We start from the raw sequence: 126,855 nt of genomic DNA on the forward strand, positions 1-126,855 counted from the left end.
ACAGTGGGCCGTCTCTGTGTTTTGATCCCTTTTCATGAAAACCAGATGGGCTGTCCATCTAAACCAACAAAGAGTTGGTGGAAGAGATGGCAGGGGGGCTGCTCTGCGTCTTGTGACTCAGTGATTGTGGAGATTTGATACGGCGCGCACAAAATATGCAGACATAAACACACACCTATACACACACACACGCATACACACTCGGAGAGTAAACCAGACAGGGGAATGTACACACAGATAGCGAGCGAGACTTTCAGACGGAGAGCCGAGACCAGGAAGTTTGAAGAACACACCCAAGTGGGTTCATTAAGCAGCCGTCTAAACATGCTCTGCAGTTTCTTAAATAATGTCCCGACATAAACACGTACTGTACAGGCCCTCTGCAGCAGACCGGCCTCTATCCCGACGCCCCTCCCTTCTCCATCGCCATCCTAGTGGGGGCAAAATGGACCCCTTGGGTGATTTCCTTCAAACTGCCAGTGGAGCTCATAACCTCTGGTGTCTTTAAATCGTGAGTCACAGTCAATATCCACACTAATCTCATTATATGGAAGGATGTGTCTGCATGCGGCACACTACCTCCTGGACTTTGTTACATGTATGAGAAGTCATTAACACATGGGGTGGGGGTGGAGGAGGAGCTTTCTCATCAGTGACTAATGCCGCTTTTCTTTCTTTTGGAACATCTGAACAGCATTACTATAAAGTGTGCTGTCTCAGTTAAGATGGTATGTGTCAGGATGCCCAAAAGCCTTTTCAGAAAAGATCTACTGCTGCTGTGACATCATTTTCTGAGCGACCCGCTTTGTCCAGATCAGCCTGTGATCTGGATATTTGCTTTTGTAAACCACCTTAAGCAAACAGAGGCATCTATCTCCGCCACAGATGTTCCCTTACACTGACTCACTCTTTAAAGGAAGACTTGTTTTGAGCTGCATGTCACTCAAAATAAAAAAGGAGTGAGATCGGAGGGAAGAGCTATAAAGGACATTCCGACAGGGTTAGCGAGGTTGTGTGGTCCGAATTTATGGCACACACTTTTTTGGGGTCGCTTTTAATATTAGCTTTGTGTTTAGAGAAGTTGTCGCTATGGTAACAGCACATGAATGAGGTTATGTTAGAGTGTTGCGGTGCAGCTTGTAGCTGTGCGTATCTGTGATTGTGCTTTCCTCTTACTGTTTATTCCAGTTGCAATAAAATACGTGTGCCAAATATGAGTGATGCATCATAACTTTAAATGTTCCCAAATGTTCGACTTTCTTGGAAGTGTAAAACCCTTCCTTATTTTTTTTTTCATATCACACGTCACACAGTGAAAGTAAAACCTCCTACGCTTCATGTGAGGAGGCCTCACAACGGAAGACGAGTGTTCAAATGTTTATTTTTTTATGGGGGGGGGCAGCGGGCCTTATTTGGCAATAATAAAAATGATGCTACAGAATTGATACTGTGGTACTCAGTGAAGCAGCACAGTTATTATCTAGGTTATTCCCTTCTCATGTTATTATATCATAAAATCCTGTTTATCATAAATCCACCACACAATCTTCAATCCCTTTTTAGAGCACAATGCGCTTGTACTTTAAATCTCAGCCGGAAGCAATGTAGTCTATAAGCTCTCTGTTTTGGGTATTGTATGAATGTGAGAGCTTATCAGAATGGATGGAGAGAGAGAGAGAGAGAGAGAGAGAGAGAGAGAGAGAGAGAGAGAGAGAGAGAGAGAGAGAGAGAGAGAGAGAGAGAGAGAGAGAGAGAGAGAGAGAGAGAGAGAGAGAGAGAGAGAGAGAGAGAGAGAGAGAGAGAGAGAGAGAGAGAGCGAGCACAGTGCTGATACAATGACAACTTGCCAAAGTGGGAAGTTCTTGCAGTGGGAGAACTTTGTGTTCCATGTGGTTTAACAATTTCACATCAATCATCAGAAGAGCTGAAGACGACACAGCGCTCATCTGAGACGCAATTGTTCTTGCAGGGACGCATTTAGATACAAAACCTCTTTTTCATGTCTATGGAACAAGGCAAGGTTTAGGTTAAGACTTAATTGTGACCTCAATTACATTCAGATGTAAAACGGCTGCCTGGTTAACACATTGAACATTTCCACATGTTTTTGGTTAGTCCCCCTTTTGTCCTGATGTGTTTTCCTGAAATCCACAACACTAGGCCAACTAATATATGGAGCAGGTGTTCAAGTCGCTGCAGTTGACAAGACAGCCGAGTCACAACATTCGAACAAGGACAGCGAATGAGATAAGTTACCACACAACAGGGAAAGTTCAGTTAACATACCATCAAGAAAATGATCACAATAATTGTGGTGGTGGCTTGTGACAGTTGGTTGTTATAACTGGTGGTTTTTGTACTTTTTAAATGTTTTTAGGTTTGTTGTTTTGGTGGCAGTTTAGACAATAATGCTGGCGCAATAACAGAAAAACAAGTGTTGTTGTCATAATCTATGTTTTGTCAGTTTTCATTAGATTTTAATTTAGTCAAGTTTTTCTTGTGTCCAGTTTTTCCATGCCTGTTTCATGAGCTTTTTGTGTCCACCTGTTCTCAGCAGTCCAGCCCCTTATGTTTTCCAATTGGCTTCCACTTGTGTCTCGTCCTGGTGTTTCTCGTTGTCTCGTCAGTTTTTTTGGGTTCAGTTATCTGCTTAGGTTCACTGTTTTGTGTTGACTGTTTGAGTCCAGTTGAGTCTTGTCTTAACCCTAGTGATTTAGTTTGGGGAGGTACAATCGACCCTTGTTATTTTGGATTTTTGTTAATTTAGTGATTTTGATCATATGAGTTTTCTTGTTTTCTTGGTAAATTAATACAGTCTTGATTTTGAACACATCCTGACTTTTTGGCTTCCCTACACCTGGCTCCACAACTCTGCCTTAACTGTAAGTTGCTCTTCTTATTCCACTAAAATCCGCAAAACTGTTCATTGCAAGCTACAAAATGTTTGACCACTAGAGGTCGCGTTTTATCTACTTTCTGGTTTGTGGTACGCCTGATTTGAGAGACACTGACATCCTCGGTCATCATCTCTTCCCTTTGGGGTCTAATCTTATTCATATCTCCTTAAATGAACAAAAAGCAGACAAGGAGCATGTTATTTACACAGCAGGAAAAAGTGACTCCTCTTCAGCAGAGCTATTATGTTCATCCTATCTGCGTTCCAGTAAGCAATTATCACACAAACGTGGCATTTAAAAAGGTGTTGCTGATGATGCTGTTTCTCAAGCAATTTATCTAAACATGCTCTCTTCATTTTGCAAGAATGTGTGAAAGGATATGCTTCGATAGTTTTGTAAAGCTAAAACGTGTACACAGGCAAGAAAGAGAGAAGCCGTTAATGATTTCAAGGTGAATTATGACTTTGGGTATGATAGACTGTGTGAAAGAAACACTATCTGATCCAAACAGCTATTCAATCATGTTCCAGAAGATTAAAACATCCCCTCCAGATCATACTTTCTTATTATACTGGTTGTTTTTTTTAAATCATGTTGCACCGATTCATGGTTGTAACATGCATTTGTTGAGCTGACTAAGGCATTTAAAAAAAACAACAACAGTGCAGTTCCCCCGTGCCCCCCCCCTGGCTCCGCCCATGCTTGAGATTAAAAAAAAAAAAACATTTTGCAATGATTTTGTCAAGTTTGATGAAACATTTACTGACTAAAAACAACTTTGTTTTGATTTCAATACGTTGAGGTAGTGCACCAACGCTGGCATAACATTGTCTGGCTTACAGCACGAAGAAAAGGCACAGTGCACGTGCGGTGTATATAGATTCCACGTTTATCATGAACACAAGTAGACAGGCAGGAGGTGGTTGATGGTGAATGTGCATTCCGGCCTATGAGAGCCTGCAGGTCCATATGATGAACTGCACTATTTTAGTTGTGCGTGTGTGTGTGCGTGTGCCTGTCTGAACAGGGCATACGTCCAGGCCTATGGACACATACCAACAAGGTCATATTGCGTATGCATGTCACGGTGCTTAGAATATCACGCCTTACTAGAGCGAGTAACGCTCTGCACGTTTATTAACCATTTTACTACTATCTACAACAAAACAGTCACGTATTCAATTTGTCGTGCATTGACTTAATCACTTTCTTGATTGGTATAAACAAAAACAAAAAAACAGCCAGGCTTACTTAGCCAACATGCTAATCCTTCATTGCTACCTCTCTACTCCAAAGCTGCTTCTGCTCCCATTAGGCTGATTTCATTTATTTCCCCCCCGTCAAGTCTAAATGTCCATGCTAGCATTAAGCAACCATCTGTGGCTGGGTTACGATGGCCACTGGCTCAAGGCTGTGTTTTAAATAGACGCAATGGAAGGTTAATACTACATTTAAGTGTATTAAAGGAAGAAGGAATGGAAAACCTTCATTCGTCGAGCCTGAAAATGGTTTCTCATAGCACCAAGAGGACAATTCCTAATCTATTGTAATTATATTGTGTGTCATTTATCGCAAATCTGAATGTACAGTGCAGGTTTTTTGTCTGATTTAATGTTGTAATGAGGATCAACAAATAAGCCACCAGGTCCCGTTCCAAACGACAATGCGGTTTGATTCCAGTATTGTCGAAGACAGTAACCCCATCGCTACCGACGGCCTGTAAACTCCTTTGTGATCCCATCATCAGCTTCCACACGCATTTGCTCACATTGTCTCGAGGGAGCACAAAGAAATCCAGCAGAATCCAAATCAGCGCTGTGCAATCCAGACAGCAGCTCGGAACAGCACAGCCAAAATGGTTTATCGTTGTTCAAATATTGAAAACTGCTTCTGTTTGCAGTTCACATTGGCCTGCATCTGGTTGTGTGTATTTGAAGAGAGAATTTGGCATGATAGGTAAAATATCCATGCAAAGACAAAGTCATTTTCTACCATGTGAGAAGGTTTTGAAATGACGTCGCACTAAATTCACACTTGGCTTGAAACACACATATTGTATCGTGTGACTTTTACCTTGCACATGCCGCTGAGTGTTCATCATGTGCGCCAAGTGCTATTTTTTTTAATTACTTGGGATGATTTCAGACAGAAATACTGACAGAGTTGTTGGAGAAGCAATTATTGATTCACTCATGTTGAGGTCACGCTCCCTCTCTTGTACATCACAGCTCAGTCTCCCTAAAGCAAATCAAACATGCTTTCATTCCCTGAGCTGCAGTATGTCAATGTGAGCGTGTCCTGGGACACTACCAGAAAAGAACCACGTTTAAAATCCAATTACCCGTGAAGAAAACACTTTGCGAGCGGCACAGGCTGACAGGCTATACTCACGTAACGTTTAGCTGAGGACATCGGCGCCGTTGCTCTCGTAAATTGCCGGTGAACTCTTTCTGTTGACTTCTTTATTGAGTAAAGAGCATCAGAAAATATTAAGCTCATTCAGTTTTTGGATGTTTTTCACCTCACCTTTTAATGAAGTAGCTAATCCTTCATCATGGCCTTCTCTCACATAGCACAAATGCTGCCTAGGGAGAGCGGCAGAACGACACCAAATGAAGAATGAGCCTGGCAATATCTGCAGGGTTCACGTAACGGCAGACATGGTCGCAATATGAGGTGCTTCCAGGAAATTTCCATCAGGCCGACTCGCTTTAGTTCCTCATCTGGCCACATTTATCAAGATGGTCCGGACAGCATTCTAAGAAATGGGAAAGGCTTAGCTGTGTTAGCTGTTCTCACGGCTAAAGCTAGTTCCAACATGTTTATTTATTTGGGGTATGGCTCCAAATACACACCTCTCTGTGACTCTTCCAGTCACTATCTTTATTTGAATCTACTGATGGCACTTTGTGACTGTGACAGGATGTCATAATGTGAACGGCACAATAAAAAAAGATTTAAATACCGGTTCTGATTGAACCTGTTGTGGAAAAAGTACTGAAACCTTAAACGGCTGGAAATGACAATAGCACTCACTCTGAATAGTGTGTGCAGCATCAAAATGAATGGTGACCTTTGGAGAAATACATCACTTGTGTATTTTCACCCTGGGCCTCAGCTAGCAATCATGACAGGGCTCACAAAGGACAAAAACTGCCATTTGGCTGCAATCACGACAAAAACTTTTCTGGTGCTGCAGTGACTTTCATACACCTTTCTTTTTTTTTTTTCATTCAATAGATGCTTTATATGTTTTGTGCCTTCAAGGAGCCTAGTAAGTAACTTGTTTTTATCAGTCTGTCCCAAAATGAACTTAGATTGACTGGCATGATAAAAGGAAGATGGCAGTGGCTGGCTGCCCTTGATCGTCTGCAGAGAGAGCTGTCCACGGTGCTGGATACTGTTTCTGGGTGTTGTTGGCTTGTTTTGAACATTTGAAAGCAGAGTGACAGTCAGAACAATAAGTGCTCTTCTACCAGATGTCAGAATGCATAAATATGCATATTTACTTTTAAAATATTCTTTTGCAGTGGCTGTGAGACTTATTTATTTAAATATATCTTGGCTCAATCCAAATTAAACTCCACCATAGACTACTATACCTCCATGCTGCCTATATGTGTATTTTTTTTCTTCTTTTTTTATTTGTTTCTTTTTGAATCAGCATGAGTAAGGGTGTCCCAAGCCCCGGAAATAGTAGCACTCCGCGTTTGTTAAAGGTCTCTTGCTCTCTTTTTCTCTGTCTCCCCTCGGTTATTAGTCTGCAGCAGCAGCATCCTGCGTGACACACAGAGGCAGGCAGTCCTCCTCTCCTCTCCTCTCCTCTTCTCTCCATCTCCTCACCCTCTTCTTCATCCAAGCACGCATTTATCACTCATTCTCTCCGCCTCACTGCGCGGTCGCCAGTGGAGGAGTCGTTTGGCTGTGGAGCGGCTCTGTCGTCTTTTCCTCCCCAAAAAGGACAAATGCTGATTTTCGCCCTAAAGCGGCCGCCGTTCATTTTCGTGTCTTGGGAAGTTATTTGCGGTGCATGGATAGAAGCTGCTGATTGTGCTCGCCGTCGCTCAAGCGTAGCAGAGGAGAGCTCGGCTTCAAGGCAAGGTAAAAACTGTTGTTGCCGTCAACTCCAACACAAATAAATACTAAAGGAAATGTTGCGTTGAGATGCCTAACAAATGTGACTCATCAACGAAGTCAAATCTGGACTCAATGCCAACTGCGCTGTAGACCCCGATTTTCAAAATATGAGCGCTTTAAGGACAATTCTATTTGTGCCAAATGATGTACGGCTGTTTGTTTAATCAAACAATTGCTACTCACACAGACGCACATACAAGAGATGCTGATGTGTCAAAAATGATGGATTTGCTCAAATTGATGATTTAACCAAAGTACGCATTAGAAACCGGTTCCATTATGATGCAGTTCTATTGTGCGCCGCACGGAACGACAACCACTTATTAATTAAACATCGACTTTACTAAGAGAGTGCGCGATCCAAAAGTAAGCATTATTTTTACCAACTTTTTTTGTACAGCTCTTGTTTCATTATATTAAATTGTAAAAGTGTACCTAATATATGGCTGGTGTACGTTTAGCAGCAATGAAACAGACCTAATCTAATAATAATAATTCATATATTCTCTCAACTATCCTAGTTTTTGTAATTTATGAAACGTCATGGTACTTAATTCTTCGTTATGATTCTGACTTTTTTTTATTTAAAGGCTTGTACGTATATGTAAATAGCAGAAGGTCATATCAACTTCATCAGTGCAAACTAGCATGTATGTTTATATGCGACACAAACCACATCCGTGTCATAAAGGGTATTTTCATGTACTTGAGTTAAATATACTGCTATGAAGCTGCTCAAGTGAAACCAAAATGTAAAAGATTATTGGCTGTCTGGTTCTTGGCCACCAAGGAAAAGAATTGCTGTATTGATTGACACATCTCTAAATAGGCATGGGACCAGCAGGACCCATTCAACCAGATGGGCACAATAATAATGACAAAAACAACTCGCCATACTTCCTCAAATAGTGGCTGGGTGGGCATGTTTGAATTGAACTGTAGATGAGTGAGGGATTGTAAATCTAAAACGAAACAAAAATGATGGCGAATTGAAGGATGGAAATAAGGTCACAGTTTACTAGAAGGCCAATTGTCATTACACTGTACTTTGGTCCTGCTGTTTTGGTTTGCAACACAAAGCAAATGGGCTCAGCAGTTAAGTGAACAAATGACTTTTTTTCTCTTTGGGGTTGATGATGTACCCAAGATGCTAATTGAGGCGCTTTAACAAATAATAGAGGCAGCCGCTATTTGAAGAATTACGGTATCTAGCTCAAGACAACATTATAGCCACTGTAGTGTAGCTACAATAAACATTCTATATTTTAAATGAAAAATGGCTGCTACGAAGCAACTGGAGCATCCAAGGAGGATGTTTTAATTTCACAAACTGTCAAGGCAACACCTTTAGGCCCTTGTTATGAACTAAATCTGCTCTTTAGAATGAGTCCACATGTCTGAATAGATAACACAAAACACTTGTATGCACTACAAAAGCTGGATCCTTTCAAATCCAGCACCAACTTCCATGCCATCAAATTAACAATGGATTCAGGACTAGCTTGCATATTAGCACAGTTTTTGGAGTGACCTGAAAAGCAACCCCCCCACCCGGCCTCCCTCCCAAAACAGGAAGACAAGAACATTGTAGGTTATGCTTACTCAGAGATATTTAGGTCTATCTTGGCTCTCTTGTTCTCACTCACTCATCCATTTTTCTCTCTTTGTCTCTCTCTCTCTGCACTCACAAACTGTGTCTCATCACATCTCGTCACTCCAACCAGCACTCTGCCCTCCATTGCTCGTCTCCGTCGCACGCACACAAAGACGTACAAAGGCCTGCAGCCATGTCTAGCTTGAACCCTCCACACTGTATGCATGCATAGCTTTGGTCATGTAATATTCCCTTGTGTCCGATTTCTTGGTGTGTGCTACTGTCGGAGCATTCCGTGGTCCACAATAACCTTTTGGGCCTCAACATTGGATCACGTGTGAATATCACTGCATGAAATCTTCACTTTGTGATGATTTTGACTTTTGTGGCATCTTAAGGCAAAGAGGGAGGGAAGCGCTGCATCTGTATTTCCTATTGTCGGTTATGGAGATTTGCATTTCACCTCTTTCATATCACGTATTATGTAGACAGTAAGACAAATGGCTCATATTAAAACCGCGGGCGTGTAAGTGGGGATTCAAGGGCGGCATATTCCATTTTCTTTTTTTATTTGTGGCCTGACAAAGTTAAGACGGAAGCGACATATATATCCCACAGGGTCATTTAATAATGTATAGGGCCCCCCTATATTTAATATCTAAAGCGGTGGCATAGTGATGCTCGGTCACTCGGGGACGAGATTCCATCAGAGGGCCTCTGGTGACAGCATTGTGTGGAATTCTCACTGAATAATAGCCGTTCAATCACACAGCCTTTCTGTGGCTTTCTAAAGGATTTTTTTAAAATATAGTAAGTTATATACTAGCGTAATAAAGAAACACACTCTAGTCAGAAAAAAGTGACAAAAAAAAGGTAGCAGATGTCTATTTTTAAAGCGCCTTCCTGGAGAGCTACAGATGTTGCCCTCCCTTGGGTTGGAGCACTGTGTTTTTTGGAGAGACAAAATCTGCACCTTTTCTTTATTTTTTTGGAAGAACTTTTTATAGAACCAGACCACAGCATCTTTGTATTCGCTCGCAAGTGCGTTTGCAGTTTGATCACACTCGTCTTATTGGCTTTCCAAAGTAGCTGTGTTTAATCAGCAACACTGAAATTGGGAAAAATATGGAGAGAATATTTGTTCTGTTTACCAATTTGCGGTCATAAATAAGCATGTAGGGATCACAAATAGTCGACGAGATTATGCTCAGTGGAGAAGAAAATGGTCCATTTTGAGTAACACGGCCGTGATTGCCATTATAACAATTGGACTGACTGAAAACAATGACTTTTAAATGAGATGTCATAATTCATTTTGTAATTCTTGAAAATGATCTAGTTGTAGTCTGTGCTGCCTTTCTTTCTCATTAGCTCTTTGTATTACTTTTTATCATCGCCTGTTACTCTTCATTCCAGAATGCATCGAAGCAAAAACTGTCGTTATGAATAATAAGAAGCAAGAGTAAAAGAGGAATTAGAAGACACTAAGCTAACTGTGAGCCTATTTGATAACAAACTAGCAAACTCTTTTGCTTGTAAATTTTTATTGCCCCCCATCAAGGGACTTGTTATAAAAGTGTCGTTCAGAATTAAGAAAATCTGTCCTCTGTCTATTTCAGTGCACTCGGGATGTTTTTCGTGTCTTGTCGAGCTTTGCCCTCTCTATCCGTGGAGGCGCACATCACTTCAGCTGGCTTAGCCAACGCACCCTCACAGCAAGGCTGTTCCACACGGTGCCTCGCATTAAGATGCAGAACACTCTCGCCGACTTTTTCCTCATTGATCCTAATCCTTCGCCTCTCCACAACGACTGATCGCCAGCAGAGTGAGCAAACCTCTTGTCCCTGGCGCAGAGCACCTTTGCTTAACGTAATGATGAGAGCGCGGCTGGAATGAGAAGATGTCTCTCAATGAGGAGAGATCAAACTGTCAATTCACTCAATCAGCATGTTCCAGGCACAGGCCCATGGAGAGAAAGAGGCGAATGTCAGGAAGGTGCTAAGAATTCTGCAAAGCTGGAAGATAAAATTAATATTGATGAAATGTTGGGTGATTCACAAAAATAATGATTAGGTAGGTATGGCATTTATTATGAATCAACATCAATCGACTATATAATCGACGACGAAATGTCAGTCTGCTTTTATAGTTTGTTTTTAGACAGTTGCAGGCCATTCTCAAAGTTCACCTTAGAATACGTATCTCATTTGGATGATATTGCCAATGACATAGAATTTGACAATGTTCTAATCTAATATGCAGTAGTTCATCATCATAGGATTATCATTCATAATAAATTAAAAACACAGAAGTAGGCCTCCTAATGGCTCCACAAAGAAGGATTGCTACTGTGACTGTACCTTCAGAGGGACATGACTTGATGTCCTGCTCTTTTTGCTTTGGGGTCATTTTCATTACACCTACAAAATGGGACCGTTGAAATGGAATGATTGAAACACTCTCGATTTCAAAGTAACTATTTCAACTAATGGTACAACACATGAACACACACACACACTCTATACTGTAACCTGGATTTGCAGCGCTAATTCCTTCTTACCTTTCTTGCTCATTCTCACTGGGAGTCATGACTAACTTGATTGCACTTTGCACAAGCTTTGAAGAACGGCTTGCTCGCCTGAGTGAAAAAAAACAAGAGTGTTTAGATTGCATATGATTGTTCTGTTGCATAAATAGCACAGTGTGTACAGCATGGACACCTAATATAGTCTAAATGACCGTTTCCTCTGAATGAATATTTCCTCCTGTGACAAGTGTATGTTGCTTCTTTGTGGTCGAGTGAAACATCGGGGAGTTAATTACTCTGTGTGTGATTTTACGGTGAGCGTGCTCAAATTACAAAATGGCCCGTTTAACTGATTGCATTGTAGTTCTAGTGAAAATAATACATTTCAATTCTTGTGAAAATTATAAATTTCAACTCTTCTCCATACTGTTTTTCTTTTTAAACAGACATGCAATTCTCTGAGCTGTCATACTTTCCCCTGCTTATGAAATGACATATGACACTGAAATATTCCACCCCAGTAGCTTACACAGAAATCAGCTTTATTGATCATTTAGATGCAGAAACCCATTTGAATGGGATGATGAAAATAATATATATAATATCCATTACTATAATCTCGTGTCGGTCGTGTCCATATTCTTTGTTGCTGCATTATGCTGTGTAACGTTCATATTTAATGCCATTGACCTGATTTTCTTCTGCTCATCGTAGAGTATATGTTGGCTTACAGGCATATCAATGGCTTGTGTGTGGCCCACATGAGTTAATGCCATTAGCAGGAGGATCAAAATGAATTCATGAAAGTTCATATTTGTTTATGCATAAGAAAAATGGTTTCGAAGCAAAGTTGCCATTTCAATGAATGACTGTGCTCTACTCACCATTCCACTATAGTAATGTAAAATCTCAAAATAGTAAAAAGAAAAGTAACTGTGTCCTTTTGTCCTTGTTGTGAATAGTAGATGTCTCTTTCTGTCAAGCACCTCCCGAGTGTCACTTTGTCAAGGGGACAAAATGGACTGCTCTTTGTTGCCTGTGTGCATATTGTGAGCATATTTTTACCGTCAAGGACAGAAGGTTTCAGAAGATAGCCCAAATTTCAATGTACGACAATCCTAATTCACTCTTTGCGTATTTACAGTTAACAAGATTAACATTTCAAATCCCCTACTGGAATGCTGCATTTCCAAAAGCCACATTTCCACTGAATGTTTTATTTCGGTTTGCCACGGCACCGTTGGAATAAGTAATTCCGGCTGTAGCTGTAGAAGAATGTGCCTGCATCAGATGAAAGTATTAGGATGAAATCACAGCAGCAATACAACGAAAACACAGCAAGACAAGTCTCAAAAATGGAGTAAATTTCATCCTCGGTTCAATAACACGACACTATAAGAATAGTTAGAAAATATATTGTGATTTTTTTTTTTTTTGCGTTGTCTGGGTCTCACATTTCGGTTTGTGTACCTCACTTTATGTTAACATTTGTTGACAGGTTGTTTTTTGGGAACAAGGTCATAATCAGTACACGATGTGCACTTGTATTGTAAACACACTTCAATCTGTGGATTAGAGCCATCTGCACACCAAAAAATGCTGTTAAAATGTTTGACCTTGTTAGCACTTATTCCAGCTCGTTCATTGGTCACACAAGTTCATGCATATTTAATAGAAAAGCTCACTTGACCTTATAAAAGGAAAGGTACAACACAGCGCATGCTCTATGTAACTCCGCCCCTTTCAGCCAAGTACTTGATGTGCTTTCCTGCTTGATGCTTTTGGAAAGTCACCTATATGTGATTTAGGCCAGTCCTTGATGTTCTAAAATGACAGAGCAAATCTAGGTCCAGAGTTCCTCATGCTTTAATAAATAGGCCAAATGCCGACCTCGTTGCCTGAGCCGCTGTCAGAGCAAATGGGAGTGTTGAAGGATGAATGATAAAAGCAATGTTTCCTTTTTTTTTTTTTTAAAGACAGAGAACAATGTTGTTCATCTGTAGTTTTAAGATTGAAAGAGAAGTCGGTATAACAAGAATCTAAAAGGAAACTCGGAGAGTCGCAGTGACTCACAAGCTAATGAGAGCTGCGCTCTTGAAGCTTTTTGCCCCACTTTGACAGATAGGGCGCCTTTTAACGTGGATTACTTTTAGCTGAATGTTTTCACTCGCGAAAATCCATGCTCTGTCCTAAGTAAGCTATTGTCAAGGTGCTTTAAGGTCAGATTCTATTTTTATCTGGACATAATTCATTCTTTTTTTTGCCCCTCCCATGTCTTAACTGGTTTAGCATCCATCAAACTTTGCATTGGCTGTCGCATGCATATTTTGACAATTTGACTTGATAATGGGTACGTAAAGAAAGAGATTTAATGAGTTAATGCATTCCGATAACACTGTGGGTAGCTGCCAGTCAGACACTTTATTAAATCGACATCACTTTGATTAATTGAGAAGCATATGACTACAATTAAAGAGGAACCGAATTGAGGAAAGCAGATTCCATAACAAGAGAAAATGTTCTTAACTTCCCAGCGGGATGTCAGCAACAGGATTAGCAAATTGCTGTGACATTTGAACCCTAGGCTAGAGCTAGCTAGCGGAGTTAGGCCGCTGATAGTAGATTGTGATGAGGCCCTGACAGTGCCTGTTGGTATTATTATGAATGTTTGTGCTGCAACGACAGTATCCCTGCAAGAGCTTGTGTCACGGTTTTTATGAGGAGGGCAGATTTAAGAGGGATTGGCGCTTAATCCTTCTGGGGTTGCCCATGCTGTGCGATAACAGCGGACTTCGGTTAAAGCACTGATGGACTACACTTGTTGGAGAAGTCTCTGAATGCTGAAAAAGGCAACTTGGTCAAAACGGAGTCAATGGTAACATTTCTGAGTGACAGACTTATCAAAGTTTGAGTTTTTAAATTCAGTTCGTTTTAATTCATTCTTGGAGTAAGTTTGTTTGTTTTATTTTTTTTCAAAAATCACATAAGCACATAAAGATGTTAAGTGGTCGGCTGCCAGCCAAGACTTCATTTAAATCAAGTTGCATGTCTGACCTTGACCTTGAAGCGAAGCCGTGGCGAACTGATAATGCAAACTGTGACGGGAGAGGGGGCATTTGATTCTGAATGCAGCAGTCACAAACACTTAGGTCTTTGCATTTGCACGGCACAATACCAGCTCAGTTTTACTCGCTTCCGTTCAAGGCAGTCGGAAAGCAACAATGGGGAAGAATAACGGTTTCCCGTAATTATGTCAGAGCCTGGTAGGAAGATCAATTTTATTTAGACAGAGACTGAGAAAATAGTGTGCTGCAGCAAAGTGAGGAGAAGCATGTGTGGTCGGTTTTGGGTTTACAATGGTTTTGTTTCCACGACAATGAAATAAAACTTTGCGGTAGTAAAGGCTTATTTTCAAATGTTTTTCCCCGATCGACACCATTCCTACAAATGTTGCACACCAGCTGGATCCTTGTAGCCACAACAGAGAGATCACGGGGAGGTCATGCCAAGTCTTCATTACCGAACTTGTGTTGTAAGCCTGTGAGTCAACGTGATTCAGCTCATCAGGTACAGTCATGCGGTAGCGACATATCATGTTAGCGTCATATTGTCGCATGTGAGTGTACAGGACGAGATGATTGCCCATATTAATTAGTCAATGCTTGCAACTGAGTGATATAACGCAGGCGAGACACTCAGGCGGGATAAGCGAAGGTCATATCTCATTTCTGGCTCATTTTTATTAACTCCTTTACCGCCATTGACGGCTAAAGACGTCTAAATTCCGCTTTAACTGGACTAGCAGTGAATGCTTTGATCAAAACTGCCCTGAATTTACACTAAACCTGAACTGTGCTCATGTAACTAGTTGCTAATTTATGTAAAGCAGGAAATTATTTTTTGCTGAAGCACATATACAGCAGGAAAAAAAAAATCGGCAAGACGAAGCAAAATTTGCTACGCAAGGCCAGCTTTGTCTGTTTGTCGCATGCAGCTGTGTGCCAGCCGTGACATCTGAGGAGCTTCCTGCAGAGACAAAGCTACTTCGCATTTTCCTGCCTTTTACCCTCTTGAGAGCTTAACTATGTCAGCATAGCTATCAGTGTATCTGCAGCACAGGTGTCTAACTCAAGGCCCGGGGGCCAGATACGGCCTGCCACATCATTTTATGTGGCCCGCGAAGACAATTTGTGCATCAAATTCGTGTGTCATTACTAGAATTGCAAATTGTCTTCACTTTTAATATCTTTTTTTTTTTTTAATATTTGACCAGTTTTTACTCGTCTGATTTGAAAACGATTTATTTGTCAGTTTGTTTTGTAGCTTTTACTGTATATAATATGAGGTGCTCATACATTTCTTTGGGTTGACTGTCATAATGGCCCTCCGAAAGAAGCTATGACTACAATGCGGTCCGTGAAAAAAAATGAGTTTGACACCCCTGATCTACAGGATTGAGTTGGCTAAAAAAAAAAACATGGCAGTGTTAAGGTTACCAGAAATTACTGGTGCATAGTCAACCTATTATTATTGGGGGTTTTTTAAAAGAAAATATTTGTTTACTCGCATAACTTGTTTGCTAGTATTTAATGAGTGGAGCCTGGTTTTGGAACAGATGGAAAAGTTCCATACTTTTCCCTTTGATTTATTAACGTCAGATTTCATGTAAACACAAAAATGATGCTCGCTCTTTGGGTTTCCTGTCTGGTTCCAAAGAAGAAGTGCAGGCTAATTGAGTGTAAGTGATATAGCGAACTGCAGCAGTTGACAACCTGATGCACTTTCTCCCTCCATGGTGGCATTTACAGGACACGAGCTGAGAGGCTCACTAACAAAGATTCTCATTTAAGCCGAAATGTTACACATCTACATACATTTTGAATCAACGCCTGGAGAAAGTTGCATGGCCCTAATTTTGACAGGCAGCTGTGATTATCTCCGCCTACGGCTATGTGAGTGACGCATTGCAAGCCTGATTGCATTTTCCCTCCTCAACGGCTCAAAGCCACAAGCATTTGCTCGGGAAGAAACATTTCTTTGTTTGTGGATCTGAAAAGTTATCTCCATAGCACAATATTCTATTGTTTCATTGTGTATGCACGTCACCAACAATCATTTCTTGCTCTTTTGATTTGTCTGCATAACAAATATTACACGCGGTGAAACAATATGGTTTTGAATCAAGTTTATTCAGATCACATACACAGATAAAACAGAATAAGAAAACAAATCACAAGCTAGGCTATGCCTGGGGTGTGTTGCATCATGTAAAATGCCAAGAAATTTGCATTAGCGATGGCCTTTTTTTGAAGTTTCTGCCCTCAGGGTTTTGGAAGTCTAAATATAACGAGTGTTGTTATTTATGTGTACCATGAGGGGAAAATAAAAACAAAGGCAATAGCAGAGCCATGGGAGACCTGTCACTCAATCATTTGTGTTAAAAACGGCCATTTTCTTTATTAATGCGTCTATTCTACTTTATAAAAGGAAACATTTGATAATAATTTTAGGTTGAAGGTTGAATGACTAAATGACAAAAATTCTATTGTTTTTATGTCTCAGGTGTAATTAACCACAACTCTGACATTTGTTACCAGAGGCACGTCAATAGTTTTTTATGAACATGAAATACTTTGTTAGAAGCCACCGTGAGTGCCGCGGTTCACTCAAACGACTTCCATTGTGAGTTCAATCCCAGCTCACCGCATGAACACGAAAGAAATCTCGTCTGCCTCCATATGTACCCCGTAATTAAATAAAACTGATCCAAGTTGTAGTATTCTTATCAGCAAACGTCAGCTGGGATAGTCTTGAGCTCCTTCTGACCTTGAACGGGGATAAGCTGGATAGAAAATGGTGAGATGGGTTAGGTTGTGTTTTCAATGGGATGGCATTTTTAGTATTATACTGCACACCCATTTAATGCAAGTCAATGTTAAGACACAGAAGAAAGAAATGCAAATTTTTCTCGGCGATTGAAACCGGTGTGGTGAAATTCAAACTTTTACATGCAATTATTATGATTAAGGTTAGTTTTAATGAAGCAGTTTGCTGCAAGAGTAGCAATTACTATTACTTGAAGATGCTTTTAAAAGCATCTTGTTAATTTATTATTCCAACTGTGGATTATTTGCCAACACGGGTTGCTAGTGCGAGCTTTTACTTGAGTTATTGATTTGAGGACAGGACTTTCAACTGATGACTTAAATCTGAATGAGAATTCATTTCTACTTAATCAGTCAAAATGGAAGTGATTCTTTTTTCAAGCACGAAATGGCACGAAATAGGCATAAGTGGTTCATGAAGAAAATAGATCAAAATGAGCCAGTATTATAATCATTTCAACCAGAGTGCTCAGGAATCAGGAAGACGGACATTATATTTTGTGCGTGTAAACGTGTATGTGGGCCCTCCCCATATACGATCTTTTCATGAACATCTCAGAGCAAGATTGTCGTCTCCATGGCAATTCTTATCCTCTGCAAATTCACCTTCAAAAGAGAGCAAAAAAGTCAGCCAATACCAAAGAAATTCAATCAGGAAAATCACAAGTTAGCTGCACACTTTGGTAAAACTGTTACATTCCAAGAGAGAGAGTGGAGGTTGGGGGAAATGTTCAGATGCGAGGGAAAAAGAGATGAAAGAGGAGCGTCGAAAGCAGAAGAAGGGCACCGAAGCACAGGGGAGGGCTGTATAATAAACAGCGTTGGCTGCCGTTGGGATGAAGACAAACTCATGGCGCAGTACATGGGAAGCGTACACACTGCATCATTTCACTTCCGTCTGCCAAGCAAATGACATCCATCCTTCTCACTTAGCGCAAACTCCTCCTGGCAGCCGTCCCGGATGCCCCCCCCCCCCTTTAACCCCCTCGGAGTGTGCTGGCGGTCGCCTTCATCGGGCTTCAATCAATATTTTAGTGCTCTTGCTCCTGTGGGGTCTGCTCTGAGCCCAGGGGAGGTGTTGACGGAGAAGCCTGGTAGGCGGAGGAAGGAGAGTCGTGTTCCAATACTCACGAAAGAAGCAAAGGGGGACGTGGAAAGGGAGAAATAATCCAACAGAAAATGGCTAAGTGGAAAATTAGTTGATGGCAGGAGACAAATTTGCTGTTTTTGTATTTAGAGAATACATGTCACCATATTAGCTTTGCATTTGTGACAGAGACATTTTGTCCCTTTTGGTCCTCTCTCATCCCTTGTTGTCACAGGCTGTTGCTACGACGACGGCCGTTGACACAATTAGGGATTATTAGGGGTTGTCAGCCTGACAAGGAGGACAGATCGACGGAGAACGTAGAAGGCCTCCAATGATAATGTTGGGATTATACATGACTCCATAGATCAAGCAACCGGGTAAAATTTGCCGTGCCAAAATTTGTTCAGCTCTTTAAAAAATATATCAGTGTTAATCCGCCGTTTCTTTTGCCCTAACATTTAATTCAGGAGCAAGTATGTGTAACTGTGGTGCACTTTGAGAACGTTAAAGGAGTTTAGTGTGCCATAACTAAAACTTATAGGAGGCAAAAAGTGGAGCATGATGTTGAGCAACAGCCTCTTGCAGCCCACTTTTCTGTTCATCTTTATTTTTCCCTGTACATCTATTTATGTTAGTTTATGAAGCTGAAGTCCAACAGTTGATGGAATCTTAGCAGTGTTTGCTAGCAACAACGAAGAAAACTGAAAAAAGAATCTTATTTCGATTCCATTTGTTAACAGAGCAGCCACCTCCGCCCCGGGGTTGACATTCAAGCAGTCCCAAAGAGAATGTCAAGGGAATTTCACAACACATAAACATATGTGCCCTTTCAAGGATCAATATATTATTGACATTATTGAACCTCGGCTTTTACGCCACAAAGACAAGTTTGCCAGATGAACCGAAAGTGTTTTTATGCGTGTCGATTTTAAATCTTAAACTATCCGAGGGAGTCGTAGGGCGCACCAACCAATTCATTATTATTATAATAAAATTTATATGATAAAACTTTTGCCATGTAGCAGTTTTTACTACTCATCCTTTGGCTGTTACTCTTTCTTAATTGGAATCCGCTTGTGATAAATTCAGTTTAATAGACATGATTTATAAAGGCACACACATCAGACCATGAGAGAGAAAATTCTCTGTGGCCAACTTGAAATGACCTCACGCTCGTGAAAGATGAACCTCAGCGGCAAAATCCAAAATGTGGCCAGGATGACGAGAGCCGGCAAACCTCCAGTGAGGTCGGGTTCCTCTCATCAAGCGGAGGTCAGGTAACGGTCGGTTGTGATCAGCTCAGCTCAGTGGCACCCAATCTGGTATCATCAGGCGAGAACAAAAGTCCATTCTTGTGTTTGATTGCTGCTTCAATAAACCAAACAATTTAATCAGCGTTACTCAGGTCGGTTGCCCCAAGTGATTTTATTGATTGTCTCGAGGAACGCAGTTTCCTGGCAAAGAGCTTGTTGTCGTAAATTAATGCCTCTTGAGTTCTTGTCGTAATCTGGGACGTGTCAAGTTGGCATATTTCTACACATTGTTGGTTAATATAACGTCAGCTTCCTCGCTAAGAATAAACTGCCTTTATGTTATGTTCTACTACATATAACATGAGGTCATATATGTGGGGAAAAAATGATACCACTTACTTTCCGGTTTTTTTGCTGCTTCAGAAAAAAGCCTCGAATCTAATCAGTGTTGTGTAATTAAAATGTGTTATCGGCGCGTTAGTACAATTGGCCTATCTCGAGCCGGAAATTGATTTTAATGCATTTCATTTCAGATCCTGATTAAGATCACATCGTCAGACTTTTTCTGTCATTGTAGCGATAAAAATCCTCATTAAAATAAACAGAGTGATTATGTTTTGATAATTTTTCCAGATGGAAAAAATGTCTTTTTCTCTCATTGTGTTTGCTTTGCCGATTAAAACTGATTCTTTTGTGTTGCAGGATTTATTCCTCTCTGAATTGGCTCTTCTCTGACCTGGGCGGCAAAGTAATAAGGTAGAGTGTGTTGATGTTCTATCTACACTGTTATTGTTTTTTTTTTTTCTCTCTCTCTTGCTCCTGTGAACGGGACCATGCAAATGAGAGAGTGGGCAGCTCAGTGTTGGAGAATAGGATATGAGAATTGCCGAGGGGGATTAGCTCATTGGCCATGGGGACATGGTGCATCTTGACCTCGTCTTGTGTGGATTGAACTAGCGTGGATCCCGAAGGCTTTGGGACACTTCACCAGACAGAATATGCATACATACAAGCTATGGCTTGTCCTAATAAATCTCTCAGGACTTTTGTTTGCAAAGGCAAAACAAAAAAAATCTATCTGATGGTAAATATTTTGAATGCAAGATGAGGAGCACTTGGGGGAAAGGACACTTTTGGTTACGCAGCAATGTCGCCTGCAGAGGACATGGAACATGGTCGCAGTGCTCGGCGTCACCGGCGTCCTCTGTATTCTGTCCTGAGGAACATCACTGGTCATCATTTCACACCAGATTAATTTCACTGTAAGTGCAGCCTGCTCTCAACATGAGTGCAACTAATCATTTCCAATGTCATTCAATATGATTAATGATCGGACATTTTTGAGAACCAATAATGGCTCATTTTATTTTTGTTTTACTCGTTTTTGTTTGTGTGCAAAGACTTTTGTTAGTTTGTGTGCTTGTCTGTGTGTGGTGTCCACTCTGTGTTGGCATTGCATTAACATACTTTAATCCTTTGCATGGCTTATTGGACACAAATCCAACCCCAAGCCAAAAGCTTTTAAAGCGCCTGCTGTTTGGTTTGTGTCACTACATTTGCGTTCCAACTTAAAACAAATCTTCATCAAATGTAAACCCAAACATTTTTGTCAACTTTGCTGTAGTTACAAATCAGCTATTGTGTTTTGGTATTTGGCTCAACACTTGAGGTTCTATTTTTAGCGATGAGAATATTAAATCAAATATTAATAAATTAAATGAATGAAATCAATGAATTAAATCAATATTAAATCAGAATACAAATGGGTATATCATTGTCCTCATTCCAGTTGCCTGAAGCTAAGACATTCTGTAGAGCCTTCGAGGCAAATCCGTGTGAGATGTGTTGTCTCTTTGCAACAGTTTTGCACCAAGACCCTCTTCACACAAACTTCTTCGCCCACGGCTGAAAGCGATCTACAATGCACAATGTAATTGTTTGAACAGAGCAAGGAATTGTGTTGCTTCTCTTTGACAATATGAGCAAATCTAATTATGTTCTCCCCTACTCGGTTGTTGTCATTATTAGGAACGTCTGATTACATTGAATATATTTCCCGGGTAAAATGATGGTGAATGTGGCTTCAATTTTAATGAGTCCGCCATTGTTACTGCAGCTTTTTGCGAGCATATAATTGAGTCTCATTTATGTGATGGAGACAAAAGTAAAATTCCTATCGTGATCACAATCGAGCACTAATTGTTTACATGGAGATTGTTTGGATTTATGTTGCACACTACTGCCTTCATATTTTTGAGCAGCCGTCCACATTGGGCTGTAATTAAATCCAAACGACCAGAGCCAGAAATGTTCCTACCTGATTTTCTGTGCGAATCATTACAAAGATGAATGGCTTGTGTGGAGCTAATTTTTATACTTCAAATTATTAATTTATGAGCTCCCTCCCATTTTCTACCGTCCAAGACATTTATGGCTATTCCCACCATGTAACTACTTTTCTTGTTATTTTTAGCTCCGCCGAGCTTCCAGTCATGGAAGACAATTTGAATTTCACAGTGAGATTAAGCGACGACGTGGGCTCGACACCCAGCTGACAAGAACATTTGGTCCACCGTATCACTCTGATGCTTACTGTTGATGCTGTTTTTTTTTTTTCATTTAGGTCTCCATTTGTTGTTGCCATCACTTTGATAAGCCTAATACATAATTCATCTGTAATGACAGCAGGAAGTGCTAAGACATCGCATCTAAGAGTCGTATACGCATCTAAGAGCCGTTAGCTTTCATCACGTCTCGGTATGACATCTCACTCTCGCAAATGCTTCTCCCTCCCAATTCTGCACCTTTTCAATCGATGAATTGGCTCTCCTCTCTTTTCTTTAGTAGACAGGTCTGCACTATTGTTGCGCAACCTATAAAGCAGGAATGTCTTGGCCTCGTTTTGCCAACCGAGTCCATCCATCTATCCATTTTCTGTACCGCTTTGTCCACACGGGGGTCGCGGGCGTGCTGGAGCCTATCCCAGCTGTCATCGGGCACCCCGAACTGGTTGCCAGCCAATCGCAGGGCACACAGAGACAAACAACCATCCGCACTCACACCTAGGGACAATTTGGAGTGCTCAATTGGCCTACCAAGCATTGTTTTTTGGGATGTGGGAGGAAACCGGAGTGCCCAGAGAAAACCCACGCGGACACAGGGAGAACATGCAAACTCCACACATGGAGGGCCGGAGGTGGAATCGAACCCGCGCCCTCCGAACTGTGAGGCAGACGTGCTACCCAGTGCTCCACCAACCGAGTCTGATTCTTAAATTTTAAGGATCTGCACCTCTGCGTACAAATGGTCACAAATTATGATAGAAACGTACGTACAGGAATGTAAAGGTCGGTAGGATGGACACAATAATGGGTCGTTAATGATCACATTGGACTTTACCGTATTTGATCGCAGCATGATAGAACCACGCTGCCCTTTGCAAATTAACAGTGGGCACAAAGGTTGTTAACAAATAATTGTCGCTGCGATCTTAATTTTCTTTTATTGTTTCACCAGCTCTCTGGCTGGTCTCAATAATTTGGCCAACAGGGATCAGTTGTAATTAGGAACCTTAACTCTGTTTTGTAATCATGTAAAACAACACCATAAGAGAACTCAAAGAAACAATCTTCCGATTGAAATGTGCTAACATAAATTATTCAAATTTAGAAGAGGTCAAAATGACATAAATTTAACACGTTTTATTTATGCACGACTGATAATTAGGTTTTTTTTTCCCCCCAGTTAAGTAACCTTTCATTCCTTTTTTCTGTATGACCTTGATAAACACTGAAACAGAGTCGTCATTTCCATTTTAATATTGTAGAAAGAGGAAGGTTTGCTTCAATCAGACAACCGTGGAATCCAAGTAGGTGTGCACAAGGTCTTAACTGACTAACACGACAGCTGCTGTCGCACTTGAGCTGCCTTGTGACTTTAACAAAACTTCAAAACGTACAACGGTTACTTAGAACAGGGAGTACCAAAATATCATCGGCTAATGAGTCCCGTCTTGCTTCACCAAATCGAAAAGACGTTATGATCTCATCATGTGCATGTTCTGGAAAATGTCCATCCTATTCTCTGGAACGTGCCGTTAATTCATGTAACCCGAAAATTATTTTTATTATTATTAGGTTTGAAAAAGCACAAATAAAACGGTTGTTTTGGTTTTCTGTGTTTTACATGGAAAAATAGGGCAAAGATTTTGACTTTTAGGATAGTCCGGCACGCATCATTTGCTTTTACATTGATTCCTATGGGAAACGTTGCTTCTACTTACAAACGTTTCTACTTACAAACCCGACCACGGAACCAATTAACTTCATAAGTAGAGGTTCCACTCAACATTTATAAGGGTTCAAACTTCACAACCATAACGGCCTTGCTCAGGAAGCCATAGCAACAATGTGGACCACGACAAAAATAAGTTTGACACCCTTGACCTTATCGGACTGTCAGACATGAAATGGGTGAAAGTGTTTGAAATCGTTAACATAACACATGTTTGGCTCAGCCCGACATCCAGGTAGAGTAGGTTTTCCAATCTCACACGTTCACCTTCTCACCTCCATCTTGCATTCTGCTCTTCCAGAAAAGCAATTTATCGTATGTGCTAATTAACAAGGTCGGCCTCAATTATAGCAGTAATTGGACCGTGTGGAACACCCAAAATGAGACAAATCACAGCCACTTTGTCATCCTCAGATGAGGACCTATTACTAAAATAAGCCGGGCTGAGATGAACAGCCTACGGACTTGCTGCTGCCGTCTAACGTTTTGTTTGGAAATCAGATACGGAATTGAACAAAAATGAGAAAATTTGATGTGAAATTTAACAAACACGTGAATTTATATTCTTCAAGTCGTTAGAAGTAAAATGGATTATATTGTCGAATTCTGTATTTACATGTCTGAATTTTTGGGCGGTCTGATGGTTGCAACATAAAAGATAAATTGTAATCATAAAAATAAATAGAAGCTGAGTATTGTGCAATAGCCTGAGACAGCCTGCTAATTTCCACGTGCTGCTGTTGCATGTGCTTTACTGAATTTGAAATATTCTTCTAACAAAGGCATGAATATATTCTCTCACTTTACTGGAACCTCAGCATGCTTGTAACATTTTTAGAGATTTTCATTCAAAGTGCAGGAAGTGAGCTGGTATCACTTTCTATTCAACAGTTGGCCTTTACACATTTTTTTACTTGTCATCCTCTACTTTATTTCGTTTATGCGGAGTGGTGCATTCATCGCGGTTTTTATTACTGAATTCTCATATGCTCATTTTCGCAACTTTTGTACGTAATTCAGAGCTACTGTGGGATCGTTTTAATTAAATTTCCATATCTTTTGTTATCATGCCTGCATAGACAACAAATCCCGTGGAGTATATTAGTTTTCCATTATTCCATTCGGGATGAGGAAGAAGTTGTTCCTCTGAGATTAAGACTATCTATGCCAAGATACCTTTTCAAGCCTCTGTGCACCATTAATCCTCTTTAAGGCGTAAAGCATTTAGATAAAGTCCAAAGCCATGCTCGATAACGCTGAAATAATAAAATGGAGCAAACGAGACTTCTCTCCAATTCTACCCTAAATATTATTATCAAGTGTGCTGATTCCGATTCAAACACAAGAGTGAAGACTTCTCACATCCATGCACAAATAGCATGGTGGCTGCGATTTGCAAAAAGGGCTAACGTGTTTAAAATGGTAAATAAACCCTGGCGGGGCAGATTAAGGCCACGTCATCTGGCCACAAGTGGAGCTTTGGCATCATGAACACGTCAGCGCAGCGTGTGTGGAGCCATGTGCAAAGCTGTATCAAAGCGCTCTAATTTTGGCTATCCTTGCTTTTATGTCACAAAGTTACTCATCCATGTGCTGGCAAAGCATCCACACTAGCCCACCTAAGGTCATTGGGTCACATCCCACTTTCATCTCGATGCTCCTCTATCGCTTCCTGCTGTTGCTATCTCATCAAGCTGACCTTGTTCCACTTCCCCTCGGTCTCCTCTTGTTGCCCCAGCGTCTCGTCTCATCCATCTGTGATTGTCTTTTTTTTTTTCTCGCCTCATGTTTCATCGCTGCCGTAAAGCGCAATAACTACTGGTGCACTTTGCGCAAATGTAATGGGTGACCGTGTCTGGCTCAGGATTTTAAACCACCTGCCGTCTGCTCCATATCTGTGAGTTTAGTGGATAGAAATAGTGATGACGTCGTGAGCCAAGATGGGGTGGCAGCGTTTTGTGGCGTGTGCCCGTGATTGTGCCATTTTGTATGTGCAGACGTGTATTCCAGTGGCCTGTAGCGAGGGAACGGGGTTGCACATCTGCTTGTGTGTCTGCCTGCCGTGATTGTGTGTCAGTTGAGTATCCCATCTGGTCTTGCGAGTAATAAATAAAACATTTAATTAGCCAGAGCTGCGGGCACATTTCGGAAACCTGGATCTGTTTCTCGTCTACGTATTCACGAGAAAGTATAAAAAGATAAACGGAAAATATTTGATTCAATGAAAAGAAGACTTCCGAGCAATTTCTTCAAGCCGACATAAGAACATCAAACATGTGCATTATAATTTAGTCGCAAGCATTTGGCTGTATCAAAAATATGTTATATATAATATATAATAATATAGTTTATAATAATATACAAAAAATAATGAGTTAATAATTATTAAGTAGGATTATATTTGATCATACTGTACTATGGCAAAGCTCACAAAAAAAAAAAATCTGAAAAGCAAAACTCTACATGAACTTCTAGCTGAAGAACCTCAAGGTAGTATTTTTGGCAGCATTTTAAAAACCTGAGATTCCCTCGTGTTTTCTAAACCCATTTGGAGCTCCACTTACAAATAATACAAGCGCGTTAGTGTTTATGTAACTTTCTGTGCTTAGCAGGTAGTTTGTTTGTACTTGTGGGGGTGGAGGGTTGAAAAAACAGAAGGATGCAAGAAACTGTCTCATCCTGGCACCCACACGGACAAGGTACATCATTAATGGCTGCCATTGAACACAGCCCAAAGATTACAAGTAGATCAAAACATTCTCAATTATTGAATTGCTTTGTCAGCACATTGACATTGGAATTAAAGCATCTTGGAAAAAGTCATTATGTAGACTATGGGTGTCAAACTCTGGCCTGTGGGCCAAATCTGGCCTGCAGTGTAATTATATTTGGCCCGCTAAGACAAATTCCGCATCGGCTTTATGTCAATGCTAAAATTACAAATTGTCTTCACTAATAGAGATGTTGTTAGCAAGTTTTATTACCATTAATATTTAAAAAGAAAAATACTAGTCTCTGATTTCAAAATTAGTTATTGATTAGTTTGTTTTGTGGACTAATATTAGACGTTCATACATTTATTTGGGTTGACAGTGATGTAGACAATTGATACCCACAAAGCTCAAGTAAAACACAAGCTGGGGTGGAGCTTTGTTTCTTTTTGTCATTTTGTGAACACGTCCGATGAATAACAGAGAGCAGAAATAACCCAAAATGATCAGATTATTTCAGATCCCTCTTGAGCCTCATTTTTGGGTTTTCTTTCGGAAGGGATTAGATCCATCATTTTAAACCTCCGACGATGCGCTTCAATTGTTGTTTCCTCCATTTTGAAACACGTGTGTCATCATCATCAAAGGACGTGCGCATTTTTTTAAAGCTGTCCTTGCACACATTCATGCAAAATGCATTTTAATTTTGCCAATTATTTCAAGCAATAATTGTTCACAGCCTGCATGCCCGATTGAAGTTGGAGAAATGCGCAATGACGCTGAGTTTCAAAATGACTTGGTGAAACTCCTGCTGCATTAATTAGCACAAATAATGTAAAGCTCGTGAAAATTATTCATAAAGGTCTCCCACAGTACTTTAGGCAATCAAAATCTGACTTTGAGTAAGTCCTTGGCGCTATACTATGGTAGTTTGACGCATTAGCGAATAATCATCTGCTTCAAAAATGAAGGTCTTTGTTCACAAGTCAAAACAGTGCATGCACAGTCAGCAATTTACAAGGAGCTGCTAGGATACAATTCACAAGTCTTCTGCAAATTAAATGCTAAATGTTAATTGCGCACTGCATTGACTCCTAAAAACAGAGATTATCTGAAACAAACTGCATTTTAAATCACAGAATTACATAAGATTGCATGACTCAACCAAGTGATGTTTGGTCATGTCACTAGGCCAGGCGGGGACCTTCTCTCCTCTGAGCTAGCATGGTCAAGATGTAAGCCTCTCAATTGGCTTGGGATTGCTTTGAGTGAGACATGCTCGTGTAATAATGTTAAAGTGGTTAAGCCCTTGGGCATCTTTAAAGAGCTTTCTGCAGTCGCATAGGGTGAAAGCGAGGGGATGGAGAGGAGGCGGGGGTCAAAATAACAACGCAGAGAGCGGAGAAACTATTTTCCCCTTCCACCACCGACTTTGATGGCACAGCAATGCAAAGAGCAGAGGAGACGTCTCATTACGCTCACGACACCGACGAGAGAAAACACGAGTGGGTCGTTGATAGATGACGAGGCTTTTCTTCCACCGAGCCGGTCTCCAAAAGAACCACCTCTGTCATTCGCTTTGAAGAGGGCTAATAGTAGTTACGGGTTCTGCTTAGCAATTTCAATGTGATGTGTTAAGTCTCAGTGGGCGGTTAAAGAACACAATCCCGTCAAGCTCGAGGCTGACGTGCTGCCTGTTTGGCGGAGGAGTACGCATCTTGCCTGCGCAAAGTCTGCGACACGACGAGACAATCGTGAGTTGCAACTGAGCTCACTTTGGCTCAGGTGCATTTACAAATAGACTCGGTGATGAGGCGGATGGTCATAGCATGTTTCTCAACTGCATGTGATTCACCATCATCTGGTCACTAAAAGTGCTTATTGTTGCTCATTAATCAGCCGATGAGGTTAAAGGCTTTTTTTAAATTTTTATTTCCAATCAGGGAATTCATCCATTATGTCACACTTTCACTTATAGCTTTCCCCTCTGCAGGTCATGCTGGGTTTTGCTGCAACAGGCCGCCATGTCTTATTTTTTTTCGTCCCATTTGCTCAGGCTGACTCAGGATGTGAAGTGGAAAATTAAAGGAGAGCCCAGGGCAACAACAGTCCTATTTATTTAAATCACAGGAACAGGAATCCACTTTTTTTCTTCCCAGAGAGGAAAATATATGAATAAGAAAAATGGCTTAAGTTGTCTCAATTTTGAAAATACTAATTCATCATTTTAATCCTGCGCTTTTGCTCACATTAATTCAATTTAGTGCTCCTAAACCGTATTCGCTTTAACGATATTTTAGAAACTCGGATTCTCCGACCAGCAGCAACATCATGGCCACTTGCACAGCGTCTTACATTTTGGTGACACATGTTGATGAGGATTTAGTTCTCCACCATTTATGTGTGTCGCTTTTAACAAATTAAAAACAAATGGCGATTATGTAATTTCTCCAGCCAGAACTGAAATGTGTTTGTGTATTTTTGGAGAAACACTTTGCACAGTTGGACCGGCACAATGTTGTTGCCACTGTGCTGCAGCAGATGTTTGTGCCTGTGGTTGAAGACGCTCCAGATGTCTGTTTCATGCAGTCTTTTAAAGGCTGTGCTAACACTGCCAGCTAACCGCAGGGCAGGCGTGCAGAATTTATAGATTCACTCTGAGGGGAAAAAGCATAGTGAGCTCATTCTGTGCTTAGCCTAGAATACTATCCTTGCCCCTCAATCCCAATTTACTGAGTGTTTAGCTCACGCTGTGTATCATGTAGACATTATCTTAAAGAAAATGGGAAGTTCAGTATAATTGGATCGCTGTGTTTATTGAATTACTGTAGAACTCTAACACCGTGCTCCCATTTCTGGGTCAAGTGAGCATAAAAATGTACTTCTGACACCATTTGTCTCAGGGGTATTTGAGCTGTGATGACCTTGAAGCTATTATGCTAATTGCATGTCAGTGTGCAACGTGCCCGATTTGGTCGAAGGTGATAAATTTAGTGTGTAATTTTCAGCAGTGGCATTGTGAAAAAAAAAATGAAAAATTGTGTTTGTTGGTACAAAAGAAGTGATGGTGAATACCGACGATTCTCCAAGCTACTTCCGAGCAAGTTCGAGGTTAAGATGATCAAGACAATCCAATCTGAGCATAACGTGAAGCTAGCCGGATACACTTCCGACTAAATGCAGCAGCTGTCTCATCCGAGGGCATCCCATGAGCTTTTACAGTAGGCCGCCATGTTCTTGTTCCAATTTCCAACGTGTCTTTCTTTCTTGTCTGTTAAATGTGACAAGCTGGCCTTCTTTCCAAGTCGCTCTCTGACAGAACCACCACTTTGGGGACTCGGCCATCCGTCTTCTTTACTTTAATAAAAATCCAATTCCCTCATCTCATGCGAGCTTCTCCGCTAACATCCATCCATCTTTTGCCACCCGTGAGTTGGAGCCATCTGGCCAGGTGCTGCCAGCGCGCCATTTGTTCCAGTTAGTTTGATCTCCTCAGCTCGCTTTCCTTTTCCAAGCCGGCGTTGTGTTCAAGGCTAACACAATCACAGTGGCAGGGCAATGAATGAAGTTGGACTTTTTGCCGCCAGCGACTGATCAATTTTAATCAACACAATGTTAAATTGAGAATTACTGCCATAGGCAGGTTGTTGACAGTACCGTCGGCCATATTCCAGACGGCGGTAATTGCATCATTGTTAATGCCGTGACTCTCGGTGGGCCATTATTGAATGTGACTTGCTTAGATGTGTGCAAATAACTACTTCTCCCACTGGAAGCCTCCGAAAAAGTCTCCTGAGAGAGTCATCCTGCTAGCGTAATGGCTGCTATCACTTTGCATGAGTAGAAATGTTGCATATATTACTTCCTTTGATACAGCATTATGATTTAGAAAAAAAAGAAACACTTCACAGCAGGTTCACTATTGACACTTGGGACGGACGGACGGATGACACTTTGTGCTCAATTGAGCGCATTGCTGCTCCGCAACCTTGCGAAAGAGCCGATTGAGCAAATCATTCCGACACAAACGCATCTTGTTGGGCTCGGCTGGCAGCTGTAACCTGTTGTTGCTTAGCTCATCGCTGACAGCGTTACATAACAAGACAACGCTGGCCCAAAGCCACAAAGCATCCACGCCGACATGTGGGCAGCCAACCATTAACTCTACTTTGCATAGAAACAGAAACATTGTGAGAGCTGTATAGAAAGAGAATAAAACAACTGCATCATAAACCAAGAGTAAAATGGCCAGGTTTGAGAAGGAAAGGATCTGCTCATGAGCCTAAACACAGGCTCATCTGTGACGCTCAGTGGAGGTAATCATGGCTTGCCATCTTTAGAGACGGACTCATTAATCTTCACTGATGTAACACATGAAGGCAGCAGCAATTTACACAAATTACATAAGGGGGCAAATGAATTTGAATGCTCCTCCTGTGTGTGCTTTCGTTTCAGTGGAAGGAAATACTACGAGGTTCAGATCGATAGAAATGATAGTTAATGATTCAATCGAGTCCACCAAACTAGTCCCAAGTGATAAATAGCGAGTCCACCAAAACTTCACAAATTTCAAAGTCCCAAGTGATAAATAGCGGTTTCCATTTGCAAACATTGGCATGCAGTAGATTTATGTTACACTCCAACAAAATGGAGCTATAGGGGAGCTTTATATCATCATTATTTTCCATCTCCCAACCTTCAGCCTCACATAATCCCTTTTAGCATTTCATTCCCACAGGCACCACGCAGCAATTTGAGTAGCAGTCACATGGTAATTGAGTTTATCACTCCGTCCTCAGAGACCCCACATTATTGTTTTCCATTCGCCTGTAATATGCACGTGTAGCTTATTTTCATTTCATTTTTTCTGCCGAGAGCGACACCCGTGAGTGACAGGTGCTGTCTACCTGCTCCCCCTGTGAAGTGTGTCAATGAGCAAGCTTTATGGCTATGTGTCCATGCATAAACAGCATGCTCGATATAAGTGTGTGTCTGTTTGTGTGTTTATTTTGTCTCTCTGGAGCCAGGTCCTGCAGAGCAAGCATGCTGTGTTCACTGTCAGCCTGCATTCTAGCAGCAGTCTCTATTTACACCGTCTGCCACTTGACTGTCCACATCTGACAGATTCTCTTGAGTAGATGAAGGCAGCATGATGCATGTAAGCTGTATGAATATCTTGAATGTGTTGCATCCCCCCGTTAGGACACAAACGATCGATGAGAGCGTGAGCGCGTACGACATTAAAAAGCAGCTGACGTATTTATTGATTCGACTAAGTGCTGGAGACTCAAGTGGAGGTGACAAAGGACTGATATGGCTTGACTAATGTATCCTGATGATGTCTTGAATTGATTTCAATAATGAATAGACTGCGAGAAACAAACAACACAAATAAATCTCTTGCCATGACTTCTTTCCTCCAGAGGCACTAAACATAAAAGCAGCTTCATCGATTATCTCAATGAGGGGTAGACTCAAGGAAAACAAGGGAAAAATAATCGTTGGATGTTTTAGGTATTTTTTTCTGTCAAAGTGGGAGTTTGCCACTATGTGAACTTTGCCACACAAGACTACAAAATATGATGTTCAAAAGAAGCGTGGTGTTATTTTTGTTTGATATGTGTTCGCTAACAACCCTGGTGCTTCCTGATTCCCGAAGGATGGCAAACAGCGGCGTGATGACTCACGCTCGCTTCCAAATATTGCAGGTGAGGTGCAATTCATCCAGCTGCTTGAGTTGTCACCAAGCGACTGAGTCATGAGAGGTGATGTTGAGGGTTTTTTGAAACGAGCATGCGATGATTTCCCAAAATGTTGTCACGCTGCCTCAGCGGCTAGATTCGCACTTGAGTCGTCTCCCATCTGCTCGTTGAAGGCTACAAACTGCTCGAAAGGAAACATTATCATCTTCAGCTTTTTCCTTTTTGGTTTGCCAAAGCACCGAGGGAGCTTTTATGCAGTTTAAACATTATGACCTTAACATTGTGACCTGATCTTGGAGCAATTGAATTTCATCATTAAATACTGACTATGAGGGATTTGTTTATTTTATTTTTTCCATTTTGTTTTCAGCTGACAACCGGACTCCATTTTAAATGTTGTCTCCTTTTTGTGTGTGTTATGTAAGTCATTGAGAGGTTAATATTTTAGTTAGCAAATTCAAACCACATTTCAAAGGCTGAGAAGCTCTCCAGTAAACATCGAACAATACAACATTGATTCTGGTTTCTGGAAAGTTATCCAGAAGTTCTGCATCTGCTGATTGGATAGATGTTTGCAGTTGTAGTTCTGGGTTATTGAGTGTTCACTATTGGATGTTATGTGAGCTGCTCTGGAGGTCCCTAAAGGCACCATGGGGATGTCCAAATGAGAGAGCAGATGGTGATTGGTGGAGAAGGGAGTATATGTCAACCAAGTGGTGTGTTTCGATGATGTCAAACTTGCATGCAGCTTCAATGCAGCACTCATTAATTGCTTTGCGTATCCTAATTTTATTCCACATCATAGTTATGTCAAAATACATCAGAGTTTCACTTAATCAGGTCTAAGTTTCAGGTCAGATCCTGGTTGGCACTAATCAAGCTCTAATGGATCAAGTGCAAATGCGATATTGAATATCATTGGGACGGGTGTTGAAAAATAGACCTAGTATAGGATATCATTGACTTTCACTTCCCTGCAATGTGGTTTGGAAAAAAAAACCTCATTCCTCATCCTGGCCCGTGAAAGGAGCTTTTGGCCCAATCAGCAGATCCTTCCAGTCTGATGCCTCGATCTCATTTCTAATTCATCTCACTGTGGCTTAAGCAACCTGCAAAGTGCAGTTTGACATGAGTACTTCAAATCAGTTGTGTGCAATGAAGCAAGGGGGTTGCTGCTGCGAGACAAATCTACCTACAAATATATGTATAGTAAGTTTAGCAAATCCTTATTCTCAATTAACCTTTGACATGCACTCGTGCTACTAGAAATGTCTAAATGTCTGTTGGTGTTTTTTGTTTCTGTTGTAGTTGTATGTAGATCTTAAAGCTGTTTTGAGGATGACCTTTCCCGCCGTTAACACAGCTAAGAGGTGTAGATACTCCATGGCTTTGTTTCTTGACATTTTGTTTTTAAAGGTCATAGCACTCTGAAAAATCAAAGTGAAACACAACAAGGGGGAAAGATGTTCGCTCAATGTTTGCGATTGGCAGTGGTGTGGCCAAAAGAGGCGGAAAATAGAATCTTTAAAAATAACTCAGAGATGTCAGAGTAGAAGTTACTGTATATACAGTAGGAGCTCCCTTTCATGAGAAGCCGTCAAGAGGCAAGCAGCAGCATTTTGGACTTCGATGGAGGATTGACTGACTCCAAAATAAAGTGCGTTACTGTAATCCAGCTGAGATGTGACAAAGGTGTGAATTACTGCGTTGAGAAAGAAGAGGCTTTATTTAAGCCATCTGGAAAAAACTTGGATTTAACAACCGCAATAATTTGCTGCTCCAATTAGATCTTCAATAAAATAGAGAATAATAATAACAATAATAATAATAAATTATTATTATTATATAATTTATTATTATTATTATTATTATTATTAATAATAATAATTTGTCAGAGAGTCTTTGACACATGCCCTCTGCCTCAATTGTTAAAAGGAAGCCGCAGCAGTATTTGTGCATGTTTTAAATGTCCTGTCAAAGTGATGGATTATGGAAAACAAAAGTTTTCTGCTACATTTTGAAGGTCATTATGAAACGATGGGTATTTTCTACAGTCTGTCAAAAAAAAAATCTATAGCTGGGCTTTCAGTTTGGTTTTTGCTTGGGATGTAATGAACACACATAATACTGGAGGAAGAAAAAGATCAATACTCAAATGGATTTTTATGCGCATGAAGATGCAAAAGCACAATCTTGTGGCAGAGCGTTAACCCGTTTGTGGTGTTATCATACAGGACACGTGGTTGAGAGTGTTTGCCGAAGTGCTGGGGTGACCCAAGTCCGCATTCAACATTGTCAAAGCGTCTCAAACCCTGCAGGTGTTATAAAAGCCGGCGGAATATGGATGAGTGGGAGCATGCCGCCATTGAAATGCGCTATTGAGAGTAGAGGAGGAAAGTAGGTCAAAGAAAAGTCGACTTTTCCTTGCTTGAACTTGAACATGACTCGGCCTCAAGCGCTTTAGCCCGCCATCTGATTATTTGAACACGCTTGGTGATGTGTGTAAAGCGTGACAATGTGATCTAGGTTGATAATGTGGTGTTTTCTTTTTCAGGAACGTTGGGATCAGAACTTCACGGAAATGAGATGCCAATGTAAGTCTTTCCTTTTGACCTTAATCGTTTATGTTGTTGAAGGTCGAACATGAAGGAGCAGTGATGCTGGAGCATCTTCACCTTCGAACGCGTGTAACATTTCAGCAACCGATTGAAATTCCACTGCAAACACCCCGGCAGGACTTCAAAGAGTCCACGCTGGAGCAAGAGAAAGTGGAATTCCCATTTCAAATACAACCTTCCTTTCAGTTTCCTGTTTTAGAAATATTTCATCTCGAGCACAAGGAAGGCTAAAGGCGATATCAATGTCGATGAAGATGTAAGGCTTTCCAGTCACTTCTGCAGAAAATTTCCATTTTTGACTTTGATAGGATGACTGTAAACTTTGAAGTAGAGGCTGAAATGTATAAGGCATGACGAAATAGAAAACCAAAGACTGACATCACTGTTGGAAGACCATCTGCTGGGACCTCGGAAAAATATTTCTCCGATCTTTCTTGCAACTCCAGACTGAGGAAACTTGATGGTGATTTATGCACATGACAAGTGTTGATAATTACTTGGAATTCTGGTTGTGTTGCAGGGGATCAAATTACATTTATTCAACTCGATCAAAACCAAAACATTCTTCAGCTTGTACATTTTGTGTGATCTCGCGTCTCTCCTAAACAACCATACAAATTGGTGAATGCCAATCTCTTTGTAAGTAAGCAAATTTATGACTAATCATAGGATCGAATAATAATCGTGTAGTAACAATGCCACACTTATGTAAACCTGCAATTTTTCTGCAGTGTTTTTATATTGTCTCGTCTTTCCCTCCCTCTTATTTTTCTTGCCTTGAGCTGTCAGTGGCACCAGAATATTTAAATAAGTGAGAACAAGTTGCACAAACGCTGCCATAAATAAATGCAACTCTCTCGAGAAGTCTTCTCCACCATGTTGCTAGTCTTAAAAGCGAAATTAATGGCACACTTGGTTTGTACTTTAAGGATTATGCTTCGTAAAAAAATATCCACAATGTCGTTAAATAAATCCTTTAATGTCAAGCCACGGTCATTCATTCTTTCGTGCTCATCTTTTCCGAGCCACGCAGATTCTGTCCTTGTCGTCCTTGGAGGGGGGCGGTTGCATTAAAATACTCTTATTAACAGTCTGACACGTGTAAGACCCTCTCGTGCACATATAGATTTGCAGTTTCCTGTCGAAACGGCGATCCTGCTGGCAGTGTGGCTGTGTATAGGTGATAACAAAATGCTCCAATCACAGAGCTCCACGCATCCCTCCCGGGATAGTGGATGAGAGTGTGGAAGTGGAATCACACGCACAATAGGCCATGCTGGAGGTGTTAGAAATGAATCGAGAGGTTCTATTTGACACTGGCTTTTGCCTCCACGGCGATTAATCAGATGATCAATGAATCACAAGACGTTTACTCTGGAAAATGAAGACTTTACAGGTGTGACAGGCAACATGATCAGATCAGTTGTGCAGTAACTCTGATCAAAGTGGAAAGTCAAAAGCCAAGCAGCGCTTCGAAACTGTTAGATGCAGAGATTAGTATCCGCGACGTCTTTTTATTTTTCTCCACATGCAGAGATGACACATTTGTAGTATAAATGTACTTTTAATAAAGCTACAATACAAACTATCCCCAAAGAGTAAATTGCAAATGGATGTGCTGTGTTTTAAGCCTTCATATGACTTTGGGGGCTAAGCCATATGAGCTAAAGGTTTATAGAGCACATCACCTAAATGTCATATTAAATGTATCTGTGAGCCATCTTGGCTTGTCCTGCTGGCTTTATGGCTGTTGTCATGGCAACGGCTCCCACCCGGCGCTTCTGACAGACCGGCGGCTTGACAGACGGCCATTATTGGTATTATTGTGACGTCAGGTCATGCGGGGATTGAATGGCATGAATAGGGAATATGACCCACTTGGTGTCCTCCATTTCCTGGTCGTCCCTCATGCGACGGGAAATCTCTCTGCGTCACTGCTTCCTCTGTCAGGGTGAAGTCTATAAGATCGTTTGGACTCAACTGTGGCTTTGGCATATCATTCCAAGGACATTTGGAAGTGGATTAGATTTCATGATTATGCTGGTGGGCTGAGTGGGAATTCGCCTGCTCGTGATGGACCGTAGATGGTTGCTCGTGCAAAGCAAGACAAGTTGAGCGCTGGAAATCTTCAGGCGCTCTTGATAAAAACCAGACGTTGTTTGCTCTGAAGGTCAAAGGCCAAGAAACAAGAAGTTCCCTTTGAATGATTTTTGAAATTCTTTGCATATCACATGAAAGAGATTGGATGAAGGCAATGCTGCATTTTGAAAAATCAAGGTTGGTTAAGTACCCTCAGAACAATGGCTCTTTGAGATTTTTTACTTGTGTGCGGTTCGGTGTGAGTGTGCGAGAGAGAAGTCTAAGCGTCTTCAGTGGTGCATTCAAGCATTGTAATACACGAGCATTTCGAAAAATACGCTTGCGTGCATACTGATGATGGGACGTCTGTCTGATGTTTTGAATTTATTGAATTCATTCACGATTTGCACCGGATTAAGTGGAAAAAGATCGTATTGTTTCATCATTGACAAAAGAACCCAAGCGAGACTTTGAGTTATATTTTCACGAGTTCTGGCTCAACTATGTCGGCATACTAAGTTCCGAACGGCTATCAGTATTTCTGATCATGCGGTTGTTAAATCATGCTGAAAATTTTTTCACTCTATCTGACAGAAAACACTTTTGGTTGGCTCCCTCGCAAAGCGGAAGTGATTTTTGAGGGCATAGAAGCAGAGCTCAGCTGCCAGCGGAGGCAGTGACACTGTGCCACCAGTTTTTTCCTGCCTTCCTCTCCGCCTGGCGGTCTTGAGAGATGGACTAAAACGAGTGCGGGTTATCTCTCACAACAGAGGGGAGGGTGATAAATTTATAGCGATGAAAATAGGCCAGTGCACAGCACTGATGGAACACATAAGGTATAATTAGGACAAGGTTAGACTCCTTCACTCTCACATCATTTATTTAGTACGTGTCACATGACTTGAGGTCGGGCGTAGGTTTGTGCATTGACCTGACGGAGACCCATAAAATAACTGAGTTGCTTCCCTTCTTTTCCTTGGTGCCCAAAGTATTTTTCCAAATGAGTAAAAATAAATAGATAAATAAAAAAGTTCCATGTGCCCCCTTTGCAACCTTGAGCACAAGCACCCTCTTAAGAGATCTTCTCAGCTAAAACTCCTTTTGGTTTGACATGTTTCTAAAGATTTGAACTCTCCTGACAACTCATCTCTCATCTTCCTCCGCCGCTGCGCAAGCCGCCTCGTTCCCTCTGGATGGCTTTCATTTTCACTGCCGTCAACCTCGCGCCGAAACTTCACGCCCTCGCTTCCTCCTCAACAGCAAGTTTGAAACCCATAATTGAGAGCCCACTCACAGACGCGCTAGAGTTGCCCCATGTGTTCCGGGCCAGTACAGCAGATGGACTCGATTCTGACTGAGCTGTGCACCAATGCTCAGATGAGGGGATGTTATCTTTTGCACAGGCCCGCCCACTGACTTGCTGGTTTCGAAATGAAGTGTAAAAAAAACAACTCTGCATGACACATAAATATACCAAACATCACTGAAGATTGCTGCGGTAGACATATTAGGCAGAATTCCGCCATGTTGGCTCTTCTCTGTTTATGTCAATCCAAATTTAGAAATATCACCTTTGATCCAGCTCATCTTCAATCTCATCCGATTGTGTAAGCGGTATTAATAGCTCACAGGAGAGTTCAACGAGTTTTTATGCAACGGAAATGTTGACAAATTCAAATTAGCCTTGCACAACTCCAGCTTGAAAATGTGTATTTACATATTCATGATCCAGCTCCAGAGGTGATATTTCACTGGAGAAAAATAATCTGTGGCAACGTGTGTGATACTCCTCATCATTAGCATCCTTAATGCTGTCTGTCACTTAATGGACGAGAAACAAGCTCATCCTCATGACAAATATACACGGTGGCGTTTGATATTTTGCTTTGACACATGCCACAAAACATCAGCAAGATATCAAATGTGACTTTTTATTCTCCCTCTTCTTGCGAGTGGCGAGAACTGGCCCAGTGTGGCCGAGGTCATGAATTGGACACGCTGCCAAAATGCCCCTACCCCCCTTGAAGGAACAGATTGCAGCTTCCCAGTGCACGCGGCTGCCACCAGACGCTCCACGCAGAGTGTAATATTACACACACACCATGAACACTCACACTCGCATTGTTGCATGCGCTGAGCATGAAACATTTGTATGTACTCCCCAAGTACGGAGTGCAGACGCTTGACCTAGATGATTCCCTTTTCTCATGTGGGCATCGTTAATAATCTGGCTGTTTTAGATTTGAAGTTACGCTGGATATCATGAATATCAGCATGAATAGTAGCTGGTTGTGTTTTCATCTATTCAAGCACTTTATACAGATATGCCGCAGTGGACATTGGAGGTTAATTATGCACACGGTATCGTTTTAGAAGTTGTAAATGGTGAGTGGGGACTTTTATGTACAGTGGTGTTTTGTGATTAAGTTTTACAAATACAAGCCGTCGTTGAATTTATTTAATAATTGCTAGTGTAGACTTGCAATACGAGTGCTGTGTGATAACAGTTACACCTTGGGTTCAATTTTTGGGCCCAGTGCACAAAAAAACGGTGTTTTGCGCCGTTGTGGGTGTGAACACAACGGATTTTATGTGTTATGTTTAAAGCAATCACAGATGGGGGGCGGGGGCTGATTTTAAAAATTTAACAAAGATGATGATATAAATTATATGCTCAATGAATTGATTTTGACTGATTCAGAGTTTGTTTCACGCTGCCGTCATATTTCTGAACTGAAGTCCACCACACGCACCTCAATCAAATTGACCAAAATTATTTTACATACCAAAGATAGCATATAAGTTTCTCAAATTAAATGGCAGTGTCTACTTTTGATCCCTCCCTCCTTTCATGGTGCATCAATCACTGTCTTTGGGAGCCATACTGGATGACACATTGATGAGGGTGTGTTAAGCTTATCTGAATGGCGTGCCACTATGAGATCTGAGGCAGTTAGCTAATGTAGTGTAAAAGGATTTAAAGGATTTGACCCGATCAGCGGAGATGGCACCCAGAGAAGCTGTGTTTAATGACACTAAATGAGTCTGTGCTTGCAGCATGCTAATAATGGGGCCTTGTCACCCAGTCTTATCATTTACAGTTATTTTGGGGGTGGGGGGGTTAATAGCTATTTGATATTCACGTACAGAAGAAACATTGCACAATTTATTTAGGCAAGATGGAGGTTACACAATACCTGCTACATTTGACTTCACCTGAAGCTTCATTAGAAAATTAAATTACGTTACATCATGAATAAAGCATCAGCTCACAAATTAGCATTCTTTGGTCTAGCAGCTTGCAATTATGGGTTTTTTTTCCCCCTCCAGGTTTTGGCTTGGGTAAAGGTGAGCATGGCAATTAAAGTAAAATGAGCCGCTTTACCTTGTAAATTAAAATAGACTTTCCACGGGGTACAAAACATGTTTACTGCATGAGCTTGTTGTTTGCTAAGAATTCAGTCAGTCGGGCGTATAGGCTCCATTTCAGCATCACCTGATCCAATCTGCTTTAACAGGAAGAAGTGTCGAACAGAATCCATAATTGTAATTAGTTTCTGCTTTTTTTTTTTCCCATGAACTGAATCACAGGAAAACTATTGGGCCTCGTAAATAATATCTAAAAAAAACAGTACAAATACTGCCGATAGTACCGCTCGCCAAAATTCTCCTCACAGGCTTCACTATTGTGTCACCACTGTGACTAGTTCTCTTAACACCAAGACGCACACATTGAGAAACTGAAAGAAGAGATTATTATTCATATTATTCAGTCCAAATAGTTGTGGAGGTAGCTCTTGGATTTGTTCCCACGATGACCCACAAACTGAAGATTGTCATCGTTTGACATGTTGTCGTTCCATTCGTTTCTAGAACAGATGTTCATTGTTGAAGGCAACGGATTGTTGTCAATATTTGCCTCGTAGCGCTACACAAAGCTTGTTTGTGATTCGGTTTGCCTCGTGTAGGAGTGCATCTCTGGCAGAGCTGAATATACTACGTACGACTGCCTTTGTGTGTTTCATTCTGATTCTCTTTTTTTCCATCTATGGTCTAGGAGGCAACTTGTCGGTCTGGAGATCTACTAGAAGATTGGGCCTCCTTGCCATTATGAAAGGCCTGGGGACCAGTCATACCAGACACCTGTCTGACTCCTGTGACCCTTCCTCTGGCCACTTGGAGGCTCTCTACGCACAGAAGACCGGCACCATGCCTCGGAGTCCTTACCTGCTGAGCCCGACAATGGACCCATATGGCAATATGGACCCCCATCTTTACCCATCAGCCAACTCAGGCTCCCTGCCACCAGAATGCCTGCTGCCCCTCAACAACCAGCTGTCCAACAGCAGCACCTTCCCCAGGATTCACTACAACTCCTACGATCCGTCGGACTTCTCCGCGCCTGTGGAGGGCATTGGTGGAATGAGAACTGGGACATTGGGGGCGTCCATGTCTATGGGCATGGGATCGGGGATGGGCATGGCTGAGCTTAGTGGACGAACATCCATGATTACGAGCGGCTCGGCCACTATATCACATCACATGACCAAGAACCAAACACCACACAGTCTTCTGGAGTTTGAGAAGCAGCTACCCGGCGGTCGGGATGGCTTCAGCACCTTACAGTTCCATAGAACATCTGCGGCGGCCGCAGGCAAACAACGTACGGACAGTCCCGGTCGCATTCGTTACATGCTTCACTCGGTGCAGAAGCTCTTTGCAAAGTCCCAGTCGCTGGAAAGCCACCACATGAAAGGAAACATCAACGGACGCTCAACAAGTAGCGGCGGGGGTTCGTCGGGCACCGATGACGGAGGGAAGCATAACCGCAGAGCCAAAAGTAAAGATCGCGGGACGAAATCGGAAGCAACCGCCAAGCGACGACCGCGCTCCAACATGTCCGGTTACTGGAGCTCAGATGATTTGGACAGCAGTGACGTAAGCAGCTTCCACAACCCCATGGCCATGATGACTGTGGGACGCTCCAGTGGCCACGAGAGCCAAGCGGGCCAGAACCGATACATTCATAGCGGCTACAACACTATCAGTTCATCCAAAACCAGCAATGACATGAAGTATCAGACGCTTGCTGCGCCTACGAGCGGAGGAGGAAATGGACTTGGAGGAGCGCGGAACGTGCTGTTGAATGATAGCGACTACATGAAAGGAGGCTCCTGGTCCGCACTGACCATGGGCCAGCCAAGGCAAGTGATCCAGAAGGGCTCAGCCACTCTCGATAGGTCCTTGCTCAAGTCCAGGTCATGCCAACAAGAACTGACCTGCAACTACCTGCAGGTCGGCCGAAGGGTAAGTCTAACCACCGTTGGACATCAATTGGTTTAAACGGTACTCACCCGACTCTTTAGGACTGTCGTGAAACAAAAGTGATGTGATCGTGTGGTGTCAATTTTAAAACCCAATTTAGCCATTTATTGCTGCCTGCAGGGAGACTGGAGCAGCTCATTAGGCCGCAGCGGGGGCGCCAATGAAATTCCATGTCGGCGCATGCGCAGCGGAAGCTATGTGAAAGCCATGGCGGACATCGAGGACAGCGACGACTCGGAGGGGAGCCCCAAACCTTCGCCAAAGACTGCCGCTCGCCGCCAGAGCTACCTCAGGGCCACGCAGCATTCTCTGAGTGACCAGCTTCCCCCACGCAAGTAAGGCCACCACAGCAAGCAGACCTTATATAAATATATGTATTCTAATTCGTATACATGAATTAAAGTGGGAGTTACCATTTGATGAGTTTTTCTCTAAATCAAAAGTTACATTTGAAACCAACGAACATTCCATTTAATTCCGATCGGACAGTCAAACTGCCTGTTTGAGTCTCACACTGCATTTTAACAGCAAACGTCCAATTAATGCGCTCCTCGGAGCACACTGACAACAGGCAGAAACTCACTGGCACTTAAAAAACCATTTACATGTAGATAATAGTCTGGCTTGTTTAATTTATAATACAAGGTGCAGAGAATTAATAGGCATAACATCGTTACATCTGAAAGGGGCTAAACAAGCGTCCATTTTCTTCCCATAAATTATGTATTTGTGATTCACATTCTATAACAGTACTGTGAGAAATGAAAATATAGTGCAACTGAAGCACTCGCACTCAGAAACACAAAAGGCTCGGTAACAATGACAGTAATAATAATAATAATAATAATAATAATAATAATGTGTTCAATTGATGTCTACAATGATTCGCGCTGTTGTCCTATTTATGAATGAAATACGATGACATCCACTACACACTTCCACGAAGATCATGAGAGTGCTGTCCTGCCTTTGGATGTCTTGATAGAATTCTGATTTTAGTAATCCCATGTTGTGTAGTATTGTCAACACGCATGAATGACTAACCCACGGCTCTCTTGTGGCCTGCTGGCATGAGCAGCAGAACCTTGGATTATTCCTTTTTGCAAGGGGATCTGGATGCCCTGTGGTCACCCGTCCACAGTGTGTCCTCCCTCAACCAACTGAGCAGGTCAATGAGCAGGTCAGTCATAGGCCCAAATAAGAAACATGTCAGGGGTGTGCCGTTGCGTCGCTTTGCCGCATTCAGACGAGTCAGTATGAAATTCCTTTAGGTGGCAAAACCATGCCCTGCTACCAGTCACAGCTGCCCACCAGCTAGCTTGTCAATACCATCCGCTGAGCACTTTGAGGTGAAAACTACAATTCTGTAGTTTGGCTCTGGGGAAGCATAACCATCTTCTTTGGCTTGTTTGGCACCATGATGGCTCAATAAGCAGACCATGTGCCACCTGACATCACCAGCTTTGCATGCTCTGATGCTGCTAGGAGGGAAGCCAAGGGTACTTACTTGCATGTAAGTTTGTAAAATACTTTTGTAAGGGATGGATTGAAATTGAAAAATGGAGGCCACATAATGAGGAAATCATGGACTTGTCCTTTTCTTTATTTCAATTGCCACATTGCTGATCTTGGATTTCCTCTGCTGCTGCCTCCCCCTCATCATATATTGACATTGGTTGTTTACGCTTTCTTTGCCCAAGCATGTTCTTGTGATATCGCATTTTGATTTTTTTTTTTTTCTGCAGCTGTCTTCCAGCTCTCCGAGAGCTCGCCAATAACCGCAGCCTGGACAACCTTGACTGCATTGGGGGTACGGGCTCACCTGTGCCACACTGGGATGATGACGACTTCAGCCATGCCTGCAGCACATTGGGCAGACGAAGCCGGATGGGGCAGGTCAGTGCTTCCAAATTGTTGCATTTGATGTGATGTTAGTAAGCCAAGTGAGACAGTCCCAAAATTGCATTCCTGGGGCAATTTATTTTTCTCTGCTTTGCTTGGCAAATATTTTTTCCCACTTAATAAAAGTACAAGATGAATATTTCATGAAGATATCTCTGAATAGACTTTCCCACTCTAGATAAAGTGATCTCTAAGGATACACTAAGTTCCTACGGAAAAATGGATGGATGGATGGATGGATGGATGGATGGATGGATGGATGGATGGATGGATGGATGGATGGAGGGAGGGAGGGAGGGAGGGAGGGAGGGAGGGCGTATTGATTTCAAAATTTGACCATAAACTGAATGTGTGCAGCAATCTCTTCTGCTTCTTTCTGCTTCCGTGCAGCTGCGGGAGCTGGACATGAGTCATCATTATGAGGACCGTAGCTCTGACTCCACATTCCGAGATTCCCGTTCGCATTCCCAGGACATCCCAGAGCCTCCAGACCTGCCCATGCCCTCTTGCTTCCGCTCGCGCAGCCACAGCTACCTGAGAGCCATCCAGGCGGGTTGCTCTCAAGATGACGACGTGGCTTCCATCGACTCAGGCTCGCTTCCGCCAACTGACACCACTGTTCGTACCTACGGCACCAGCACTGGTGAGTCATGAACCAGTAGTACAAGTTTTCCAATCGGTTAACCCATCCAAAAAGGAAGGAAGAGGAGAGTAGCTTTATTTTAAGTGATGACATAGTTTGAGAAATTGAGTGAGTGGGACCAGTAAAATGCACACACGTACACACACACCCACCCACCCACACACACACACACCAGAGTTTTAGTTCAAATGTAGCCTCTTTTGCCCATACTAGACGGCCTTTCTACACAGTGGAAGACATGGAAAGAACAGTTTGGCTCTTACCTGATAGCCACTGGCTTGGACAAAGCTCCAAAGGAGAAACAACTTGCAATTTTTCTGCAGCGTTTGGGGGCAGACAGACCACGCATCATACCCACACACACAGGTAACAAAGTCCAGACAGTTCCTCTACCCATCCTCAACCCAGTTTGCATCTAATCTAAAGGCCCAATTGGTTGGTGATTTGCTGGTGTTCACATCACAAACTTTCTATGGTTCACAATCACATTATTGGTGACTTGTTGGGATTTTCACGCTCGTTTATTCATCTCTGTCGTTATGTGCGTCGAGGCAAGCACCATACGTTCAGAGGACAGCAGTTTAATAAACTCACACGAGGATCCAGAGAACAAAATCTATCACTTGGTTGCGTTACATCCGGGGAGCGATGAGGAGCTTTTCCGTCTAAGCTACGGTAGCCGTGCGGGACATTCTTTTAGCACAATACACAATCATGCAATTATCTACAATCTCCAAATAATATTGAATAGTCACCGTAAGATATTTGTAACTGGATCAGCTTCCTCTTAAAAAGAGATAAATAGGGAAACTTTTAAACAGCTTTCAGTGTAATTCATTGCTTTACACGACTGCAATCTGTAATACAATAACAAATGTGTGGATTTCCAATGCAAATATACGACTCTATTCGATTTATTGGATATGTTGAGCTTTAAATGCCGACGGATGTGGCTGCTATTTGGCTGGCAACCACTATTTGGCACAGTTTCACTTTATCGTGACTTCAGCGTTTGCTGACAGGATTATTAACATCCACATGACGGCGCTCTTCACCGCAAGTCACACTATGAAGTGTTGCTTTCACGTATTTCGGAAATTTTCATCCAATTGATTGTAAGCATTTTCGTTGATATTATCTTTCCATGCAATAGTGCCGGAATTTATTTTAATTATTATAGTATTTGTTTGCATATTCTGAATACACAAATATCTTAAAATAGTGACATCATTTAGAAGTAGTTTTCATGAGACCGAGGTAAACTTGAATACAACACTCCCAATGCTACCACGCCCACTCACAGACTTTCGGGTTTCAAACAAAAGGAAAACAAAACCAGACGTCTTTTGTCACTCGTCAAATTGTTCCTGAAGAATTGACAACTTCTTTAGACTGTCACGCTTTGCTTTTGCTTGTGCGTCTGAGTGAAAGGTAAGAAATAAAATATTTTATTAAATAGCGCATCATTAAATAGAATATTCTATTTAAATAGAATATTCTATTTACGGATGCGCTATTTAACGGGGATTGAGATTAAAAGCAATACACCTTTATGTTTACATGTTTGATTTGAGGAATATGGTATTTATATTTATTTTAGATCTCCTCTTAGCTATTAAAAATATTTCGTCATTTGGTATTTTGACGTTTTAATTACCCCAAAAAGTTTTTCAACATGATTTTCCTATGTCTTAAGTCACATTTAAAATAAAATCACTGTACGTGCTTGGTTGTTGACATGTGATTCAAGCAGAATATTGTGGATTATGCTATTATCTAATGGGGTGATCATTATGGTGACAATGAGGATAGATTGTCACGCTTTCTGGCAAAGTTACCATTGTTTTGTGGCTGTCATTAGATTAAACAATACAGAAGTGCAGACGACTTGGCAAGCAATGTTAAACCGTTAAATAGAGCAGCACAATCAAGCTTTTGTGTTTCATTGTTCTTGCATATTGTCTGAGACCAACTAACATAAGGGCAACACAATTGTTGCAAACTAGCACTGACATTATTTCATGTAAATGGACAAACCCCTTTTTTCCCCAAAAGCTTTCTTCAATGTGCTGTTATTGCCTTAAATAAAATGAATAGTCAATTAAGAGTAACATCATTAACAGTCATTTAAGGTTTTAAAAAAAGTTAATCTGATAACCTACATAAGATTTAATTAAAATTTAAATAAAGCAGAAGCTCAACCTGGGAGGTTTTGACTATCAATCATGTCATTCCTGCTGAACCAAACCAAAAATGATTCCCTACCCACAGTTGAGGAGTTGTTGGAAATGTTTTAGATGCTCAAGCTTCTTCCTGCTAATTGTTTTCCAGCGTTGAAAATCACATTTGGGGCAAAACAACAGCACCACTGTCTAGTCATCTTGACAGCACTACTCAGTGCTCTCTACAGATTCCACTCGGCACACTTTGGCACAAAGCACCTGTTTGTTTGGGTTGCCAGATTCCCTTCTCAGGAATTTCACTAATTTATCAAATTAGCCTTTAGTACGTATTTTCACTTTATCTTTTTTTGTGGTGTTAATATTCTGTCCAGCTTTGCCAGTTTTGTAAATAGTCATCACTGGAACAAACATTTTTGTTTTGACTCCACAGCTGTTGAGGTTGGAGTTGCTAAGAGATACAAGACAGTGTCTGAATCAAATCCAACATTTTCACTTTATTCATCCCTCTCCCCCTTTGTAAACGATTTGCAACGCCATGGAACTTCGCCTTGGCTCATTAGTTTCTTGGCTGATCTGTGGAGGAAAGAAACCCCAGTGGTAGCAGCATATTTTAACTGAGCTGTTTTATCATGTTGTGTTTGTGCCCAGGATAATGTGATTTTGAGAAGTTGGGTGGAGGGGGGGCAGTTTCTGCACATTTGTGTAGAATGAAGATGGCATCATATGGCACGTGTTACACCTCAGGGCAGCTATCTAGATTGACATCATGGCTCAGGCAGCATGATGGTCAGATGCTGGCAAGTCTCCTCCATGCAAGAGGCCAAGAGTACATTGCAGTACACCAATTTTGCTTCACTAGTTGGTGGCATGTACACATGGAGTCCATGTTGGGCAACTCTCATATTGTGTAACAACTCCAGGCATTGTTAATCTGCTCATTAGCATACTGGAATGGAAAGAGCATTCCAAAAGAGATTCTCATATGCGATATTTTTCTTTGACATTCAGTTCAATAATTTTCATCATTGAGTCTCCAAGGGTGGTGCAGTGTGTCACTTAATCCGAATCAGATAATCCCAGATACTCCAAACTGTGGTTGTCACATTTGTATTAGTCATTCGTTCTGGTTCGGTCAGACACGCATTGTGATGTTATGATGAAGCCATTGAGTGGATTAAAAGGCACAGCGAGTCTTTTGTTTGGGTATTTTCACAGCCGCTCACGTGTATTCTGAGACTTTTGAAAAGGTCAGGAGGTCTATGTGATACATGGAAGGTGACTTTGCCTGCATATATTGGCACACTTTGAAATCTGTGAAGCAGACATTCTGCTGATTTATCGGATTGACCTTTTGAAGGCGTTTCATTAAATCCGTTTTCATCATCAGGCATAAAACGGACAGTTAAAAGGAGATGTGATACCGTGGCGGTCGAGACAACATGAAAATGTGTCTTGTGATTCACTTTTTGTCTTTCTTTCTGCAGTCTCATGCATCACCACCTCTAGGAAGACCGCTCCGCCGCCCGTACCGCCCCGCACGACCTCCAAACCATTCATCTCCGTGACGGTACAGAGCAGCACCGAGTCGGCTCAAGACAATTACCTGGAGCAAAGGTCAGAGGTCAACAGCCAGTCCAGCCACGCGCACAGCAACTCGTCCGACAGCCTCGATAGCACTCGCGCCAACAGCCTGGCCCGGGGATTACCTCGCCCTCCGCACATCATCCCTACTCCCATCGCCATCCCCCGGGAGCCGCTCGTCCCGAGCACGGCCAACGCTTCCACGGAAACCAGCGACTCGAGTTTAATCCTGCATGAGTCCATGAGGTCGGGATTGAATAATTCTGCCGACGAGCCTCTTGTGGTCCCCGTGCCTAGACGGAAACTCTCTTCGATCGGCATCCAGGTAGATTACGTTTTGGACTGACGTCTCAGTATGCCAAGCTTCAACCCATATTGATATTTAAAGTACTTTGATATTTAGTGTACTTGAATGTCTCTGTGTGGCACAAATTGTTTTGGGTAACTATATCTTCTGCAATGCCAAAGGTTTAAAAATCAAATTATATTGATGTAGAGTAGACCATGGGTGTCAAATCCTGGCCCACGGGCCACATTTGTCCCACAGGGTAATTATATTTGGCCCCAAAGAAAAATTGCCCATCGACTTTATGTGTCAATACTAAGATTGCAAATTGTCTTCACTTTTAAAAAAATAGAGATGATGCTAGCAATTTTTATTACATTCATCTTTGTTTGAATTTGAACTGTTTTTACTAGTCTCCGATTTCAAAACTTGTTATTGGTCAGTTTGTTGTGTAGCCTATACTTTATATAATGTGAAAAGTTCATATATTTATTTGGGTTGATAGTTATAATCGCCCTCCAAAGGAAACTATGACCATGATGCAGAAGATACAAAAAGGAGTTTGACACCCCTGAATTGCGGACAACGAGGAAAATGTCCTCGCAGTTTTTGGTATTTATCGTAGGGCTGCACATAATATCCAACTGTGGCTTTTCCTGCTCTGTGCGTCCTTAAACAACACTCCCTTCCTCCATTTTCCAATGACTACGCAGTAACAACACAAAAGCGGAATAACAATGGAGCGTGACATTTTAAAAGTGAAGCAATCACAAACGGGTGCTTGAAATCACTTGATGCAAGTGTTTTCACTCCAGGCATCGTGAAATCCTTCATGAAATAATAATTTGGTGTCATTTTCTGTCCTGAGGTTGACTGTATACAAGAAGTTCCGCAAGAGGAGAGCCCACCCCCAGCCAAGTTTCAGTCCATCGGAGTACAGGTGGAGGACGGGTGGCAGTAAGTCCTCTTCCTGTCCTTGTAACAACGTGAGGAATTTATATTATAGCTGCACACACAAATCTGTCTGTTCATTAAAAGCACATTCTGGGCTGTTTATATTTGGGCTCAACAGTTAGGAATATCATTTTTTATTCTAGAATGAATCTCTCAAAACAAAGTCTCGACACTAGTATATGGGCAAAAGGATTGAGACGCTCATGCATTAAAAATACCTACAATGCTAGAATTGTCCAAAATGTATTTGTAAAACAACTCATCTATAGTTAGAAGGCACTAAGAGGTCTAATCGTTGATTATGTCATTGATATTGACTCGATACTTTTGTCCATACTATTGTGTGTTCAACAGACAGCATTTGCCCATCGAACTGGATTTGTCATATTTTCATGTTTGTATTTAAGATTTCTAACTCCCCATTTGTCATTATTTATTTTCCCCTTGCATATTTGTAGACTTTTGTTCTGTTGTTTGTCAGACTTTGTTGATCACTTTAAGCCCCAAGAATGACAATTTCTGATTAATTTGCCTGCTGATCTTTTTTGTTGTGTACTTGTTCTATAATGTCACCATGTTTGTTTCAGGCCTGGTCACCATTCCAGCATGGCCTCCAAACAGGACACAGACTCAGATAAACAGGACACCTCTGCTGTTCCCCACATTAGTCAGGCCACACCCACTGACAAGAAAGTCATGGTCAGTATGGCAGCCATCGTTGAGTTCCCCTCCTGAACAGGACTCCTTAGACAACGGCGACACCACGGGTGACGCTTCCTCCCCTCCGCCTCCCAGGCAGTTCCTCAACCGCTCCACCACACGAAGTAGCTCTTCCTCTTTCTCAGAAAGCCTCGACCCGGCCCTGGACCCCTCATCCTTACCTCCCCCAGATCCTTGGCTAGAGAGTGGGAATGGGAGTAGCAGCATTGCTCCCCAGAGTGTTAGTGGAGGGGGCACACTATGTCGGAGGGATGGCCACTGGTTCCTGAAGCTACTGCAGGCTGAAACGGGACGAATGGAAGGGTGGTGCCAGCAGATGGATCAGGAGACCAAAGACAACCAACTCTCAGATGAAGGTAAGGTCTCCTGCCTCCATTTGCATTGACTATTGACTATTCATCTGGAGACAACTTGGTCATGTGGGTCGCTGATCAGTTCTCAGGTTTTGCCTCAGAGCGCTCTGTCAGAGATCCACACATGGAGGAGGAATGGAGCTGTAATACCCGCAGCTACACACAAGCACGACTGTAATCCCCAGATTGCACAATCCAGATTAAATTAGCGCGTTATCCTGACAAAAACGAAAAGTGAGCAACCTGTAGAAAAATGTCAAGTTTTGTTATCGTAACTTTGTAATCCAGATCCAGTGATTACAATACAGCAGAACTGTTGGTTGTCCTACTTTTGACACAACAACCCACTTGGCCATGGCTTGACTATCTCCTGTATATAAGATTAAATGACTTCAAAGAGGATAAAGATTGTCCAAATACGATTAAATTCCTCCCACTCCGTCCACCAACATACTCACTTCAGCATCGCATTGCACATACACATCTCAGGATTTACAAGACAACTGTGATGACCATATTTTGTGGACACTAAGATGACCTGTCTTCTTTGTGTTGGGCTCTCAGTGTTGTTAAAGTCCGCAGTGCAGTGGGAAGCGCCCAACTTTTAATGTCCAGAAGTTCCAGCAGTTCCGGGGGCTGTGTGAACAAAACTTGGTAGGTTTTGCCTAGGCACTGATGCCCACATCAAACTGACACAAATACAGGCTCGCATTACAAACATTTTATTGGGTCCATCAAACAGCTCCTTAAATAGGAAAACATCAAAATGTTAGGGCAAAAGAAAAATATTATTGGACCCGAGTAAAAATTTAAACGGTGTGATGTTGATGCCCCCTATTAGACATTATGTTTCACTTTGTGGGGGGAGCTTATGGTGAACCACCAATCACTCAAATAAAAGGAGCTTATAATAAACCCTTAAGTCTTTTCGACTGACGTGTCGTGCGTTATGGAAAATGAAGCCAACTGCAACACGCGATACTTAAACCAAATAGCAGTTTAACTGTCTCATCACAACAAGAAGGTAAGCTCCTGCCTTGCAGTTTCCATTTTCTCCCAAATATGAAGTGTACTTAATGTGTAACTCAGCTTGCCAGATCAGCATGATTTGATGGACATCTTTACCATAATTACCTTGATTATTCATACAAATCCGTAATTTACCTCAAAAACACATGTTAAAAAAAAGAAAACAAGATGCTGGAACCTGTTTTTTAGCAAGCTATAGCATGACGCCCTCCAGTGGCGAATATTTAAGTAGCGTGTATGTGAGTCAAGGAATTATGAGGACTGTGAAGCGCTGTATTCCTCAGTATTTTTTAATCTTGAACAGACAAAAACAAGCATAGAATAGAACAAATGATCTCGTCGTTCACTCTGAAATCAGGAATCTTTTTTACAACAGTGGGTAGCAGCAGCACACGAGGAAAAACAATGTGCAAAAATATTCACATGTAACCGTGAACTGACAGCTGAGCATCAATAAATAAATAAATGTGCTACATAGCTTACTACACGACACGGATATTTCATGATCTAGGGTCAAATACCTATTAATGAGCCTGATCTATTTCATGCAACGCTCCCTCCTGCACGTCTTAATCTTTTTATCATTCCATCTCCATCTCTTCGGCCAGAATGTGAACATCAATCCTCGGCCCACACCGCAGGACCTGGCGGTTTCTGGGACCTGCTGCAACTGTCCATCGAGGACATCAGCCTCAAGTTCGATGACCTCTACACATCGCAAGTCTAATGACTGCAGCCGGTGCTATCCTGCGGGGATCCGACCGTCACCCCTCTGAGCGGAAGGTACTTCCCACCCCTGCTGCCCAGTGCCCTGGCTGGGGTAGGAAGCCGCCGCAACGCGCCTCCTCTCCTCCCACCACCACCGCCATTTCTCGTTCTTTTGACTCCCCTTTGACCCCACATCCGTATGTGGGATATACTATAAAGAACAAATAAAAAAGGGACCGGAAAAGATGCATGGAGGAATTCATCTCAAAGCGGGCAGTTGTTGGTGTGTCTTGGAGCCCCGCTTTGAGCATGCATGTGTTGTGGTTGTAGTGGAGCATGGCCAAGATGTTCTGACTCAGGTGAAACCTCTTGCTCTTGCTCCTTCTGTCAAATATTTGTGCTTGTGTCTATGTTAGCGTTTGTTTGTAACTATTTACTTAGTCTGGGGTGTGTTTGTGTCGGAACGGGCATGCGAAGTCTACACTAAACCGCTGATTTCACTACTTTGGTTGGTTCGTTTACATTGTCCAGAAACATGGCCATAGTCGTACTATACACGTGTTTGCTCGGCAACACCGCTAAACGTTAGTGATTTACAATAGCTTACATTTATTACCGATAGCTTCTAAATCGTTGCTAAACTGTGGCTGTGTTTCGAACATTTTGCTCACAATGTTACAGCGTCAAAACGTCCTATTACGCCATAGATAACATTTATTAACATTTGCGTTTTGGCATAAGTTTGATTGCAGAAAAACAGACATTTTCTCTGCCTCCTAAACTTGCCATCAAAAATAAATGTTTTTAGTTGTAGTAAAGCAGTAATTGACCTGATCCATTGATTAATTCATTGTGATTAATTGATCAATTTTTCCGTGGAATCAGATTTTTTTTTTAATGCCCTTTCGTAATCTTTATGTTGCCTTGCAATGTGTCTTGTTCTGTTGTGATTTGAACTCATGTTCATCAGTTCATGTTACCATTTGTGTCGAACATTTTTCACTGACTGTTACTGTTTGCCAATTGTCTATAATTGTACTGTCTTTTTTTTGAGTCACTTAAATCTACCAGTACAGAAGAGGATTAGGGCCAAAAAAAGGGGGGATGACAGGATTCTGATTTTTCTTAAGTCAGAATCCTGTCCCCCCCTTTTTTTTTTTCTTCTTCACCGGCCCTAATCCTCTTCCGTATACCAGATATGTTTAAAAAATAGATATATGTCCAAGTCCTGTCTGTCAAATCTGGTGTAGGCTTCCCAAGACGCTCTTTTTGCCTTTGTGTCTCATTTCTCATCACTCCCTGCCTCTGTCTGTCATGTGTCGTCGCTCTTTCTAGGACGAGGAGAAAGGCGCCCACTCCGGCGTCAAGGAAGGCCGCTAAAGGACGGCCGTCGCTGGGCCGCGGAGAAAAGCGCCGACTCCTCTTCCACACCCCTTCTTTCGGGCTTCGGCGGAGAAGCAGAGGCAAGAGGCCCGCAGGCGTCTGCTGGCCGCAAAGAAGGCCGCCTCTTTCCGCCAGAACTCGGCCACCGAGAGCGCAGACAGCATTGAAATCTACGTTCCAGAAGCACAGACCCCGCCTTTGAGGGAGACCAGTGAAAGACAGGAAATGTAAGGTCAGATTATTGGACGGATAAGTGTCACTGAAAAATACCTGTAAAGGGAGAGCCAGGTGACACTTGGCCAATGCGAATGACAAGAGGTATCGAGTTGGGGGAGGAGAGGCCAATACTTCCTTGACTGGGGTGGGGGTTGACTTTTATGTATGGCATCAAACACATAAATATAACTTTTGTGTACTTGTTAGAAACCTGCCATTGAAAACCTCCACAGATTTACAATATTTATCAAGACACAATATTAAGTTAATAAGCGTATTTCCATCCACATCCTCAAAGTATATTTGAAAGACTGTTTAAAATGTTCTTCTATATTGGCTATAAGATCTATTTAAAGGACACAGTTGAGCATTTGTTTTGCTTTTCTGCTTTCCATTGTTGTCGCCCTTCTACCCAGACTGGCCATTTTGTAGCTTCGTACGACACCACCTTGTGGCCAACATACAAAGTACACAAGACCGACTTGCTTGCGTCTACGTCTTCCTTGCACTGTTTTGGTTTCTTTTTTGGTTTGTTAAGGCTCGACTTACTGTAGATGAGGTTCTGAATATTTTGTCAGATGACAAAAAGCCAATTCTGAAGGGGTGTTTATATAGTTGCTAGCACGTATGTGTCTGTCAAATGGTTTTGTGTCAAAGAGCAGCGGTAAGAATTTATACAGGTTAGTTTTTCATGCTTTTTAGTGAACACATATCTTCATGTGATGAGAATCTCAAAACGGTATTTTCAGGTTGCGAATATTAGTACTAACAATTGCCACAGTTTGAGATTTTTTTTTTAATTTTCTTGTAATTTTTCTTACACCTCTCTATTTTAATATTTCCCCTATGTATGTTCGGGGCTTTTAGAAGCCAGGCTGGGTATGCAGCATAATACTGGTAACACACATGACTTTAGAAGTTTTTTTTTTTTTTTTAACTCTCTGCTTCTCATTTTACAATAACACATTTTCTTCTTAACACTCAAGCAAATTCATCTTATTTCTGTGCAACTAACCTGCCCTCTTTTAATTTAAAGAAAGCCTATTTAATTAAAATAGTAACTGCATTAGTGGTTGTGTTTGCATCATTTTTTCCAGTGCTACCTGCTTACTGCTCCAGTCAAAGATGAGTTCACTTCATTCCAATTCATCTCATACATTAACATAGCATCAACAGCAGGTAGCTCCTGCCATGCAAAACAAAACGAATGAAATGAAATTAGATTGCAAAGTTCATAAAACTCGCTGTCACCATCTGATGCATAAAACTAATTTAAGACAAATGTAAACATCCTTTTAGGGGTTTAAGTGTTCTGAGCATGCGAGGTAGAAAGATCTTCAACAAACACAGATGTTACACTTCTTTTAGTCCAAAATCAACATGTCATGTGACATATTACATTTAACACGTTTCACTTAAACACTACAAGTATGGTGGCCCCTCCTCAAGTCAACACTGCAAACAAACTCAATTGTTGACACGTCTTCCAATCCAGTTTTATCTCTGCAGATGGTAAACAAATTTCCCATGGCTAACGGGTTCAGACGATGCTGTCATTCCATTGCTTTCTTTCTCACCTGCACCTTCAAGCCCAAAACTGCAACCCGAGGCTTTGACTTGAAAATATCCCAATGAGCGCCTTTCTTTCTTGATGGTTGGCCTTTGTTTGCTGTTGGCTTTGCCTGCTGGGGATGAGTGGAGTGAAGGCCTAGGGAGTGTCAATTGCCCGTTCCTGGGTGAATGTCCCTTCCTTTTGACTGAGGTGAATAGCATCGTTATCACCTCCACATCTTTTGTTTGAGCTTAAATCTCTGTCGCTGACTTGATTTGATTTCTCACTCGTAGGGAACAGTTGTCTGACTAGTTATTTAAATTGTCTTGGAATAAGAAAATAAGAACTCGAGCACATCTGTCGGCCTGAGTTGAAGTGAGATGAGCACATAAACATGACAGAATGAGAGTGTGTTGGAAAACAAAATGGATATCTCAAAAAGATAATATTGTGATCTCATACATTTCTACGAGGTCTCATTCCAATACACAATTGGCTGACTGATCCAGTATCATTCGGACACACCTATACATCTATTTCCTGAGTGAGCTTATCTGAGTTCCAAGATGGTTTCACTTTGGGGTATGTGCTTCCTGTTGAAGCTTTTGATATTGGTTTAATCATGGCTCCAGATATGCTTAATGTAGGCCAGGGGTTGAAAAATAGTATTTCATTGAGCCCACCAGGAAATTCTTTAAACAAACCAAGCCTTAGATGACACATACATGATGGCAAACAATTTGTATCACGTGTTGATCAATTCTAGATTTAGGGAAATTGAAATGGATTTAGGCAATTGTGTATTTTGACCTTCAGACAGGGACAACTGTGTCCTTGTGTTGATTACACTTTTCATTTCGTAATCACAAATGGAGACTGCAATCATTTGCCAACCGTATTATTACCAGAGCAAGGAAGGACGTGTTTAGTTTACCTCCACCGCCCACATACAGTATTCCAAAGGCCTATTGACTCGCAAGTTCATTAGCATCTTTGCTTTGTCCTACTGGGGTGAGGGGCAGAACGTCTGTCTCACCACAAAAGATGATGTAGCAAAAACTTGTTTCATAAAGTAAGCACTGATAAGAAAACAGATCTCTTCACTATAATTATACGTCAAATGTGTGTGACGCTTTGTTTTCCTTAAAAAAAAAACTTTGTCTCAAATGCCACTCAAAGTATATGTGCGGATTGATGTATTTGATATTGAAATGATTATTCTTAGCATACCCCTGCTTCTTAAAATGAACCTGTGTACATAAATTAGATAAATGGATATCATTGTTTACAATACTGTAGCTCTATTTATACGATTTAAAGTTTGTTCAGATCATACAATGCATATGGTTCAATAAAATGATGAATTACTTTCTCAAAAGGTCATTGCTGTTTATTGGGGTGGAGTAAATAAGGCGTGATTCCCCCCGTTATTGAAACCGTATAGTATCACCATGTCATATACGTGTTGTTGAATTTGTTTTGCACGGCCATCAACTTGAAACACGCATTTAATGTAGATTACATCATTAACCCGTTAAAATGTCCTCCAACATGTTGCACAATAGATTAGTCAAGACGTCGTTTAGAATTTATATAAGAACATTTGGCTTAGTGTTACGTCATGCCGCCCACAAAGCGTGAATGTGTCAGTCGAAATGCACCAGTTGACACCTGCGTGGGTTTTTTTTTTTTTTTTTTTGGTAAATAAACAGAATTGTTATTTCGGGTGAAATCTTGCATTTCAATCTCATGGGTTTACATTTTGAATGGAATGGTTTTACCGTCAGTTTGGATGACACAGAGCCTGGCCGTTGTCCAGATGAGCGTCGTGATTGGTTGACAACTGTCAAAGAGGCAAAACGGAAGGTCGTGATTGGCCCACAGCCGTCAATAAGGCGGGACCATTCCAGTGGCGACTGTCAAGATTGGCAAAGAGCTCTGCTTGCTGCCGTGCAGGTATAGAACAAGCGACGCCGAAAGGAAACATTTATCCTCAGAAGAAAGCAAACAGTGGGATGGGAACTGGCCGACCGCGCCAAGCTCTTCACGCGAAGCAAGCTTTAAGGCGACGTGTTTAAGTTTGTGCAAGACGGGAGCGAAAAGAAGCGTGTGGGAAGAAGTACTGTTGTGTCAACCGTCGTTTGTCTCGCGGGCACGCTTCCCCACAGCAGCAACTTGAGACAGCTGCGTGCTTTCCAGCCAGCCAGCCAGCCAGCCAGCCATCAACAAAGAATGAAAGCATTCAAGCGAAGTAAGTGTACTTTTGGCATTTTCAACGTTTTCTTTCTAAACGTGGACTGGCTCTCTTGTGTGAGCCCAATGTGTCTTTGCTGTTGGTTTAGAATGGAATGCGCGTTTTGTGTGCGTGCGTGCGTGTCGCCAGCCAATGCGGCGTGTTTGTGTTTTAATTGTGGAGGGACAGCTAACCAGCTAGTTATCTCCCGAGGCTGCCCACTTAGCCCAAAGGCATCGTGTCCATCTGGCCGAGCGACATGCGGCTCGCCGTCTGCCTCCTTTGTGTCCCGAACAACAATTTCGTCCGCTTTTTTTGAACGCTGTCCGTCAAACGTGGATGTCTTTGAAAAAAGAAAAAACGTGCTAGCATGAAAACTTGTTGGTTTCGGCTAACGGGCTCGTGCGATGCTGAGATTTCCCCCCCCCCCCCCCCCCCCCCTGTCCGTCAAATGAAACATTACCGACTTTCAATCGTGATTAAAGATGATTTAGATGTTGTTTCCTTTGTTAAGGACCGTAAGATTTCGTGTGATTCGCGTATGCTGGTCGCGCTCGAACTGATATGAAAGCAGCATGCGCTTGTAAACAAAACAAAAAAAGTTTGGTCTCTTTTGACAATGAGGTGCCACCAATGGCAGACAAGACAATGCGGCCCGGGCTGCAGCTGGTCGACTTAAGGGGTCGACAACAACAACAGGAGAGGACATTTAGTTGGACTTTTAGCAGTTTGGAGAAGAAGAAAAAACCCTCAAATTGACTAGCGTGTAATCAAATTTTGAGCAATTTTCTAACCAAATTATTAGACGACCCAAACAAAATTTAATGACAAAATGAAACGCACGAATGTTATACAATATATTCTGAGCATTTGGAGATTACATCTTCATAGCATTTCCTCCCTCGGTTGTATTTGTTTTTAGAATGTCTGGCAGGCTTGGTTCAAATGCTTGCAAGTCTTGAATATGGCCCACAGGCTGTAGGTTTCACTCCAAATCAGTAGTAGTAGTAAGCTTCAGTTGTTCGGCGATGGTTTTATTTGCTTTTATAGAATGTGGCAGACCAGATGAAATGTTCCAACTCCTGAATGTGGCCCACGAAGGGGAAGTTAACTACTACCACAACACAATTAGAGAAGCAGGGCTTCTCCACATTAGCGTTCCCATGCACATTTTAAAGTCTTTACTGTGGGTTTAGTGTAAAAGTCATTGTAAAAAGTAGCAATGTTTGAGTGAAAACGGCTTACTTCTTCCTCGCATGGTCAATGGACTCCTGGGCCAGCAGCCACTGTGATGTTGATATGCACACAATCTCCTTTGTGAAGACAGGCGCTGCCCTGGGGGTCAGGTTTCACTCAGCCGCAGAGAGAGAGACATTTAGTGCATTCTGTGGCCCACCCCATGGGATCAGGCATGTTCCATTTTGAAGTGGAGATTCCCTCCACTGACCACCCAAACTTCTAAAACGGAACTAGCTCTCTTGGATTTAAGTGGACCTTTACGGCCCATCAGTGTCTTGATACTGATACCAAATCATTGAAAGGCATTTCATTAGCATGAGTTTCAGCTTGGAGCATTTGTTTTGTAGTTGTCTGTAACGGATGCAGTATCCTCCTGAACGCTGCTGAGATCTTGACACTTTTTTCCCACCCCAGCTTCGGAAGAAGAGCGTCACACGGAGCAGGAGCAGTCTTCTGCGATGTCCGACAGCGATGACGGCTCCCCCCTCGACCTGTCAGGAAGGGGACTCTTCGGGAAGCGCCGTCGCCGTGGCAACCTGCCCAAAGAGGCGGTGCAAATTCTCAGGAGCTGGCTGTACGAGCACCGCTTCAACGCCTATCCCTCGGAACAGGAGAAACTCAGTTTGTCCAGCCAGACCAACCTGTCCGTGCTGCAGGTAACAAGATGATTCTAAACGGATATCTTTGTTTTGCGACCCGCTTAATGAATGTTCATCATCGGTTTTGTATTTCCTCTCGCACCATCATAAGGATGCGAATAAGCCGCAAGTGATGTTCATGTAGTCGGTTGGCTGTAATGTCATTTGGCTAGCTTCTCTTTGTGGCTCAATGTTTTGAGCACAGGCTTTCATTATTGGCATGGTGTCTTAAGGAGGCTGGACCACAAAAAGGAACTGGGTCATGTCTGGTCACGTTTGCCATTAATGCCACTGCATGGTAAAAATCCAGTGACCACCAGGATGCTAGATGGTCCAGATTTCACCCGGCAGTGATTGCTTACTGGCATGTTTAAAAATACATCTCCATATGACTTAAATGTACTTTTGACATTCCTGGTTTTTTTGCCAGTACACCGAGATTGGCCTATATAAGCAATACTTATTTTACCATGCAGTGTAATTTATAGTGATGAAGTTTCGGTAAAAAAATCCACCAGATTTTTAAACTAACCCTAATTCATAATTATTACTATACTACATATTGTATTGTGTTATTATGTAACATGACAGGTTAGAGAAGTTTACTAGCATCTCTGATTTGAAAAAAGAAAAACAAAAAGGTCAAGTTTGTGGTGCCCACCATTATAGGGCTTATTCACAATCTTGGCTGGATAATGATAGTTTGTCAGAGTTTAGTTGGAATCGTATTCAAGAGCATGTACAAAAATTGTAGGCATTTTTCTCTTCAGTCTTAAAGCTCCAGTCTAAAACGTAATCACAATGTCCATCCCTTCCTCTTTTCCAGATATGTAACTGGTTCATTAATGCACGTCGCCGTCTCCTGCCTGACCTGTTGCGAAAAGATGGCAAAGACCCCACCAAGTTCACCGTCTCCCGCAAGTTGAGCGGCAAGAGCGAAGGCCACTCGTCCACCGGCGGTGGCGCAAGCTCCCCCGAGAGTCACTCGTCCGCCAGCTCCACTCAACAGCGCCCCTCTGTCATCTGCTCGGCCCCCACGCTGGACCTCGGCGTCCTCGGCAACACCGCCACAGCTATTCTGACCGGAGCGGGCTATCCCGGGAAGGACAGCTCGGTTCAGGCGCTGATGAAGCTTGACACGCAAAGACTGCTGAGGGAGGCCGAGGAGCAAGGAGCAACGACGAGCCCATCCGGCGGCCTCTTCAACACCCCTCCCCCAACACCCCCTGAGCTCATGCCCACTCAAGATTTTAGCGATCTGAGGCTTCTGGTTGATGCAGCACTGCAGAGGGCCGCCGAGCAGGAGAAGCTCAACCGCATCCAGGAGAACACCAGCATTCCGAGAGAGACTGAGAAGGTAGAGTCACAGGGTAGCTCTTACGCTAGCGACATGGGCCCCACACCTCCTCCTGAAGACCGCCAGCAAGTCTTGGACCCTTGCAGGGTCCAAAGTCTGATGGAAAAGGCCATGGCGGTGTCTGTGGCAGCCAGAGTTCCAGATACTCCTCAGTCTTCTGCCACAACTGCACCAGCTTCAGTCCTGGTCTCAGCCCCCAGGTTGTCAGCCATGCCCGTGACCAAAGTCATTTGGAGTCCATTGGAGGACTGCAAGCAGTCACAGCTCATCACAGCTCACGTGCCAACCTTGGTGCCCGTGTATGGGCAGCCAAAATCTGAGAAGCCTTGCGTCGATCCAGACCCGACGGCAGCCTCAAATAATCCTCTAGTGCCTGTGACCAGGCCATTCTCGGTCCCAGCTACGGGTTCTACCTCCACCACAAGCCAGGTCTCCCCAGCAGCCGTCACTCTGGTGCCAGCCGCTCCCACTCAAAGTGTCTCGGCGTTCACAGGCCCGCTTTACCTGCCCTTCCACAAAACCCACATCTTCCCCTTCGCCTCATCGGCGTCGCCTCCCCCTCTCCCCTCACCGGTTGCTACCTCCGACCAGGCTCCATCTCAGCTCCTCAAAGCGTCGAGTTCAACGGTCACACCTCTGCTGGGCCTCCCCCCACACCTCACCGCAGCGCCCAGCAGCGGCGGAGGGGGCGGCTCCCAGAGAAACTCGCCAGTGGTGCCCAACATGTGGAGCATGGTCCACGCCGACGCCAGGCAGCCCAGCCCCCTGCAAGTAGTAAAGGCGCCCATCACCAGCGCAGTGTGGGGCCCGCAACACACGGCCTGCACACAGTGAGCGGAACGCAGGTGCTCACCTTTTATAGGGGGCAAGAGTGGGACAGACTGCTAAAGAATTTAAATCATCACCACTCCGCATCGCATTGACGCATGTGCCTGTGAAATACAGGACTTTTATTTCAGATCCATGATTTTTGTTTTGAATAGCTGCCGGTTCAAGTATTTTTTAAGGGAAAGTCAAGTTACAATATTTTTTACGATATGTTCTACGTTACAATATTAATTAAGCATCAAATCCGGGAGGTGGCCATTTTGATTACCTGCTATCAGCTGGCAATGACATGGGTTGCGTCATGTGACGTTTGCAAGCCGAATCTTTACGTTTCGGTCGACAGCAAGTGGGCAAAATGGTCCCGCCACAAGATGCCCCCAAAACAGGTTAGGTTTTGTTGTTTCCTATTAATCATCTACGAACGCAATAATGATCAGAGTGCTGTGTTTGTAAAGCAAATGTTTAACTTGGCTTCCTCTTTAAGTGCTTTAAAATCACGCAGCCGCTGTTAGCAACACTCTGAGCATTCCATTCAGTGCACAAAAATAAGTAGCGTGTGGTTTGCGATGCCTTCGGTAGCAATCTTTCTCGAATGTATAAAAGCTGTTCAAACACGTTCCAGGGGTTAGTTACATTTGTTTTTACTCAATGTTACACTAACATAGTCCTCGTTTTTATAATTCAAATGATCCTCATTGGCTTATTTTTGTTCTCTTACGGAGGTAAACTGGAGTAAATGGTGTCTCTCTTCAGTAATGCTGTACCATTTATTTCTTGTTCCACAGTCACCATGTCTGTATTTTATAGCCAAAGGATTTTTTTGTGTGCGCTGTTTGATGACGATGATGAGTTCTCGTCCATTCCAACGGTATTGTCCTTGAGGGGCTTGCGGAATGAAAGGACGGTCACATTGAGCCTGTTACTGAAGTCGATGACGGTATCGCGTAGCGGCTTGATGACATCATGCTTATCTTGCAGCTCGGTTACATTTGGCACCTTTTTTTGTCTGAGGCAATTGACACAAGAGCGGATCTTCTTGAGACCATTTGTTTCTACTTGGCCAAAGTTGAATGTCACAGCTGACAAATGTTTATTAAGGCATATTGCATATATATCCCACCACCCACCCCCCCACTCATCTGTGGTTTAGTAATGTCCAGTCATTCATGAAATTGTAGTTTCCATGAAACTGTCTTTAGAATAACTGCAATATATTTGTGCGACTGAATGTCGACATCATAGAGATACTGTAGCGGAATTGTGAGGTTCCTGTTTACCAGAGTCCTTGAACATTTGGCCAGTTTGTACCATTATGTACGTTGCATGTGCTGAAAGATGAATTCGTTTTTTTTTGTTTGTTTTTTTGCCTATCCAGTTCCTTCTCGCTGTTTTTTCACATTGAATCTCATTCCTTTGTTCTTTTCAGGTTTGTTCATGTTGTCAATGGATGTGCATGTATACCTCATTTTACACAGGTCACGCCAGGATTAGGTTTTGCGTAGCGAACTAAGTATTAAAGTAGTATTTTATTTTTTATTTTTACTACTACATGGATGTGGCTTGTGATTCCAGAGATGTCTGGTCAAAAGAATTAGATGAACAGGTTTTAGATAGCATGATTTTGTATGTTTTAGATGCTTGACATTCCAGTTGGAGAAAGTTGTTTTTGTATGTAAATATTTTCAAGGTCAAGGCGTTTTAGTTTGGTAATGACATATTTATCTCAAACATTGTCATTTCCTCACTGCCAAACCCATTCAGAAAATCTTAATGATGTTCCTGACCGTTAGCAGTATGACGGGTTTCTGTGCCTTAAACCCCGTTTTGTTTTATACATATAAATGAGCTCAATAGTTTGTGCAATATATGCCTTAAACTTTGTGTGTTTTGTATAAGCGTTTCAAAGAAATAAAAGCTCAGTTTTTCATAAATCATCAGTGTTGTGGCATTTTGAAAATAATCCAGATGACATTTGATGTCAATTCTAGCATCTAGCATGTTAACCGATAGCTTTTCCGTAGTCATTTTTGGGCCACTAGATAGCCAAAAATGACTGGACATTAACTAGTATATTTCAAATCAGTCTCACTCTGTCCCAAATGGAACATTTTCAGTGCAGGGAAATTTTATTTTCTACCTTACAAAAGATACAATTGCAGTAGACTGAAAACATTTGAAGATGATAATGAATTATTTTCATTGAATGGCTCGGTTCTCAGACATCATGTTCCATTTACCATAATAAACCAAATTTTGTAGGAGAAAAAAAAAAAAACGCTTCTTATGGTCAAAGGGCACGGATAAACCTACTTTATTCACCTGAGCATTTTACACCCCGTGATTTCACAGCACACATGACAGATCCTGACCAAATACACACAACCAGTTGGTAAAATTTGAGTTTTGACCACAAACTCTTGAAATCACGCCTCATCAAGCCCACATTCGATTGTCATACGACAGAGGAGGGGAATTTCCTATCAAGGGCATTTCAGTCAAAGACAATAGAAGCAAACTACTTCGCGATCTATTTAAACTTCACGATAGATAAACCAAATACGGAGGAAACTTGCAATGCTTTTTGCAAGCGTGCTAGCTAAATGGCAGGAAGAGGTCAACATTTCTGGTATTTTACATCTGATTGCCCAATCTGCGTGCACACATTGTGGAGTTAATAGCATCTCAAAGCTCACTTGCTAAGATGCAATGCTTCTTCATGGTAACCTTCGCAAATATATCACAAGCATCTATTACTTCATAAAAGTAGGACGTATAATCGGCTGGGTGGGGGCGTGTGTGCAGAGGCAGGTGAGTGCCCGCCTCCCATTTCTCTTCTACTCATCATCCTTTTCTTTGGCGCCGTGTTTGAGGATGCGGGTGAACTCGGCGTAGTTGAAGTTGCCCTTCTTGTCAATGGGCGCTTCGCGGAAGAGCTCGTCCACATCTTCGTCTGTGAAGCGGTCCCCCATGGTGGTCAGCAGCTCCCTCAGATGGTCTTCGTGGATCACACCTTGGAGGAAAAAAGGCAACATTGGACCAAACATCAAGGTTAGGTGTCCCCAACAAGATTTAATACTTTAGCTTACGCCATTCCCAAATATCTGGCATCCATTTTGAATTGAGAGACCCAAATATGACGTCAACTTACCAGACCCTTCCTCGTCAAAACAGGCAAAGGCGTTGCGGATGACGTCCTCTGGGTCGGTGCCGTTGAGCCTCTCTCCAAACATGGTGAGAAACATGGTGAAGTTGATGGGTCCCGGCGCTTCGCTCATCATGCCCTCCAGGTAGTCATCAGATGGGTTTTTACCTAAATGGCAAGAAAATGGTATCAATCGAAGGAACGGTGTTAATGTTCAGTCCAGGTGGTTGAATGAAATTGACGGTGTACCCAGAGAAGCCAGCATGTCGTGCAGATCCTCCTTGTCGATGAAGCCGTCCCTGTTCTGGTCAATCATGTTGAAGGCTTCCTTGAACTCTTGAATCTGAGACTGGTCGAACATGGCAAATACGTTGGAAGTGGCCCTCTGGGGGCGCTTCTTCGTCGTCTTTCCCTTGGCGCGTTTGCTCGACATGGCGGCGGTTGAGGTTGGGCCTGTGCGCAAATTGATGAGGGTCCGTTAGCTAAATTATCATGATAGGTGAATTGGTGCTTGTCCAAGTGGACACCGGCTGTATCTCCAGTTCAACCACTGCACCGAGTATAATCTAACAGGTGATCATCATTTTACCATCTTCACAGTCTATCTTCAGCGATAGGTGTGAAAATGACACATCTCCACAGTAGCTATCTTAACGTGCATCCACAAATAGACCTGTCACTCGTATTCGGCTCTGACGTGTGTGTTGTGGGATGCGATTCGTGATTGTTGTTGATACCGAGACGGAGGGAGCTCGTTCAGGTTTCGACGGAGCGGGTCCATTTTAATGGATGACTCACACAAGGGGTGACATCACACTATTTGTGTCCATCAGCCTCTCGACTCTTTGCCATTCCAACCAGTTGCACGGAGAAAAGACGACTACACTCAATGCCCCATCCTGCCCCCAAAGGGCTGTCTATCCTTATAATGAACATTACCGATAACAACCCCTGTTAAAATGGAACCCAATTGTAAATGTAAGATACTAGATCATTTATAAATGGACACAATTTGGCAAGCAGATTGTAAGCATTTACAGTGTTGCAAACTATGTATATAAGCCTTTATAAACCTTAATTAACTGCAAGGTATCATTACTATAAAGGAAAAAGTTAAGACAAGAAGATAAGTGACCAATACGGCAATACAATGTTTGGTGTGATTTGTATTTTATAAAAATATAAAAGTTTCTTGCTCCTGACCTCTCAGGAATAAACTGGAGACAAACCAGCATCTAATTTCCAATTTAACCATAAAATTCTACAATCAGATAAGGCTCTCTCTCATCTACATTGATTTTCATCACCACGCGGTGTGTGTAAGTATGTGCGTGAGCATGTCTGTGTGTGTGTGTTGAAAGTTGAAGTCGCACTTATGTAAACACTCATTTGAGGCCCTCTAATTGTGTTAAATGTTTGGAACAATAGATGACTGTTTCCTGGGCAGAGTATGATCAATGAGTACTGAAATCAACAAATCGCAACTATTTTGGACCTTGGAGTTCAGCTTGGCTTGGTTTCATCATTGCATGAACAGACTGTTATAAATAGAATAGAATAGAATAGACTGCTCTTGAACTCCTCTTCCCGACACAAAAGCGCACCCGCACATTCATTCAGTTGTGACTAAACTGCCTTCCTGTCATCCTTACTCTTGCTCAAACCATGGAGTTCAAAGGTCAGGAGTTCCAAAACACAAAAATGTCCAGAGTCAATGAGGTGCAAAAGAGATCTAAATGGCTCAGAGGAATTCCACCGTGTCATGGAGGAAACCCAAATACAGTCGAGTGCACTCGGCAACATGCAGTATACAAACAAGTGTTGCAAGCTCCACATCTTCACCCGCAGAATCCACACCACTCTCAACACTTAATGTGCAATCCAGTCGGAAAACAGCTTTTCTTTCTCACCTTGTTTTCAGGTATAACTACGTGGGGAGTCCCTCAAAGGCCTTTTGTCCACTGCTCCAGACACAGCACTGAAGTGGGAAGGGAAGCAGGCAGTCCCACGGAAAAGTTTGTTTAGAGAATCAGACCCTCCCCTTCCCGTCCCGGCCAATGGCGAGGTCGGCCCGGCCCGTAGAAAGACATCTCGGGGCCAGGCCATTTCTCCATACAAGGGAAAAGAATGCACATGCCGCAGCTTGCTACTGCCACACGGACACAAGGAAGATGTTTGAAGGGGGAGTAGGCAGAAATGACAGGAACTACGACAGGGCTGCCTTATTTAGAGAGATAAATATTCAGGAAGAGGAGGAGGTGCAGTATGGGGCAGTATTGTGAGTAGATGCAGAGACACAATGGGAGCATCATGTTGGAATTATAAGAACAGCAGTTCCCTTAATAGGCACTTTGCTTTGCCACCACTGTGACATGAACAAGCAGGGGGACCTCTTGATTTAAGCCATGACTGCACACTTTCCTTCATGGTTAAGCTGTGTTGTCTAGTAATACTAAATGACCCCCCCCCCCCCCCCCCCCCATTCACTGTATATTGTACTAACTTGAGAAATATTTTCACGTCACTGCAAAATTATGCACAGTTTCAACATTAACACTTCTTAAAAAAGGAAAATAAAAAAGTGTACTTGGATAATGGTTGAGTGTGAAATGTACTGCACACAAGTTTGTTACAAACTGTACTTAAAGAGAATAAACATTAGACAGCAAACCAGATTTGCTTTAAGTGTTTTACTACAAGTGCTAATTCTCAACAGATGTCCAGGGGAGGCGTATTAAAATAATAATCAATAATAAATGCCAAATATACTGTTCATATAATAATTAGTAATATAAACATAATAATATAAAAAAGTTTGAATGCATACTGTTCTAAATCAGATGCAAATGTATCCAACTTAAAAGTTAAATACAAGGGAACTGTTTGGAGAGAGCATGTGCACCGACTAACTTTGAATAACTGTTATGAAATTCCTATTGTTTATTGCTATCGTTAGCATTTTGTACTATAGGTGGCGAATTAAATTTATTAAGTATTCTATCAGTAGCAAGAATGTAAAAAAAACAGAATACACCCTGTGTTAACGTCATAGAGTTCAGTACAAAGACGCATGACTTCATTGCAAAGCTCACAACAATCAAGTATACACACATTGTGGTCAAGTCAAACGCTTGCATCAGATAGAAAACACAAGGATGTGTTGCTGAAAATTATGTGTATGAGTAAGTTGTTTTTGTTGTCCTGATATAAAATCATTAATCATTAAGGAACTGTAATTATTGCCAAGAAACGCTATGTTGACACATCAAAGCGTGGGCGTGTCTGAATGCATTCCTCGTTGTTCATTGGCTGTTGGTGTCACGTGCATGTCTCATTCACCCGGAAGTATCCACAATGGCTGGCGCCTTCACAAGTTGAGCACCGTCGCGAAAGGTACATTTTCTTATACTTTTGTCACCTATGTGAAACAAAGTTGATGGATCTTCACGTTTGACATTTAAAGGAAAAAATCAGCGATCACGCTAACGGTGTTTCAACATTCTTATTATTTTGTTAGTGTAACAGTTAAAACGACAGTTGAAGACTCACTAGCTTTGAAGATTTGGTAAGTAATTACAACTCAGTTTATGTAATATTACTATGAGACGTGTCGTGTCGCTCGTATGTCTTAAAGGGGACTGCATCAGCACAACATAGTCTTGTCCCCCCCCTTCCATTCCTGGTAACTTCTCATCATCATCGTTTTAAAGTCCGCTTTCCAGGCGCCGCTGGGTTGGACTGACTTCTGAAGTTTCTAATTTGTATTTAAAAGCGTTGACTTAAGTACCGTTGGCAGTTTATTCCATTTACATGCAACATAATAGCTAAATGCGGTTTGATCGTGTTTTGTTCAAATCTCTGGTCTCTACTAATTGACCCAAGTCTCTAGGTCATTGTTCAGTTGAGCATCACTTTAAGTCAGGGGTCTCAAACTCCAGTCCTCGGGGGGCCTCATTCCTATATGTTTTCCAAGTTTCCCTCTTTAAACACACCTGATCCAGATGATCAGTTCATCCTCACGTTCTGCAGGAGCCTGATAATTCAATCAGGTCTGTTTAACGAGGGAAACTTGGAAAACATGTAGGAATGCGGCCCCCGAGGACTGGAGTTTGAGACCCCTGCTTTAAGTAATGAGTAAGTAAGTCATTCATTCAGGCAGTAAAGGTGATCAAGTGCGGTCTTACATTCAGTCAAATGACAAAATGACATAGTGATTGTCTTATTTATTCAAGTGGTCTTCTCCCACAAGCGGCAGCATCCATGTTAATCCCGCAGGGGCAGGCGCGCTGTAGTCAGCTCCAGAAACAGACGCCTGACTGATGAGTATGTGCTGTGTTTCCATGTCAGCTTGGTGTGAATAGCCTGTCAAAGCCTCTCAGAAATTGCTGGTTTAGCTGTCATGTGCAGCGTCAGTGAGGAAGTACCAACTGGACAGTGGCTGTGTATATGTGTGCAGTGTTAAATTGTGAATCAGAGTAAGCGAGAGTGTTGAACTGAATGTGCCAGGACTCTCATAGCGGCTTCATTTTGCTCTGAACTCACAGCACAGTGTCACTTATGGGATTGAGCAGCATTGTGACAGACGGCAAATTGGAGTTTAATTGAGTGGGTGGCATGAACTGGACTGAAGTCGTAATTTGGAATGATTCAAGCGGACCAAAGGTTACCATTGGGCACTGATGAGTAATACGAAAGATATAGATGTGGGTTACCTTGGCAACCGGGGCCTGGTGTGTGATAGATGGGTGCGAGATTTTAATAGTGCTGCGGTATGGCAGAGAGAAAGTCAAGCAATGGCAGCCTGCTTGAGAAGGAACGTCTGCGTTCCTCACTGTGGGTAAGACTTGATGTTTTGAATTATATGACCCAATATAGCTGAGCAGAAAATGTACTCAGAGTGAAATCTGGCCCTGTCTAGTTGAAAACCAAGCTGATATACTTGCAGGAATCTAAGAAACAGATAGTCTCTGTCAGGATTGGTGGAAAAAAGATAATGAAGCTAAAATAATTTTCGCTGCTTTCTTTCTATCTCTTGGTTTTTAAAAATATCTTTTTGCTTATTGGTTGTTTTGGATGTCTAGTCCCAAACCATGAATATTGTGGGCCAGTTGGCAGAGACCGTGTATGTGACAGTCAAGGAGCTGTACTGTGGCCTTAATCCCGCCACTCTCACCGGTGGGATCGATGTCATCGTGGTGCGACAGCCCGATGGCTCCTTCCAGTGCTCCCCCTTTCATGTCCGCTTTGGCAAACTGGGTGTGCTTCGCTCCAAGGAGAAAGTGGTAAGTTCAGTCTCTCTTCCATTTGAGTCTGTTTGTTTTCAGTTTCAATGATGCCTTTGAGTGTTCTGCAGGTGGACATTGAGATAAATGGAGAACCAGTGGACCTGCACATGAAGCTAGGGGACAATGGGGAAGCTTTCTTTGTTGAGCAACATGAAAACTTGGAGGTAAGATAAAGAAACAAATGGAGTTACATCACATGGCTGAAGTGGCCAAACAAAACTTCTGACTCCAAAATCAGTCAGTGGAGCATTAGTTAGAGGCTAGTTGTTAATTAGTGTCGTCATTTCCTGCAGTCTGAAGTCCCTGCCCATCTCTGCACATCCCCAATTCCTTTTGACGACCCCCAAGACACTAAGGAGACCAATGACGGATCCTCTCTCTCTGGGTCCGGGACTCGCAAGAAGAGGCGTCGTCGTAAATGCGTGCGCTCAGATAGTCGCCAGAGAGAAGAGGCGATGTCCTCTTCAGATGAGCAAGAAAAAGACAGGGAGTGGGAGAACGATCATAGCGGACAAGAGAGCCCAGATAAAGATTCACATGCCACACAGCTGCAAGTCAGGTCAGTGAACAAATACAATTTTGGTTTATTGGAGTTATTTTCTTTTAAGGAGGGGTTAATGTGATTGTTATGTGCTTTGTTTGGATGTTAAAGTAAGTCAGTGTACTATTCGCTGTCTGAGGAGCCACCCGAGGAGGAGTCGGGAGTCAGAGATGCTCATCGACACTCGGACGGAGACCAGTCGCCTGTAGAAAAGTGAGAAAGTCATCTCTTCCTGCGTGTGACTGATTGTGACAGGCACTTACACATTCTCCTTCTCCTCCCAACAGTGTTTTTGACAGCCGTCCATCCTCCCCTAAGAGTGACTCGGAGCTTGTGGTGAAAAATCAGTCTCCCGGGGTATTGATGCAGTGGAACTGGGGAGGATTTCCCACGGTAAGGCAGGATTCACACCCGTGTGCCGCGCAGGCGCTCCGCATTTGAGACTAGCATCGTAATTTATCTGCTTTTTGCCTTTACAGCCACGCCATTCTGAGAGATCATCAGGGGAGTTGCAGCAATCTGACTCGACTCATTTCCGCACCATTCAGAGGCAAGACTCCTTTGACATGGGCAATGAGCCTGTGAGTAACTGTAGCAGAGCAGGCCGGGTTACTGTGGTCAGACCGCAACCCAGGACTCACTCCCTGGACCTGAGTGCCTACGCCTCACAAACGGTGCCCCCGACCTTGGATGAACACCTCAGCTTTACCGCCTCAACCTGGAGCGGCCTGTCAAAGTCTGAGAAGGATGACTCTGAAGTCATTGCTCCTGAAGACCCCACAGTCAATACTGACCAAGTTGGTGACAGGAGTGATGCAGCTGAAGGTCAAAATGATGATAACAGTCAGCCCACTGAAGACACGATGGTGGAAAGAAATGTAGCAGACAACGCAAGCATGGAAACGCAGGAGAGTGGGCAGACGGAACGAGGCTGCAGCGGTAGCGCAGCCGTTAGCGAGGGCGACAGTGGCATCGATCCCTGCGCCGAGGGAGGGGAAGAAGATGGCCGACTTGGATTGTCTCACTTTGCATCTCCAAAAGATGAAGACGCAGACAACATGTCTGCTGAGGAGTTAGCAAACTGCGCCGAGTTCTCAACCAAACAGGAGCAGCAAGACAAAAAGAAGGGTGAGTGTCAAAACTATGGTGAAGATTTGCCAATCTTGAATTCAGGTTTCAAGTCAGGATCTTTTTAGCATGTGTAAATGTTTGCATGTTCACCTGTGCACTTTTGTAGGCAGACGTAATCATCATCTTGGACCGACGGGTATTTACCTGGATGATCTGACTTCACTTGACCCTGAGGTTGCAGCACTCTACTTCCCCAAGAGGTAAGAGCACTAAAGCGTTTTGTACAGTGTTGTGAAAAAGGTATTCGCCCACTCCTGGTTTTGTAATTGTTCAAGTTTTTATTCTATCATGTGTCTCGCACAATGTCTGTAGTGAAACGGAGAATTGCTCCCTTCCTGTCGTCGAGCAAGGCTCCGGCTCAGCAAGTCAGTCTCCGCAATCTATGGGCGCGCTGGACAGCGGTACGGAGTACTTGTCAGATTCTGCTCCCGACGCCACAGAGGTCAGCATGTCCCTCTGCGGTCATGTGGGCGACACCAGCCAAATCACCAAAGGTAAATCATTGCGGGTTTCTGCCATCTGAGCATCACTGTCTATGAAAGTGTCAAATGTGTCTTTTGCTGTTTGTCCAGAGAAGTTTCTGGAGCACTCTGTGTCATACCAGGACTTTGTCAACAATCCAGGAATCATTGATGACCCTAGTCTAGTGATCTGTATCAATTCCAAGTAAGATTTCAAGTTTTTTTTTTTAATTAGGATTGACTTGTGATTGTAATCAAATTCATGCCTATGTTTGCCAGCTATTATAACTGGGCAGTGGCTGCTCCAATGGTTTTGTCGCTGACCGCTTTCCAGAGGAATTTACCCAAGGTTGGTTTGTTGTTTTTAAGAATAATTCCTCATTTAAGCCTCTTTCACACTGAGGTTCCCACAATGGCCTTAACTGCTAGCCAGACATTTATCTGTGACATCACACACCACGGTGTGAAAATTCTGATCAAACCAATCCATGTGTTTGTATTGTTTTTTCTCCTTAGAGTGCTGTTCAGAGCCTAGTTAAGGACAAAATGCCTAAAAGGTCTGGACGCTGGTGGTTCTCCTGGAGGAGAAGAGACTTGGACAACAACCAGGTTGCTGTTTTTGTGTTTAAACGACTGATCATTTACTGAAACTGTCTTTTGGTCTTTCAGCAAGAGCCTCAGAAGAAAGACAACCAGGAAGTACAGGGTGAGGGTCCGAACACAGAAATGTACGTATGTTTATTATTAAAATATTTTTGGCTGCCCTATTTAGTTAAAGCACAGGAGAAACGTATTTTAATTAGTATTTCTTTGCGTATGATGCAGTGCGGTTCTACTAATAATGTTTTTTTCCCCTTCTCAGCGCTACACTGGACGATGCGGATGAAAATGCAGTGGCAGGGCCTGGTCAAAAAGCCGTCCTTACTTCGAGCATGTCAACAGACACGCTTCGCACCACTCAGTGTCTCACTCAGTTGTACTGCAAATCACTTCGTCTGACTTCTGAACAAATAGTAAGCAGACACCTGCATGTCCTCTTTGTGTAAATAATGTGTGACTATACCTAACTACCTTTTGTCACGATACTTCATAACCAGGCAAACTTGAATTTGCGCGAAGGAGTCAACAAGGTGATATTTAGCGTGACCACTCAATACCAGGGCACCTGTCGCTGTGAGGCCGCCATCTATTTGTGGAACTGGGACGATCGCATCATCATATCAGACATAGATGGCACAATCACTAAGTATACACAGCTGTCTCTCCTCGTGCTATGCTTCTAATTGGTCTTCTGACTCAAACAACCTCGAATGAAAATGCTTTGGGAAGCTTGAGGTTTATTTATTTTTTGACAGGTCAGATGCTCTAGGACACATCTTGCCTCAGTTTGGGAAAGACTGGACGCACAAAGACATAACCAAACTCTACCACAAAATTCACCAGTAGGTACACTGTTTAGTATGCTGGTGTTAATAACAGTATTTGCATACCTGTTGGAATGACTCTTTCTGTCATTGCAGAAATGGCTACAAGTTCCTGTATTGTTCCGCGCGGGCTATAGGCATGGCCGCCATCACGAAGAACTACCTGCAGTGGGTCAACGACAAAGGCACTGTTCTTCCAAAAGGCCCAGTACTGCTGGCCCCAAGCAGCCTCTTTTCTGCACTGCACAGGTACAAATTCTTTCTTTTCCTGCAAAGGATAAGCAGTATAGAAAATGGATGGAGGGAATTTTGCAAAATGGTCGCGAGGTGGATGGATAGAATTTTTCAGAATGGGTCATTCTAACAGTTGTTGCTCACGAAATGATCCGTCGTCCCATCTGCAGGGAGGTGATTGAGAAGAAGCCGGAGGTGTTTAAAATCGCCTGTCTCAGTGACATCAGGGATTTATTCAATCCCAGGAAACAGCCTTTCTACGCTGCCTTTGGCAACAGGACCAACGTATGCACCCCTGCATATTTTCTCTTTGTCGTATAGGAATATGCATTTCTACAAATATATTCTACAATTCTATTTGCATGTGATTGGTACTCGCCCCACCCACAAATAGACACATTTCGCATATATCTGACGCCCATTGACATGTATTTGTAAGGACGTAACAATTAAATCCTACAACTTCGCCCCAAAATGATGATAAAACATTCAATACATACATGATAGATTAGTTTCAGGTCATACTGAATACTTGCCCATGGTTCGTGCAGGATGCTTACGCCTACGGGAAGGTGGGGGTGCACAACACCAGAATCTTTACTGTCAATCCAAAAGGAGAGCTGCTTCAAGAGATGACCAAAGGAAACAAGTCCTCGTGAGTTTTGAGCCTTTTCTACAGCGATTGTGGGGTAACACCTGTGCGCTTCACTCCCCAATTGTTGTTATCGTTTGGTGTAGTTACAGCCACCTCGGTGAGTTGGTGGAGCATTTCTTCCCTGAGGTGGACGAGAGCGGCTCTGCTGCTTTCGCGTGTCCCGAATTCAGCAGCGTCACCTATTGGAAGGATCCACTGCCAGAATTGGACCTCGACACACTACTGTAGATACCACACCAACATAACCATCATCTGCCTTAATATTTACAACAATGTGTTACAACACCTAATAACTGCCTTTGATTGACTTCCCGGTGGTGTTATTGAGTCAGCATTAATTACACTACTCGGACTGATACGTACAATCAGTCCAATGTTAATCCTAAATATGCAATTGTTCAAGTAATATGTTGCCTTTGTTTTTATTAGTTGCGATGACATTCATTCCAATTATTTATGCCACATAACTTTCACTGCGTCCAACATATCAGCTCAAAGCATAAGCCAAAAATGATGCTAATGCCAATTTTTTGCGTGTGTGATGGGACCATTGGAAGCACCAAGCAGTGACATGACGTTCCTGTTGAGTGGACGCTTGATACCGTATCTGCATGCATGGGTGTGGAGTTGTATACGTTGTGCTTTGGCTACTATTAAGTTATTTAACATTGTTTTTCTGAGATTTTTTTGGGGGGAGGGGTCTCTGCTGTTTTCATTGTTTTAGTATACCCATGGTACTAAAGAATTTAGGTATGACAATTACTCCCTACTCTGCAAACAAAGTGCATGGTGGTTTTGTTATGCTGAAAATGATTGATTTAATCATTTCATAGAGTCACCATGTAAACAAATGGCACATTTCATGTCTTCCTTTTAGTGACTACTGCACTACAACATTCAGAAACGTTTGTACACTGTGAATGAGGGAGATGCTTTTATTCTGACATAATGTCTCTGACCCAAGAATTGAGGAAAATTGCAATGTTTTTTATGGTTGTTTAATGACACTATTTTCTGTGCGTACTTTTAATGATACAAAAATGGAATTCAATGGAGGTAGTTGAATGTGCGGTTTTAAAAATTAAATGCATGGCAGATATGATGCATTTGAAATAAATCCATCTGTTTTAATACATGTTGTGCCATTTTAATATTGTTTTTTTGTTAGTAAACCCCCCCCCCCCCCCCCCCCCCCCCACAATTATTTACTTTATTAATTGTTGCAAATCTTTACTGTTTGTCAGTCCAAAGTTGTGTATTATCATTATTATTAAATCATTGACCAATTAAAGTGTTGAAAGTGGCTTATAACGATGATGCAATAATTGGACAAAGTGCCTTTTTAGTCTTTTCCTGGACATGTTTTCGTGAACAAAAACAAACAGTACAATGACGTCACTGTACGATCTCGCGAGGTTTACTACGCGAGTCTGCAAAATGTCATCTGACATTCGGGAATATATTCTCGCCCAGGGAACTCGACAGAAAAACATGTCCAGATATATTTACTAATCGAATGTTGTGTGTCGTTTTTGGGGCAGCATGTGAATCATACGGCAACGCTACATGATTTTACTACAACGTTTACAGCACGTATACAACGGAGTCTTCTGAAAAGGTAAAAAACTGTTTTGCGGGATTAGTGTTGCCGCCTTTCCAGTATATTTTTCACTTTTGTTTCGGTACAAACGAAATTCCTCGAGAACATCTCATTCGCAAACCCTCCCGTTTCTTCCGTAAATTACTATTTAAAAATATTTAGCCCACTTAGCAAAATTCACTAACGCTGACAAAGGCTAACTAGCTGTTTCGGCTAACAACGCTGCATGAAATTCCGTCTAAGTATTGTGTTAAAACTGCCAACAGATTGACGATTATGCTACCCAAGGTAGGTTTGAATTATTACATTAACATCGGTAGTTTTTAATCAATTACATTAACATCGTCATGTGGTTGTTTCGACAGTACATTTAATACAGTACACAAATACTCGAGTCCAACTACTGACACTTCTCCTTTAGTTTGCATTTACGACTCTCACATGGACACCAGGGGTTGTTACATAATGTTTTGAATCAGAACCTGTGAGAGCAGGTGCCTGCTTGGTACCAAACAGAATATCTGTGGTGAAGAATGCTTGGTATGTGTGGACAGCTGTGATGTATTAATTTCAATGAAAATTCCTCCCAGAAATAGCATATCTTACTTGCTATACATTCTATTGAGTTTATAATTATATAATGTGTCTGTGTCTCCCCCCAGGCGGAAAAACCATGCTAGCCACTCCTGTGGTTAGGTTTGCTCAATACAATGGCAGCAGCACATCAGCGCCACTGGACAATACATCTGCATTCCCTACCTGGCTACCTGATTCAGAATCTAACATCAGCAAGCCTCACAAATGTCTACAGATTTTGTATGAGGATGTTGGTGACTCCAGGTAATCACAAAAGAAAACACAAATGAACAATGATGGTGCTAATGGTCTTTATGATCGCCTTTCTAGAGTGCGTTTCTGGGACATCACTCTCCTCATACCGAATGTGGCCTTCTTTGTTTTCCTGATGTGGAAGCTGCCGTCAGCCAGGGCAAAGATTCGGGTCACGTCCAGTCCAATCTTCATCACCTTCTACCTGCTGGTAGGACTCGAGACATCGAGTTAGAGTGGAAACTTGTGATGCTGGTTGACCTCAGAGCTGTTCAAATTTCAAAAGAAAACAATTAATCTTAAGTGAAGAGGTCACATATGATGCTTTTTTTTCTTTTTACACTTACTGACAGCATGTTTTTGGTTTTCTAATATGTTGTTTTGTATGTCTCAGGTGTTTGTCGTAGCAGCAGTTGGGATCACCCGGGCCATTGTATCAATGACTGTCAGTGCATCCAGCTCTGCTACCATCATCGACAAAGTAAGGAAAGGAAAAGGAATCGGCAGTGTAGCTCCAGTGTTTTTAACTAATATCGTTGTTAAAAGAACAATCAGATTGAGTTCAACAACCCAACATTGTTTTTCATCGACGGCTGTTGTATTGTGTAACAATTCCAAGCAGCTGCCTCTAGAAATGTTCCCCTTTTTCCGCAGTATTGGCCAAAAGGCCTGATCTGAATCACGGCATGTCTTTGCAAGGTTGTTGCATGAACGAGAAAAGACATGGCGACATTGTTCATTTAGCATTTATCTACACTAGAGATCTAACTGCGGTATGTACTCTTACGGACGCACTCAAATGGGTTCCCTGAACAAACAATAAATGGTTTGGTAATGCTTACGAACAAGAGGTCAACTGTACAGTTGTGCGTGTCCTTTGTGGATGAGAACATAGCAGTTTTATCACAGCACATTCTCCTGATATCTGTTTTTTTTTCTTTCTTTCAAAGGTATTATGGGAAATCACCCGCTTCTTCTTACTGGCCATTGAACTCAGTGTTGTCATTCTGGGACTGGCTTTTGGTTGGTTTTCTTTATAGTTTCACTTTGCATTTCATATGTTGCAATATTGCAGGTGTGGGTGGTCTTCATTGAAAACGCTAAAATGCACTTTCTCTTTTCTTTTGCTGTGACTCATTTTGTATTTCTAGGTCACCTGGAGAGCAATTCTAGTATAAAGCGGGTGCTGGCTATCACAACTGTGCTGGCGCTAGCATTTTCCATCACACAGGTGATTTCAGATGATAAACACTGACAGAATAATGTAATACATGTAATAGTGGAGCATCTAAAAACAAGTGCCATTAACATTTGTAATTTTTGTTACCTTCCTCTCTCAAATTCATCCCCTCTAGGGTATTTTAGAGATCTATTACCCGGACAGTCACCTGTCCGCCGAGGACTTCAATATCTACGGACATGGAGGGCGACATTTCTGGTTGGCCAGCTCCTGCTTCTTCTTCTTGGTTAGTTATTCAGTAGAAAAATGGGGGGGTCCTATCAGCCTTCACTTTTCAGCATCATTTATGTCTTTCCTAGGTGTACTCTCTGATTGTGGTCTTACCTAAAACTCCAGTGAGGGAGAGGATATCGCTACCATGTAAGTTGGAATGGTGACTGGCAAACTCTTGTCCAGTTTGCTTCCTGCTCAGTTTACAAAAACAGAAGTTCAGATGACACAAAAACAATAGAAGAGGAAATGTAATGTGATTGCGTTTCAAAATGCGCTCTGCACGTACAGCTGTGAGCTCAATTTAATAAATTTGACAGCCTTGTATTTGTTGCCGAGTATAAGCCTTGAAAAATATATTTCGTTTTTCTAAAAGCAAATCAATACCATGAAAATTGTTTCGTTGAAACATAGATGCAGTCGTTTAAATTCCCACCAGTGAGTGTTCATCATGGTAAGATGACTGTCAACACAGATACTGACAAATAGTCAACCTGAGACAGACTGCATAATGCACGTACAAAAATTGTCAAGTTCCACTTTCTTTAACACTGACACCTGACACAGCATGTAAACCTTTTTTTAAAAATAGTTTTATTGTCATGACTGACAAGAGTGCTTCTGGCGGCTCGTGAGTTTGGTGTGTAGAAATGAAGGAGGATTATTTTTACAGTGTATTATTTTTGTTTCCTCGGTGCAGCCAAGAAGAGTTTCTATGTGTATGCTGCCATCCTGTCCTTGTTGAACTTCATCCAGGGCCTGGGCAGCGCTCTTCTTTGTGCGGGAATCATCGAGGGACTCTGGTGAGCAAGAATACATACCTGCACAACATGGATTTGGAATACGTGCATAAATATTTTTAAAGAGGTGGCATAACAATAGATATGAATCTGTTTTTAAAGTGACAGGCATACAGAGCTATTTGGATTCAGTGTAGCTCTTTCTCATCCCTGTGAAAGCCTAACTCTTAGTTTCTTTTTGATCCAGCTGTGTGGATGTCACCACCTTTCTCTACTTCTCTGCTTTCGCGCCACTCATCTACGTCACATTCCTCAAAGGATTCTTTGGGTATGTAAGAAGAATCACACAGACCAAAAGTGTGCCGAAGGCTAACCAAAAAATGATTTTCTCTTGTTTTATCTCGCCAGCAGCTCAGAACCCAAAATCCTGTTCTCTTACAAGACCCAGGTGGACGAGGCAGACGAAAGCGACGTCAACCTTCCGCCGACCGTCGCTTCAGCGCTGGGCCGCAGAGAGCTCACCGAGCAGGGCCTGTACTATTCTTCCACCCAGTTTGACGGCTCGGGTCCCGGCGGTACGGGAGTAGTTGGGGCGTATCTCGACGATGTTGTTTCGGGACCTTATGGATCCAGCAGCATCAACAGCATCGAAGCCGAACGTTGGAGACCTGTTAATGTCTAATTACTTTCTGGGGCTCAACTTGAGCGTGTGCAACTGAGGTGAAGAGTCAAGAGCAAAATGTAAATGTGCTGTTTCTATGAGACCAACGCGGTAGAGATATGGATGAAGAAGTAAGGAGGGACCGTTTTTGATCCATTTATCTTACGGACCCTGACTCTTATTGACAGATATTTTTTAACACTGTTGCCAGTGTGCCCTGCTGCTGTCGCTCAAGCTGACTTTTTTTCTCAGCAGATATTCTCTCATTCTGCTTTTCTTCTGCAATCGCTTTGTCCTCTGAGGAAGATTTCTTTATGACACCAGTCTTAACATGATTTCAGAGAGTATGATTTGTACATTCCCAGTGAAATGGTGCACAAACTATCTCCCACCAAATATCAATTGTCTCTCCTCAACTGCCATTTGTCAACGTAATCGGCAACGTCGTGTGCTTTTGACAGGTATATTCCACCGTTTGAACTAATTGCTGTCGTGTTAACAAGTCAAAGTGTTGTGTGTTGCTTTGTGATGGGGAAGTAGATTGAATATGCATTCTGTGGTTCGGATTACATCTAGACATCAGCCCAACACACCATCTAAACTTCAAATGAAAGTATTGATTAGAGTCAGTTCAAGAAGCTATCCACAATTCTCTTTATCTGAGCCAGAAATGCCTCATTTAGAGAATTTGTTTTCTCTCTCCTTTTTGGCAAAACCTGCCTTATATTTGTCCCACCTGTCATTGTTGGTTGTGTAAGTGCTCGGAAATTCTTTGCAATTAATGTGAACAACGGATATTTGTATTAAAACTACATAGTATTGACCGTGGTAACCTGCATACTGAAAACATGCGGCAAGGTTATATTTGAATGTATTGTTTTGAGGTAACACAAAAACATTCTTGACCTGGCTGACGCAATGTTTTCGATTTAAATTGGGCTGAACAGCGCTCCTTGACTAGAGCAGTGAACAGTAACTGCTTTATTGTGCAGAATAGCTCTAAAATGCTTCTTTAAATTGGATTCCATCAATTGTAAAATCGCTATTTCCTGACAAATCATTCCATGCTATATACAATAAAAATGATCACAGTTTTCCATTGTCTGTAATGAATTTTCCTAGTATTTCTTTAACTGGACATTTAATTAGGTTAAAAAATAATACCAAAAATCTAAATCGTGTTTAAAATTGTAATGTTAAAACGCAGTAATTGGAAAATGTTGAATAGGTTGACTAGACTGCAGCTCGAGACTCCATTTCCCATCTTCGCCTTCTCACATGTGATGCGCAATGACGTCACAATTGTTTCAACCAACCAATTAGCTTCGAGAATATTGCAGGGCGGAGTGACCTTGATTGGACCGTTTTGACCAGCGTTAGAGGGCGGCTGAGGGAGGCTGCTGTCTCCCAAGTAAATGTCTACCTGTCAGCAAACAAAGCAGAATTGATCCCCAAGAAACAAAACACTCTAAGTGGGACGGAGAAGGCGTTTGAAATGGGAGGAAATGGCAGCACGGCGAGGAAAGTGTCATTCGGGCTGGACGAAGAAGAAAAGGTCACGGTTATTGAAGGAGTAAAGGTAAGTGTCTAATGTATTTTGTTCTGCGATTATATCTGTGATGGGGCTTCTGTGTCCTCACATGAACCTGCACCCAGAAGCCCCTTCATTGACACCCACCGCTTGCAACTTGACACCCTCTGCAAATGACGCGGTCCAGCCACGATTGCCATGTAATGAAAGTAAACTGGCTTTGACCTCAATTACGTGCGCACTGAATAATGATTAACACGATTCACTGGGAACCTTTGTTTTGTTGGATTATTTGGTCAGTAGTGTGCAAACTCCCACTTCCAATGGCTGCATAAAGCAGGGACACTTTTCACCTTTTGTTTTATTTTAAAGGATAAAATCAAGGATAAGTCATGATATTACATTATTCAAATCCATGCAACTTTATGCATCTTACAAGGAGAAATTCCTTCGTAGTTTCCCACTGTGTTATCTACTTGCAGAACAGGAATGAGAGTAGTTAATATATGCAAAGCAAGTAATTTAAGTCTGGATGCATGAATGGTTGAGTCACTGTTTTATTCCAAATGAAGATGAAATTAAAAATTCCATATTGTGATGCAAAGCCCATTTACTGGTTTCCAGCTGTCAGAGGATGTTCTCAGTCGAATGAAGAACACTCAGGGGTCTTCCAGGGCACCGACTAAGCAAGACAATCACAAAACATCAAGTATGTCGCTGTCTCTGATACTCAAGCTACGGTTCCTCTCCATTGGTTTTATTTGTTGTTCCTTCTAAAAAGTTTGTTGCCACAGGAAGTGCCACTGTGTTTTTCCCTTTTGGTTTCCAGGTTCAAAATCACCTGGCCCCACTGCCACAGAATTACAGAAAGAAATCCGTAGAAAGTAAGTGTTATCTAGCTAACCCTGACAGCTATATATTATCTACTTATGGGTTATGTTTCTGAATTCAGCTTCCAGAATCAGCAGGCTCTGGTGCAGGAGCAGTTGGCCAAATTGAATCAGAGGGATAGAGAGACAGCAACCGCTGTCGGGTTGGATGATCTGAGTCCTTCGCTCATGGTCGAGAGAGGGAAGGCCTGGGAAGAGCACGAGAAGGCAAAGCTACTGGTGAGTCACATTGTCTGTCTGTAACATAATGTAGAATAGTTCTTGTGGTTGGACTTTGTTGTACTAAAATATCTCCGAAATAATAATACGATTGAGAAAAAACATTGTTTGAATACTCAAAAATAGGAAAAGCAATCTTTTCCAGCGGGTTAGTTAAAATCCACAGACAAACTGTAAATTGTATACATTATATAAATTGAAAACCATTTTTTGTCAAAACCTTTTTTTTTTTTTTTAAACTTGTCAACACCGCCCTCTGCTGTTTGGATTAAGAATAACATGTAGGGTTACGTGATTTAAGTATAAGTAATTGAAGTAACGTCAGCCTGTATTTTCCAGAGCGGATGAAAGCTGCACAAATACATTTCAACCATGTGAAGACATCATCATTCACATTTTTTGCCTTTTTCTATTTTATTGCGGCGGTTTAAATTAATTCTGAGCGTTCCCACAGCATGATTCAGCTTGGATACTTCCTGCTGTTCAACATCTGTTTGTAAATAATTTCATTGCCAAGTACACTGGTCAACAATTTTTTTTTAATGTGCTCTATGAATAAATTTGAGTCCAGTTGAAATGGAGGCAGTTCCCAAAGCAATGGCAAAGATTCCTCTCCCCTATTTTAATTACGCAAGCAGAGCAAACATAAACAACCCTATAAAAGTGTCAACTGTGCTCTTTGCAATCCTCGGCATCCTAACCATTATCACGTAATATATAATGGAGCGAGAAATAAAACGAATCTCCACTTGTGTTGACAGAGTACGTCCATACACATGCTGTAGCTCTTTTCAGTTGGACCACAAGTGACAACAGGTGACATATTGGGTGCCAATCCTCTTTTCTTTTCCAGTAGCACTGCTTTTGTTGTACTCTTCCCTCTATCCCCGAGGTGCCATTCCTGCTACAAATAAAATGTCATTAGCATGCACCGGCATTCTCGCACGTAGTCAGGCAAACAATAACGAGCATCCCTTTTAGGGTACACACATTCGCTGGGAGAGAAGCGATGCAAATTCCCCCCCCCCGTTGTACATCGTACAGTACCTTGCGATAATTTCATGCTGTGCTGCATGCATCTGTTGGCTCAGACAAAGAAATACCCAATTCTTGAATTTTTTAGGTTAAAAAGAAACTGAACCTGCAAATTGTATGTGCCAGTACTAGCTGAATCTCAAACAGATAATTGGTTCATGAAGCAAATTTGAAGCGTCATTTTCTCATCAATACCATGGGGCTACAAAATGTGGCAATGATAAGAACTAATTACCCTTACACTAATTACCTTTACTTATTGTATCTCTCATGGCTCTAACACCTTTGAAAAAGACTTGCAGGTGGGCGCACGTTTCTACCATTTTAATCAATTGCAACATAATGAGCTAGCTATTTTGTTAGCATATTGAATTAGTGTCGGACATAATTCTGAGGTGTTGCCGCGTCAAATTTGGGTTTAGCTGTATGAATGTCTTTGAGAATTATTCTATTATTCTTTTGCAATTTCAGCTTCTCACAGACGTTAAAGAACATAAAGAAAAAAAGAAAGAGAGAGAGATGAAGTGTGTGTCGAGAGGTGACAAACCCATTTGGTCATGCTGATGTCCCTTCTCGCTCACACTTCCTCTTTCCTTTTAACACTTCAGCCAGACTGTTGTGTGGGCAGTTGACAGGAAATTGGGCACTTCTGTCACACCGTGGTAAGTTGCTAAATGTCAGTGGCGCTTGCTCAGTGCTTATTTTCAGTTGGTTGGAACAGCTCTGTATAATGGAGGATGCAAATGAACAGGACACAACTCGTAGTTTTTGCCTCAACGTTTTGCTTGAAATTGAATTGTGAGCACGCCTGTTATTACTCAGAGGAAGTTCCAGCAAAGGATGCGGTGCTTTACGTAGCCACTAGATGGCGTTATAGAATCATGTTAATGTTCACAAAGAGGCTGAGTTTTTTTTTCTTTCTGCACAGCAACATGTGCTCTTCACCAGATTTTCTCTCGCATCTTTTTTTTTCTTTTGTTCCTTTCCAACCTGTCCTTGTGCCCTTGTCTTTGAGTTATGCCTGAGATCAAAACGTTTGACACTGTCCACTAGAAAGATGATATTGGGTGAAAGCATAAAAATGATACCACATATTTGAAAAAGGAGACTGGCCGCTCTCGGCACAAGAAAACAAGATTGGGTGGAGCTGGTATGCTTTAACACTGAAATCCGTTTTTTTATTGATATACTTAACATAATCCCGTTCACCAACAAAATATAATTCTAGTCTACTGCTTGCATTGATCTCGTTCACTGAACCACATTGGTCTTTTGATTTGACGGGTTACTCCGTCGCACCAGACATGATCCCAAAAATATTTATACATGACAGTGGTTTTCAGCCGTGAAAGCACTCCCATGCATTTGTCGTGCTTGTTTACAGACAATAAGTCGGCATCCATTAGTATTCCGGGTCAGGTTCCTCCTCTTTGTTGAATTCACGGGAGAGTTATACACTCTGCTGTGTTGGTATGAAGTCACTCTATTTACATAGCTGTCACAGATATGGCCATCTGGCCCACATACACCCCACGGTGGAAATGAAGGATGGGCTTTTGACTAAGTCTGCGTTTACATGACAATGATCTATTATGTTAAACAGATTAATACTCCCTGCTCTCTTTTTTGAATTTACTCGCCCCAATTTGAACGTACCATTGCTAATTGTAAATACTTTCTCCATGTTCTTCAACGCATAACGAGCCCATCTCAGATTACTGCTTGGCGATATTGTGATTCCGCATGACTCAACACAATGTCGACCAGTAAAATTGGTCACACAAATCAGCATTCTGAGCTATATTCCCACATGGGTCATAAAAAAAAAAAGAAAAAAAAAAAAGCCTTTATAGAGAGAGTATTGGGAGCATTATAGTAAGCGCCGTAAGGTAGCAGCAGGGCCTGGAACAGCAAACACTCGGAAGCATCTGGCAAGAGGGCTCAAATGGAGGCTCCATCAGGGATGGGCTTTCTAGCACGCTATATAATACATTCAGATGTCTGAGTCCGACTGGTGTTCAGCAAGATAGCCCACGTTGCTTGTTAGCAAAGACAGAGCGGGGGTGGAGGTGAGGCAGAGTGTGCGGAGAGGGGAAAGATGAATGCATGTGGAAGGGCCGGCCGGGATCTTGCAGATCCAAGTACATGTGTGTAACATTCCTCTTGATCGAAACGGTTCTGTTGTGAGTCACGCACCCAAAATATGTATCAGTAATCCAGACATATTCTCACGTGGTTAAACCGGTTGTTATCAGCTCCTCTAATCACCGGTGTGACAAATTTTCATCACGTTAATGCCGATAAGCCCTTTGTACACGCACACACTCCATCACTTGTGATTTGCTGACGCGGAGAGTCCTCACCGGCTGACGAGATTTCGATCCGTGCGGCGCCGTGTCGGAGGAAGGCGAGCGCCCTGGCACAAATCTTGGCGGCTCAAAGGACAAACGTGTAGGAGTGGAATACATTCCCCCACCATCAGTGAGCTGTGGTGATGTAATAAGATGGCAGGGAAAGACCTGTTGATCACATGAGGAGTTTACCATTTCACATTGGTAACGCATTCATTGGTCAGTTTTTCAAAAATGAATTTGCCTGGCATAAGTCCGAGTGACGTCGCTTTATCTGAATTCTCCAGCCGTTAGCTGAGCTGTGGAAGTTTGTCGCCAAGAGATTATGTCTGCTTGTGTCCTGATGGTGCAACCATAAGTCTATCCATTAACATGTCCTCATTTATTTCCCCAATATTTGATTTCCCTTTGCCTTTTTTTCCCCCCCTCGTGACTTAAATTTGCCATCGCCATCTGACTTACAACATACCTTCATAGTCATCACTATCCTGTATAAATGCCATCATTTTGTAATAAGAACTATTCGTTGTATTTTGTTTTTCCAATTGTTATTTTTCTTGTCAAATTATCACTGACACACATACAGTGTACCTTATGTGCAACAGCTTCTGTCTCTGTCTCTTTTACCCAATGCGTTTTCTTTTTAAATGAGGCGTGGCAACATTAAAGTTGCTTTTTACTCTCGTCTCACTCTCTCGAGGGAGCACTTTGTGTGTGTGGCCACAGCCCGAATAATACCAAGTTGTTCTAAATAATCTCCAATCCCTATTAATTGATTCTTTTCTGAAAATGAGATTTGAACATTGTCAGGTATTCACGCCATTGTGTTCTGTCTGCTTTCAACAGCAAGGCATCTGAATATATCAACACAGTCAGTAATAAACAAAGCATAATAAATGAATATGTGGTTGTGCCTTTGCGGTTGTACAAAATGAAGGGTGTACTGCACAGATGCGCATTTCTGTGCAATGAAGTCGATATAAAGTGTGGACTTCAACTGTCTTGGGGCTTATTAGCTGTGTATGCACATAACAGGTAATAGCTCAGCTTTTCTTTTTATTGTTAGCTATATGGCCTTTTAGTTATATGGTTGAGTCATAAAATTATTCAATAGCCAACATTGACTTTATTTGCCCCCAGTTAAAGCCAGTCTTACATATTGAGTATCAAGCATTTGCCAGCATCTCGACTTTATATTACCTACTGTTTATACCTCCCCGGAGTATGAGGAGGTGGGTTTCGTTCAAAGCGGATTAGCGAAGACAGAAGGTTAAACATGGTGGAGGTGGGTGACACTCAGCGATGTCAAACCCACAAGGATGGGCGCACTACTGATACATTATTCTGGTTTTTTTACCATGTGGGCTATCCTGTCACTACTCCAGTTTTTAGCACCGCTTTAAATCTTCAAAACGCACTGTAGGAATTTGTGAAATCTTGCTAACAGTGCAATTCTATTCAGGCAGACTGGGCCACTCCGATGTTGGTTCTGGGCCGCACGTGGCCCACGGGCCGCTAATTGGAGAGCAGGCATTTGAGGCACTTTCTGTCATTTTTGTTTTTCCCATCCCAGTTTTTTATCGTTGCTTTTGCTTTCATACTCAACCAAATACCTTCTTCTCTCCTAGCCTGCCGATTTAGATGCCTGGGTAAGCAACACTGCTGGTGTCTTTCACATTTTCCTTTTCTTGTTCTCTCTCCTTCTCGCTCTCTCGCTCGCTTTCTTTTTCTCCTCTCTCTCTCGCTCTCTCCCCCTCTCTTCCCCTCTCTCTCTCTCTCTCTCTCTGAATGTCATGTTTTCATTGTGCATTAAAGCGAGGCTGTGAGTGTGTTTCCAGCACTATTCCACACAACAACACTTTGGGAGGTATTCAGCCAGAAAATTACACATCATCTGTGCTGCTGGCGGAGGTGATTTTACACACATACACACACGGGGCCCTTGAGCATCAAACAGCCGCTGCAGTAAAAAAAAAAAAAAAAAGTGCAGCGAGCAGCACAGTATGAGGATTTGCAGATGTGCTCTTTAGGGATGCAGATGCCTGTTAAGTTGGGATAAGACTGGATTACAATAAGTGTCATGTCAATCTCTGTGAGCATGTGTGCAATCAGCAAAGAGCACAGAACAAGCTTTTTCTTACAATCTGTAATACCTGGCTATGGGTGCATAGCACTATCTCCCGGCTTGATATTATCCTGGCTTAATATTATTTCCTATTAATTGTTGTAGTTTAATGAGTCTGTTTATATCCTACCATAGTATATATACTGTCTCAGGCCAAGCGAAATTTCGCAATCATCTTTTTTTTGTCTGGAGCTAGTATGTTCAGGAGTGGCCAAGAAAGGTTATCATATTGATGATATTCACACTTTTACAGATTAAGAGGTTGTTGAAACACATTATAGCTTAGTGTCCAAAAACATGCGTCATATTTTTGAGTGTCTTCAGTCAGACTCGCTGTCCGTCTTGCTACACAGAGAACCTTAATAACATTTTTCCTCTATCTTGCTCTACTTGCATGCTGCCATGGCCGCAAAACAGCATCTCTTCCTTCCGCCATCTCGCCGCCTGTAAAAAGCTGGGCTCACTGGTCATGTTAAAGCATTTCATCTCATCTTAAAAGCCGCTATCAGCACTGCCAGCTCTTGCTGCATGCACCGCGAGTAGTTTTGTAAGTTCTCGACTGGTTTATCAATTGCCCCACTATTTTTGCACCACAAAGTATTTTTTTTTTAGCATTAAATCCATTTATTGTTGTTATTCAAATATTCATATTTCTTATGATGTCAAATTAGACACCCTATAGTTACTTGTTTTAGTCCCATTACTGTTTAAGGGTCGCATGGCTCGGGTGGTAGAGTGATTATCTTCCAACCTGAAGTTTAATCTAGTGCCATATTTTACTTCTCAAATTCAGGTCACCTTACCTTGTCTCTTCTTTTTCACAGGCCAGACAGTTGGAGAGGAAGGAACAAGAGTTGGCCACCGTTTCCAGCTTCTACCAAGAGCAACTTGAGATACTGGAGAAGAAAGTAAGTACTTTAACTGTGTTTTTAACTCTTTGTAAAGTGACCTTGAGTGACCTGAAAGGCGCTTCCAAATAAAATGTATTATTATTACTAAATTTACGGATTGCAAATGAAACATTTTTTCTTCAGTCGAGGCCACCACTTTAACTTGTGCCGTATATCAATGCGGGTGCACGACAGCAATTTTAGCATATTACGCTCTTCTTTGTGACTTTTGTGTAACCAAAATAGCATCTAGCATTAGCCTAAGTTTTAGCACGACCACCGACCCCCCCATCTACGAGCACGAGCAGACAGACGACTGCTCTTTGAAATATTGACGCGCTATCCTTCTAACGAGACAAAAATGGTGCATGCATTCACGAAGATGTCGTCATACATTTAGAGTATCACAACAATTCCGGCTCCCTGTAGAGTAGTCTCATCCCGACACAAGACACTCTTCCCTCTCGCAGAAATGTCAAGCCTACATAGCAATGTCAAAATGTAAATGAAGTGAAGGTTTCAGCAGGCAGCCAAGAGTCTGAGCTCAGTGCTGATAGACCAACACTCAAGAGACTCTTTCACTGGGAGAGCCTCGCTGGCCTCATCAAATGTACTGCTTGGCTCTGTCCCTTTGCTAGCGTCCCTGAAATCTTTCTTTTATTTTATTAATGCGCAGGGGGCAGACAATAAAAGACACACTTTGTTGGGTGCTTTCAAAAAATTATGACAGATTTCTCTTCTACTTGAACACTAATGCGTTCACCCTGTAAAAGCCACCAGCATTGTGGTTTTATAAATGTTCCATTTTACCCGCTACATTTATTAAATGGCTGTGAGGTGCAGGGTTCAGACTAGTGTATGATTTTTGTGCTCTTAGTGACGGATGGAGACCAAAGTAAAGGAAAAGATGCGATAGACTGAAATCAGTGCGAGGGAAGAAAAAAAAAAGGTAGTAATTGCACAGAGAAGCACTCTGAAAATGGTGGCCTTCCTTAAGAATCAGATATAAAGGCAAAATGCAACATTCATTTTGAATAAATCTCTGAAATACTATACAAAATACATTTTAACCTCCATTTCCTGACAGCGAGTAAAAATGCTTACAAACAGTCCGCCCTGCTAAAATATGTGAATATATTTAAAGCATGAAGTACCCAAATCGTTCAAATGAATCGCAATGAATCATAAATGAATCATACGAAGATATTACTTTTTTTTTTCCCCATTGGTAATTTTTATACGGACATCCGCTAAGTATTGCCGCTCCCTGGGCTCATCCACTCTCAAGCCTTTTCATTTGAAACCATCCGTCGCACCTTCCAGCATGGCCCCATCAGGCAGGCTGGACCTTATCTGCCACGAGCTTCCTTTAACCCACTGAGGGGGGAAAAAAATAAATAATAACGTCGACATAGTTCCGTTAAAAGTCACGGTTCCCGCATGCGAGCGGCACAGCCCGCAATGCTCGATGGAGGAGAATGATTGGCAGAAGAGTGGAGGATGCTCTATCTTTCCGCATTTGCTGCCACAGTCCCCTCGCCAAGACATTTTCCAACCTTACTAGCTCGCAGCTGACCTGCATGTGGATGAGGGAGCGAGAAAGAGGGGGACTGAAAGCCGGCGATAAAGAAGCTATATGGACTATGAATTAAGCAGACAGTCTCTCCTGAGCAGGCATCTATCGCCCGCCTTCTCTTCTTTTCCATTTCCAATCGAGCACTTAATTCATCCAGGTCTCCTTCTCTGCCCTCTCCACCTTTCTCTGCCTATCTTCACTCTCCCATACCTGTGGAAAATTCCTCTAAAATGAAATTAATGGCCTCTTATGAATTCAATTGTAATGTGCTGGCTTGGGTCACACTTGTAAATGCTGAAAAACAGTGAAAACATCAAGTTTTCTTTTGTCATAAACTAATAGCGTTGCACATAGTTTTTAAATTTATAATTGATGTCCATGCTCAAGTATTATATGTAGAGTAGATTTGAATTTCTTGTCTTAAGATGCACGTTTTTTCTTTTTTTTTTTTTGCATAAAGACCTTTTTTGGGTTGTTATCATTTTTGCTGCTCTCCAAGAATTATAAATTAGTTTCATACCACTGTTGCCTACTAGATGACCTGAGGACTTCCTTGCTAATTCCTGTCATCTTTTACCAAATCTGAATTTTTTTTTTGTATGAACAATAGCCGTGGATGTGTAAATGCGCGTGCGAGTCGATGGACACAAACACATCGCGGCTTGAGTTTGCCAAAGGGATGAATGATAACCGATTACCGTGTTTGCTTAAAGGCTACAGAGTGATTTTAGAGCCACATGGACACAAATGAGTCGATATTTATGTTTACCTTGGCATGTTTGACTGTCAACTGCTGTAGTCGTTGTGATATTACAATCCCTCTCTTCCCCATATATTAAGGCAAACGCACACGTCGACACCCCAATAACGTAAGGATTGCAATCCTTCCTGCAACTGCTCCCTAATCTGTTCAGGTGCAGCATGTCTTCCTGAGGCAACAGAGACTGTGACTCTGTAATCAAGTGTCGGTTTAAAATTCACCTTTTAATCCCCTTTACCCTTTTTTGTTGGCGCCTTCCTCCAAAAAAAAAAATAATAACAATAATAATCTGCCTTCGTCCAAGTGGGGACCGTGAAAAAAACTCGCAGTCCCTCCACACACTGACATCAGACCATCTCAATCCAAAGCCGCCGGAGTGCCGTCCGAAGATGTACGCAAGCGTCATTGGAACACGCGCATACAGGGATTTAGTCACACACCTGCATGGATGCAAGATTACTCCCACACACTCATCTCGCATGCACCCACACTAATCCCCTCCATGAGCCTTTCTTACACCCCCCGAATCAGAGCTTCCTCCTGTTGAGGGTTATCATTCCCCTTGACTGTGTCTCTCTCTTGGGCTTTTGTCCCCATGTGAGCAAATGACTGTGAAGAGCTTGGTTTCTGTGTGCACGACTGATAGCGTTGACATTCGTCTGATGTCAAAGAACGGAGTACGAGTTGCAAGTCTGTTCTTGCACGAAACATACAAATAAAATAAAATAATGCAACACTCGATGAGACGTTACTATATACTTGCCAGTCACAATTCTTGGTTGTTATATTTTTACGTCGTCTTTTGAATGACTCCAAGCCTCTATATAATTTTTTTCAGTACATTGCATGCATTTGCGTTCATCAATTAAAAACTGTTACATAACACGGGTTGCTGGGAGGGCAAAATCTATCCATCAGACTTGGGATTGCTGTCTGGAAGAGCAGCCAAGTATCGCGGGAAGACTGCAGTTCATACTTGCCGATAGGATTAAGGAAACTATATCTGTGAAATTACTTAAGTCTTTTCCTTATGCCAGACATTCGGATCAGGAGAATGATGTGGATCAGTGTGAAATAAAAAGAGATGAGAAGGACTTGGGGGGCTTTGGAAGAATGGAAGGCAAGAGGAGAGAATAAGAGCATTTTGTTGATCCCATCTCTTTCCCTGCTCACTTATTTCAATTATCTTCCTCCACTATCATCCCGTCTATTGGAATATAGGGAATAATTAAGTAGAAAGTGCCAGTGCCGCAGCTTTTTTTTTTTTTTTTTTTTTTTTTTTTTTGGTACAATGTTGTGAATGCTGCACAACGACTATATGGGATAAGAGAGATGACTGAAATCTTGTCATGGTGCATCATTTTGGAATATTTCTAAAATATTGAAATCACTGTTTAATTCAATTTGAATGAATTAAACTTGATCATGATAATTTGAACTTGGATTTTTTGGGGGGATTTGGCATGGTTTTCCAGAATATTTCCATCAAATCTTACATCTTTTGGTCAAAATTATCTTTTTTTTTTCTTTGCCCCCCCTCCCTGGCATTCTCTTGTGAGTGTTTAAGACTACCTGTAGTATACTAAGCACTGTAGCCGCTGATTACTCTTGTAGAGGAGCCCTGGGTATGCCCTTGCTCTCATGACATAAGCTCTCTCTGTGCAGTAATTGCAGTTTAAATGCCACCCCAACATGAAATAAAAGCTTTGTGGCCTATCAGCTGGCCATCAGCATTCAGCTTTGCTGTGAATTCAAAGCTCCCTAATTTAGGGGATTTGACATTTGTAAGGATGCTTTATGCATCTTGTTACCTTATTAGTGCTCAAATATAAAATTCTGTTGAAATAGAATATCATCAGTAATTCAAGTATTTCTGTTTCTTTATCCATCTCTTTGCCGCCAGAATCTAGAAACTTACCAACAGACAGCGGAACAATACAACTGGACAGCCACCAAAGCAGAGGCTAATATCAGGTAACCACTTCTAATTTCAGCCAAATCTGGTAAACTTCGAGACGAGACGGATAGACGGATAATATGTACTGAAGTAAACTTGCCCGAAATGTCTGGCTCTATTCTTTTATTTATTCAATTTTCCGTGGAAGACGCACACTTGAATCAATTGTGTTTCACAGACTGTCGTGTTTTTTTCAGTGCTCACAGACAGTATAAGTGGTTAAGCTAGTGATGATTTTCTTGCTCTTTTCTGAAGAAAAAGGTACATCGACATAATTACAGCGCTGGTTATTTTAATTTTGAGATGACTGTCATTCCTGTCTTTCAATTACAGCATTCAGATGCCAACAGACTTTTTAAATAGTAGGCGAGTTGATGGAAAACACAAGCAGCATGACGTCCCTAAAAGAACATGTTTTCCTGTGGGATGGCACAGCTCAAAGCTCACCTGCTCATAAAAAAAAAAAAAAAAAAGCAAGTCAGATTCATTCCCTGCTGAATTGACGCCAAATTGGCACTGCCAGCCTGCAGGCGATGCCAGTTTACACCCTGTTGCGTTGTCTAGTCATTTTGGGAAAATGCCAATAAATTTCCTTGTATGCCCCAATGATGATCATTCAGCAGCTAATAAACAGATGTTTTTTTTTTTTTTTCCATAATGCTGCTCCAATGCAATGTAGAAAAAAAAAAAACAGTGATGGGAAGTTTATTTCAACATTTGGTCTTTTATTAGCATTTTCCACTATTCATCCACTTGCGATATTGCAACTCACACAATTCAAACCCCAAATTAAGTTGACCTGATTACATTAGGCGGGGTTTTGTTATTTACTATTCATTGCTGTATATACAAAAAGGTTACAAAAGCCGTTGAACACAATTTTACAGGTGGGAAGATCATTTTGTGCCACCACAATCTTCAGCTTATTATTTATTATTTTTGACCACCGCACATATGTGCACACGGTATTCAGGCGACTGAGTGCTCATCGTGTTCTGTCTCCACTTGGGCACCATTTCATTGTGCTGTGGTCAACTGCCACACTGGTAATTACTCTTTTTACTGCAGGACGATAAGAAGAACCCGACCGTATTTCCTTATAGCTATTTTCTTCTGGCATTGTGTTGTCCATATTCTGGTCAAAATGTCATTTCCACTTGCCAATATTTTTTCTCTCTGCTGTCAGCAATTTGTGTTTCTTTCAAAATAATGACAAGAAAGTCACGGGAATGTTGAAAAATGTGCCGGAAAAATTGTCAGTATTTATGAACGCCCTCTATTGGCATAAGCTCATACTGGTGTTCCAAGCATGCCAAGCCGATACCGCTTGAGTAATATAAACCACTGCTGGCTGTTCACTGGCCAAGCAGATTCGTCATTGCCACCTCTGTGTATTATTTGATGATACAGTACACAGCTAGAAATGAGGGGGGAAGAAAAACCTGCTGCTGGTTGCTGCAGTATTTGCTGCAGCGCTCAGGTTTTTTGCTGCCTCCCCTCCTCTTGTGAAAATTGTCCCTTTACTCATACATGCAGAGAAATAAATACAGGAGGCACTTGTCCTCTTCCATTTTGTTTGTGTGCATGTTTAGAATTGATCAATATGAGGCATGATTTTTTTACCTCGAACATCCCTCCAAGTGAAATTTAAGACATTTTACTTATAATGAATGGCCCATTGCTTTTATTTGTTTTATTTTTTTTCATTTTTTTAGATTAGATATTTCCTGAGGATAAGAAACATTAGAAGATGAAACTTTAGGCTGTGGGACAACGTGAATTCAGAAGCACAGTAGTGCTTTTGCTTGCTAAGATAGCACATTTGTGTGAGCTACGTTTGTTAAAACTGGATCAGGGGGAAGTGTGCGACAATGTCAGACTGTCAGAATCAAAAGTAAACGTGCACATGTATTTTCTTTTGAAAAAAAAATCTGAAGGTTGTTGCCAGCCTATACGCTATATAATTCTTAACAATGACCGCGTAATTAACTTACGTTTGTTTCCCCGTCTTTAATTAGCGGTTGAACATATTTTCCGGAACCGTTGTATTTGATGTTGGTGGCAACAGTATGTGTTGACAAGAAAAACTGCCTAGCTTGACTTGTCAGGTACGAGGCAAATAAAAGTCTAATATCATATTATATCTGTTGCTTCTGTATCACACATATTAGCAACCTTCATCTTGGCGTATCCGGAGATCTTAAAATCCACAAATCCTCTCAGAAATACTCTTTTTAACTTCTGAAGTGACTTCTGTAAAGACACAAAAGGTCGGTGTCTTTAGTGAGGCTTAACCATGAAGCAAATGCTGGCAGCTCACACTTAAACGCACTTTTGTGTGGATTTAGGGCAACTTTATTTTGTGCACCTCGGAATCTTTTTCTGGCTGTATGTGGGAAGCACGTGTCAAGAGGTGAACAAATACTTCACACACAATTGCAGCATAGTACACACACTGCATTGTATATGCATATATATATATATATATTGTTTGGACATTAATCAACCATTTCTTGTCTCACCACTTTGCAACCCAGGACCCCTTTCAAGGATAAATTCATAAAATCCAATGTAAAACCCGTGGAATTGAAATGCTTGACAATAAAAAAAAAAAAGGCTAGTGACGATAAGCGATGCCAGATATGTCTCGCCCGCGTCAGCCACAATTTGAGTGAGTCGTCCGACCGCTGAAGTTCCGCTGATTGAAATGTTATCAGCAAATAGATGTCTCACACAAACAGGCGGGCACATGTGCACCTTATCTTGTTCCTGAATGTCACCTGTTTTAATGAAACCCTCCTCTTATCCCCTTCCCATCACGCTTCCCTACAGTCCCTCAAAGTGAGTTTGGTGGGGATCAATCAGCGGAGCTAACAGTGCAAATTGTCCTCCTACATTCCTATCTCCTTTGCGCACTCCAACCGTCTGCATCTGCTCACAGTCCGTGACATCCATATTTTGGGTTTTAAACGCTTTAAAGGTTAAGTTAGACCAGATAGGATGTTTGAATATAAAATGTGTCAAGACCAAAATAACGCAGGAAGTATTTTGTCTGCAATTTTGCTGAAAATGTAGCCTGAATAACACAACTAAATGACAATGGTGGAGCTGTGACATTTCTGCCCTTAACTATTCAAGTTTATCAAACTCCATAACATACGGTATTACCAAATCACAAAAGAAGAATAGGCTGAAAAGCTGTCGTATTAAAATGTGCTACTCGCTGTGTGTGCAAAGTCGCATCCAATTTATTTTATTTTTTTTAACATACAGAGCAGCCATCAGCAAAACTGCATCACTAATCAATCTGCTTGCTGTTTGCTGGCTTCAACATTTCCGACCTGTTTCAATTACCTGCATATTGCGGTCTGACATTAGACTTGCTCCAGACTGACATTTACTAAGTGCGTCGCTTGGCGAGAGTAGAGACGACCTAAAATAAGTCAATCGTGGCACATTTTACACTCTGTGTCAGTCCTCAACTAGATTTCGGAATTAAGTCTTCGCCCGTGATGCTATGCGGCCTTTGCAAGTGTCTCGCAAATGTTATCCTTACGACACCGTCATCTAACTACTTCTACACAAAGCTTTGCACAATGAAAGATGCTTGCGCCCTAATTCCTTTTCCTCTCAGCCAAGCCATGACATTTTTGATCCTCTCCGCTTCCTTCGGCGTAATATTAAAAACTGAAGATATAAAGCTCAGGCTTCTGCTTTAAAGGAGCGCAAATCCTTGTCATCTTACGTTAATAACCGCTCGCACATAAACAACGCCACGTCTTCCACAAAGACAGAATAATAAAACGTTACGCCTTAACAGTCTTTGCCTTTGCCTCCAATTGCTTTATTCCCCAATGTCACGCTTTGCGGCAACTTCGAACCGAAGCTCTCTTCGCGTCAACCGCGCTCTGCCAAGGTGAGACAAATAAGAAGGGGAAATTTGAATGATTTGAGCCTAATCTTTCTTTCCCCACCGACTCTGCACATACTTATGCAAAGCAGCACAGGGTGAAAGCCATCTCAGTGTTGTTTTGCTTCCTTCTGGCGCAAAATTGTTGCTGTCAAACAAGCCCGAGTGGCTAATAGTTTTCTAATAAGAGCTCACCTTTAATATCAGTCAAACGAGGCAGTCGCTGCAGATTAGCAGAGACAATTTTCTGCTTCAGATTCCATTATTGCAACACTATCACAAAGTTTCTCTTTATGAATAGAGAAAGGATCCCCCCCCCCCCCACTTGAGCTCGGATTATTACCTTGAGGCTATTGTTGCCGTTATCGCCTCCTTTTAGTGATTCATTCAGAATGACAAACAACTGTCCGAAGCTTTGGTGTAATTATACTCTTTCAGAGTCTATTTTTTATATTATCTTATGCAATCTTATATCAAGGCTGAACCTGCCAAAAGAATTAACTGTAATTTGTATAAGATGCGACTTTTTTTGCACAAGCTTTAAATCTTGCTGCTTATAGTCCGGTGTGCCTTATCTCTGGTGTTTTTTTTTTTTTTTATGATATTTTAAAAGGATTATTTTATACATGAACAAAACAGGATTATCCCCCTAATTTTAGCTGGTGCGGTTTATACTCCAGAAATTATGGTACTTGTTTATCATAAACCCCAATTTATAGCACTCATTTGCCTTTAAAAAAAAAATACCTTCCAAGCATATAAATTTGCGAGATTTTATTCTGTGCAGCCCCTGACAGTGTCCTTTCTGAGTGACCTTGCGAGATGATGCAAGAAGTGCAAAAAGTGTCTTTACCTGCGAGGTGCTTGAACGAATGTATCCAATGTAGCGGCGGCAATAATTTCTATGGGCTGTGCAAGCTGTAAACTTTCTCATTGAATACATCACTGTCACATTTAGCACCACCCCTCCGCCGCTCCCTTTTTTTCTCACCTTCGCTCAGGTTGCAGTGGCTTCTCTTTTCATGAATATTCTCTCCTCCAATGATTAATTTAATCCTGTTTCTCCACCCTCCGCTACACACACGCACACACACACACAAGGCAATACACATGGCGCCGCAGAGCAATTTCTTCCCGTTTTCACTGTGTACACTTTATCTGGCGCGTATGCCGCACAGACATAATTCACGCACGCATGCTAACATATTAATTGTGTGTATTTGTCGGCGGATGCGGGGAGACCTGCGCTCATTCATGTGTGAAGGATGCATAATTTGAAGATTGCTCTATGTGACGCCGTGAGGGGAGCGTCAGTCAGTGTTTGTACGTGCAGCTTGCGTATGTAAATAAATGTCGGGCCAAAGCGAGTAGACTCGTCATGTTTTATCAAATGAAGCCGTGAAACCTCCGGATTCAAAAAATTGTCACCGAGACTTTCCATGAAGTAACTTTTGCAACACTTCACCAAATCCCATCTCCGTTCTGTTGTGCGTTTGTGTGTGCTCAGGCCCCGGCAGAGTGCATCAGTGTGCTCTGAGCTGCAGGCCAAGGTGCTCCAGTGTTACAGAGAAAATCCTCAACAAACCCTGCACTGCTCCACTCTGGCCAAACAGTACATGACCTGCATCCAGCAAGCCAGGAAGGTAGGCGAGAGACGGCTGACTGTGTGGGCGGAGCAAAACTTAACCCAACTAAGTCTTCAGTTTCAGTTTTCAGTCGATGTCTCATTGCAATGGATATCATAATAATATCCAATCTGAGAGCAAAATGTTGATCGGAAAACCTCCAAGATGCTTGACTGTTCTAAAAAAACATCGCCATACTATTAGCCGTAAATCAAAACAATATAAGACTTGCTAAAGACGAGAGGAGAGCAGTCAGATCGGAGGCAGAACCGTGCCACTGATGTCGGAACAAGAAGATAAAATCATTTTAATATTTGCCGACAATCCGGTGATGGCCCAAGTGTCTTTATCTTAAGAGGAATTACTCATTTGACACTTTCTAAATCTCCAGCCGCCTATTGTGTCTCCACTTTTTGGATAGAAAGATTACACCCTTATTAGTCCATTGAAATCAATTTTGTCCATTCAAACCTTGAGAGATGCATTCGGCTCCCTCTTGACACTTTCAATATTAGTCTTCGTAGCCACAGCTTATCTCCAAAGTGCTTATTTTTAACCGATTTTTCCATCAAACAAACAATAGCGATGACAAAACCCAACGATATGGAGGAGATAAAAGGAAGAAAGCAAGTTGGGGGATTTGGCTCTTTAAGTAGTCCACAAAATCACTGCAAGCACAATAAAAGCATTCTGTCTTTTCAAAGTGCTTCAAAGATTCCTTTTGCCACTCGAGTGGTGTTCTTTGTGATAAAGAAAGCTATGTATGTTTATAAATGCAGCTATTTTGGGGGGAGTGGGGTTTATTCAGATTGACATTTGATAAAGGGAAGCACTCAAACTATTTTTCCACCAAGCAATACAATTCTTTTGAATTTACAGCGTGCATCATTGAGCATTTTTTTGCTATATGCTAGTCAATTAAAGTGGTGATACGTTTAAATCCGTCATGGTATTTCTATTATTAATTATTATATCCACATGACTTTAAAATTTCAAAGGACTTGAAGGTGAGAATTCATTCTCGCCAACTTTTCAACCTTTCTTCTCTATGAGGATAATCTTTAAGATGATATCGCTGTTTTCATGACTGACTCACGCTAATCTTTTGAACAGTTGGATTTTCAAGTTGACCTTTAGAATTCTGAAGAGTGCTCTATCCTAGGCTCAAACTTAAAAGGGCGCCGAAATATTGGTCCATTCAAGATACAGTGGCAAGAATGTAAAGATGTTCACTATTTGAAGGTTTTGTTCAATTTCAACCTTGCGATAGGATGACTCGGTCTCTCTTTCCTTCATGTCCATTCCGCATGCCGTCGAATATTCCCGCTGCTGTCACTGTAGATCTTTTTTTTTTCCTCCCACTTGCCATCCTCCGCACATCCATCTAGCCTGATTAAGACCACTTCCACTGGCCGTCAATTCACACGTTGTCACTTGCGCTGGCGGCCATCATGCTTTCGCAAGGTTTGCTTAACATGACACGGGCTCTTATTAACATAAATGACACATTGCCATTAACTATTAAGAAGTTTGTTCTAAATATTTTATTCATCAAACTTATTGAAACTAATAATTCCCTTTATGATTCTCTTTCCACAACTCCAACGGTAAGGTTATTATTACCTCGGATGAAATCCAGTGTTTTTTTAATCCTGTGACACTAAATAGACAGACTTTGAGAGAAAATGCTTTTTTAAAAGATTATATAATATACAGTATATGTATACGATAATTTTTTTTCCCTCAGCTGTAATTTGAATGTTAAGTCGACATGGAAGCTTATTGCTTTTGCTTAAGCCTCCTGACAGGTTAAAAGCACTGTTCTTGTGTGTGTGTGTATATACTTTGAAGGATTTGCTAAAGCAGCCAGGTTCTTCTTTGCTACTTCACTCTTTGTTCTGAAAAGGAAAATTAAATTATGTCATGAAATAATTATTAGGTGAGTCTGAAAGTGAGAGGTTTCTTAGTGATGTTTTTTGTGTGAAGAACTGAGAGCAACGATTTAATTAGGATGTTCGTATTGATCAGTCGAAAATGATAAAACACTTTGAACTTTGACGAATGACGAGCGGTAATGAACGTCTTGTCGCCGATTCATCTTACAAGTCTCGTTTTCACACGTGGATAAAATGAACTTCACCGCAAATGTCATTCAGACATTCTGTATTTTTTCCCAAATGTTGGTTTGACACAGTCTCTATCCCTAATATATTATGGATCTCTTATTTTCTGTCAGTTACTCTACATTTGTCAAAAAATCTGCCAGCACAACTGACATGCGCGCACACACACATAGACACACACACACACACACATATTCAGGCCTTAGACCTGGCCTCCGCTATCATCCCCATCCATGCCTCCCCGGTCGGTCCCAGGTGGAATCATTGTCATGCATATGGGACCTTCGGTCTGTGTGTGGTGCGCTTAATGATGCAGGGTGAATGTCAGCTCACTCTAGACTTAGTTATCAGTTCGGTGTGAGCCTTTTAACTCCTGCACACCACATCTACATATTTTCATACTCACTGGGAAGAGTGTGATGTATATGTTTTTGTGTGCTTGGGTGTCTGACAGCAGTGAAAATGTGGCCACCAATTGTGTCACTTAACGTACCACAAGTTTTATTTAGTTCATTACAGCTCATTCACAAAAAAAAAAAAAAATCAGCATCGTTCATATACATTTAAATATTAAAGTTAATTTCCCATCCAAGTTATGTTTCTGGAAAGTCTTGCTATACGACCATAAGTTTAAAAGCTTTTCCTGTCCTCGTCTATTCTTTCAACATCTAACAAAAGCCGCCATTGTCAAAGTCACACTGAAGAACAAATGTTTCTCCGACCACCACTTACTGCAAGTGTCATCACCCTCCTCCACAACACTTAACAATGGTCCACCGCCGACCATTTGTGGGATGCAAATGCTATCGCTGTGCCTTTTTTAAAATCATCCGCAGGGGCCCACAGCATCTGAGAGACACTTGCCTTTTTATTCCAAACACTTAACCCACTTAAACCCATCCGTCTCCTGGAGAAAGCATTTGTCCATCCTGGTGTGCGAGTGAGCGCTGGCCTCAGAGATGCTCGATTAAATGCCACTCGGGTTTTACAATTATTACAGAATATACAAGCGAGTGACTTTCTGCTTGAATACACGATGATGACCAATCAAAAGGCGACATATATATATATATATACTGTACATCGATTAGAGACTACTAAATATATTTCAGCGTCATGTTTACTTTACATTCGTAAAAAAACGGACCAGTTTTCAGATCAAACAGTTGAGTGTTGCCGCCATATTTAGAGGAACAATGTAGTGCCTTTTTTAACATCGGGTGCTAGAATAGAAAGCAAATGTATTTGGGAAAAAAAAAGTTTGACCGCATCATGGCAAGCTGTCTTTTCCGCGATTAGCTTATGTGCACTCTGTCAAGAAAGAAGCCGTCGTTTGCAAGAAATGGCCTTTTTGTGAAGCCACACAAGCATGAAACCAAGATTTAAGTGTGCGAGCCAGACTCAATAACGCAACTCAGAATGTGTTATGCACAGAATATTTTTGATTCCAATGTTTCCATTGTCAGTCAAATGGAAAACTAAGGAAGAAAGAAAAAAACCTTAAATCATTTTGCGTATCAAAAGTTTGAGACTGTGTCTTTCTTCATATCGATCTTGTACGGTCATTGAACGTTTCGAGCGCCACAGGATATTATTATATTGAATCTGTTTCTGCATAAACCTTAACATTAAATCTTAATGCTTGCAATTCATACTACACCATTCTCATTTGATTTTTTTTAAGTTTTAATCTAACAGATTATTCAGGTTCGGTCACATTGCTCGGTATTTGACAAGCTTCAGATGCACTGCTTAGAGTTCTATATGGTCTAGTTTAATTGGTTAAAAAAAAATATATAAATATATATATTTCATCATTGTAATAGAGTACCTTATAAATGATTTCTGCTCGTAGTAAATCACTACCAACTACCAAACATGACATGACAAACAGTTTTTCCTTATTCATTGAATTTCCTGTAACATTACTGCGCTTGGTGACACACTTGAAAGTAGCAAATTGACATAGGCAAGCATGTGTGAATATCAATATTTGTGTCTCTATCTCTCTGTATTCCATCCCACCTCTCTGTCATCCATCATCACCAAGGCGACCATCCCGCGAAGCCACAGACCACATCAAGATGAGCTGTTTTCTCCTGCAAACGCACACACGCACACACACATACACACTCATCCTCCACAACATTGGCTATATCTTCGAGCCAGCTAAACCTCTCGCCTTTGCCTCCGCTCTCCACTTCCATGTATCGCGTGATCAATTTCCCCCTGCCACATTTCAGCTGCCATGTCCTTTTCTTCATTTCATGCCAGACACGCTTTATTGGAGAGTTGTGACTCAGCGAGGCGAGTTGTTCATTTACACATACCGGCAGATCGAATTAGTGATTAGCGATATTCGCTATCATTAACATAGTCGTTGCCCAAGCAGGCCTCAAATTTGACTTTTATTTGTGTGGGGGGGGGGGGGGGGGTGAAAATCTATGTAATTAGCTCTGGCAAATAAGCACTTACAACAGTGATGATGTCATTAAAGGGGAAAATATTGGCTAAATAGCATTAAACCATTGCTCATTTCCTACAGTCATAACTTTTGTTACTTGAGGTACCATGTATTGAATATTAGCATATTCATTGTAAATTTCACAGCAACATAAAATGAATAGATCAGTCTAATTCTGACAGCAATGTGGAATAGTAGTTGTATGCCTCATAGTCTCCCATTACTGGAAGTTCTGTGCCGTTTGTGTTTTCCCTGTCTTTTTCTGGTTTCTTAAAATGCTACTAAGCTTCATCAAACATTCTAATGGCTCCCGTTGGTGTGAGGGTTTCTTTGTCTATATGTGTTCTGGAATTTGATTGGCGATAACTCCTGTGTGTACCCTTCCTCTGGCTGCTGTCAGTTTCAGGGGTGAAAAAAAAAACAGTGGCCACATGTTTTTTTTATTAATCAACTAAAAAAGTTTTTCTATTTAATCGTCAACTTCTGCATCTCATTACATTATGAGACTTCACCCAAGTTTTGTACTTTGGCAGCATCAAGTCCCATTGGGTTAGTAACTTTAAATACATCCGTCTCTGGTGCGGCTTTGACAGCAAATAATGTATGTGCGTGCCAAGCAAGCTATTTGAATGAACAGAGGGCCAAAGTGCTCAAGTCGGCCAGTAAAACATGTCTGTCTAACAAACATCCAAGATGATTGAAGAGCTGTGCACGTAAAGGCTAACGAATCGACTCGCTAGATGGCCTAACAGTAACCTTGTGTGTGTTTTGTTTGGGGAAAAAAACAAAAAAACAACAACCGTAGCTCGCCGATAGTGTCTGATTGACAGTGTTTGCCTGGCAACTGTCTCTTGGCCTCCCAAGAGAAAGGCAAGCTGAGTGCTGTTTGCACTGAGCAGAGAAGACAGTTATTGATTTTCTACTTGTCTATTATTTTTCTTTTTCGCAGAGAAAGGGCCAGGCGAGTGAGTCTTTTTCATTTTTTATTTTTTTCATCACAAGCATCAATGTCATTCTCTTTATCTGTTTCCAAAAGTGTGTTCAGGTGTGGTTGCGCTTTGCCGTCCGTCTCTGTTGCTTATTAGTCGGTGACTGCGGAAGTGTGAACGCGGCCCGCACGTGTATCCTCCGGCTTTGACACCGCTGCCGTTTGAATTAGATTTCCAGTCATCCAACGCAACAATTCTCCGACACCTCACACTGCTCACTAATTGGATGGAAACTAGCAGGGGGAGAAGAAATGCCTCTTTGCTGTGTGTCTTTTGTGTGTTTCTTCTGTTTACATCTAACATCAACAAACTTTTTCATCTCACAGGGTGATATCAAAGTGAAATTGTTTGTTCAACTTTTTAGTTTAATCTCAAAGACATTTCAAAGTGAAGATATTCACCTGGAATTATTTACGATCCGTTTATGTTCGCTATGCGTGGTGTTGTCTTCCATCGTAACAACGCAACCTTTCCTAGACCCAACCGCTCACTGTTATGCAACAGTGGGCCTTTATTCAATTCAGTGCTTGGCCAAATTTCTAAACAGAAACTTCGTGTTAAAAAAAACAGCAAAAAATCTAAAAGAAAACTTCGTGTAAAAAAGAAAAATGACCATTTGCACATCATGTATAAAATGAATATAAAGTCGAATGATTGTGACCTTTTAAAACTAAACTTTTTTTTTTCTCCAATGATAGACTTATTACAGTTTTACTCAAGTGTGTTAGTGTGTGTACATAGCAGAGCAGTGTAATCGTAAATCTAGGGCACACCTTGAGCTAGAATACTTGGCTGCCCTCCCTGCCTGAGGTGTCGAGCATAAAAAGCTTCCCTGTCATTAAATTATCCGAGTGTGGATGGCAATAAGCCAAACGTGGTCTAGAGGAATCATATCGAGCTGTGCGTAGTGTGGGAGGTGCTTGGGGTCACTTTAAAATTCTGGAAAGACTTCATACACTATGCATGAGGCATAAAGTCCCGTCAAATTGTCGAATATTCGGGTGACAACGGCGGCAACTCCAATAGAACGCCGTCTTTGCTAGCACGTTCGCAAACAAACACAGTTCCCCGTTTGTTTCCGAACGTGAGCGGAACAGTAAAGCTAAGTCCCCTTGTCACAATTTCCTCTCATCTCCAATTCAGCGACACAGGCCGCGATGCCCTCGGATGTGCTTGGCGAGTAAGCAACTAACCTGGCCGTCGGCGTATCTGCTTGCCAGAAGAGCATCGAGGTAGTTTGCATGCCAACTTGCTTCCCCGGCAGCCACAAGCTAACGCTTCACTAACCTTGTCACCCTGCGTCTCCTTCCGCGATTGTGTGTTTGAATGCGTATTGACACAGGCAGTGTCTAGTCGTACCCCGTGGGGACTGGCTCTGAACAGCTCCTTCTCTGCACCAACTAGCACAATTCTTATTAATGCTTCGATTTCTTTTTCCGGCTAGAGTCGAGCGTCAAAGGTTGAACATAAGCCGTTTGGGAACATTTTGTGCCATAGCAAATAATGACATCATTCCTTTTCTGCCGCCGTCATAAAAATGTTATTAAATCCAGGAAGTCGAGCACTGTAAAATGTAGAACACAGAACACTGTTATATTGTAATTGAATGAAAATATAGCAGTGTGTGGCCTTTGTGGCTAAAGTTATATCGCTGCAATGGTTCAAACAATAGTTCATACCCCTTTTCACACTGCACTTGTTAGCTCATCTGTATTCCCAATGAGGACAAGGTGCTATAGAAATTGGATGAACAACCATGTCATGTTTTTCAAGGCATTATTTCTTGGAATATATTATATATGTATGATATAACATTATTTACTGTACAAAGAGCAGATTAAAATGAAATTGCACTTGGCGGCTGGATATTTTTAGACTCATTCTACACTAGTTGCCACGTTCGGTCTTCTTCATGAGTAGGCCGTCACATCGGTGTGTAGCCATGGACGAAGCGTTCAAATAAACAAGTGAAGATTGCCAGAAGCTCTTAGGCTTTATGGTCGATTTGGTAACAGCTAAAAAGTTGTCTTTTTTCGTATGTTGGATCCAGCCTGTTTTAGGACTTAATTTGCACAACCGCTTTTAGTCATGTACAGTTTTTAAACAAGCCACTCCGTTGTTGTGTTCCACCATCTCTGTCTTGCAGAGCTCACTGACCAATCACGGATGAGAAGCCCCAAGCAAGAAAGCATGAAGAGCAGAAGTGAAGAAGAGAGAGCATGTCAAATCCATCCAATTCTTGCCTCCCTCTGTGCTTTCTGTTAGACATCCATTCATTTATTTATTTAGCTGCCACCGCTGAAGAGCCTCACTCTCGTCTTCTCCACTCGCCATCCTTCAGTTATTTTTTTTTAAGCGTATTATCTTGATTTGCCCCTCTGGAGTGTACGATGCCTTGATTTATTGTCAAGTTGCACAGGCACACCCTTGCCTTCTCAGAAATAAATCCCGGTGATCCGGTGGTGATGAGACTACAAGTTGTGTGTCTTTGCATTACGTGTGAATGTGTGCGATGGCTGTCTCATCGCAGTATGCTAATAATGACTGGAAATGGGCTCGCGTGCAGCCCTCTTACAAGGCCTACAGGCTTGATTGTGTGCCGTGCTTGTGATTTCATTAAGAGAGAGAAGCAAAGGAAATGAGGTATAAATGAAGTGGAGGACAGATGAATAGTGAAGTGAGCGTGTATTAATGTGTTTGTGAGTCCGCGTATGCGTGTGTATGTGTGTCGTTCCGCCATATTAAACCTCTGCATAGACGTGGTCATGAGAAGGTGCATGTGCGGATGCACACCAGGAAAACAGCGGACAGGCCATGTATTGTCCCTGCTGCTGTTACCATGGTGACTGTTGGTTTGCGCTAGCAGCAAGGTCTGAAGCAAGCCTCCAGATAACCCCCGAGGTCAGCGCACAGAGGTACGACAAACAGCACCACGGATACGCAGGCGCGCACTTAACCCTTTCACCCTGTGTGTGAACGAATGTGCGTTTGTTCGACTTTGTTAATGAGATGTATTTCTATTGACAGCAATGGAGGAGAACGAGGCTCTCCTGTGTTTACTTGGCTTAAAGCCTAGGGACCACCACGGTGGTGGACACATTGTAAGCTAATGCCGTATGCTAACACATATAGATATAACCTCTGCTCATTTTTGTCATTCTTCCACCCACTAGGTATCAATTCCGCATGTTTGGATCCAGGCTGATCTGATATTTCAGGGTTCTCAAGCTCTTGGGCTTTGGGACCCTTTATAAAAAGAAATGTTGACCTACCATGTGCACCCCTAAATACCACAGGTATCATTTATTCATTCTGCCAAGTTGGAACATTCTAGAAAATGTCTGTCTGAAAAATCACAAGACTATTTTTCGGGTACTTTGTACTGCATCACACCAAACAGTCCCACCTGTCACGCCCATAATAAGTTGCATTAGTGTGTAGCTCTTAATGGACGTGGTGAGAAGTAATTTGACCTCACAATCGATAGATCAGACGTATTGATCCCAGTTTTTCTTATCAATACATCAAATGCTACACAAAAGCACAATTGGTCCACCAGTGGTCCAATGATGTCATGATAATGATGATGATGGATTCAGGCATGCGTACATCTTGTGTGTGGGTGTGAGTCTGAGACTCAAGTCAATACCTCCTCTTCTTCCAAACGCCACCAAGGATTAGTCTGCTCTGACCCAATAGCCATGACGCCCATATTGCCTATATTGAAGCCCGCACTGTATTTGAGTTTTCTGCCTGAGACTCATATCTCATCTCTCTCCTTGACATTTCTTTACAAATACCAGCCTCTATTCACGCTGTTATTGCCTTCTCCTACTCAGCCACCCTCCGATTAAACAAGCTTCGAAGAGCCCAGCCACTGCTGTGATGCCATTTGGTTTTTATTAGAAACACGTGGACTTTAATTAAGTTGACTGATTTAGAGAAATAAGAGGGATATTCAGCAATATATATTCAATAGAGGAGCACAATGGGAAAAAATAGAACGGAGGACCGGCTCTTAGTGAATGTGGAAGGGGTGTGAAATTAGGCTTGGTGTTTGCTTTTTCAGGGAAACTTAGTTTTATTCCATTCAGTCAATTAGAATCTCGTCATGCACATCACATGCTTGTCATCTTATGCCTCTCCCTTCTAAGACTTTTAAAGAGATTTTGTTGTCTGTGCCTGCTTCATTCTCAACCATGTACTTTTTCCTCTGCGCCGTGAAAGACTTGGGACTGTGGTTGCCGTGGTAACCGGCACCGCTTTGATTGGAGGAATCAACTGCGTAGTGGAGCTCGGAAGGCATGCTTCTCTATGCGGCTGTATTGATTTCCAGTCTGGAACCGTTTGCGGGGCCCAATTGACAGCAATAGGTAACGTAATTGTCGGAGAAGTGAGGGAGGGAAGTCCAAGATTATTTTTTTTACACTTAAGTGCAGCCATCTGACAGGTAATTGTTTGAGTCGAGGCGTGAGTTTTAACCTTTCCGTCTTGTCGTTTAATGTTCTATATGCTTCACCCGCTCGCCTCCGCACTCCTTTAAGTGTCTGCTCTCCCAATCAGCTGAGGAGGTGTCAAACAGCAAGAGGTGATGTCAGACTTTGACAAACCGCTGCCCTTTCAAACACTTAATGGGGATCAATTCACGTGAAGTAAGACACATGCAGTCACATAAAAGTTCGGAGACGTTTCCACACATCAGTCTGCTCCTTCTTTGACTTAATCCACGCCTCCATTTCTCTCTCCTTCACCCCCACCCATTTTCTTCCCTCCTTCTCGCTCGAGTCAACTTGGCTTTGTGGAAGTGAGATTTTGCCTGTGATCCTAATTGAAATGTGTGACTCCATTAATGACTGTCACCATTCACTTGCACACATTTCCAGGGAGCGCCCTTGCTAATTGAATCGGCTTTTATTAAACACGCTAAGGCAGTTCTGTGATTGCTTTGCCTGTTCTCCCCAAACTTCCTCCCACATTCCAATAGCATAGTTATCGACAATTAACAGTGGTATCTAAACGATTCATCGATTGTCAAAAATAATGCGGCTAATTTGATTGTCGGTCAGTTGTCGATTAATCCATGCACCTCGACTTAATCTGTGAATCTAATATCAAATATGCTCCACAACATGAACTACTCTGTACATCAATTATTTTGCTCTTATGATAGTTCAGTTTTCATCGGCGCTGTTAGACATATTCATTTTGACTCCTGTTGTGTTTATAAACACTACAAACAAGTCTCACTTGTCTTATATTAGATCCCATCATCATGTTTTTATAACATCTTTGCCTCAGTCAGGGATGCGTCACATGATTTTATGGCGCTATTATGCCTCCATATGGCGTGTGTGCAATAGGATTCTATTAAAGTTAGTGTAAGGGAGATGTGTGTTCACGCCTGTACTGCTACGCAATGTCAATTTAAGCCACACCTCAGGCAGTGCTTACTTATGTTGTCCACTGCAAAACCCAAATGCAAAAAAAACATTGCATAACTGCTCTTATCAGTCAAGAGCAAATCCTGCCTGTCTTGGATTACGGGCAACAGGAGTCTCTCAAAATAGAAATAATCTTAACGTTGTAATAGACCTGTAAAAGCACTCGAAAGTGTTTGAAGTGTTCTTAATGCCTTGCAAATATTATTGAAATAAAAGAATCGTGCTAGTGCAGAATATGACGACGGCTGATGCCTCCTTCCACATTCCCAAAACGTGTGTGTTGTGTTCATTGAAGACTAACTGCCATTAGTGTCTGAATCTGTGTCAGTCAAATTGACTGATGATTAGTCTGTTGAGTACTCCAAGGCTCTCTTCAAGTCATCCATTACAGCCTCCAGCGAGGTTCTTTATTAAAATACGGAAGAATCCCGAGCATATTTTTGTTTTGGCATTTTTATTTCAAATGTTTGTTCTTTCAAATGATGGAAGGAAATACTAAATGTAGGTTTGTTCATTGATTTGTTCGTTTATTTAACCAGACGATTGGCTGCTGTGCTGTTTAAATAATGTTACCTAATACATAGTGTGCAGTCATTTTTTTCTGATGCTCAGCGGGCGGGACAGTCGGTGTGTTTAATAGCAAGGCTGCCCGAATCTTGACCCGTCAGGTTTTCATCCATGTCATTGATATTGAGCAATACATGCTGTCTCTCATGCCCCCCCCTAGTCATCAGCCAGCAATAGCAGCAACTAAGGGGCCCTATACAGGGGATTTTTGACATGCAGTGTGGAACGCAGTGCCACTTGGGAATTAAAAAACGTTTTCTGAATCCCAATTGTTTTATAATTAGATATGGGCCAATGTTAGCCGTCACTTACGGACCCCTTCACCTTGCGATTGCCTTCCCCGTTGCAAGGTTTCTGCCTTTGATTTTTCTTGTGACTTCCTGCACTGACCACACCATCTGGACAGCATGTCTCTCAACCCGCTTGCTTTCCAGCCAGCATTCACAGACTGTAGACAGAGAGTGGACATCCAAAGGGTGCTTGGTCTTTGCAGAGGGTAGAGATAACAGCAGGGGACCTGACCTTGGTGTCTGGACCGAATCGCTGCCTGTCACTGCACGCGAGCCAAAGGTTGGCCGGTGCGAGAACCTGACACTTTTATGCCTGACGCCGGAGGGGCAAAGTACCTCTGGAGAATGACAATAAAAAAATCAAGCACAATGAAGTCAGTTTTTCAAGTGGTGGGCGGGGGTAGTGCAGCAGGAGGCGGGGCCAGCTTGTTGGTAGCAGCGCCACACTTTCTAATATACTTGTTATAGTTGGGGGGGAAAAATATCCACCAACCTTGTGTCAGGGGGCAACGCTGCTCCTTAACCCCTCTCAGCGCTCCCCTGGATGCCACTCAAAGGGCGATTGTATGATGATGATGCTAGCACATTCACCAAAAAAAGCACACCATTTAATCCTGCCCCACTCACCAAGATAAGGCAACAGTCTTATCATCCCTTCTTTCCTTGGGTGTCCTTTGCCTTTTTTTTTTTTTAACTATTGAGGCATTTTCCCTTCCTCCTATTATTATGACACCGCTCAGCGCCACACTTTAAATGCCGTATTATTTTCTATCAGAGCTCTAGAAACTGCTCCTGCATTAGCAAAAGGGGCAAACACATATTCTGGTTCTTTATTGCGGAATTTGAGAGTTTCTTTCCAGAGGATTTCTCTGTCCTGTCTTACACTTTAACAGTGTCCTTAATAGAGAAGGTTTTTTTTTTTTTAGTAAGAAAACTTAAATTGAATTGCAGATGATGGACCATGCATTTTTTTTTACACTCGTTTTGTGCCAAGAGGAAAAGCAGGACGGCAAACTGACAACACACACTCCATTACCCTTCTGCGTATTCTTTTCCCTCTTTGTCACTCACACACTGACACAAATGCAGTGTCAATAATGGCAGGGCGCCGTTTGTATATTGATGCTATCTCGCCAGAAAGACGGAGCGCTATCAGCTTTGTCTGTCACACAAAGAGACGAAACGCAGCGCGAGTATGAGTGGATCACCCCAACACACACACACACATACTGAACCTCGATCATGGCGCCCTCTGACAGACTTCCTGTGTCAACATTGGATTTCATTAACCACGAATAGGGGCCTGGCCTTTATTTCAATGGGCACAGAAGCAGAATTCGCTCAAGATTTTCAGTCCAAATGGTTGACGCACCAAAATGACGGCATCAGCACGAAGGCTCTAATTGTAATATTTGATTACCATACGTGAGATAATACTCAAATTTCACTACCCATGATTGATACTCTGCCGCTGACTTCATTTACAAACCATTAAGAGAGCATAAATTAAGCACAGACAATTTCCTGTCTGATTTCACCTTAAACTTCCAATTAGCTGCCTTCACTCAAGACATCCGTCTCTTTTTCTAGGTATACATTCGTGGTGAATTATTATTTAGCAGCCTGCCTGTAACATGAAAACAATCTCTTTTCAAGTCTTTTTCTTGTATATGTGTGTATGGTGTGTTAGAGGGTGGCGGGCACCCTCTGAATGATTCCTCCCGCCTTTTTACCTGCTGCCAGGTGAGCCGGCCAGTGGCATCAGGGCAGCAGAATGTCAATCAGCTCTGCCCCACAGGTCACTTTTGGTCAGCTTGTGTTAGATGAGGACACTTTGAGGTTGCGATGTGCTTTGAATTCTTCATGAGCAGCATATTTTGGTTGTTAGACTGCAGACTATTTGCAGGTGAGAAGGTTTGAACCCTTTTGCCTATAGATGGCAGCAATACACTCGCTCAGAGAAAAATCATTCTATCAAGCTAAGCACTGAACGGACGGAAAAGCGTGTTTGTGTGTGTGTATTATGTGTGTGTGTGTGTGTGTGTGTGTGTCGGGGGGGAGTTTAAACCCCCAAGTGGTCCAAAACAGCACATTTGTCTTACCTCTATGTCATAAATAAGTGATCTGTACTAACGGTTGCAAGACTTGACCAACTGGCATGCACGCTAACTGGACCACGCATTCTCATGCCATGGCTATTTTCATCCCCAGCTCCTTTTAAACTAAAATCACTCCACATTAAAAGTGTTCAAATTCTATTGTGTTCTATCCTATTCTATTAAAAAAAATCAATCAGATTATACAAAAGCAAAGCCTGCATAAGATATCGCAAAATGTTTTGTGTGCAGTAACACACTGGTGGTACGCTTTTAATATTTTCAGAGTGCACCTGCGTACCACTTAAATGCAAACTTGTTTATAAAACCTGGTTCGATTTTTGCGAAATTGTTGACCAGACTTTTTTTTCTTAATTCTAGCAGTGCGTGAGTTTAAAATAAACAATTCAATTGAGTAATATTATCCCCAAAAATGCATATCTACTGTGTGTGTGTGTGTGTGTGTGTGTGTGTGTGTGTGTGTGTGTGTGTGTGTGTGTGTGTGTGTGTGTGTGTGTGTGTGTGTGTGTGTGTGTGTGTGTGTGTGTGTGTCACGTAGTCATTTCATGCTTCATTTGTTGCCTCATGAGCATCGTTAATAAACACGAAGCTTTGTTGCTTGTGCTTCCGTGGGACTCAGTGTGGCACCCTCCTCATCAGCGTCACATGACTTAATCACACGCACGTTCTTTTCAATTACGTGTCATTAGGACAGAACTGCTGCCACTGATGACCTTTTATAATACTGTACGTTTCCTCGTTTAGGTCTCCTTGCGATAAGATTTTTTTTTAAAAGGCTATTTTGTAAGGCTTTCATTAAAGGCGTCAAGGGAGGCTTATTCCTCCAGCATGTGAACCATTAACACGGAGCCCTTTTCCCCTGAAACCTCTTTTCAGCTTTTCAGTAAGGCCACCGTTGAAGCTACCTTGTGATATTATTCTTACTAGTGAGTCATCCTCCGAAGGCGTATGTATGTAACACCTTTGTGAATCATATGCGGATGCCTTCTGAAGGTGAACCAGAGCGGCTGCGTTTCTGATAATCAAGGAGTGACTTTTGATATATACCCTTTATATATGAAGGAATGCAATCATTGACTTTTCTTTCATTTTTCTTTTGATAATTTCCATTTTTGAGCATGGCAGTGTGATGGTGTGTTTGAAATTATTGCTCCAAAATTGCGTGCGTGCATGTAGGCGTGCGTGTGTGTTTGATCTGAGGCACAATCTCACGTTGTCATCTAGTGGAGGTCACACACTAATGTGTGAACATGGCAGGTCCTGGAAGGCGCATACCACAACAACACATCAGACAGCTGTCACGTATGGGCTACACATTCATATTAACAGATGAAGATGAGAATACTTTTAACCTTTCATAATTCATGTTATTGTTTTGTTTTTTGTTTTTCAGAAACACCCCCCCCCACAAAACTACAGAGAATACCGTACTGGATATCCTGGAGGCATACCTCAAGGTTTGGTCCACCTTTATTGCATTCCATGCATTTGACACACTAGTGCACTTGCAAAACTTGCATGTAAATACAAGAGTTGTGAGGATGAGAGCAGTCAGTGTAACCAGGTATTAAGCATCTTGTGGTTCTGAGGTGATATTGGCCAGCAGCCCGCACACCTTTATTCTCATTCTCTCCTCCCTTGGGAGTCTCCTCTCACACACCGCAGGGAAATTGACCTGTGAGTAAAGCAGCCATTTTGGGGAATGGCTATTTATTGAAATCCTCCAGATGAGGCCAGACGGTTTTAGTCCTACACACAGCCAAACACACACCAGATCCAATCATAGATGTTCTTTCGATATCATGTTCAGAGTTAAGGTATCAAGGAAACTTCACGCACCAGAAAGAATCTATTTGTTTTCTTGTGGAGTCAATATTGTTTGCCTCCCACACCACTTGTTCTCTGAGTCACAGCGTAACTTTCTGAAGGTTTGATCTGATCCAGTCCAGCGACTATTCTATAAACAGGAACTGCCCAGACCTGTTAAAAGTGTGTTATTCCACCTAGGATGAAATCCACTACAGTGGAGCCTCTGAGGCCGAACACAGTTTTTGAGACACTGATTGATTAGGTTTTGGGGTAAGGGATGCTTTTCCATTGAACAGAAAAAACCCAAAAATTAGTTGCACATTGTTCCATTTTTTTGTAGTTCTTGGAGCTGGAGTTTGTCCCGGCTGGCACTATGATGTCATTTTCAGTTGCCAGCAAGTGCCGGAACAAGGAAAAATGTCCGCCCCCTGAGATAAATGAAAACAGGTAGATTTTTTTTCTGCTTAATACATGTTCCACAAATGCAATATTAACCAAAATACTCGTAGTAGAACATATTATTGCAAACAAAATGTTTGGCTTGATTTTGAGTGCAATGAAGACCCAGTAAATACCTGAAATGCTTTTTGGTGATAGCATTCTTTCACTAATGCTTCCCGCTCAGGCCAGTGGCCCAGCTGATCTGATGCTCAGCGACATGACCTTCACGTCTTGCCCCGCACTCCGCCAAGCCCCTGGGGTGACCTGCCCCTCCCCCCTCTCGCTATCTCTGTTTCTCACCTCCCCCATCATCATCATCATCTCTACCTTCCACGCCATTCGGCTCCTCCCTTCGTCAGGGTTGTCTCAACAAGGTGCTTGGATGATGTGATATTTCTTTGGTGACATAATTATGATAACATTCTGGTGACTGGTCCTACTTGACAGCTGTTCAGCTTATGCATAGGCTGCGTGTTTTCAATCCGAGCAAGGTTCTTCTAATCAAGCACCAAGACGCCTTGACCCAACATGAACTGGCCGCTTCACCATCCTGAGGACAAGCTCACACTGGCAGCTCACATTATAATTCATGAGTCCCTCACCAGCCCTATCCTACACACGCACACACACGTGCACACTACATATTTAACCTTTGATGCTTGTCAACACAGCAGAGGAATTGTAATGTCTTCATCTCCAAGTATACAGTCACAGTGTCAAAGGCAGCCCTGCAGTAATATTGCATCCCCTCTTTTTGTTTTCATCAGCTGGTGAGTAACAATTGCTCGCTTTGATATTAATAGGATACATTTTTGCTTCTCTCTATTGTTTGCTCTCCACAACTTTTGACTGATTTCTATCTGCTTCTCATTACTGGGAACAAAAAAACCTCTTTGTCAAAAGCGAACAGTGTATTATTATAAGCAATAAGAAGTCAGATGGTCAAGAGAGTTATTGTTTCTGTCACAAAAACACAACTTAATTGGACTCGAGGCGCTGGCAGGCGTAACTTGTATAAGCAGCTGCAGGCACGTGAGACCATAAAGTGAACTGGCCCCAGTCCTCCGGCACCCGGCTGTACTGCAAAGAAAATGTTCATTTTTCACAGAAACTAGCGTGTGTCCACCAAACATCATCTGAGCCACATTTGTGGAGAACCCACTGACCCAACTTGGATGATAATGAGGATCAGGGCTATAATTTTCTTTCCCAACTTTTGTGATCACAACCTAGTTTGACTCATTCCCACCTCTAGTCAACCACCAGTGGCTATGGTGTCGCCATCGAGCATGTCGGAGAGCGTGCTAGCCTCAGGCGTCTTCATTCCCTGTTTGCATCTCTGAGACAAGACACAAATTGTCAGTTATGTCTTAATCAGGCGTTTAGCGGTACAGCACTGCATATCCACCCCCCCAAAAGAATACTTAGATATTCTCCAGAGTCAACAAACAAATAGACCTATTCATGTTTTTCTGTTGCTCAGCTATTCACGTTTTTATCATGTTTTTCCATTAAACTGCCACCAGATGGCGCTATAGCCCTGATTCAAGGAAAGTAGTAATTGTGGAGATTGATTGCTTCCCACACATGCTGATCTTTACTGTTGCATAGTCACGATTTTGTCATACTTTGTATGCTGGCCTGTTGTCGCTCCAAGCAGAGTTTGCGTTTGAGGGTGCCGTTTAGTCTGATTCCTTTGGCCACATCAGAATGTGTCAGAATTTGTCAATAGTCGCTCATAGTGTAGTGAGTGACCCACTCGCCTAATTTATCGTTCCGCCATAAAGGAAACAAAAAGGCAGATGTGTGTTTCGAGATTGTGTTACTTTAATTGCATATTATTTTGTCAGTGTTGATTTATCAAATATTTTGCTGTGACATCTCCATCAAGGGATAGTGCAGACCAGATGTGCAAGGCACAAAAACATCTTTTGCGCCAGTGTCCATGTTGCCTCTTCAATTTAAGAAATCTGCTTTCCACTAAGTTTGATTGCTTCGCAGCTGTCCTGGAACGGACTTGTTTCTACTTCCTTTTTTTACGACGATGTAGCCAATGTGAAATTGTTTGGCTGTGTCGATAGAGTAGAGACTTGAATTATGGATCATTTGTGTCCAAGAGTGTCCAGAGTCAATGCAACAAAGGCTTCGCAAAGTCTAGGTGGCAAACCGGATTAATTGGTGCTGCTTGGCAAGAAGCCCAGCCAATAAAAGAACGCATATTGACTAACACAACAGAAACCCCCATCATTCCAAATATTTCATTTGCAAAGAGACAAGAAAACCGCTGTTCACCCCCGATCAAATAACGTGTTTTGTTTGCTGATAGAAGTCGTTTAGACACGATTGGGTTGTTATGTTGCTAAAAGGACAGAAAGGGAGAAAGAGTGATCGAGAGCATCACTTGGCGCTCGGAGACAATTGCACTCGTCTCTGCATCTCTGCTCTTATCCTGTCTGCGGCATTCAGGTGGGATGGTGACGCATCGATTCAGGCAGGTAGCAGAGCGCTAACAGGCAGCCTGCGTCCCCGTGGGGCTGAATGCTGCTGAGTCATATGCACACACACACACACACACACACACACACACACACACACACACACACACACACACACACACACACACACACACACACACACACACACACACACACACACACACAAGGTGCATGAATTCTACTAGAGTCCTAAACGTGTAGGCATCTCAGGCTATGTGTGTGTGTGTGTGTGTGTGTGTGTGTGTGTGTGTGTGTGTGTGTGTGTGTGTGTGTGTGTGTGTGTGTGTGTGTGCGTGTGAATAGTAGGAAGGAGATGATGAGGATTTTACCTGGAGCTCCCTCTCCATCACCTGTACAGCTTGTTGAAGTGTGGGAGCAAAATAATTGACAGCTCATGCTCCAGCCTCATGTTAGCCTCACTAACGGTGCCATTCAAAACCAGGACACACACACACACACTAATGGACAGTTGTGAAGGAAGAACTGACTTTCTCCTTCGTCCTCCTGAGAAATGACTTGTTCTTCATGGCAAATGTCCGAGTGAAGAGAAGAAGAAACGTTTGGATTGCTTCGGTTGATGGATCTTCTTTGTAGGACATCGATGAATTAGTTGATTGTTAAGAAGGTTGTGTGCTGTTTGGAATTACCCGATTATGTGTTCAAATGTAATTGGGCGAAAATGGAGGCCGCTAATTGGCTACACAGGTTGTTGATTAACGCTTGGGTTAGGCTGGGCATCTGCCGCATTTCCACTAAATGAGTCACTTCTCGACACCCACCTCACACACAGGTCGGTGAGGTGCATCACTCGAGCAACAATCCCTCTCGGCGGTGCACTTACTTTTACTTTTTTTGTAAAAGTACTCACAGCTTCCACCGCCCGAAATAAAAACATTGACATGACCTTCAATGTTGACTGCTCAAAGTGAAGAGCCAAAGAGGCAAGTGTAAGAAAGAATAAAGCAGCCAGCGAGACTTGGGGTGAAATGATGGATGAAGGCATGACGTGACTCAGCTCTGTTGTCGGCCGCTATTTCCATGACTGGCAATCGCCCGCACCTACCCGACGAAGACAAATGACCCGGCAATGAAGGAAAATGAGGGTTTTATCACCCATTTCCCCCTCACATGACTGTGGGCCCCACGGATGGCTTGCTTCCGTGTGTGTGTTTGTGCACTGGCAGGTGAACCAATGGCTTCCTGACAGGCCATCTTCCAGTCATTCGCTTGCCCAAGGGTGCAGTTTAGAGAAATCGGTCACTCCACTGGGGGCTCGGCGAGAAATGAATGCCTCAGGTTTGGAACATAGTATGTGTTACTTAGGACTGTGTGTGTGGGTGTGTGTTTGTGTGTGTGCACGCACATGTTTAAAAGGACATCCTCTGATATAATTACACAGCCACAGGGGAAGGAGAGATCCAGTCCCTGTATGACCTACCTTCTGTGTAAAAATAAATAAATGGTAATATTCTTAACTATGAAATCCAGTCTGGCTCTGCTGAAATAGGAAGTCATGATGAGATTATGTTATTCCCACAGTATGGATATCTTCCTTGGAGCGCCACACGTGGCTCCTAAGGAATGAAAACAAACTAAAAGTTTGTTCTCCTTTTGCAAATACAACTGACGATTGTAGTTCAGATTTGTTTGTTGATGCTTCTGTTTGTTCAAGTTAGCATAGAAGATGGTAATAACAGCATTGGCAAACACAGGAATTTGCATTCTGGGTGGTGCGAATCCCTCTGACCTGAAGGCATTCAGGTTATGACGTCTGCCAACAAGTCCCGCTCTCACACTTACAGAGAGATCAACAGTCACAGGCTGCTCTGAAGGCAAAAGGCAGTCAAACAGCCTTTAGAGGCTTTATAATGCATTTCCAATTGTTTGGCAGCTGGTTGCTTTCACTTTTACAGGTATTAACAGTCAATATGTCATTTTTCCACCAAGTAGTACGATGTGGTTTTATTCAGTTCGCTACCATTTGGAACAATACAACTTTTTCTAGATGTGACAGACTGTAACATTTGTATTGCTTAAAATAATTGACAAATGTTTGTCAACCAAATCAAACCAGACAAACCAAGTCAAGTACGGTGCGATTAAAAAAAGGTCAACGTGCGCCGTTGTGGGCGTGAACACAGCTGACGTCATTTTTTTTAAAATTCCCCTTCAAATGTGGCAAACTCACGTCTCGTATGGATGCAACAATTTCGGGAGTGTTGTCACTGCCTGTGTGGCAATAGACAACGTAAGCGTGTACTCATTAACCAAATGAGCTAGTGCTAACAACTGGCAAATATGTCTGTGGACCTCCATGTCGCTATTCCCACCCCTAAGTAGGCCCTTGATACCTTAAGGTGCTTGATTTAAGCAATGTTTGCTTAGAACCACACTTTAGAATTTGTTTAGGGCTGTCATTATTTGTCATTATATAAAAAAAATAACATTCGACAGTAAGTAGACTTTTCTGTTGTGTTTGCAGTTTGTTGCCTAAAGGAGATTGGTGCTCCACTTATTTTTTTCCCCTTAAATAAAAATGCCACGGGGAACTCTAAACACATACTGAACTGTGCTGCTTGGTGGAAACAATGTTGTAAAGATAAGCGGATAAATGCATCACTGTCATGTATTGAAGAGCACATTGCTGTGCTAATCCTGCTGGAACTTTCTTATCATTTATTGTCAAATAAAAAAAAAAGAAAAGTGGGGCTGTAAAAGTTGTGGAGTCTTTGAAGGAGTCATCAGGCCGACAGGCAGCGTTTCATAAGCATGCATTGTGGACAAGTCATGCTCGCAGGGCCCTTTCTCAACTTTGCCAGTGTGCAGCTGTCTGTCGCCATGCTCAAGGGCATCAAGAATGTGTTGGTGACACACACACACAAACGCTCGAGTGTTATGTTCAAACTCAGAAGTTGTCCAAATGGGGCCATGTGGCAGGCTTCTCTTCTAAAGAAGCCATCCACATTTGGTAGCTGGCTAGGCATTTATCTCGCATAATGTGATTGTGCTGACGTGCCCTCGCTCTCAGTGGCGATGGGTCACGGTGGGCCGCACGGTTAGGGGCCGGCCCCTCCCCTGGGCCTTGTTTTTTACTCACAGTAGTGCTGGCCATTGTTAGTCCAAATGTCAGGCGTCAGAGGATCAGGCCTGATTGAAAGTGAAGCCTCAAGGTTTCAGCCACGCTTCCCTTCCCATTTCCTTCCCTCTTTGTCTTGCCTGGCCGTATGCTCTAATGAGGACTATCTATTTTAGATCAAATAAATGAACCTATGTCACCTCAAGCATGCACTTATATGTTAACTGGCCTTCAGCTGCTTTTGACGTTTTTGTGACGTCGGGTGCAATATATTTATCGCACGACACTTGGCCGGCGACCAGTCCGGGATGTAACTTGCCTCTAGCCCAAAGTGAACTGCGATTAGAACGAGCGATGTAGAAAATGGATGGCCATTTATCGCTAGTTCAGTTTTAAGGAAAAACTGGACCTCCTTAGTTTCCTTTACTAATTTTGTGACCCGCCCATCGGCTCATTATTCTCTCCACTTTACTGGAATGTACACCAGACAGAAATAAAACAGTTCCTGTGCTATCATCATATGATCTGTGGTATTCAGTTCATTTCAACAGTAAATTCCATGTTCAATTTCCTTTACCCCTCTCCCTGACTTTTTTCATGAGATCAACCGATCTATTTCCCCTGCCTGCTCTTCTTACGTGCGCCCTGCTCCAAACTTCACTTCCTTCCTCATGTCATCCTCCCAGCTTGCTACAGAGATTCTTCTTCACATCGAGGGAGCGACGGCTCCTTCTGAGCGAACGTCTCAACGCTTTCATCTCCGAATGTCTCTTGAGTGACGGACTGGAAGAGAGCAAAAAAATGCCAGTCCGATTGCTGTCTGAGATTGGCCAGGGGAGCCAATCTGTTCTGGCTGAGAGTTGAGTCATTTCACCTCAAGTTGAGCCGGTGCATGGACTGTGAAACGAGAAGCTACGTTAATGGTTGTTCCATTTGTTCTGAGGAGGCATATATATGTATTTATATATATATATATATATATATATATATATATATATATATATATATATATATATATATATATATATATATACACATGTACAATTTATAGCATTAATATAGTATATATATATTAATGCTATAAAGTGTACATGTGGATTGCCTCCCCACTCTGTGGTGGCTTCAGTTCTTGACAAGGCCCCACATCCTGCTCGTCGCTAGATGAATGAATAATACATACATGTTATAGAAGTGCAGAGGTAGTGTGATGCTATGTGTGTGTGTGTGTGTGCATGTGTGTGTGTGTCAAGGACTGTTTGGTCTTCAGGCCCAGTATGGAAAGGCCACAGCTGTCAAAGAACTCAAGCTGGTCTCTATATACGTACATAGTCTCCACTAAGGAAGATGGTTGCATTGGACTCTCGAGTCCTTTTCTCTATACGGCTTGTTCTGCTCTTGCTCCCAGCGGGTTGAAAGGGCGAGCGGGTCATTAAGATTGTGATCGACAGCATCATTTCAGTAGTGATGCCCAATAATATGTATGATGCTTCCTTGAATCCGGCGCACGTGCGCAGTGAAGCTTGGCCTACATTTTATCAGAACGTCTCCGTCACTTTTGACCGAGATCAAAGCAAGGCGCTAGCAGCCAGCAGAGCGTGCATGCATGCATGCATTATCAATCACGTGTGTGCCTCTTTCCATTTATTGGACAGGGAAATATATTTCAGAGCAAAGATCAAAAGGAATAAAAGTTATTTTCAAAATGGTTTGGGCAGATGCGCCCCCCCCCCCTCCCTATCACCCCAAAAAAAATCATGCTTTGTTGTGCTGTGACAAAAATGCATGAGATTATTTTCTGGAAGTTCAACCTTGAAATTAGCCATATGCGAGCGAATGGCTTTTAAATGAGAGAGTTTATTTCTCCTCCCCCATTTCTGCCTCTTCAAAAGACAATAAATTTATGATGGCAGCATGACGTGTTATCTCAATGGACACACGCAGAGGCAAATAATTTGCGCTCGCTCCGGACTAATTCCGCTTTCATTGTAAAAATGAATCAAAACACCAATGCATGTTGGCTTATTATTGATCTTTTTTTTTTTTTTTAAAGGTGGGAAATGCAAGCTCAGCTGTTTGAAGAGATCTGCGTGCAGGTCTCTGACGGAATGCACTCTGACTGGACGTAGCTCACATGGACGGGCAGCTGAGGAACGTGTCGAAGCAGCTCAACCGTACGCTGGTGCAAACACACACCGACATGCTGTTTCTAGGCAGTGCGCATCTTCGGCCATTAAACCCTTCCAATCACCACAACATATATTATGGATAAAAATATATCTATACTTTTAATGTAATAGTGCTTGGTGCAGCAATGTTGCAAAATTATTTGTTAACTGGAGCTTTTTTTTTTTCAATTGCAGGCTCTGCTGTGATGTGCTTTGAAGGCTGGAGTGTGAAGACCGACAAGAGTAGCCAGTAAGATCCTTTTTTTGGTACAAGAATTGGACAAAAGTTTGTTTCCATGGCAACTGTACTAGCATCCTAAGGAGACTGCAGAGAATTTGTCTGAGTGGCTGGTGTTGAATTCAAATACCACCTTGTCCTCTAGTTGCCCAAATGACCTTAAAGAAAAAGCATCTAGGTTGGGCGAAGGAAATCATTCTTGCTCTATCTTTTTATTATTATTTATTATTCCAAATAACCAATGAGATGCAGGCAATGTGCAGATTGGCGATACGTGTGTTGTGGAAAAAAAAAAATGCTTGTGTGAGTCTCTCTCAGAATGTGCCAGCAGTTCTTCTGAGAAGTAATACACTGCTGCTTTGTTGTTTGCGTGGCCCCAATCAATTTAGATTTTTACAAAGATAATCTGATATTAGAGTCAGCTCTTGTTTACAAGCTTGCAGTCATTTTTTGTATGCAAGTTAAAATTAATCTATCAGAATGTTAACTAACTCCTTCTAATTTGTCATGTGGTTGTTACACTATCTCTAATTTTCTCGTGCATCTACCTTAGGACTTGATACGTGTTGTCGGTCATGGTCATTGGCGACGCAGCCCTTCTGCCACATGACAACCTTGTGCCATCCCATAAACATCCCGCCACAGCTATAAACTCTCAATTTGCATCAACGCCGCTATTCCCCCGTTCACCTTTCACATCCCAAGTGTCTTTTAATCGCTTGTACTCTCTGCTGTCTTTGCCTCTCTATTTCCTCCGCCTTCTCCTCTTCCTCCTCGGAACCCATTGAGGATTTACAACAATGGCGCCGTAGAGTGGATTAAGCTGTATAGTGTCCGATGGGAAGGGGAGGGGGAAATCAATGAGCATGTGTGATTTCCTGAGCTGCTAACCATCCTCTGACATGTCCGCCAATTAGCAGTGTCAACTGAGGATATGTTACCGACATGTACCAGGTCATTAGATAAGTATTTGAACTGCTTGATGAGAGTCAGATGCCGCATGTTTGTGCGCTTTTATTTTTCCTGTTTTGATGTCCCGCCTTTGTCATGTGGACGTTAGCTTGTAGTTTGGTCATTTTGGTTGAATTCATTTTTGCTGTGTGTTGGTGTGTACTGGAAATATGAAATAGTAACGTGAGCTTGTGTGCTCCCTTTGTCTTGATTACCAGTATGCGGCGCTTAATAACATTTGGGATTACACCATGCGCAGCCTGTCACACTCAGTGTAATTGCATCCACTTTGGAGAAATGAATCGAGAAGCAATTTTGCAATAATTTAGATTCTATGACGCAGTTATGGAGGCTTTCCCGACGTGCCGACGACGATCAAAGACAAAGCGATGCCTTTTTATTTATTTATTCATACCTGGAATTTAATAGCATTCCACACCGGGAATGTCATTGTTGATGTAGGCTAGATGTGTTGTGCTCAGTTTTGGACGCTCCGACTTGGATGGGGTCATGTGCAAAGGCGCTTTACTATATGAACACTGCAGCTTGATATCCCAATCTTTTGTTGCATGCATCAAATCGATAAGATTGCAACAATCCGTCAACCTCTTTCGCCGTCAGCTTCACGAATCAGACGCCGCACGATCGATCCGAGCAGGAAGCTGTGCCGCTGTTCCGGTGACAGCTAGCGATGTTTAGCATTTATATAAGTCCCCGTCAGTCCATCCACTCCACGAAGACGATTGCATCTTAGCAGCCGAGAATATAGTGTTCCACTTTCTCAGGTCTGAGTTGTGCTTGGCTGACTGATTTCAGGACAGCTGCGAATGAGGGCCACTCGCTGCTCTGTCAGGGATGGAATCAGAGGCACTGGACTGAGGCCTGCCATCCTCTGTTACTCCCACTTGTCAGCTTTTCTCCCTCTAATGGCTTCCCATGTGGAGAACGGTCCAAGTGAAGAGGAAAAATACATATTCTCCCCAACGCTGTAGGTGGCTGTTGTGCAATTCTCAGTAAATGTCAAGAACTTAAGGTTGCCATAGAATACATGCATTCACTTGGATTGTGTGCACAACTGAAGGAAAAAAAGCAAACACTTATGGTCAGAGAAGTATTTGAGAACACTGAAAATATCCATGAAAAGCACTCTACCAAGGTGGACGGTGGTGTGCATAACAACAGGAAGGAGGCAACAAATAGTTTGAAAAAAATCACTGTGACTTGAATGTCGATTTAAGAGCATTCAGTCAGAAAAAGAGTTTTACACCAGAGTAGATTTGAAATCAACATTAATCACGTGATTGAAATTTTCATCCATACCTCCATGGGCTGTTGTTGTTTTTGATTTGTTGTCTAACAGCAAGTTGTGAGTGGTCAAGAGCCAGCACAATTTCTCTTAAGCAGAACATGTGTGAGATGATGATTTCAGCTCTGTTCATGCTAAACCTGCCAAATCCCAAACTTGCAGTTCGACTTTCTACTTGTGCATACCTGACAAGTGATGACTAAAACTTGTACTGTCACAAAAGCTGGCATGACCAACAGCTTGGCATAAGTTTGTGGGTTTAAAGTGAGCAGTAAGGCAGTCATTAAAAGTATGTTCTGACAAGCCCCCCCCCACACACACACACACACACACACACAGGTACTGCGCTCTAAGCAAGCTTCTTAAATGTCTCCTTCCACAACTTTCACTGTCTGAAAGGCAGTCATCTTCAGTCTGCATTAAAATAAAACAAAATTGGAACGATATTAAAGTGGAAGTGAACCTGCGAATCATTTTAAAGGGAGCAAGCATTGTTGTCTACGTCAAGGTTGCCTAAAAATATCACTTAAAAAACTGTTATAATGGCAACAGTTTGTGCCTGAAGCCAATGAAATCCATATTTCCTTCCTTTAGGAAAAAATATTTTGACTTGTAAGTCGGCCAGCATAATAGAAGACATTGTATTCAACAGTATAGTTGCATCTTCTCATGATGTAATGCAAGCAAAATAAATATGTCAAGGCCCCCCCCTTTTTTTATTTTATTTCTGTGTTTTCATTGTTGTCCAAATCCCATGGCTGTGGCGTGAGAAACAATCCAGACAGGAAAAGCCACAACATAAATTCCCCTAATTTCATCATAATGAAGTGCGTTGTGTTTCCTCAAAGACTGAGAGTGTGTGCTGGCCTGGAAACCTTGCACGCCCCATGGCACAAGCATCAGAGGCTGGCAAACAAAGACTACACAAAGTGTTTGATAGCTACCGTGAGATTACAAAAAGGTTGTTTGTAGCTGATTATGTGCCGAGATTGGAATCATGATGGGGTACTTCAAATATTTCCCCTTCGCTGAATTTCAAGAGGGTTTTAACAGACGGAGGCTGGCTTAGCTGCTAACTAGCTTAGCGTAATGAAGTCAATAATGGCCTCCGCAATCACCAAATCGCTCCGATATTTCAAGTGTGGCGTATTATATTGCATTTTTGGCATATCAAAGCCTTCTTTATAGCAATTCTCGAGCACATACAGAATATCAGCTGCAATTTAGAAATCTTCTAGTTTACACGCCGCAGTCGTGTTTCATTAAAACGATCGAAGCTGTTTTTGAATTTCCACTACCCCCCTAGCATATTACTCTCATTAATTCTTAATGATGTCCATCAAAGCCAACATGACAGCCAAATGTCTTAAATTGTAATGTTCATCCATCTTGTCCAGTGCTTCTACCACCTAATTGGAGGAAGCACCCTCCAGGCTCACCCGTTAA

General features: G+C 42.2%; 6 protein-coding genes and 1 long non-coding RNA gene across 12 annotated transcripts; 5 read left to right on the forward strand and 2 right to left on the reverse strand.

Annotated features, from left to right (window-relative positions):
- The first annotated feature begins 6,643 nt into the window (after positions 1–6,643).
- dlgap4b (discs, large (Drosophila) homolog-associated protein 4b) lies at positions 6,644–56,999 on the forward strand. Its single transcript, XM_037250934.1, is given in 21 exon segments — positions 6,644–6,998; positions 20,086–20,139; positions 34,644–34,683; positions 40,844–42,093; positions 42,232–42,446; positions 43,190–43,291; positions 43,857–44,007; positions 44,404–44,656; positions 44,870–45,022; positions 48,324–48,745; positions 49,575–49,663; positions 50,248–50,373; positions 50,375–50,736; positions 50,816–50,822; positions 51,298–51,341; positions 51,344–51,387; positions 52,371–52,407; positions 52,410–52,545; positions 53,806–53,872; positions 53,874–53,903; positions 53,905–56,999. Coding segments are annotated over 18 exon segments (3,615 nt in total). The 5' UTR covers positions 6,644–6,998; positions 20,086–20,139; positions 34,644–34,683; positions 40,844–40,896; the 3' UTR covers positions 54,085–56,999.
- Positions 45,222–58,719, reverse strand: LOC119122576. Its single transcript, XR_005097914.1, has 3 exons — positions 58,709–58,719; positions 51,709–51,714; positions 45,222–45,387 (listed from the first exon to the last, which is right to left on the reverse strand). It is a non-coding gene; the product is annotated as an uncharacterized LOC119122576 (long non-coding RNA).
- LOC119122573 (mucin-5AC) lies at positions 57,541–63,850 on the forward strand. Its single transcript, XM_037250932.1, has 3 exons — positions 57,541–57,872; positions 59,508–59,749; positions 60,558–63,850. Exons 1-3 carry the CDS (start codon positions 57,854–57,856, stop codon positions 61,920–61,922), a joined length of 1,626 nt encoding a protein of 541 aa, XP_037106827.1. The 5' UTR covers positions 57,541–57,853; the 3' UTR covers positions 61,923–63,850.
- Positions 63,851–64,203: 353 nt separating this feature from the next.
- On the reverse strand, positions 64,204–67,123 carry myl9b (myosin, light chain 9b, regulatory). Its single transcript, XM_037250933.1, has 4 exons — positions 66,969–67,123; positions 65,308–65,511; positions 65,065–65,226; positions 64,204–64,926 (listed from the first exon to the last, which is right to left on the reverse strand). Exons 2-4 carry the CDS (start codon positions 65,489–65,491, stop codon positions 64,751–64,753), a joined length of 522 nt encoding a protein of 173 aa, XP_037106828.1. The 5' UTR covers positions 65,492–65,511; positions 66,969–67,123; the 3' UTR covers positions 64,204–64,750.
- Positions 67,124–68,378: 1,255 nt separating this feature from the next.
- LOC119123138 (phosphatidate phosphatase LPIN3-like) lies at positions 68,379–75,922 on the forward strand. Of its 4 annotated transcripts, XM_037252004.1 has the most exons (21): positions 68,399–68,451; positions 68,576–68,623; positions 70,140–70,340; positions 70,412–70,507; positions 70,637–70,902; positions 70,996–71,097; positions 71,172–71,277; positions 71,364–72,030; positions 72,122–72,215; positions 72,328–72,509; positions 72,588–72,681; positions 72,756–72,825; positions 72,993–73,085; positions 73,146–73,204; positions 73,339–73,489; positions 73,574–73,722; positions 73,832–73,918; positions 73,997–74,149; positions 74,305–74,419; positions 74,686–74,789; positions 74,873–75,922. In XM_037252004.1, exons 3-21 carry the CDS (start codon positions 70,149–70,151, stop codon positions 75,015–75,017), a joined length of 2,925 nt encoding a protein of 974 aa, XP_037107899.1. In that variant the 5' UTR covers positions 68,399–68,451; positions 68,576–68,623; positions 70,140–70,148; the 3' UTR covers positions 75,018–75,922. The 4 variants fall into 4 exon arrangements, with proteins under 4 accessions (XP_037107900.1, XP_037107899.1, XP_037107898.1 ...); XM_037252005.1 differs by lacking the exon at positions 68,576–68,623 and having other exon boundaries at positions 68,379–68,451; XM_037252003.1 differs by having other exon boundaries at positions 68,405–68,623.
- Positions 75,923–76,201: 279 nt separating this feature from the next.
- tpra1 (transmembrane protein, adipocyte asscociated 1) lies at positions 76,202–81,172 on the forward strand. Its single transcript, XM_037251602.1, has 11 exons — positions 76,202–76,407; positions 77,052–77,229; positions 77,296–77,428; positions 77,612–77,698; positions 78,168–78,240; positions 78,369–78,448; positions 78,573–78,683; positions 78,757–78,817; positions 79,368–79,470; positions 79,655–79,735; positions 79,819–81,172. The coding sequence occupies exons 2-11, from the start codon at positions 77,063–77,065 to the stop codon at positions 80,087–80,089; spliced, it is 1,167 nt and encodes a 388-aa protein (XP_037107497.1). The 5' UTR covers positions 76,202–76,407; positions 77,052–77,062; the 3' UTR covers positions 80,090–81,172.
- A 231-nt stretch (positions 81,173–81,403) lies between these two features.
- On the forward strand, positions 81,404–106,987 carry LOC119122917 (MICOS complex subunit mic25a-like). 3 transcript variants are annotated; one of them, XM_037251605.1, is made up of 10 exons: positions 81,404–81,647; positions 81,725–81,799; positions 82,224–82,308; positions 82,429–82,483; positions 82,552–82,708; positions 87,723–87,743; positions 89,044–89,127; positions 93,349–93,419; positions 98,820–98,955; positions 106,660–106,987. In XM_037251605.1, the coding sequence occupies exons 2-10, from the start codon at positions 81,773–81,775 to the stop codon at positions 106,681–106,683; spliced, it is 660 nt and encodes a 219-aa protein (XP_037107500.1). In that variant the 5' UTR covers positions 81,404–81,647; positions 81,725–81,772; the 3' UTR covers positions 106,684–106,987. The 3 variants fall into 3 exon arrangements, with proteins under 3 accessions (XP_037107500.1, XP_037107498.1, XP_037107499.1); XM_037251603.1 differs by lacking the exon at positions 81,725–81,799 and having other exon boundaries at positions 81,405–81,647; XM_037251604.1 differs by lacking the exons at positions 81,725–81,799; positions 87,723–87,743 and having other exon boundaries at positions 81,406–81,647.
- Positions 106,988–126,855: the final 19,868 nt, after the last annotated feature.

This window comes from Syngnathus acus, chromosome 5 (assembly GCF_901709675.1).
Source record: "Syngnathus acus chromosome 5, fSynAcu1.2, whole genome shotgun sequence".
NCBI lineage: Eukaryota > Metazoa > Chordata > Actinopteri > Syngnathiformes > Syngnathidae > Syngnathus > Syngnathus acus.

What these genes read in the sequence shown, in the direction of transcription:
- LOC119122573 (XM_037250932.1), top strand. An exon ending in CCAACCTGTCCGTGCTGCAG is followed by an intron (nt 59,750 to 60,557) that starts GTAACAAGATGA and finishes CCTCTTTTCCAG; the next exon opens with ATATGTAACTGGTTCATTAA.
- myl9b (XM_037250933.1), bottom strand. Translation starts at nt 65,491, where the DNA reads ATGTCGAGCAAACGCGCCAAGGGAAAGACGACGAAGAAGCGCCCCCAG. An exon ending in CGACATGCTGGCTTCTCTGG is followed by an intron (nt 65,227 to 65,307) that starts GTACACCGTCAA and finishes CTTGCCATTTAG; the next exon opens with GTAAAAACCCATCTGATGAC. An exon ending in TTTTGACGAGGAAGGGTCTG is followed by an intron (nt 64,927 to 65,064) that starts GTAAGTTGACGT and finishes TTTTCCTCCAAG; the next exon opens with GTGTGATCCACGAAGACCAT.
- LOC119123138 (XM_037252005.1), top strand. Translation starts at nt 70,149, where the DNA reads ATGAATATTGTGGGCCAGTTGGCAGAGACCGTGTATGTGACAGTCAAG. An exon ending in CTCTTTTCTGCACTGCACAG is followed by an intron (nt 74,150 to 74,304) that starts GTACAAATTCTT and finishes TCCCATCTGCAG; the next exon opens with GGAGGTGATTGAGAAGAAGC. An exon ending in CCTTTGGCAACAGGACCAAC is followed by an intron (nt 74,420 to 74,685) that starts GTATGCACCCCT and finishes TGGTTCGTGCAG; the next exon opens with GATGCTTACGCCTACGGGAA.
- tpra1 (XM_037251602.1), top strand. Translation starts at nt 77,063, where the DNA reads ATGCTAGCCACTCCTGTGGTTAGGTTTGCTCAATACAATGGCAGCAGC. An exon ending in TCATCACCTTCTACCTGCTG is followed by an intron (nt 77,429 to 77,611) that starts GTAGGACTCGAG and finishes TGTATGTCTCAG; the next exon opens with GTGTTTGTCGTAGCAGCAGT. An exon ending in GCTCCTGCTTCTTCTTCTTG is followed by an intron (nt 78,684 to 78,756) that starts GTTAGTTATTCA and finishes TGTCTTTCCTAG; the next exon opens with GTGTACTCTCTGATTGTGGT.
- LOC119122917 (XM_037251603.1), top strand. Translation starts at nt 81,564, where the DNA reads ATGGGAGGAAATGGCAGCACGGCGAGGAAAGTGTCATTCGGGCTGGAC. An exon ending in CAGAAAGAAATCCGTAGAAA is followed by an intron (nt 82,484 to 82,551) that starts GTAAGTGTTATC and finishes TTCTGAATTCAG; the next exon opens with CTTCCAGAATCAGCAGGCTC. An exon ending in AAAGCAGAGGCTAATATCAG is followed by an intron (nt 93,420 to 98,819) that starts GTAACCACTTCT and finishes GTGTGTGCTCAG; the next exon opens with GCCCCGGCAGAGTGCATCAG.